This window comes from Eleutherodactylus coqui, chromosome 5 (genome assembly GCF_035609145.1).
Source record: "Eleutherodactylus coqui strain aEleCoq1 chromosome 5, aEleCoq1.hap1, whole genome shotgun sequence".
NCBI lineage: Eukaryota > Metazoa > Chordata > Amphibia > Anura > Eleutherodactylidae > Eleutherodactylus > Eleutherodactylus coqui.
In genome coordinates, this window is record NC_089841.1 from 184,903,735 (window position 1) to 185,031,255 (window position 127,521).

General features: G+C 44.5%; 2 protein-coding genes across 2 annotated transcripts; both read left to right on the forward strand.

The window, feature by feature from the left end:
* Positions 1-28,932: 28,932 nt before the first annotated feature.
* LOC136627020 (uncharacterized) lies at positions 28,933-62,648 on the forward strand. The gene is made up of 7 exons (XM_066601978.1): positions 28,933-29,046; positions 32,947-32,994; positions 49,405-49,434; positions 53,450-53,743; positions 56,136-56,240; positions 57,760-57,791; positions 61,516-62,648. Exons 2-7 carry the CDS (start codon positions 32,952-32,954, stop codon positions 61,942-61,944), a joined length of 933 nt encoding a protein of 310 aa, XP_066458075.1. The 5' UTR covers positions 28,933-29,046; positions 32,947-32,951; the 3' UTR covers positions 61,945-62,648.
* Positions 62,649-73,022: 10,374 nt separating this feature from the next.
* On the forward strand, positions 73,023-102,079 carry LOC136627022 (uncharacterized). Its single transcript, XM_066601981.1, has 9 exons — positions 73,023-73,079; positions 83,666-83,725; positions 86,553-86,588; positions 89,046-89,318; positions 95,329-95,613; positions 98,871-99,146; positions 99,288-99,350; positions 99,577-99,673; positions 101,906-102,079. Exons 2-9 carry the CDS (start codon positions 83,698-83,700, stop codon positions 101,931-101,933), a joined length of 1,086 nt encoding a protein of 361 aa, XP_066458078.1. The 5' UTR covers positions 73,023-73,079; positions 83,666-83,697; the 3' UTR covers positions 101,934-102,079.
* The last annotated feature ends 25,442 nt before the right edge of the window (positions 102,080-127,521 follow it).

Genomic DNA, 127,521 nt, shown 5'->3' on the forward strand with positions numbered 1-127,521 from the left:
TGAATATAGTCACAAGAGAGCTTATATTGCAACATTGATAATGACTCACATCCACTCAAAAAAAACAGTCCACATATAATCTTATAGAGCAAACAGGAAAATGAGCAATAATATAACTTCTTTATTTTATAACATTCACTCACAAAAAAAAACGTTTCTAACTTGGAAAACCCCTATAAGCTTCACAGATAATGGAGTTAAAAATATATATATATATATATATATATATATATAACGACTGTAACCATTTTGTCCTCCAGGGGAGGGGCGGAGACGACACACTAGACTTCAAACGTTTGTAAACTTAACTTCAGTCTTTATTTGGCACGGCACACTCCAATTAAAAAGCAACACAACATCCTTATAATCCAATGAGGTGCACCACGCAGGGTGCTCAGGCCCACACAGGTGGCATTCCCACCTCAGGCTGGGTGCCTCTCCTCAGGCTGTCAGGCTGGGTGCCTCTCCTCAGGCTGTCAGGCTGCATTACAAAGTCCATATACACCCCACCTGGGTGCTGAGGTTAGAGTGGTCACCCCTATCAACCTCCCGCCTTGCCTCGTCTGTACCTGACCCTGGGGCTAGCAGCCCTACCAGCTCCACTGAGCTGTCTCTCTGGCTCTCTCAGCCAGCATCTCCCTGACTGTAGCTGAAATGTACACTTATATCTCACCTCCTGACCACACCTGTTTTCGCTTTTCTCAGGCACCAGAATGTCTGTTGCCCCCTACAGGCCCTTCTCTGTAGTGCACCTCTACATATCCCCTCCCCCTTTGATAAAGGCTGTAGGCCATATCACACTTTTCTCTTTTGGCCCTCCAGGGTCAAAACTCCAGACTCGGGGGTCTCTTTCTGTTTTTACTTGTCTGACAAGTTCTTTTTTCTTGTCTTCACTCTGCTCATCACATCCTTGCAGATCTCACTCAGACTGTGCCCTCACAGCTTGCAGGTTGACTTCCGAGTGCAACTTTGTATCCTCTGTGACTTGTAACTTATCTTCAAGTTCCTCTACCTGAATCTTGCTTTCTTTTACTTCCTTAGAGTTTTCTAGTTCAAGTTCACTATTTTCACCATCATCCTCAGGAGCTAACTAAGTCCTCCACTTTAGTGCACACCGGCTTGTTAAGACTTTCAAACAGAGCCTCCACTTTGAAGGTTTCTTCCAGCTCAAGAGCCTTCTCTCTGTATTCCAGTTCCCCTTGTAGCCCATGCTCCAGCATGGCCTTGCTATGGATTACAGCCTCTAATTCGCTTTTCAATCCCTTTATAATGATCTTTTCCTCACTTTGTAACAGTTCTATTTCTTCTCTTAGTACAGTGTTATCATCGGTTAGACCCAATAGCATTCTTCGAAGTTCATTTACCTCTGAATATGACTTTTGCTTGGTAGTATTCAGTTCACGGATGAGTTGGTCCTTGGCTGTGTGCTGCAGAGCTCCAATCAGTACCAGCGCTTGATCAACCAATCGCAGGCATTTATTGAATCATTGAATGGCTGTGATTGGTTCATTGAACGCTAGCTCTGATTGGCTGAGCTGCGGCACTCGAGAACCAATCAGAGGCAGAGCTTCCTAGAGGCGGGGATTTTCAAAGTCCTGACCGGAAGCTCTGACGGAGAGCTTCAAGCAAGTCTGCCAGAGCTTCAGGGGAGGCACGCGGGGAGCTGACAGTGCCTGAGAGGTGATGTATTGTTTTTTTTTTCATTTTTTTATGCAGCTAGGGCTTCATTTAGCTCTTTTACAGTTGGATTTCCTACTTTAAAAGTTGCATCGCACCGCACAAAAAACGCGTTTTCATGCGATTTAACAGAAAGGAAGGCTCCATAGGGAAACAATGGCTACAAGAAATTGCAAATTATGGCTGCATAGAGTAGGCCGCAATTTTGTATTCTTGCTATGTCACAGGCTAAAAACCTTCGCTCATATCGAAGAACCCAAAGGAAAGCATGGGCTCTCTTTTGTCGCATAACAATAAAATCGCATTATTTTTGTCGCCTGTGTGGAAGCGGACAAACTAGCTGGCAGACTGGTGACACAGCGGGCTATATGACATTATTGTATATAATTGCTGTAAACTAATGTTTTGCATTTATGAACATTTGCTATACAGTTTAATCCCTTAAGAACATGGCCCTTTTTTTTCCCATTTTTTGGTTTTCCTCCTTAAAAAATCATAACTTTTTTATTTATCCATCAACGTAGATGTCTGAGGTCTTTTTTTTTTGTGAGACGAGTTGTATTTTTAGATAGTACTATTTAATGTACCATATAATGGACTGAAAAACTTTGGAAAAATTCTAAGTGGAAAGAAATGGAAAAAGCAAAATTCCACGATCTTTCAGGGTTTTTTTTTTTCTACTATGTACACACTGCAACAAAAATAACATGATAACATTATTCAATGGGTCAGTATGATTAGAATGATACCAAAGTTTTTCGGACTTTTATAGATGCAGCAATACCAAATATGTTTGTTTTTTATCATTTTGATTATTTTATTATAAACTAGCTTACCCGTCGCGCGTTGCTGCGAAGACAGACAGACATACATTCATTCGTTTTTATATATCTAGATAACAACCAATCACAGCGCAGCTTTCATGTTACCTCAGTGGTATAATATATAACAACTAGAGATGAGCAAACGTACTCGTCCGAGCTTGATATTCGTGCGAATATCAGGGTATTCGGGATGCTCGTTACTCGTAACGAGTACCACGCGGTGTTCCGGTTACTTTCAGTTTCCTCTCTGAGACGTTAGCGCGCTTTTCTGGCCAATTGAAAGACAGGGAAGGCATTACAACTTCCCCCTGTGACGTTCTAGCCCTATACCACCCCCCTGCTGTGAGTGGCTGGGGCGATCAGATGTCACCCGAGTATAAAAATCGGCCCCTCCCGCGGCTCGCCTCAGATGCCTTGTGAGTTAGCTGAGGGACAGTGATGCTGGTGCCGGAGCTGCTGTAGGGAGAGCGTTAGGAGTTAGTTTAGGCTTCAAGAACCCCAACGGTCCTTCTCAGGGCCAATCTAATAGTGTGCAGTACTGTGTTAGCACTGTAATTTTTTTTTTTTTCTAAATTGGATCTGCAGAGCATTGCGCCCTGCAATAGGGACAGAAGTGGTGGTTAGGCAGGGAGAGTGTTAGCAGTGAGTGTAGGCTTCAAGAACCCCAACGGTCCTTTCTAGGGCCACATCTATCCGTGTGCAGTACTGTCCAGGCTGCTGTTAGCAGTGTTCCTTTTTTTTTTTTTTTCTCAAAACCGGCTGTGCAGACCATTGCACCCGGCATTAATACTACAGGGATAGAATTGTGTAGGCAGGGCCAGAAGACATACACTATTCATTGAATAGATGCAGTGTGGCTTGTCCTTTGAAAAACAAGGGAAAAAATTCTATTTCGCCTGCCTCTGACAGTCCTCAGGGCTCTGGGTACGTGTGTGCTGCGTGCAGAACGTTAAAAATAATCAGACGCAGCCAGCTACGTTTTACTGCAGGCTTGCGCCAATTTTTTTCCTGCATGGGAAATCCCTGATCTACTGCAGCGAATAACTTTGCATCACTGCAGTTCTCTGACACATTTGCAGGGCCACAACACAGTTATTAAACTTAGTAGTATTCATTGAATACACGCAGTGTGGCTTGTCCTTTTGAAAAACAAGGGAAAAAATTCTATTTCGCCTGCAGGCTTGCGCCAATTTTTTTCCTGCATGGGAAATCCCTGATCTACTGCAGCGAAAAACTTTGCATCACTGCAGTTCTCTGACACATTTGCAGGGCCACAACACAGTTATTAAACTTAGTAGTATTCATTGAATACACGCAGTGTGGCTTGTCCTTTTGAAAAACAAGGGAAAAAATTCTATTTCGGCTGCAGGCTTGCGCCAATTTTTTTCCTGCATGGGAAATCCCTGATTTACTGCAGCGAAAAACTTTGCATCACTGCAGTTCTCTGACACATTTGCAGGGCCACAACACAGTTATTAAACTTAGTAGTATTCATTCAATACACGCAGTGTGGCTTGTCCTTTTGAAAAACAAGGGAAAATAATCTATTTCGGCTGCAGGCTTGCGCCAATTTTTTTCCTGCATGGGAAATCCCTGATCTACTGCAGCGAATAACTTTGCATCACTGCAGTTCTCTGACGCATTTGCAGGGCCACAACACAGTTATTAAACTTAGTAGTATTCATTGAATACACGCAGTGTGGCTTGTCCTTTTGAAAAACAAGGGAAAAAATTCTATTTCGGCTGCAGGCTTGCGCCAATTTTTTTCCTGCATGGGAAATCCCTGATCTACTGCAGCGAATAACTTTGCATCACTGCAGTTCTCTGACACATTTGCAGGGCCACAACACAGTTATTAAACTTAGTAGTATTCATTGAATACACGCAGTGTGGCTTGTCCTTTTGAAAAACAAGGGAAAAAATTCTATTTCGCCTGCAGGCTTGCGCCAATTTTTTTCCTGCATGGGAAATCCCTGATCTACTGCAGCGAAAAACTTTGCATCACTGCAGTTCTCTGACACATTTGCAGGGCCACAACACAGTTATTAAACTTAGTAGTATTCATTGAATACACGCAGTGTGGCTTGTCCTTTTGAAAAACAAGGGAAAAAATTCTATTTCGGCTGCAGGCTTGCGCCAATTTTTTTCCTGCATGGGAAATCCCTGATTTACTGCAGCGAAAAACTTTGCATCACTGCAGTTCTCTGACACATTTGCAGGGCCACAACACAGTTATTAAACTTAGTAGTATTCATTCAATACACGCAGTGTGGCTTGTCCTTTTGAAAAACAAGGGAAAATAATCTATTTCGGCTGCAGGCTTGCGCCAATTTTTTTCCTGCATGGGAAATCCCTGATCTACTGCAGCGAATAACTTTGCATCACTGCAGTTCTCTGACGCATTTGCAGGGCCACAACACAGTTATTAAACTTAGTAGTATTCATTGAATACACGCAGTGTGGCTTGTCCTTTTGAAAAACAAGGGAAAAAATTCTATTTCGCCTGCAGGCTTGCGCCAATTTTTTTCCTGCATGGGAAATCCCTGATCTACTGTAGTGAAAAACTTTGCATCACTGCAGTTCTCTGACACATTTGCAGGGCCACAACACACTTATTAAACTTAGTAGTATTCATTGAATACACGCAGTGTGGCTTGTCCTTTTGAAAAACAAGGGAAAAAATTCTATTTCGGCTGCAGGCTTGCGCCAATTTTTTTCCTGCATGGGAAATCCCTGATCTACTGCAGCGAATAACTTTGCATCACTGCAGTTCTCTGACACATTTGCAGGGCCACAACACAGTTATTAAACTTAGTAGTATTCATTGAATACACGCAGTGTGGCTTGTCCTTTTGAAAAACAAGGGAAAAAATTCTATTTCGCCTGCAGGCTTGCGCCAATTTTTTTCCTGCATGGGAAATCCCTGATCTACTGCAGCGAAAAACTTTGCATCACTGCAGTTCTCTGACACATTTGCAGGGCCACAACACAGTTATTAAACTTAGTAGTATTCATTGAATACACGCAGTGTGGCTTGTCCTTTTGAAAAACAAGGGAAAAAATTCTATTTCGGCTGCAGGCTTGCGCCAATTTTTTTCCTGCATGGGAAATCCCTGATTTACTGCAGCAAAAAACTTTGCATCACTGCAGTTCTCTGACACATTTGCAGGGCCACAACACAGTTATTAAACTTAGTAGTATTCATTCAATACACGCAGTGTGGCTTGTCCTTTTGAAAAACAAGGGAAAATATTCTATTTCGGCTGCAGGCTTGCGCCAATTTTTTTCCTGCATGGGAAATCCCTGATCTACTGCAGCGAATAACTTTGCATCACTGCAGTTCTCTGACACATTTGCAGGGCCACAACACAGTTATTAAACTTAGTAGTATTCATTGAATACATGCAGTGTGGCTTGTCCTTTTGAAAAACAAGGGAAAAAATTCTATTTCGCCTGCAGGCTTGCGCCAATTTTTTTCCTGCATAGGAAATCCCTGATCTACTGCAGTGAAAAACTTTGCATCACTGCAGTTTTGTGACACATTTGCAGGGCCACAACACAGTTATTAAACTTAGTAGTATTCATTGAATACACGCAGTGTGGCTTGTCCTTTTGAAAAACAAGGGAAAAAATTCTATTTCGGCTGCAGGCTTGCGCCAATTTTTTTCCTGCATGGGAAATCCCTGATCTACTGCAGCGAATAACTTTGCATCACTGCAGTTCTCTGACACATTTGCAGGGCCACAACACAGTTATTAAACTTAGTAGTATTCATTGAATACACGCAGTGTGGCTTGTCCTTTTGAAAAACAAGGGAAAAAATTCTATTTCGCCTGCAGGCTTGCGCCAATTTTTTTCCTGCATGGGAAATCCCTGATCTACTGCAGCGAAAAACTTTGCATCACTGCAGTTCTCTGACACATTTGCAGGGCCACAACACAGTTATTAAACTTAGTAGTATTCATTCAATACACGCAGTGTGGCTTGTCCTTTTGAAAAACAAGGGAAAAAATTCTATTTCGGCTGCAGGCTTGCGCCAATTTTTTTCCTGCATGGGAAATCCCTGATTTACTGCAGCGAAAAACTTTGCATCACTGCAGTTCTCTGACACATTTGCAGGGCCACAACACAGTTATTAAACTTAGTAGTATTCATTCAATACACGCAGTGTGGCTTGTCCTTTTGAAAAACAAGGGGAAATATTCTATTTCGGCTGCAGGCTTGCGCCAATTTTTTTCCTGCATGGGAAATCCCTGATCTACTGCAGTGAAAAACTTTGCATCACTGCAGTTTTCTGACACATTTGCAGGGCCACAACACAGTTATTAAACTTAGTAGTATTCATTGAATACACGCAGTGTGGCTTGTCCTTTTGAAAAACAAGGGAAAAAATTCTATTTCGGCTGCAGGCTTGCGCCAATTTTTTTCCTGCATGGGAAATCCCTGATCTACTGCAGCGAATAACTTTGCATCACTGCAGTTCTCTGACACATTTGCAGGGCCACAACACAGTTATTAAACTTAGTAGTATTCATTGAATACACGCAGTGTGGCTTGTCCTTTTGAAAAACAAGGGAAAAAATTCTATTTCGCCTGCAGGCTTGCGCCAATTTTTTTCCTGCATGGGAAATCCCTGATCTACTGCAGCGAAAAACTTTGCATCACTGCAGTTCTCTGACACATTTGCAGGGCCACAACACAGTTATTAAACTTAGTAGTATTCATTGAATACACGCAGTGTGGCTTGTCCTTTTGAAAAACAAGGGAAAAAATTCTATTTCGGCTGCAGGCTTGCGCCAATTTTTTTCCTGCATGGGAAATCCCTGATCTACTGCAGCGAATAACTTTGCATCACTGCAGTTCTCTGACACATTTGCAGGGCCACAACACAGTTATTAAACTTAGTAGTATTCATTGAATACACGCAGTGTGGCTTGTCCTTTTGAAAAACAAGGGAAAAAATTCTATTTCGGCTGCAGGCTTGCGCCAATTTTTTTCCTGCATGGGAAATCCCTGATCTACTGCAGCGAATAACTTTGCATCACTGCAGTTCTCTGACACATTTGCAGGGCCACAACACAGTTATTAAACTTAGTAGTATTCATTGAATACACGCAGTGTGGCTTGTCCTTTTGAAAAACAAGGGAAAAAAGTCTATTTCGCCTGCAGGCTTGCGCCAATTTTTTTCCTGCATGGGAAATCCCTGATCTACTGCAGCGAAAAACTTTGCATCACTGCAGTTCTCTGACACATTTGCAGGGCCACAACACAGTTATTAAACTTAGTAGTATTCATTGAATACACGCAGTGTGGCTTGTCCTTTTGAAAAACAAGGGAAAAAATTCTATTTCGCCTGCAGGCTTGCGCCAATTTTTTTCCTGCATGGGAAATCCCTGATCTACTGCAGCGAAAAACTTTGCATCACTGCAGTTCTCTGACACATTTGCAGGGCCACAACACAGTTATTAAACTTAGTAGTATTCATTGAATACACGCAGTGTGGCTTGTCCTTTTGAAAAACAAGGGAAAAAATTCTATTTCGCCTGCCTCTGACAGTCCTCAGGGCTCTGGGTACGTGTGTGCTGCGTGCAGAACGTTAAAAAAAATCAGACGCAGCCAGCTATGTTTTACTGCAGGCTTGCGCCACTTTCTTTCCTGCCTGGGAAATCAAATCACTGGTAATACACCATGCTGAGGGGTAGGGGTAGGCCTATAGGACGTGGACGCGGGCGAGGACGCGGAGGCCCAAGTCAGGCTGTGGGCACAGGCCGAGCCAGTGCGGTGTCCAGGGGTAGAGGCAGGGCCAGACCGAATAATCCACCAACTGTTTCCCAAAGCGCCCCCTCGCGCCCTGCCACCCTGCACAGGTCAAGGTGCTCTACGGTGTGGCAATTTTTCACAGAGACACCTGACGACCGACGAACTGTGGTGTGCAACCTTTGTCGCGCCAAGATCAGCTGGGGAGGCACCACCAACAGCATGCGCAGGCATATGATGGCCAAGCACCCCACAAGGTGGGACGATGCCCGTTCACCGCCTCCGGTTTGCACCACTGCCTCTCCCCCTGTGCCCCAACCTGCAACTGAGATCCAACCCCCCTCTGAGGACACAGGCACTACCGTCTCCTGGCCTGCACCCACACCATCACCTCCGCTGTCCTCGGCCCCATCCAGCAATGTCTCTCAGCGTAGCGTCCAGACGTCGCTAGTGCCACAGTTTGAGCGCAAGCGCAAGTACGACGCCACGCACCCGCACGCTCAAGCGTTAACCGTGCACATTGCAAAATTGATCAGCCTAGAGATGCTGCCGTATAGGCTTGTGGAAACGGAGGCTTTCAAAAGCATGATGGCGGCGGCTGCCCCGCGCTACTCGGTTCCCAGTCGCCACTACTTTTCCCGATGTGCCGTCCCAGGCCTGCACGACCACGTCTCCCGCAACATTGTACGCGCCCTCACCAACGCAGTTACTGGCAAGGTCCACTTAACAACAGACACGTGGACAAGCACAGGCGAGCAGGGCCACTATATCTCCTTGACGGCACATTGGGTGAATTTAGTGGAGGCTGGGACCGAGTCAGAGCCTGGGACCGCTCACGTCCTACCCACCCCCAGAATTGCGGGCCACAGCTCGGTGGTGGTATCTGCGGCGGTGTATGCTTCCTCCACTAAAGCACCTTCCTCCTCCTCCTCCTCCAACGCAACCTCTGTCTCGCAATCAAGATGTGTCAGCAGCACGTCGCCAGCAGTCGGTGTCACGCGGCGTGGCAGCACAGCGGTGGGCAAGCGTCAGCAGGCCGTGCTGAAACTACTCAGCTTAGGAGAGAAGAGGCACACGGCCCACGAACTGCTGCAGGGTCTGACAGAGCAGACCGACCGCTGGCTTGCGCCGCTGAGCCTCCAACCGGGCATGGTCGTGTGTGACAACGGCCGTAACCTGGTGGCGGCTCTGCAGCTCGGCAGCCTCACGCACGTGCCATGCCTGGCCCATGTCTTTAATTTGGTGGTTCAGCGCTTTCTGAAAAGCTACCCCCACTTGTCATACCTGCTCGGAAAGGTGCGCCAGCTCTGCGCACATTTCCGCAGATCCCACACGCACGCTGCCACCCTGCGGACACTGCAACATAGGTTTAATCTGCCAGTGCACCGACTGCTGTGCGACGTGCCCACACAGTGGAACTCTACGCTCCACATGTTGGCCAGACTCTATGAGCAGCGTAGAGCTATAGTGGAATACCAACTCCAACTTGCGCGGCGCAGTGGGAGTCAGCCTCCTCAATTATTTACAGAAGAGTGGGCCTGGTTGGCAGACATCTGCCAGGTCCTTGGAAAATTTGAGGAGTCTACCCAGGTGGTAAGCGGCGATGCTGCAATCATTAGCGTCACCATTCCTCTGCTATGCATCTTGAGAAGTTCCCTGCAAAGCATAAAGGCAGACGCTTTGCGCTCGGAAACAGAGGCGGGGGAAGACAGTATGTCGCTGGATAGTCAGAGCACCCTCCTGTCTATATCTCAGCGCGGTGAGGAGGAGGAGGAGGAGGAGGAGGAAGAAGATGAGGAGGAGGGGGAAGAGACATCTTGGCCCACTGCTGACGGTACCCATGCTGCTTGCCTGTCATCCTTTCAGCGTGTATGGCCTGAGGAGGAGGAAGAGGAGGAGGAGGAGGATCCTGAAAGTGATCTTCCTAGTGAAGACAGCCATGTGTTGCGTACAGGTACCCTGGCACACATGGCTGACTTCATGTTAGGATGCCTTTCTCGTGACCCTCGCGTTACACGCATTCTGGCCACTACGGATTACTGGGTGTACACACTGCTCGATCCACGATATAAGGAGAGCCTTTGCACTCTCATTCCCGAAGAGGAAAGGGGTTCGAGAATGATGCTATACCACAGGGCGCTGGTGGACAAACTGATGGTAAACTTCCCATCCGACAGCGCTAGTGGCAGAAGGCGCAGTTCCGAGGGCCAGGTAGCAGGGGAGGCGCAGAGATCAGGCAGCATGTACAGTGCAGGCAGGGGAACATTCTCCAAGGCCTTTGCCAGCTTTATGGCTCCCCAGCAAGACTGTGTCACCGCTCCCCAGTCAAGGCTGAGTCGGCGGGAGCACTGTAAAAGGATGGTGAGGGAGTACGTAGCCGATCGCACGACCGTCCTCCGTGACGCCTCTGCCACCTACAACTACTGGGTGTCGAAGCTGGACACGTGGCCTGAACTCGCGCTGTATGCCCTGGAGGTGCTTGCTTGTCCTGCGGCTAGCGTCTTGTCAGAGAGTGTGTTTAGTGTGGCTGGGGGAATCATCACGGATAAGCGTACCCACCTGTCAACCGACAGTGCCGACAGGCTTACACTCATCAAGATGAACAAAGCCTGGATTTCCCCAGACTTCTCTTCTCCACCAGCGGACAGCAGCGATACCTAAGCAATACGTAGGCTGCACCCGCGGATGGAAGCATCGTTCTCTCTCACCATCCAAAACGGGGACATTTCTGCTTCATCAATCTGTGTATAATATTCCTCCTCCTCCTCCTCCTGCTCCTCCTCCTGAAACCTCACGTAATCACGCCGAACGGGCAATTTTTCTTAGGGCCACAAGGCTCACTCATATAATTTTTCTAAACAATTTTTATACGTTTCAATGCTCTTAAAAGCGTTGAAACTTTAACTTCAACCAATTTTTCGTTAAACTGGGCTGCCTCCAGGCCTAGTTACCACTTAAGCCACATTAACCAAAGCGATTAATGGGTTTCACCTGCCCTCTTGGTTGGCCATGGCCAATTTTTCTGATGTACATTAGTACTGTTGATACAGCAATTTTTGGGGGCCCTCGCCTACAGTGTAATCAAATGAATTTTTAGCCCACCTGCATTACAGCTGATGTTACATCCGCTGTGTTGGGCAATGCAATGGGATATTTTTATGTACCGCCGGTGACTTCCTGGCACCCACCCATGCTGTGGGTCCACAGAGAATTATAAATGCATCTGTTTCCACATCTAAAGAACCCCAGTCAGACTGGGGCATGCAGTGTGGGCCGAAGCCCACCTGCATTAAGCACGACATTACTACCTCAGCTGTGTTGGGCAATGCAATGGGATATTTCTATGTACCGCCGGTGGCTTCCTGGCACCCACCCATGCTGTGGGTCCACAGGGAATTATAAATGCATCTGTTTCCACATCTAAAGAACCCCAGTCAGACTGGGGCATGCAGTGTGGGCCGAAGCCCACCTGCATTAAGCACGACATTACTACCTCAGCTGTGTTGGGCAATGCAATGGGATATTTTTGTGTATCGCCGGTGGGTTCCAGGGAGCCACCCATGCTGTCTGTCGACAGGGACTTCACAATAGGGAGTTGTACCTGCCTGTGTCATACATAGTAACATAGTAACATAGTATGTAAGGCCGAATGAAGACATTGTCCATCTAGTCCAGCCTGTCTATCCTACTGTGTTGATCCAGAGGAAGGCAAAAAACCCCAGGGCCAGAAGTCAATTAGCCCTTTTGGGGAAAAAATTCCTTCCCGACTCCCTAATGGCAATCAGACTGTTCCCTGGATCAACCCCTAATAGTTCCTACCTGCCTATATTCCAGGATTGACACTTAACCTAATATTTATATCCTGTAATATCCTTCTTCTCCAGAAAGACATCAAGTCCCCTTTTAAACTCCTCTATGGATTTTGCCATCACCACTTCCTCCGGTAGAGAGTTCCACAGTCTAACTGCTCTTACAGTAAAGAACCCCTTTCTGTGTTGGTGATGAAACCTACTTTCCTCTAATCGTAGCGGATGTCCTCTTGTTACCGTCGAGGTCCTGGGTGTAAACAGATCGCGGGAGAGATCCATGTGTTGTCCCCTCATGTACTTATACATGGTTATTTGGTCGCCTCTTAACCTTCTTTTTTCTAGAGTAAATAGTCCCAATTTGGATAGCCTCTCTGGGTATTCCAGTCCCGTCATTCCATGTATTAGTTTAGTCGCTCTTCTTTGAACCCCCTCAAGCACTGTGACATCTTTCCTGAGCACCGGTGTCCAGAATTGTACGCAGTATTCCATGTGAGGTCTGACAAGTGCCTTATATAGTGGGAGGATGATGTTCTCGTCCTTCGCTCCTATTCCTCTTTTGATGCACCCCAAGACTTTGTTTGCCTTTGCAGCGGCTGACTGGCATTGGTTACTCCAGTTTAGTCTATTATCCACTAATACCCCCAGATCCTTTTCCATATCACTTTTCCCTAGTGGTACCCCATTAAGTGAATATTCGTGACATCCGTTCCTCTTGCCCATGTGCATAGTCTTACATTTTTCAACATTGAACTTCATTTGCCATTTTTCTGCCCAAGCCCCCAGCTTATCCAGGTCCGTTTGTAGCCACATATTGTCCTCCGTTGCATTAATTACATTGTATAATTTTGTGTCATCTGCAAATATTGATATTTTGCTGTGCAGCCCCTCTATCAAGTCATTAATAAATATGTTGAACAGAGTGGGGCCTAATACTGAACCCTGTGGCACCCCGCTAGCGACTGTGGTCCAATCAGAGTACGAACCATTTATTACCACCCTCTGCTTTCTATCGTTGAGCCAATTTTTTACCCACTTACACACGTTTTCGCCCAGTCCGAGCTGCCTCATTTTGTATATTAGCCTATTATGTGGCACGGTGTCAAAGGCTTTAGAGAAGTCCAGATATACAAGATCAATAGATTCTCCCTGGTCCAGCTTAGAGCTTACTTCATCGTAGAAACTGATCAGATTTGTCTGACATGAGCGACCCTTCATGAATCCATGCTGGTGAGGAGTTATTCCCTTAATCTCCTTGAGGTACTCATCGATGGCGTCTCTCAGAATCCCCTCGAAAATTTTTCCCGTTACTGAAGTGAGACTTACTGGCCTGTAGTTACCAGGCTCACTTTTGCTCCCTTTTTTGTAGATTGGTACCACGTTGGCAATGCGCCAGTCCAATGGTACTACTCCAGTCTTGATAGTGTCTAGAAATATAAGGTATAGCGGCCTAGCTATCTCGTCACTTAGTTCCTTTAGTATCCTTGGGTGTAATCCATCAGGGCCCGGTGATTTATCAATTTTAGTTTTCTTTAGACGCTTCCGCACCTCCTCCTGCGTTAGGTATGAGATATTTTGTGAGGGGTTCGTTTTATTCCTCTGCTCCTCGTGTGGCATTTCCTTTTCTTTGGTGAACACACTTGAGAAGAAACTGTTTATTAGATTTGCTTTCCCTTCGTCATCATCAATGATTTCTCCTGCATTGTTTTTTAAAGGGCCAGTGCTCTCCCTGCAAATCCTTTTGCTGTTTATGTAGTTGAAAAATAGCTTCGGGTTGTTTCTGCTCTCTTTTGCGATCCGTCTTTCCGCTTCCTCTTTGGCAGTTTTAATCGTATCTTTGCATATTTTGTTTTTTTCCCTGTATGATTTTAGCGCTTCTTCGCTGCCTTGTTGCTTTAGTAGTTTGAACGCTTTCTTCTTTTCGTTTATTGCCCCTCGTACCGTCTTGTCGAGCCACATTGGTTTCCTTTTAGCTGAGTTACTTTTATTTCTGAAGGGAATGAACTGCTCACATGAGGCGATTAGGATCCTTTTGAACTCTTCCCATTTTTCCTCCGTACTGATATTTTTGAGGATGTTGTCCCAATTAATGTTACCGATAGTAGTTCTAAGCTCATCAAATTTTGCTTTACTAAAGTTTAGTTTCTTTGTTACTCCTTGATAAGGCATCCTATTGATTGACAGCTGGAAGTTGATTATATTGTGGTCGCTGTTCCCCAAGTGCCCCTCAACCTGCACCCCCTTTATACGTTCCGGTTTGTTAGTTAGCACTAGGTCCAGAATGGCTTTCCCTCTTGTTGGTTCCTGCACAAGTTGGTTCAGGTAATTGTCTTTAATTACTCTCAAGAACTTATCACCCCTGTGAGATTTGCAGGTTTCGTTCTCCCATGTTATATCTGGGTAATTAAAGTCCCCCATGATAATTACTTCGTTTCGTTTTGACACCTCCTCTATCTGCCTTAGTAGTAAGTCTTCAGTTTCTGCTGTTGCTTTTGGTGGTCGATAAAAGACCCCTATCAGGATTTTGTTGTTTTTTCCCCCCTGTATTTCTACCCACAGAGATTCCACCTGTTCGTCTCCTACCCCTATATCCTCCCGTAGCCTCGGCTTCAAGTTCGATTTGACGTACAGACATACCCCTCCCCCTTTCTGGTTCCTTCGGTCTCTTCTGAAGAGATTGTACCCCTGCAAATTCACCGCCCAATCGCACTTATCATCAAGCCATGTTTCAGTAATTCCGACCATATCATAGTTTTCATCAGTCATTCTCGCTTCAAGCTCGCCCACTTTACCGATCAGACTTCGTGCATTCGTGATCATACAATTTATTTCATTTTTTTTGTTTTTTAAATTTGTTTTGTTGCTATTCGTACTTATGGCTGATCTGTCAGTTCTAACTATACTAACCCCACCCCCTGCTCGACCCCCATTCCCTTTGCTTGGACCCGGATCGCTAGTTACACTGGCTACCCCACTATTTCTCATTTTACCCTCCCCCCCAGTCCCTAGTTTAAACACTCCTCCAGCCTTCTAGCCATCTTTTCCCCCAGCACAGCTGCACCCTCCCCATTTAGATGCAGCCCGTCCCTACGGTAGAGCCTGTAGCCGACCGCAAAGTCAGCCCAGTTCTCCAGGAACCCAAATCCCTCCTTCTTGCACCAACTCCGGAGCCACTTGTTTACCTCCCTAAGGTCCTGCTGCCTTTCTAGTGTGGCTTTAGGTACAGGTAGTATTTCCGAGAAAACTACCCTGGAGGTCCGCGCCCTGAGCTTGGACCCTAAGTCCCTGAAATCATTTTTGAGGGCCCTCCATTGACCTCTAATTTGTTCATTGGTGCCAACGTGCACCATGACCGCTGGATCCTCACCAGCCCCTCCCAGTAACCTGTCAATCCGATCCGCGATGTGTCGAACTCGAGCGCCAGGAAGACAACACACCGTTCGACGATCCCGGTCTTTATGGCAGATTGCCCTCTCTGTCCCCCTAATAATTGAGTCCCCCACCACTAGAACCTGTCTAGCCTGCCCTGCGCTCCCCGTCCCCGTCTCACTGGAGCAGTCATCCCCCTGGCGTTCAGAGGGCGTGTCGTGCTGCAGCGGTGCTGGCTCTGTAATGGCATCCCCCTCATCTGCCAATCGTGCAGACTTGTTGGGTTGTGCCAGTTCAGGACTAGCCTCCCTGGTTCTCTTCCCTCTACCCCTCCTTCTTTCTGTCACCCAGCTGACTGCCTGCTCCCCCTGCACTTCCGTACTACCATCCGCCCCCGCCTCTACCCCAGCGAGTGTCTGCTCAGTGAGCACCAAACTCCTTTCCATGATGTCAATGGCTCTCAGTGTTGCCAGTTGCCCATTTAGATCCAGAATTTGGGCTTCTAAATTTGCAACGTGCATGCATCTTGCGCAACAGTATGCACCCTCGATCGGCTGATCAAGGACCGCATACATTGCACAAGTAGCACACTGGATGACATTGCCAGGCATGGAGCTCATCCTAATGGGGATCTACAATTTACTTGTGGAAGTAGTGAAGATAGCCTTGCTCACACTCCGCTCACACGCTGCCGCAACCGCTGTCCCGCTGCCGCAACCGCTGTCCCGCTGCCGCAACCGCTGTCCCGCTGCCGCAACCGCTGTCCCGCTGCCGCAACCGCTGACCCGCTGCCGCACCCGCTGTCCCGCTGCCGCACCCGCTGACCCGCTGCCGCAACCGCTGACCCGCTGCCGCAACCGCTGACCCGCTGCCGCAACCGCTGCCCCGCTGCCGCAACCGCTGACCCGCTGCCGCAACCGCTGCCCCGCTGCCGCAACCTCTGACCCGCTACCGCAACCTCTGACCCGCTACCGCAACCGCTGGCCCGCTGCCGCAACCCCTCACCCGCTGCCTCTCTCGCGCAACCTCTTACCCGCTGACACTTATGCGCAAACAGTCAAAATTTTTTTTTTTTTTTTTTTTTTTTTTTTCCCCCTCACAAACACTTAGACCCCCAGACACACACACACACACAGAAGACACCACTAACCAGATACACAGAAGACACACAGCTCACAAACACACACAGAGGTAGATACTCAGCTCCTCCGCTCCTCCTGGTGACGTCACCCGCTGTCCCGGCGGCCGCTCACTCTGCCCTCCTGTCTCAGCTGCTCCGCTGAACTCCTGGTGGCCTCTTGGCGCCGGCTGCTGCGCTGTTGCGCTCCGGTCCCACTGGTCACTCCTGCCCCCGTGCCTGCTTCAGTTGCCGCTGCCCCCGCACCTGCTTCGGCTGCTGAGCTGCTCCGCTGTCCCCTTCAGCTCCCCGCTCGCTCGTGCCTCCGTCTCGTGCCGCTACTCCTGGCGTCTGACGTCACTTCCTGTTCTCCAATCACAGCAGGACGATATACCCTCTCACAGCAGGACGATATACCCTGTGTCTATGAATTAAAAAGCCCGGTCTGACTGGGGCATGCAGAGACACCTTGACAGAATGAATAGTGTGTGGCATATAGGTTCCCCATTGCTATGCCCACGTGTGCAGCTCCTGATGGCGGTGGCACAGGATTCTATTTCTCATTGCTTCTGTACAGCATTGTGGGCTATCGCCCCGCCCCTTTTAAAGAGGGTCGCTGCCTAGCCGTGCCAACCCTCTGCAGTGTGTGCCTGCGGTTCCTCGTCATGGCAGACGCACTTCTAAATAGACATGAGGGTGGTGTGGCATGGGGACAGCTGAAGGCTGCGCAGGGACACTTTGGTGTGCGCTGTGGGGGGGAGGGGGGGCGGTTGGGCAGCATGTAACCCAGGAGAAGTGGCAGTGGAGTGTCATGCATGCAGTGATTGTGCTTTGTTGGAGGTAGTGTGGTGCTTAGCAAAGGTATGCCATGCTAATGAGGGCTTTTCAGAAGTAAAAGTTTTTGGGAGGGGGGGGGCCCCACTCTTGCCGCTATTGTGGCTTAATAGTGGGACCTGTGAACTTGAGATGCAGCCCAACATGTAGCCCCTCGCCTGCCCTATCCGTTGCTGTGTCGTTCCCATCACTTTCTTGAATTGCCCAGATTTTCACACAAGGAAACCTTAGCGAGCATCGGCGAAATACAAAAATGCTCGGGTCGCCCATTGACTTCAATGGGGTTCGTTACTCGAAACGAACCCTCGAGCATCGCGAAAAGTTCGTCCCGAGTAACGAGCAACTGAGCATTTTGGTGCTCGCTCATCTCTAATAACAACCAATCACAGCGCAGCTTTCATGTTACCTTAGCAGTATAAAATATAACAACCAATCACAGCGCAGCTTTCATGTTACCTCAGCAGTAAGAGAAATAACAACCAATCACAGCGCAACTTTTATTCTGCCTCAGCAATATAAAAAATAGCAACCAATCACAGCGCAGCTTTCATGTTACCTCTGGGGTATTATATATAGCAACCAATCACAGCGCAGCTTTCATGTTACCTCAGTGGTATAATATATAACAACGAATCGCAGCACAGCTTTCACGCAACCTCAGTAGTATAAGAAGTAGCCACCAATCACAGCACAGCTTTCATGCAACCTCAGTAGTATAAGAAATAGCAACCAATCACAGCACAGCTTTCATTTTACCTCAGCATTCTCAATATCCAGCAATTGTCTTGCGAAACGTTTGGCGGATGCATCATTTTGTAGTTGAACACTCATCCCGTTGCTCGTAATGCCTTTTGCTTTCGTGCTTGAGATGGAAATCAAACGATCTTTGTCTGGGGGGCATAACTGTCGATGATGCTCGCACGCGCGCCACCTATCGTAGGATAGTTGTACTATGCCTATAATCTTCCCAGGACTGTACTCAGCAACTTCCCAAAGTCTCATGGCGATTGGATGAATGGTGTAGTAATGCATAAAGGACAGACAGACAGACATACATTCATTTATATATATATCAGGAAGTGAGAGAATTAGATTCCGTACGTAAAATTTGGACGCTAGTTCTTTTGCGCATTGAATTGAATAATCGAGTTGGGACCCATTAACTTTTCCTATTTATGGCATAATCAATGCTCGTGCCAAATTTCAAGTTTCTATGTGAGAAAATTACATTCCGTACGTAAAATTTGGACGCTAATTCTTTGGCGCATAGAATTGAATAATCGAGTTGGGACCCATTAGCATTTCCTATTTATGACATATTCAATGCCCGTGCCAAATTTCAAGTTTCTATGTGAGAAAATTACATTCCATACGTAAAATTTGGACGCTAATTCTTTGGCGCATAGAATTGAATAATCAAGTTGGGACCTATTAACTTTTCCTATTTATGACATAATCAATGCTTGTGCCAAATTTCAAGTTTCCATGACATTGGGAAGCGAGAAAATTAGATTCCGTACGTAAAATTTGGACGCTAATTCTTTGGTGCTTAGAATTGAATAATCGAGTTGGGACCCATTACCTTTTCCTATTTATGACATAATCAATGCTCCTGCCAAATTTCATGTTTCTACAACATCGGGAAGTGAGAGAATTAGTGGCAATGATGGAAATCGAACGTTCTACGTGGGGGGGTCCTAACTGTCGACGACGCACGCACGCGCGCCATTTATCATAGAATATTTGTACTATGCCTATAATCTTCCCAGGAGTGTACTCAACAACTTCCCAAAGTTTCATGGCGATCGGATGAATGGTGTAGTAGCGCATAAAGGACAAACAGACAGACAGACAGACATTCAATTTTATATATATAGATATGGAAAAGGGTTTTTATTTTATTGTACAGGGTGGAGCGCGGTAATTTGCTAATTTGGGAGTGAAATAAAAAAATAATGAACTTGTAAAAACTTTATTTTATATTTTATTTACATTGAACAGTAGTGGAATTTACAAATTATTTGGTTTTAAATATTGTATCTGGCAAATGTTGACCTTCGCTCTCCACACACTGCTGCATACGTTTTCGGAAGTTCTCATGCACTCTTTCAAGCATGTCGACTGGTATTCTGGCAATCTCAGCGTCAATATTGTTCCTTAGGTCTTCCAGGGTGTTGCTTTTTTGAGTTGCAGGTTGTGGCAGCGCTGTTGGTCGAAGAGAGGGGAGAGTGGGCGTTGCTTATAGTGGCTGACGGGAAGTTTGTCTGCAGCTGCTTTTCAGTTGCCATCATGCAGTGGACACGTGAGGAGCGTTCATTTTGTTTTGAAGCGTATTTTTCAAATAACCACTCGATCATTGCAATGCAACGTGCTTTTCGTTTGCGATTCGCTGTTCCCCCACGCGGACGTGTTCCTGGACGGCAATCAGTTGTAAATTGGGTAAATGCATTCAGAACAGCAGGGAATGTGTCATCTGTACGAAGAGGACTTGCGAGAAGTGTTACAACACCACAAAACATCGAACGAGTTAGAGCAGCTGTATTGCAATCTCCGAAACGCTCTGCTCGGAAGCAAGCACTTGCTCTTGGCATTTCAAGACGTTCTCTCCACCGGATTCTTCATAGTGAACTGAATTTTCACCCGGATAAAATGTGCGTGGTCCAACAATTGTCAGCACGGGATTATGTTACACGACGAACATCTTGTGAAGACATGCTTGCAACCATACCTCGTGACGCAATTGTGCTCTTTTCTGATGAGGCACATTTTCACCTCAGTGGGTGTGTAAACAAACCAAACATGCGGTACTGGAGCGACCCCAGAGAAGTTCACCAGAGACCTCTGCATTCGGACCGCGTCACTGTGTGGTGCGCCTTATCACCAGTAGGCATCATTGGCCCTTACTTTTTTCCGGCAACTGTGAATTCCGAACGTTACTTAACTATGCTGCAGGATTTTTTCCAGCCAGCACTCGAGGCAATGCAATTAGAGGATACATGGTTTCAACAAGATGGTGCCACTGCGCACACAGCGAGAGTTACCATGAATTTTTTGAGGCAAACGTTTCCTGAACGGCTTATCTCTCTGAGGGGTGATCTTAACTGGCCAGCACGCTCACCAGACTTAGCCCCATGCGATTTTTTCCTTTGGGGTTACCTGAAGTCTAAGGTGTATTGCAACCGTCCCAACACCCTGGAAGACCTAAGGAACAATATTGACGCTGAGATTGCCAGAATACCAGTCGACATGCTTGAAAGAGTGCATGAGAACTTCAGAAAACGTATGCAGCAGTGTGTGGATAGCAAAGGTCAACATTTGCCAGATACAATATTTAGGCCTCATGTCCACGGGGAAAATCAGATCCGCTGCAGATTCTACATGGAGAATCTGCAGCGGGTCCCTCCTGCCCCGCGGACATGAGCGCTGAAAATAGAAATTTAAAAGCATTTACCTATCCGTAGCGGACGGCGAAGATCAGCTGTTCCTCACGGCCGGATCTTCATTTTCGGCCGGCGGATGAATTCCTGACGCCGGCGGCACGTCGCCGGCACGTCGTCGACGTGCCGCGCGCATGCGCCGGGCACATCCGCCGAGCCGAAGCAAGGGAGATGCGGCCGTGAGGAAGAGCAGAGCTTCGCGGTCCGCTGCGGGTGAGTAAATGCTTTTAATTCCTATTTTAGGTCTCCCGCGGATCCGGACGGCTTCCATAGGCTTCAATAGAAGCCCGCGGGAGCCGTCCCCGCGGGAGACCCGCATGAAAATGGAGCATGGTCCAGATTTTTTCATGCTCCATTTTTTTTAAAATGCCTTTTATTGACGATCCGCGGGTATTTATCTACCCGCGGGTGGTCAATGCATCCCTATGGGGTGCGGATCCGCGCGCGGGAGATCCGCTGCGGATTTTAAATCACATTTTGCCCGTGGACATGAGCCCTTAAAACCAAATAATTTGTAAATTCCACTACTGTTCAATGTAAATAAAATATAAAATAAAGTTTTTACAAGTTCATTATTTTTTTATTTCACTCCCAAATTAGCAAATTACCGCGCTCCACCCTGTATTACCTTTTATTTATTTTTTTTAACCGAACGTAATTGATATGTTTCTGTAAAATAAAAACCTGCTGATTACACTGGTAAAACTGAATAACAGCTAGCTCTTTTTTAAGTTATTTAACCCCTTCCCGCCCCATGACGTAAGGGTACGTCCTAGCAGGGTGGTACTTCCCGCAAAATGATGTACCCTTACGTCATAGGAATAGAGCGAAATCATGACTGATCTCGCGCTATCCCGCAGCAGGAGGCGGCTGTCAGTGATAGCCGGCCTCCCGCCGCAGCAGCGATCACCAGTACAGTGTTGTAAGTCCCTCCGAGGGACACAAGTTGTGTAAAAAAGAAAAGAAAAGAAAAAAGGTAAAAAAAGAAAAATGTAAAGCAAATGTAAAAAAAACCCTTTTTTGTGCTTTATCTAAAATTTGCATAAAAAAAGGTAAAAAAAATTAAAACGGCACATATTTAGTATTGACACGTCCGTAACGATGTGTAAAAAAGTTGAACATGCTTTTTATTTTGCACAGCAAAAAGCGCTTAAAAAAACAGAGGCAAAATGGTAATTTTTAGCATTTTGCCTCCCAAAAAATGCAATAAAAGTGATTTAAAAAGCCGTATATTCCCCAAAATGGTACCAATAAAAACTACAGCTCGTCTCGCAAAAAATAAGCCCTCATAGAGCTCCGTACATAGAAAAATAAAAAAGTTACAGGACTTGCTACAGGCTGAATGCAGGGATATAGAAGAAAAAAGATTTCCAAAAAAAGGAGTTTTATTGCAAAAAAGTGGAAAAACTAAAAAAAAATAAGAATTTTGGTATCGTTGTAATCGTAAAGACCCGCAGAAAAAAATGTATTGTGTCATTTATGCTGCATGATTAACGCTATAAAAAAAAACACCAAAAATCTATGGCAGAATTGATGCGTTTTCTCTCCCTGTTATCATAAAAAAAATAATAAAAGTTTTACAATATAGTCTATGTACCCAAAAATAGCACCATCAAAAACTACAGTTCGCCATGCAAAAACCAAGCCCTTATACGGCCGCATCGAAGGCAAAATAAAAAAGCTATGACTTTTGAAAAATGGAGATGAAAATCCGCCAAAAATCGTTGCGTACTTAAGCCCAAAATAGGCCATGTCTTTATGGGGTTAACCCCTTAGTGACCAAGCTTTTTTTTTTTGTTTCAATAAATCGTAACTCCTTTATTTATCCATCAATGTAGCTGTATGAGGGCTTGTTTTTTGTAGGACGAATTGTATTTTTCAATGGTACTATTTAATGTACCGAAAGACTTTTAAAAAGTGGAGTAAAATGAAGGGGAAAAAAATTCTGCCATCTTTCGGTGCGTCTTGTTTCTACGGCCCACAAACTGCAACAAAAATGATAACTTTATACTATCAGTCAGTACAATTACAGTGATACCAAACGTATGCAGTTCTTTTTTTACTGTACTACTAATTTTTTTCAAAGACATTAAAATTTTTTTTATTATTTTCTGCCACCATCTTTTGCGTGCAATAACTTTTTTTATTTTTCCATCCACATAGTTGCACAAGGGCTCATTTTTTGCGACGTGTCCTGTAGTTTGCCTTAGTACCATTTTGGAATACATACAACTTTTTGATCACTTTTTATTGCATTTTTCTTGGAGTCAGAATGACCAAAAAAGCGCATTTCTGGCATTCTTAATTTGTTTTTTGGACGATTTTCACCATGTGGGGTAAATAATGCATTACTTCGATAGATCGGACTAATAAGGATGCAGCAATACCAAACATGTATTTTTGGTTTATGGTTTTGATTCTTTTATTTAGGCCTCAGTCACACGGGCGTTTTGACGCACGAATTTTTGAACGCATCAGTTATATGTTCAAAAATTTGTGTGACGGAAGCGGGCTTAAAAAGAGCGCTTCCCGCTATCCCCTGCTGCGGCTGTGACAGCTGCAGGAGCGCATTCCTTGAATGTGAAACCCCTGGATGCTGTCACATCCAGGGGTTTCACCTGTGGTCAATGGGGCCGGCGGCCAGCTTCTTTCCAAAAAAGAGAATGTTTAAAAGGACTATTAAGGCCCTTTACATTTAGGGAAGAGATTTTCATTCCCATATGGTGTAGTAAAATACTACCGTATGTGCTGAAAATGTTGTAAACACCAGCAAGTCCCCATCCTTCGAAGATGGATCCCAAGTAAATAATACAGCTCTATAGGAGAGAACAGCCTAGACAAATAGCTATTAGTGACAATTCCTGAGAAAATTAGCAAAAGCCTAGTGGAAAGCCATATACCCCGAAAAAGCAACCAAACAAAATATGAAAATAATACAAAAGTCAGCATTAGTCCAGGTTCCATGTGAACCAACATATGAGCTGTGGGTAGAAGATAGGTTAACATCTGCATTGGGGGACGGGGGAGTATTAGCTGAACAGAACAAGGTGAATGGGCCCTGCTCTAAATAAGGGTGGAAAAGAGTACTGAGGATGGAGAGAACAAAAACCAAACATTTTTAACAAGACACAGGTTGCGTACATAGACAGACTACTAAAGAGTCTTGAGAAGCTACCACACATAAAGAGAAGAAAAAAAGCCATAAACAAATGAGTTTACTCTATTCAAGAAGAATGTTTTAGACCATTCCTGGTTGAGAGATGGAGGTTTTTCCTAGAAGATGGTTTGGGTTCTTCTTCTTGGGGTGGGACGATGGACCATTTGGAGATGGCTTCTGCTTCATAGGTGAGGAGATAATATGAGTGGTACCATTTTTGTAGACCAGGAGTTACACTGGAAAGCCCTATTTATAAAGAATTTTTTATCTCTCAAGATCCTTGTAAATTTTGCAAATTCCTTTCTCTTGGCTAAAGTTGTAACTGAAAGATCTGCAAATAGAGAAATTTATTGGAATTGACCTGGGAGATCTTTAACTTGCGAAGAACCTTTGAGAAGAGCATCTTTAAAGTGAAAGAAATGCAATCTTGTTATGACGTCACTAGGTATTCCAGATGATAAATTTTTGGGTTTAGGCACCCTGTGTACTTTGACAATCAGTAGATCAGATTGTTGAGCATTAGAGATAAATACAACAAAAAGAGCTGTGAAGAATTCTACAAGCTGCGAGTCATTGATTGTTTCTGGAATGTTTCTAAAACTTACATTGTTCCTCCTTGATCCGTCGTCCAAGTCTGCTAGCTTCTCAAGGTGCGAAGTATGTTCACCTGTAGCTTTTTTTGAGCCTTTAATGCCTCAGATGAAATATGCTCTAATCCAGCATTATTAATAGAGATGGGTTGATTTTGTGACCATTGGAAGAATCTTTGTTAGGTGAGAGTAGAGGTTGAGATGCTTGAGATGTAGATAACGGTTTAGGAGAGTTAGAATTCTCTGTTTCTTGAGGAGAAGTCATGGTTGGGAAGAAGGAAATCATCTTAGGGGGGCTAGCACCCTTTTTCTTGGCTCTTGTCATAGCGGTAACTCCTGTGATTAAAAAACAATGCAAATATTAGCAGAAGAATAGGCTTGTATCTAAATCCATGTGCCTAGATCATTGCAAATTTATCTTCAGTGAAACATTACTTCAACCATTCGTGAGGCTTTAACCCTGAAATAGTAGTTTTTCATATGCAACACTAGGTGGCAATATCCATTCAGAAAAAAATAGTTAGTAGAGAACACTTATTTTATGGAAAATTTTATAGAATAAGATACTGAAGAGTCCTTTATCTCCTCCTTCTTTTCTCTCTTTTCTTTTACTCTTCCCTTCTCCTTTTTATTTTCCCTTCCTCTCTTTACTTCTTATTTTTCCTTTTTTCTTTCCTTCCCTTTCTTCTTTCTCTCTTTTACCTTCTCTTCTTCTTCTCCTCTCTCCTCCACTCCTCTCCCCTTTTCTCCTCCCCCTCCCCTCACAGACTCTGCAGTATTTGCAGTTATGTGGGGGTACCTGCAGAGCAGTAGAATGGACACTAATAGTCCGGTCCCACCTCAGCAATTACGGAAGATGTGTATAAGCTCGTTAGAGCAGGCAGCAGGAGGGAGTCGCAATCGCACATAGGCCAGCAGCTCACCGCCGTAAGCACCAAGGAAGCCAAGGGAAGTTATTTTTTGCATGACATACGATTAGCTTTCAGTAATTTTTTTGTTGAGAAAAATGAAAAAAAAAAAGACAATTACATGATTGCTTGTTGTTTTTTTTTGACTCTGTTAACCATATGATATAAAAACCATGATAGGCTCTGTTTGACATGTGTGCTCTAGATCATGCAAACTTGTAGGCTGTCGAAGAGCGCATCCCAGCTGGTTTCATACATATCCTATTGGCCCTAAATCTGGCACCGGGTAAGCCACGAAAGTGTCACAATGTTGTGGGGACATTCCTGTGACCCCCGTGTGTATGCGACCGAGCATTATCCTGCTGGAAACTTTCTCTTAGAAGCCGCCATGAGAGGAACACATGTGGCTTCAGGATGTCCTGAACATATCACTGAGCTATCATTGTTTCTTTTACCACTACTAGGGGTGACCAGCTGTCGTATGCAATGGTCCCCTGAAACTGTCACACCTGCAGGGCTGTGTGCGGCTCTACAGCAAAGGCAGGATTGAGGCGCTCATCCCGAGGTCTCCAGAAACGAATATCGCCATCATCAGTGTCCAAACTAAACCAGGATTTGTCACTGATGACAACTAGAGACGAGCGACCGTACTCATTTAGGGCGATTTTGCACTCGAGCACCGCTTTTTTCGAGTAACTGACTACTGGGGCGAAAAGATTCGGGGGGCGGGGGCAGCGTGGTGGAGCAGGAGGTAGCAGTGGGGAACAGGGGGGAGCTCTCTCTCTCCCCCCTCCCCACTCCCCTCTGCAACCCCCGCTCACCCCTGCTGCCCCCGAATCTTTTCGCCCAAGTAGTCAGTTACTCGAAAAAAGCGGTTCTCGATTGTGAAATCGCCCTAAACGAGTACGGTCGCTTATCTCTAATGACAACCAGATTACAAAACAATGCAGTTTCGTCACTCATGACACTAATGCAAACGGAGGCTATGGTGGTGGGTGAATGTCAAAGGTAGTGTACATAATGGTTGTCATGAAACCAAATGTCCTTCAACTAAGCACCTGGAAATCATTCCAGCATTCACAGGGGTGTAACAATTGTTCCAACTGTCTTTAGATAGTGGACAACAAAACAGTTGAAGCTACTTCTGCTTGTCGTACAATCGGATGTTCCTCTTTACTGATGTGCTCTGTCGAGGGCAATCTGAGCCCGATTGCCTTGTGTGTGTCCTCACACATCCATTAGTCCCAACACCTCCTAACAGTCTGGTCAAAATGGCCCAAGGTGGTGGGCAATTTGTTGATAGGACCATCCAGCTTCTCACATTCCAATAATGCGCCCCTCTCAAACCCTGTTAACAGGGTCAAGCATCTAGTGGTCAACAAGCTCTACACAAGCGGAAGAAGAGGTCACTACACACAAGTAACCACTGAAAGTGTTTTTATAGGCCAAGGGTTGAACCACTTTTAGGGCCTCAGGTGGCAAGACTATTCATCTAATCACTCCACAACTTTAATCATTTGCACATCTGCCTGAGATGTAACTGCAAAACAACAACTCCTTCTAGAGGCTTGATGTGTTTTTCTTTACAAATAGTGTATATCTAAAAGTTAGGTAGCTGAATAGTGCTAACTGTCTGGGAGAAATGTATATAGAGCTAGAACAGCTAGGAGAAGAAATATAATAGTATACCTGCTGACACTGAAGTACTATCATGCACCTTCCCTTCTCTGGGTGTCTTGCTGACCTTCTTGGGTATTTTTATAACCTAGCAATATAGCCTGTTATTTGAAAAAATGTAGTGGGCTGTAGAAAAAAGTTGTTGGTCACTTCTTTCATTTTTCAACCCCATTTACATGGAGTTTAATTTATATGAATTCTGTACCAAAATCCATGTGAGAATCGGTGTCATTTTTACATCTCATTGAATTCGATGGAAATCCACACTGTAGTTCTTAAGGCGCAAATTTTTCCACTCGTGAATTTTGACATTTGCCTCTCAGTAAAAAAGAATTTTCAACCCAGAAACAACTTCAAGTAACTGCACAAGGATTTGCCCCACTGAATGGATATTGATTTGCAGGAATGCTGCCATCCAGTAGGTGGCGCTGCAGAGGTATTGTTTCAACTTCCTTATTTGCATATTACCCAGAGGAGCATGCATGGCCTTATAAGTCTCCTCACTCCCTTTCTATGTGCTTGCCTCAAGAAAACACAATACCCCTCCCGACTCATGTCATAGGCTTCTCACTAGCCAAACCAGAATCCTACTGCACACTGATGAGGGGCAAACATCCCGAAACAGCTGTCTGTACATGAATTCTGGTTTGGTTTCCTATTTCCAATCATTGTTGCATAGACCTGTATAAAGAGTTGGACATTGATTTGCAGGAATGCTGCTATCCAATAGCTGGCGCTGCAGAGGCATTGTTCCATCTTCCTTATTTGCATATTATGTATTTGGTGCTCTCTTCAAGAAGAGACAATACCCCTCCCAAATATACACGTGCAATGTGCAGAGAACAGAACCCATTGATGTCAATGAGTTCCTTCTCATGAGCATGTTTTGGGTGCGCATTTAGTACATGCTCAAAAAATAAGTCTATGCGAGGTGCACAAATACACACACAATAGGCACGCAAATGCGCAATAGGCTGTGAAATTCCATGGAAAAATAGAACACATCTGGACCTCATTAGGCCAAGTAGTATTTTAAACTACATAAGGGGTGTGTCATGCATGCGTGTGAACTGGTCTTGCATGCCCAAAAAGTACAGTACTATGCGCCGATACGTGGACCAATCAACCTTGTTCATAGAGCAAATGTGTTGCACTAAGGCGAGCGTATTTGCTTATATGCTCGTGTGAAGCCGTCTTGAAGGTGCAGAAAATTCTGCACCAAAATACATGTGGGCTATAGAGCAGAAATGCAGTGCAGAAGATTAAGCTGTGTCACTAGGTGAGTCATTAGGTGAGTCTTACAGAAATATTCTGCCCATATAAAAGGTACCTTAGAACGAATAAAAGGGTACCCACACATATAGGGGGAATTTATGAAGCCAAAACCGGCGTAAAAATGTAACACTATTATGGCGCAAGCTTTACTTGCACAAAAAAATACAATTGTTTTTTTTAACTTTTACACCAATACACACTGGTTTGCTTTCAAAGGAGCATAGTTTGTTGGTAAGGAGTCTAATTCCCCCAGCTCAACACCATCAATTACGTAGAATTTATGCCAGAAACTTCCCAGCAAGTACATAGCCAGTACTCAGCAATATCTCACGGGTCACCTTCCCACAATTTACAAAATAGCAAAAATTCTTGTACAAAAAGCAGAAGTGACCGGTCTCTGTAAAGCTGCCAGTGCAGATCAGTAATAGCTGTCTGCCTACTATGTATTGGCCAATTGAGGTAATGACCCCTATATACACTCCAGGACTTGGTAGAGTGCAACGACTAAAATGCATCCGGAAGTAAATGCTGGTAGAGTAATATATCTGTAGACGTCTGCACAGTGGAGACATTTAACCCCAATAGCAGTAGAGTACTGAGGAGATCAACCACTATGCGGTGAGAACAAAACTCTTGTTTTATGTCATTATCTAATACTTGTTTTGCTCTTTTCTCTCTTTTATGCACTTCAGTTGCTTTACATTGATTTTCAGTTTTATATTGAGGACAATATTGTATATATTTCTCCTAGTTATTGGGGTGTCTAGTGAAGTGAGGGACCGCTAACATCACCCACATTGTTTATAGGAGGGGATAAGACTGGAGTAAAACAATAGTTTAATCTTCTATTAGGGTTTCTATATACACATCCATCCGCTGTGACACCTATGGGGAGTTTTCTATAAACTGCATATTAGGAGTTTGCTATATTTGCCCTACAGCATGTATTTCAGCACAAGTCATACACAGAGGTGTGCGAAAATTGTATCATATGCTTCATTCGCTGTCTGGTATTGAAAACAGTAAGTTAGGGTTCCTTTCAGAACCTCTGTCACTGATTTCCACTAGAAAACAGGACAAAATAGTCCTACAAGCTGCATTATTTTCTCCTGTAAGTTCTGTCAAAATGCCGGACTGCTCACCGGAGATCGAATGGAGGAGGAAAACGGAATTCCCTAACTGATGTAAAGGAGCTCTGAGCTGCATAAAACCTCCAAGAACTGCTGTCAGTAGAGAAAAAAATGAATTTCAAATTTTATTTAATTAAAAAACCATTTACAGCAATTCATTGATGTTTTATGCTGCTCACTTATTGTTTTCAGTATCAAACACTGAATGCAGCAAGTGATCCATGTTTTTTTTTTTTGCACACCTGTATATGTATTTTACACATTCGTAAACCTGTTTCCATGATAGCTGTAAATATTTTCATGTACCACACATTCTTCCTATAACATGCCACTTTTTGTACATATATTGGTATTTAGTGAAACAAGGCTTTCCCTACACTAGTGTATCGCTGCAGACTGATTCGGCAGTAAATGTTACATACAATTCCAGATCTTCTCAGATTCTATACTATTATCAGACAAGAATCATAGAAAGAAACATTTTGTATTCTGACCCTTCTTCCTGGGGGTTCCTAACAAATTGTACTTGCTGTACCCAATGTCTTCCGCAAAGTTAATAAAAACTTGGCCAAAGTTTAATAACATCCTAAAATATCAGTATCCATTATGGAGTATTCTGTGCCATTCTTATTTTATTTTCATACCTGATAGAACCGGGTCAGAACGGTAAGACTGGCTGGCACTCCTCCTGATAAGGAGTCACTGTGCCGCTGCGGTACGGTAATACTCACTGACTTTATGTACATTGAACAAATGGACAGAAGAATTCTGTGTTTAGTGCCTGAACCAGGCACTGCGTCAGATTCAACTGTCCTACAGAAAATGTCAGCTCTACATGGACAGAATGGACCGCAGGTGAAACTTCATATAGATGCATGTATGGGAATGTTTTATCTGGCTGATTTTTTTTATAACATTGTAACAGTCTTCTTGGGGATAAAATACTTTGCATGAACTATGTTAATTCAACAAAGTAATGCAAGAGTTAAACTGCATCGGCATGTGATAACCCAGGTATCGCCCTATGTGAAATTTTACCTGTGGTGCCTTTTTATCCTTTAGGACTCGTTCACAGGGACGTATTTTTTTTGCGCACGCCTCAGCACAATGTATTTGTGCTATGTACGGGGATTCTATGTGAGCGTATCAGCATATTTTACTGTAATTCTTGCGCATGCAGGGCATGTTTATTTGCATGTGGCAGACAAACACACACAATTTAAATGGCTATTTAGCCTAATGAGTTCCAGATATGTTCTTTTTTCACAGAATTGTGCAACTTTAAGCATTCATTTGCATACATCCAAATGTGCACAAATCTAGAATAAAAAAAGGAAATGTGAATGAAATCATTCAAATCAATGGGTTCTACTCTCTACATATTGCAAATGCAAATACGCCCGTGTGACGGAGCCCTTGAATGCTGACCTTTTCTTTATGACAGTTGAATCTGATGAAGTGCCAGTTCGGGCACAAAATGCGCATTTCATTGTGTTTAATAGAAATAAAATGCATGTTTTACCATAGTGCATTGGCGTTCTGTTCTCCTGTCAAGAGTAGTGCCCTCCAGTCTCTACCTTTTTGCCCCTATTCAATTGAGTCTGTTTGCTGATCCCAGCATGGAAATCATAACGGCTGCAGGGAGGCAGCCGGTCTCCTGCATTTACCTTACAGGCTCTCAACAGCGCTGTGCCGGTGGAGGTAGTGAAGGTGAGCAAATGACAATCTGCTACCCTCTAAGCACATGTAGTGCTTCCTCTGCTCTGTTTTCTGCATGGGCATTACTTTATTTTCAGTCAGTTTTTTTACCGGTTATTTTTGAACAAATGCGCTAAATTTGTAGCATTTTATATATAAATTATATATTTAATGCATGGCATGCAGGTACAGTTTTTTGCAACTTTTTTTCGAAAATTGTATTACAGACAAGTATCTAAATGTAACTCTGCCCGTAATCACATCCACATGACTAACATAGTAGCAGCAGTAGTTATTTTTTTTGCAAAAGTCTAGGTGGCAAATGGGTTAAGCATGGACCTTGGTATATTTCGGTTGCTATAATAATAATTTTAGAAAAAACATACAGCAGTGCAGAACTCACCTGAATCATGATGTCCATAATGTTCTTTACATTTTTTTTTAGTATTAACCAATTGTGTTTTTTTCGCCTAAATGACCCACAAAACATAGCCGCCTGCAGTACCAGCTTGTTTTATTGTTTATTCAATAATATTTATTTTTTATGTTCTCCAAGTCATTTTTGTCTCGTTGTTAGAGATGAGCGAGCACACTCGTCCGAGCTTGATGCTCGTTCGAGTATTAGGGTGCTCGAGATGCTCATTACTCGAGATGAGCACCACGCGGTACTCGTCTCGATTAAACGAGCACTGACCATTGAATTCAATGGAGCCGGCAATACAGTCGGCTCCATTGAAAGCAATTGGCTGCCGGCGATCTCAGGATGAATTTTCGGGAAGGGCTTAAAAATATAAGCCCTTCCCTGAAAATCATCCAAAACTGTGTACAAATTAAAAAAATATATATACTCACCTTGTCCCGGCAGATGGAGTTCAGCCGCGGCCGGCCGGCAGCTCTCCTGAACTGCTGTGAGTAGTATTCAGCAGCCGGGGATTTAAAATCCCCACCTGCTGAATGAGCAGCCTCTGATTGGTCACAGCCTCACCAATCAGAGGCAGCTCTCACTCACCCATTCATGAATTCATGAATGGGTGAGTGAGTGCTGCCTCTGATTGGCTCAATGCAGGGACCAATCAGGGGCAGCTCTCAGCTGTCATTCAGTTGTCATTGAATTCAATGGGCTAACATCGTTCTTCTCTGCCACAGCTGTTACAGCTGTGGCAGAGGAGAACGATCGTTATGCTGACAGTGCGCGGGGGGGGGGGGGTCTCACTCTTGCCACTATTGTGGCTTAATAGTGAGACCTCGAAGCCCGAAATGCAGCCCTGCATGTTGCTCCTCGCCTGCCCTATCCATTTCTGTGTTTTTTACATGACTTTGGTGATTCGCTAAGATTTTCACAAATGAAAACCTTAGCGGAGCACCAGTCATATACAAAAATGCTCGAGTCACCCATTGACTTCAATGGGGTTCGTTACTCGAAACGAACTCTCGAGCATCACTGAAAGTTCGACTCGAGTAATGAGCAGTCAAGCATTTTGGTGCTCGCTCATCTCTAATCGTTATTTTTTGTCAGACAGGACTTTAGTTTTATACCATTTTATAGAAATTATTTTCTTTTCAGCATAATGTAAGTGTGTTTCTAACAATGCCATAATTTGCATTACATATATCAAAATTCTGCTTTACTAATAGTAAGAATATGTATTTTGCAGTTTATTGTTCCAACAAGTGTTATTGTTCTTTTCAGTCCAAATGGATTTCTTCAGAATATTGTTTTGTGTAGCAGGATTTATTGGTGAGTAAAAACTTATGGGAAGAATAACATTGAAGTGGTTGTGCCAAACTCAGCTTTCATCACCCATCCATAGCATAGGCAAAAAATGTTTGATCACTGAAACCCCCACTCATATCTAGACTGGGGGACTGGTGTCCTCTTCTCGTCACTGCGGGCTCTCTGCACCCACCCTCAGTGCCATTGAGTTTGAATGGAGCAGTGGTCGCACATGCACAGCGCTGCTCTATTCATTTCAATGAGGCTAATGGAAATAGCCAAGTGCTTGTACATGGCTATCTCCAGCAATCCCATTGAAGATAAATGGAGCAGCACAATGCATGTGCAACCGCTGCTCCATTTACTCTCCTCTTCACTATGAGGAGAGCAGCAAACCCACAGTGAGGAGGAGAGGGGGACACTGGTCTCAGCAGTGAACCCTCCACCAATCAAACTTTATCACCTATTCTATGGATAAAGTGATAAAAGCTGATTTTGGTACAACCTCTTTTAATCTGTCCACGTATAACACTATTTTACAATTCATAGATATATACATGAAAAATTCAGCAACTTTGCAAATAAATTACTCTCCTTATATTGTACTGATCCCAAGTTACAGCCTTGATTGCAGCCCTTTGTTATCCTGAGCTGCATTCATAATGGTGCACGCTTCTGAGCTCACTTATTTCAACAGTTCCTACCAGTTTAGTATGGGTGCTGAGACTGCTGTAAGGCAAGGGCTTACATAACAGGCAGCTGCTATGGGGAATTTTGGGAGACAGAAGTCCCAGTTCTGGTTGGTCTCATCCCCTTGACTCCAGGAGAAATTGTATTGTTAGTAGGCAAGAGAATGGGGGATTGGCCCAAAAGTCGTGGAAAGCAGTAGGATGGGCTGACAAAACCTAGAATTGTAATGAAGGCCAAGTTAGAGATTTGTTATGGGGTGATCTCTCTTCGATCTAAGCAACTTTTCTAAAAGCTTACATTTTGGGTAATTTTGATTATACACCACTCAATGACACTAACTTGATATGCAAACAAGTATCTCTCTTAGAATGTATGCAGACCAGATTTCTGTGCTCAAATAAGCACAGGGCCCACACAAACGTGCCCAAACAGGGGTTAGGGACCACAAACATGGGGACCTAAAACACATTTCAGACTTGACGTGCTGACGGAAACACCAACTGGACAGAGAACTGTATACTGCAGAATAGACTGACAGACAGACATAAACATAGGGACTGACAAATGACCAAAACACTCACCTTGCATACATGTAAGCAGATGATATAGCTATAAAAGTACGAGGTATTGGTTCATACATTGGTCAATGAACTTAAGCCGCAAGGCTACGACAAGGCTCCTCATGTCTTGCGGTCCCTACACTAGCAAGACACATTTACTAGAGGACCCTACAGTACACCCTAGCCCAGAAATAGCAAATAACTCAGCAGGACAAAGCATAGACAAACTTACATAAAACTGACAGAAAATAAATGTAAGAACTGACATGAACCAACAAGACACCAAACACAGCAAGCTGCAATGGACAAGGAAACATAACTGCTCACGCTGAACACCAAACAGACAGCAATTTGCAACAGACAAGGATACATGACTGCTCACTCTGGACACCAAACAGACACTGACATGAGCTGGGTTTATATGTAAGCAAAGACCCAGGGGATTGGCTAGCAGGAGATCACCACATCCAGCTAGCACAATCATGTCACACCTGTGGGGCTGTGCTGCTAGAAACCTATGTGGTACCACAGATCCTAGCCAGCACAACCTAACAGTACCTCCCCTTTAAAAAAGGGGCCCCTAGACCCTTTAGCATAAAAACAAAATTATGCAACTCCTCCAAAAGACACCCATGCAGTACTAGACTTACCCAACGGCCTGGTACTGCCACAAATATGTCACAACCAGGATAGGTGTAGCACAGGACTTATCCGACGGACCTGATGCAAACACACAACCTATCCTGTCAAGGAGGAAGCAAACATAACACTTAACATGCATGCAGCCAGAGGGGAAAACATGGCAACCCTCCCTACTGACATAGCGTACATAGGACTTATCCATACGGGCCTGATGCAAATGCCATCCAGTCAGCAGGAGAAGAGAAAAAGCTCAGGTACATACCGCACAGGAGTCTGCAGCAAAGAGAAAGCTGGACATTAAATTACGTCCGCTGGGTGCACCTCGCCGCTGTATGGACACAGGGACAGAATTCAGACTTCAAAATGCAGGACGGGTAATGGACAGAGCTGGAACTCAGAACACAGAATGGGAGACTGACCCTAGGCTGCCAGTAGGATGGCAGGTCCCTACCTAATAGGCGGGGCGATCGCCTCAATAAAGGAGGCCTTGTTCTGGAACCTCGGCCCTGAACATCCCTGAAAGGGTGATACACAGAACCAGGTGGAAACTGACAGCAAAACAAAACCAAGACAGATAAAAACAGACCGATCAAAGCCCTTATAACAGCCTACCAACCGACTAGGGGACAGGATACGGATCGGGCGGAACAGACAGACAGGGCCCTAAAATCCGCCTACAAATGGACAAAGGGGACAGGATTTGGATCGGGCATCCGTCCACCAACGGATGGGTAGACATACAGAGACAGGAACTGGGCGTCCAAACACTAGTGGACGGGTGGATCAGACAGACGGAATACAAACATAAACCATGACACACACAACATAGTGCAACATAGCGTACATAACATAGCAAGAGCACTCCAGACAACATGCATGCCACTGTAGCTGTATGGAGCCACCACACCCACCATACAAGGGAAGGAAAATTGTGGCTGGCATCACCTAGCCAACACAACGCACAAGAAATCAGATGTTTGGAGGCTGCGCCTGACAAGGAAGGGAGAAACCTGCAAGTCGCTGCACCTGTGTGGTCACCGTACCACACACTACTGGATGCACCACCCCAGAATGCCAGGGGGGGGGGGGGAACAGCAGGTATCCAAATCATCTGTGGGGAAATACGGGGGAACTCACTCCAATAACCGCATGCAACAGACACACCAGAGCATCCATAACACAGACGTGTAACCACCACAACATACTAACATACCATACAACATACTAACATAATGCCCCCCAGTTACAAAAGGGGGTGCATTATGTTACATTTGTGTGGGCAAATAAGCACAGAGCCCACACGAACATGCCCTAACAGGGGTTAGGGGTCACAAACACAGGGACCTAAGACGGATTTCAGACTTGACGTGCTGACGGAAACACCAACTGGACAGAGAACTGTATACTGCAGAATGGACTGACAGACAGACATAAACATAGGGACTGACAAATGACCAAAACACTCACCTTGCATACATGTAAGCAGATGATATAGCTATAAAAGCACGAGGTATTGGTTCGTACATTGGTCAATGAACTTAAGCCACAAGGCCACGACAAGGATCCTCATGTCTTGCGGTCCCTACACTAGCAAGACACATCTACTAGAGGACCCTAAGAGGCACCCTAGCCCAGAAATGGCAAATAACTCAGCAGAACAGAGCAGAGACAAACTGATATAAAACTGACAGAAAATAAATGTAAGAATGTACATGAAACAACAAGACACTAAACACAGCAAGCTGCAATGGACAAGAATACATAACTGCTCACGCTGAGCACCAAACAGACAGCAAGCTGCAATGGACAGGGATGCATGACTGCTCACGCTGAACACCAAACAGACACTGACAGGAGCTGGGTTTATATGTGAGCAAAGACCCAGGGGATTGGCTAGCAGGAGATCACCACACCCAGCCAGTTCAATCATGCCACACCTGTGGGGCTGTGCTGCTAGAAACCTATGTTGTACTACAGATACCAGCCAGCACAACCTAACAATTTCATTGTATTATAAGAAGTAGCCTTGCAGTTTGGGGGTATGTCTGTTATGATGACTTATAAATATTATATGAAGGCTAATTATACAAAGAAAGCAGTAGACAGCAGAAAACTACAGACTTTAGTAAAAATTTCTCCAGAATGATGAGGTTAAGTATATGAGAATACTTTGCAATTTTTATATATAAAATATGTGATACAAATGTCGCTGAGACATGATGAAGAAGAAAGAAAAGGGGTGGAGCAAACCCCCCAAAAGTGTCAAACGCTCGAGTCCAAGGTGTATGACCAGGACTCAAACAGCCTTGAGGAGGGTTATAAAAAGTAGGTGGTGGAGGTGCTGCCAGCCAAGCAAACCCACCAATGGCAGGCGGACTAGATATGCAGAAAAAAATGGTATCTTGGTGCAACTCTCCAATAAAAGTTGTTAGACAAGAGGATGAAAAATCCAATTTCTCTTGTATTTAATGAATTAAAGGCTAGCAAAAGATATACATTTTGGGGTAAACCTCTTCATCAGTCAAGCTGGAAGAAACTAGTATTAAAAAAAAAATAGATTCAACATATGGAGTGTACATTGCTTAATGGATGGAGAGTGTAAAAAGAGAGAGGGGAATATGAATCAAAAGATATAAACATATACATCAAACAACAAATAGCCAAGTTACACTGTATAACTGGACAGAAAAATACAAAGCCAAAAGGTAACATAAAATGTATCATAATGACAAATAGTCAGTGGAAATTGGCCAAAGTAATATTCCAGATGCACATATATGGACAGATATACTATAAGGTACTTTTAATTCACTAAAAAAGAGAAGTTGGATATTTCGTCCTATTGTCTCACCACTGTTATTGGAGAGTTGTGCTGAGTAGAGATGAGCGAACGTACTCGTTAAGGGCGATTTCGCAATCGAGCATCGCTATTTTCGAGTACCTGTCTACTCGGGTGAAAAGATTTGGGGGGGGGGAGAGAGAGAGAGAGAGAGCTCCCCCCTGTTCCTCATTGCTTTTCACCCGAGTAGCCAGGCACTCGAAAATAGCGATGCTCGATTGCGAAATCGCCTTTAATGAGTACGTTCGCTCATCTCTAGTGCTGAGACATGATAGGCTTGCATGTTCTGTGACTAGAATAAGGAAGGAAATGAAGTGTGGTCATAATATGCAGATATAAATGTCTGTCTGTGGTATTTTCTCTTGTCAGTAAGCTGTTCTGATCTTGTGAAAAATATTAACAACACTTAACCCTTTCCAATCCACTGTCTGACGTATTCCTACATTCTGACTGAAGCTTGTACAGCTCCAATGTCAGAAGACGTTCAACAGGGTATTCTTACCATCTATTGCCAGACACTCCGCTGTCGGAGCCTCTCTGACGCACACACACTGGCTTTAGCCAGCAGATGGCACCATTGTATAACAGCAAAAAGAGAAAGCCTTTTAGGAAACCCTGAATCCAAAATTGGATTGGAAAGGGTTAAACCATTAAGGACCGGGGTACTTTGGATAAAGGGACCAGACACTTTTTAGGGATTTTACTAGAGATGAGCGAGCACGCTCGGTAAAGGCAGATACTCAAGCGAGCATTGCTCTTCTCGAGTATCTGTATACTCCTCCGAGCAATTACGGGGCAGAGCGGAGGGGAGCAGGGGGGAAAATAAGTGAGATCTCTCTCCCCTCTGCTCCCACCCGCTCCCCCCCCCCACTCACTCCTGCCGCCCCCCACACAATTGCTCGGACGAGTATGCAGATACTTGAGAAGAGCAAAGGTCGCTCAAGTATCTGCCTTTACTGAGCGCACTCGCTCATCTCTAGATTTTACCCTTGTGGTGTTTTTTTTTTCTTCTTCTTCAGCTACTAAAATTATTTTTCATATAATACCACTAAAATAAAGTACAGGAATGGGTCCCTCATTTTGTTTCTGGCTTTTTGATACATAAATTGTATAGCTTTGGATTACAGAGCGCATATAGCAACGGTTTAGGTTGGCATTGGCGGTGGGTCATTTTTCTTTTTGTGTGTGTGTGTATATTTGTAGCAGGGCAGTGTCAGACTAGCCTGCAGAGGGTGCTACATAGGCATTCTGACACCTGCACAAAAAAGTAAAGGGTTAACAGTAGAGATGAGCGAACGTGTTCGTCCGAACTTGATATCCGTGCGGATATTAGGGTGTTCGGGATGTTCATTATTCGTAACGAACACCATGCGGTGTTCGGGTTACTTTCACTTCCTTCCCTGAGACGTTAGCGCGCTTTTCTGGCCAATTGAAAGACAGGGAAGGCATTACAACTTCCTCCTGTGTTGTTCCAGCCCTATACCACCCCCCTGCTGTGAGTGGCTGGGAAGATCAGATGTCACCCGAATATAAAAGTCAGCCCCTCCCGCGGCTCGCCTCAGATGCCTTGTGAGTTAGATGAGGGACAGTGCTGTTTGTACCGGAGCTGCTGTAGGGAAAGAATTGGTAGTTAGTGTAGGCTTCAAGACCCCCAAAGGTCCTTATTAGGGCCACTGATAGCTGTGTGTTGGCTGCTGTTAGCAGTGGCAATTTTTTTTCTTCTCAAAATCGCCTCTGCAGAGCATTGCACCCTCCATTGATACTACAGGGAAAGAATTGTGTAGGCAGGGCCACAACACAGTTATTATTCATTGAATATACGCAGTGCGGCCTTTTGCTTGTAAAACAAGTGAAAAAAATTCTATTTAACCTGCCTCTGTCCATCCGAAGGGCTGTGGACACGTGTAGGCTGCGTGTGCAACGTTTAAAAATCAGACGCACCCAGCTACGTTTTACTGCTGGCTTCGCCATTTGCTTTCCTTAATTTGGAAAAAAAATACCTGCTCTGCCAGAGTTATAATAACTCTGCTACCCTCAAGTTCTGTGCCACATTAGCAGGGCCACAGCACAGTTATTAAACTTCTCATGTTCATTGAATATACGCAGTGCTGCCTTTTGGTGGAAAAAAACTGAAAAAAATTCTATTTGTCCTGCCTCTGTCCGTCCTAAGGGCGGTAGACACGTGTCGGCTGCGTGTGCAACGTTTAAAAATCAGACGCACCCAGCTACGTTTTACTCCTGGCTTCGCCATTTGCTTTCCTTAATTGGGAAAAAAATACCTGCTCTGCCAGAGTTATAATAACTCTGCTACCCTCAAGTTCTGTGCCACATTAGCAGGGCCACAGCACAGTTATTAAACTTCTCATGTTCATTGAATATACGCAGTGCTGCCTTTTGGTGGAAAAAAACTGAAAAAAATTCTATTTGTCCTGCCTCTGTCCGTCCTAAGGGCGGTAGACACGTGTCGGCTGCGTGTGCAACGTTTAAAAATCAGACGCACCCAGCTACGTTTTACTCCTGGCTTCGCCATTTGCTTTCCTTAATTGGGAAAAAAATACCTGCTCTGCCAGAGTTATAATAACTCTGCTACCCTCAAGTTCTGTGCCACATTAGCAGGGCCACAGCACAGTTATTAAACTTCTCATGTTCATTGAATATACGCAGTGCTGCCTTTTGGTGGAAAAAAACTGAAAAAAATTCTATTTGTCCTGCCTCTGTCCGTCCTAAGGGCGGTGGACACGTGTCGGCTGCGTGTGCAACGTTTAAAAATCAGACGCACCCAACTACGTTTTACTCCTGGCTTCGCCATTTGCTTTCCTTAATTGGGAAAAAAATACCTGCTCTGCCAGAGTTATAATAACTCTGCTACCCTCAAGTTCTGTGCCACATTAGCAGGGCCACAGCACAGTTATTAAACTTCTTATGTTCATTGAATATACGCAGTGCTGCCTTTTGGTGGAAAAAAACTGAAAAAAATTCTATTTGTCCTGCCTCTGTCCGTCCTAAGGGCGGTGGACACGTGTCGGCTGCGTGTGCAACGTTTAAAAATCAGACACACCCAGCTACGTTTTACTCCTGGCTTCGCCATTTGCTTTCCTTAATTGGGAAAAAAATACCTGCTCTGCCAGAGTTATAATAACTCTGCTACCCTCAAGTTCTGTGCCACATTAGCAGGGCCACAGCACAGTTATTAAACTTCTCATGTTCATTGAATATACGCAGTGCTGCCTTTTGGTGGAAAAAAATTCTATTTGTCCTGCCTCTGTCCGTCCTAAGGGCGGTGGACACGTGTCGGCTGCGTGTGCAACGTTTAAAAATCAGACGCACCCAGCTACGTTTTACTCCTGGCTTCGCCATTTGCTTTCCTTAATTGGGAAAAAAATACCTGCTCTGCCAGAGTTATAATAACTCTGCTACCCTCAAGTTCTGTGACACATTAGCAGGGCCACAGCACAGTTATTAAACTTAGATTATTCATTCACTAGAGGCAGTGGGGCCTTTCGTTTTCAAAAAAGGGAAAAAATTATATTTGGCCTGCAGTCTTGCGCCAATTTATTTCCTGCCTGTGAAATCAAATCACTGGTAATACAGCATGCTGAGGGGTAGGGGTAGGCCTAGAGGACGTGGACGCGGCCGAGGACGCGGAGGGCCAAGTCAGGGTGTGGGCACAGGCCAAACTCCTGATCCAGGTGTATCGCAGCCGACTGCGGCGCGATTAGTAGAGAGGCACGTTTCTGGCGTCCCGACAGTCATCGCACAATTCATGGGTCCACGCGGGAGACGGTTATTAGAAAATGAGCAGTGTGAGCAGGTCCTGTCCTGGATGGCAGAAAGTGCTTTGAGCAACCTATCGTCCAACCGCAGTTCTGCGCCGTCCACTGCTGCAAATCAGAATCCTCTGTCTGCTGCTCCTCCTTCCTCCCAGCCTCCTCACTCCACTACAATGACACCTGCTCAGCTGCGTGAAGACTCTCAGGAACTGTTCTCTAGCCCCTGCTCAGATTGGGCAGCAGTGGTTCCTCTCCCACCAGAGGAGTTTATCGTCACTGATGCCCAACCATTGCAAAGTTCCCGGGGGTCCGGGGGATGAAACTGGGGACTTCCGCAAACTGTCTCAAGAACTTTCTGTGGGTGAGCAGGACGATGACGATGAGACACAGTTGTCTTGCAGTCAGGTAGTAGTGAGGGCAGTAAGTGCGAGGGAGGAGCGCACAGAGGATTCTGAGGAAGAGCAGCAGGACGATGAGGTGACTGACCCCACCTGGTTTGAACGCCTACTCAGGACAGGTCTTCAGAGGGGGAGGCAGGGGCAGCAGCAGGGCAGGTTGCAAGAGGCAGTGCGGTGTCCAGGGGTAGAGGCAGGGCCAGACCGAATAATCCACCAACTGTTTCCCAAAGCGCACCCTCGCGCCATGCCACCCTGCAGAGGCCGAGGTGCTCTAAGGTCTGGGAGTTTTTCACAGAGACGACTGACGACCGACGAGCAGTGGTGTGCAACCTTTGTCGCGCAAAGCTCAGCCGGGGAGCCAACACCAACAGCCTCAGCACCACCAGCATGCGCAGACATATGATGGCCAAGCACCCCACAAGGTGGGACGAAGGCCGTTCACCACCTCCGGTTTGCACCGCTGCCTCTCCCCCTGTGCCCCAACCTGACACTGCTATCCAACCCCCCTCTCAGGACATAGGCACTACCGCCTCATGGCCTGCACCCACACCCTCACCTCCGCTGTCCTCGGCCCCATCCACCAGTGTAGTTCAGCGCACCGTCCAGCCGTCGCTTGCGCAAGTGTGTGAGCGCAAGCGCAAGTACGCCGCCACGCACCCGCACGCTCAAGCGTTAACCGTCCGCATAGCAAAATTCATCAGCCTTGAGATGCTGCCGTATAGGGTTGTGGAAACGGAGTCCTTCAAAAGTATCATGGAGGCGGCGGCCCCGCGCTACTCAGTTCCCAGTCGCCACTACTTTTCCCGATGTGCCGTCCCAGCCCTGCACGACCACATCTCCCGCAACATTGTACGCGCCCTCACCAACGCGGTTACTGCCACGGTCCACTTAACAACGGACACGTGGACAAGCACAGGCGGGCAGGGCCACTACATCTCCCTGACGGCACATTGGGTGAATTTAGTGGAGGCTGGGACAGAGTCAGAGCCTGGGACCGCTCACGTCCTACCCACCCCCAGAATTGCGGGCACCAGCTCGGTGGTTGTATCTGCGGAGGTGTATGCTTCCTCCACTAAAGCACCCTCCTCCTCCTCCTCCTCTGTCTCGCAATCAAGATGTGTTAGCAGCAGCATGTCGCCAGCAGTCGGTGTCGCGCGGTGTGGCAGCACAGCGGTGAGCAAGCGTCAGCAGGCCGTGCTGAAGCTACTCAGCTTAGGAGATAAGAGGCACACGGCCCACGAACTGCTGCAGGGTCTGACACAGCAGACCGACCGCTGGCTTGCGCCGCTGAGCCTCCAACTGGGCATGGTCGTGTGTGACAACGGCCGTAACCTGGTGGCAGCTCTGCAGCTCGGCAGCCTCACGCACGTGCCATGCCTGGCCCATGTCTTTAATTTGGTGGTTCAGCGCTTTCTGAAAAGCTACCCACGCTTGTCAGACCTGCTCGTAAAGGCGCGCCGGCTCTGCGCACATTTCCGCAAGTCCCACACAGACGCTGCCACCCTGCGCACCCTGCAACATCACTTTAAGCTGCCAGTGCACCGACTGCTGTGCGACGTGCCCACACGGTGGAACTCTACGCTCCACATGTTGGCCAGGCTCTATGAACAGCGTAGAGCTATAGTCGAATACCAACTCCAACATGGGCGGCGCAGTGGGAGTCAGCCTCCTCAATTCCTTTCAGAAGAGTGGGCCTGGTTGGCAGACATCTGCCATGTCCTTGGTAATTTTGAGCAGTATACCCAGGTGGTGAGTGGCGATGCTACAATCATTAGCGTCACCATTCCTCTGCTATGCATCTTGAGAAATTCCCTGCAAAGCATAAAGGCAGCTGCTTTGCGCTCGGAAACGGGGGCGGGGGAAGACAGTATGCCGCTGGATAGTCAGGGCATCCTCCTGTCTATTTCTCAGCGCGTACAGGAGGAGGAGGAGGAGCATGAGGAGGATGAGGAGGAGGGGGAAGAGACAGCTTGGCCCGCTGCTGACGGTACACCGGCTGATTGCCTGTCATCCTTTCAGCGTGTATGGCCTGAGGAGGAGGAGGAGGAGGAGGATCCTGAAAGTGATCTTCCTAGTGAAGACAGCCATGTGTTGCGTACTGGCACACATGGCTGACTTCATGTTAGGATGCCTTTCTCGTGACCCTCGCGTTGCACGCATTCTGGCCACAACGGATTACTGGGTGTACACACTGCTCGACCCACGCTATAAGGAGAACCTGCCCACTCTCATTCCCGAAGAGGAAAGGGGTTCGAGAGTGTTGCTATACCACAGGACCCTTGCGGACAAGCTGATGGTAAAATTCCCAGCCGACAGCGCTAGTGACAGAAGGCGCAGTAGCAAGGGCAAGGTAGCAGGGGAGGTGCGGAGATCGAGCAGCATGTACATCCCAGGCAGTGCAACAGTCTTTAAGGGCCTGGACAGCTTTATGGCTCCCCACCAAGACTGTGTCACCGCTCCCCAGTCAAGGCTGAGTCGGCGGGAGCACTGTAAAAGGATGGTGAGGGAGTACGTAGCCGATCGCACGACCGTCCTCCGTGACGCCTCTGCCACCTACAACTACTGGGTGTTGAAGCTGGACACATGGCCTGAACTAGCGCTGTATGCCCTGGAGGTGCTTGCTTGTCCTGCGGCTAGCGTCTTGTCGGAGAGGGTGTTTAGTGCGGCTGGGGGAATCATCACAGATAAGCGTACCCGCCTGTCAACCGACAGTGCCGACAGGCTAACACTCATCAAGATGAACAAAGGCTGGATTTCGCCAGACTTCTCTTCTCCACCAGCGGACAGCAGCGATACGTAAGCAATACAGAGGCTGCACCCGCGGATGGAAGCTACGTTCTCTCTCACCATCCAAAACGGGGACATTTCTGCTTCATCAATCTGTGTCTAATATTCCTCCTCCTCCTCCTCCTGCTCCTCCTCCTGAAACCTCACGTAATCACGCTGAACGGGCAATTTTTCTTAGGGCCACAAGGCTCACTCAAATAATTTTTCTAAACAATTTTTAAAAGTTTCAATGCGCTTAAAAGCGTTGGAACTGTAACTTGAACCAATTTTTCGTTACACTGGGCTGCCTCCAGGCCTAGTTACCACTTAAGCCACATTAACCAAAGCGATTAATGGGTTTCACCTGCCCTCTTGGCTGGCCATGGCCAATTTTTGGGATGTACATTAGTACTGTTGATACAGCAATTTTTGTGGGCCCTCGCCTACAGTGTAATCAAATAAATTTTTAGCCCACCTGCATTAAGCACGACATTACTACCTCAGCTGTGTTGGGCAATGCAATGGGATATTTCTATGTACCGCCGGTGGCTTCGTGGCACCCACCCATGCTGTCGGTCCACAGGGAGTTGTAAATGCATCTGTGTCCACTTCTAAAGAACCCCAGTCAGACTGGGGCATGCAGTGTATGCCGAAGCCCACCTGTATTACGCACGACATTACTACCTCAGCTGTGTTGGGCAATGCAATGGGATATTTTTGTGTACCGCCGCTGGGTTCCAGGGAGCCACCCATGCTGTAGGTGCACACGGAGTGTAACCTACATGTGTCCACTTGTAAAGAACCCCAGTCTGACTGGGGCATGCAGTGTGGGCCGAAGCCCACCTGTATTACGCACGACATTACTACCTCAGCTGTGTTGGGCAATGCAATGGGATATTTCTATGTACCGCCGGTGGCTTCGTGGCACCCACCCATGCTGTCGGTCCACAGGGAGTTGTAAATGCATCTGTGTCCACTTCTAAAGAACCCCAGTCAGACTGGGGCATGCAGTGTATGCCGAAGCCCACCTGTATAACGCACGACATTACTACCTCAGCTGTGTTGGGCAATGCAATGGGATATTTTTGTGTACCGCCGCTGGGTTCCAGGGAGCCACCCATGCTGTAGGTGCACACGGAGTGTAACCTACATGTGTCCACTTGTAAAGAACCCCAGTCTGACTGGGGCATGCAGTGTGGGCCGAAGCCCACCTGTATTACGCACGACATTACTACCTCAGCTGTGTTGGGCAATGCAATGGGATATTTCTATGTACCGCCGGTGGCTTCCTGGCACCCACCCATGCTGTGGGTCCACAGGGAGTTTAACCTACATGTGTCCACTTCTAAAGAACCCCAGTCAGACTGGGGCATGCAGTGTGGGCCGAAGCCCACCTGTATTACGCACGACATTACTACCTCAGCTGTGTTGGGCAATGCAATGGGATATTTTTGTGTACCGCCGGTGGGTTCCAGGGAGCCACCCATGCTGTCGGTCGACAGGGACTTCACAATAGGGAGTTGTACCTGCCTGTGTCTATGAATTAAAAAGCCCGGTCTGACTGGGGCATGCAGACATCTTGACAGAATGAATAGTGTGTGGCACATAGGTTCCCCATTCCTATGCCCACATGTGCAGCTCCTGATGGCGGTGGCACAGGATTCTATTTCTCATTGCTTCTGTACAGCATTGTGGGCTATCGCCCCGCCCCGCCCCTTTTAAAGAGGGTCGCTGCCTAGCCGTGCCAACCCTGTGCAGTGTGTGCCTGCGGTCCCTCGTCATGGCAGACGCACTTCTAAATAAACATGAGGGTGGTGAGGCATTAGGGCAGCTGAAGGCTGCGCAGGGACACTTTGGTGTGCGCTGTGGGGGGGAGGGGGGGCGGTTGGGCAGCATGTAACCCAGTAGAAGTGGCAGTGGAGTGTCATGCAGGCGGTGATTGTGCTTTGTTGGAGGTAGTGTGGTGCTTAGCAAAGGTATGCCATGCTAATGATGGCTTTTCAGAAGTAAAAGTTGTTGGGAGGGGGGGGGGGGCACTCTTGCCGGTATTCTGGCTTAATAGTGGGACCTGGGAAATTGAGATGCAGCCCAACATGTAGCCCCTCGCCTGCCCTATCCGTTGCTGTGTCGTTCCCATCACTTTCTTGAATTGCCCAGATTTTCACACATGAAAACCTTAGCGAGCATCGGCGAAATACAAAAATGTTCTGGTCGCCCATTGACTTCAATGGGGTTCGTTATTCGAAACGAACCCTCGAACATCGCGGGAAGTTCGTTTCGAATAACGAACACCCGAACATTTTGGTGTTCGCTCATCTCTAGTTAACACCTGATGAGTGTTGCAAGAGTTGGTTGCATAAAAGCCAGTTCCTGCCAGAAGCAAGGGGGGAAAGCTACAGCTTGGCAGTGCAGGACAGGCTGCAAGCTGAGGTCCAGTGTGGACCAGTTGGGCCTGTCACCCCGTCTGACAGAGGAAGACTCCCTCCAGACGCCCCAGGAGGGGTTAGTGACAGAACCCTGTGGGTTGTAAACCCAGGATTGCATATTGACTGTGTTTGTATACGCTGTTTGCTGTGAAATAAAGCAAAATGGTCCACTGTGTGTGCCTCCTACACAGCAATGGAGTCCCCTACATTGCTCTCACAGTACTAGTGCCCAACATTAATACTGGTACACACTTAGTACCTTTCACACAGAACTTGTACCCCCGACTTGTTAATGGTACCCATTTGTGCCCCTCCTAAGAAATAGTTCCTTTTAGCATCCCCCAATCAGTAGTCTTACTGCCTTAATGTTCTTTATAGAGTAATTGTTGCCTAAAAAATAATCAAACTGATACTAACCCAGCCCTCCTCCCATGACGAAGTGACCTTCAAAAGCTGCAGACCTCTTTGGCCACCTCAGGCCTGCAGCCTATGACATATTTGCAACTCTTCCACATGCTGGGCGGTTGCAGTGACATCATTGTGCCTGCCTCACTGAGCTGACAATGTCATAGGCAAGTGACATAACTACACCGTGTTACCCTATGCAGATGTCCAAAAACCTTATAGGCTGCAGCCATAAAGTGGCATGTAGCCCACAAGCTTCATTAACACAACAGGGAGCTGATAGCTACCTGCCATCCATAGCATTTGTCCATATCTGCATCCTGAGGTTGCCCTGAAATGTAAAATCTAGCGCTTGCATCCTGGATGCCCAATGCTGTTGATGCCACTGGTGTACCTCCACCTAAGATCTCCTGTCCGATCTGACACATCAGGTGTTCAGAGAAGCTACTGTATGCTGGGTACCTTACAACATCTTACTACCAGGTTAGTAATAACTTCTAGCCATTTCTGCACACTGGGCAGTGCAGTTACCAAGATTACCAGTTATATGACACCTGGAGGGTACTGTGCATTGGTCTCATTAATTAGAATGTTGTGAGATCATGTGTGTGATCCTAAATGCACCCTTTATTTACGGTTGTACAATGCTTTATCTAGGTATGATTTTTTTTTGTAGGTATTTTTCTTCATCGACTTATCGGCTATACAACTTGAAAAACAACTGGAAAAACACTTGTACAAGAATACACAAAATAAAAAATAAAAAAAATCACCAAAAATACATGCCAAAATATAATAAAAAATGTTTGAACTGGTGGCGCATGAATTTAATAATGCTACAAAAACCCTGTGGCTTGCCCTGTTCTTGCACATCAGAGGTCCCCTTACAAGTCTGTGGGCGTACTCAATAACCATGCAATTCCACAAATAAAAAGAACACATCTGAAAAGCAAATAGTCTTTAAAATCATGGTGCGAGTTTGACCCACACCCATGTGAACTGGCCATGTGATCAAGCATTTCTGTGCATATGCTCATGTGAAGGAAGCCTAATATTTTTTTGGACCACCACATGTTTCTGGCATTTAGGCTCATTCGCATGAGTGTAAATATGCTGTTTATTACGTAGTTAATAGAATTCATTTTTCTTCAAAGGGTTTGTTCACACGTCCTATCTTGGTGTTTATTATGCAACATAGAAGCCCATTGAAATCAATAAATATGCGTGAAATACACAGGAAACCTGCATATTCGCTGCATATTTACGCAAGAAGTCAATGCAATTTTGCGTGTTCTTTTAAACGCACATAAATACGCTGTGTATTTATGTGAGTAATGAGGCTGTTTGTATAACTTTCACTTGGCATGTATTTACACTGAACAATTATTTTTAGGTCCACATGAAAAATCCAATCATCAATAATCTTACAATTTATCGCCGATTGTTCAGTCGCGGCACACATTTACACCAAACAATTGTTGTGTAAAGCACTCGTTCTAACAATGACTTGCACAATAGTTGTTCTGTGTAAAGGGCCCTTAGAATTCTTCTGAAACACTCAAGATAAGAGAATGAACTAGATAGGTTTGCACACTTATTCCACCAAAGGCTAATTGCACACCGGTGACTTAAAAGTTGCCATACGCAGGCAAACTCCCATTGGACAACACTTGGCCTCCAGTCCTTGGGCTGTCCGATGTGCTGAACACCGCACATTGACATTTTTTATTCTTGTCCAAAAGTCATACAAGAATAGGAAATGCTGCGTTTTTTTACTCAGACTATTCTATTTCCATTCATTTTTTCAGTCCGAAAATCGGATGAAAAAAACATTTTTGTGTGCAGGAACCTTACCATGTAACATGTAGCTTTATATTTACCTCTGTATTTTTCCAGCTCCTTTATTATGGGTTATGATGAACATTCTTTGTTTTTCAGTTAGACTCGGCACTTGTGACATTTGTGGATGTAAGTATTGCTATATAGTTATTTTTCACCTGTTCAACTAGCTTCAACCACCTCAACATAGTGCAGAACTGAGATTAGAAAACAAGTCAAATAGTAAGGTATTATTAAATCCAATCTTGACCATTTTTCGCTTAGCCGTAGTAACAGCCATAAAGCTTTACATTGCCGTAAGATGCACACTGCTTCAATATGCAGTCATTCATGGAACATGTTAGCAGGATAATGTATAGATGGGTGTCATGTACCTTCCAGCCTGAACAAACAGTGCTGAAAACAATGAACATTCTAGTATACAGCAGTTAAAGTAGTTGTGCCATGATAGAAAGTTAAAATCCCCACTAGCGAATAAAAGTACCCCAGTAATACAAATACCACAGGATAGGTAGGTAGGTAGGTAGGTAGGTAGGTAGGTAGGGTTTCTGACACAGATTTTATATGGGGTTTGATTTAAGCCTTTGATGTAGTACTGAATGTTCAGCTACTGTCTGTATACATGATGGAAAGTCATCTCCTGGTATTCACCAACCCAGATTCATCTATCACAGCTAGCTGAGCAAAGCATGATCAGTCACTCCAGGCTACACATTTCACCTGCCGTTATTGGCAATGTACAGGGGGCACTGGCTGAACTTTTCAAGGTGGCACTGTAAAGGGAGAAATACTTGGGATACTGTAAAGGGCGTAGTCTATGGTTTATGTCTCGGATGTAACAAGAATTCATGGGGCTCCATAGAGAGGTCTAGCAAATATTTATTCTACATTGTGGATTATTCTTACAATGCATATTTAGAATGCTTTGAGTCTTGTTTTCTATTGCACCCCCCACACTTCCCCTGATACAGCCATAGAGTATAAAGAAACAATTCTGCATGCCTGCAGCCTCTGCTAGGAAGAGATCACTGAATAAGGAACTTATAAAGTAACCCTTGAGGTGAGAACTCAGCAGTAGCCATTGTACCAGTGCACAAGCTGGCACTATTATGGGGCACTGTTGATGGTATTGTTAGAGAGGCACTGCTGCTGTATCATGTTTCCCTGAAAATAAAACCCTGTCAATTATTAATTCTTCCCCAAAAGAGGCACTAGCCTCCCAAAAAATTCCAAAAAATCAGACTGGGGCTTATTTTCATAGTAGGTCTTATTTTGGGGGAAATGGGGTAGATACCACTGTGGCCATGTCTGTAAAAGGATACTTACTGTGGTTGACTCTGTTATAAGGGTATTTTTCATCTTTCCAACATAGAAAAACTGGTAGATATGTAGACTTCCTACTCTTCTTATCATTTGATATGAGATAAAGTTTTGTCTTCCACTAGACATATTGAGGGAAATTTAGCAAGACTGACATTTCTAGTGTTAGTCTTTGTATAATAATACACCTAACACACGAAGAATCTGACTCCTTAACACCTCTGTGCACCTACACAGAAATGTACACCAGGCCTGAGCTGGTGTACATTTCTGGCATGATTTACACCAGTGTCTGGATTAAATTTAATAAAAATCTGTCGGTTCAGGGCAGCCTCCTCATTTTTCATAGTAGTAAGGTTGGTGTAAAAAACTCAAATGGCACAAATTTTTGCCCATTTAGGACTTGCGCAAAAAGTTGTGACTTTTTTAAGCCAGAAAAAAGCTTTAATAAAGGTGTTCCATTGGTACTTAAGCTATCTTAACGTGGTACAACTATCCTTACCAATGACTATCACTCCTGTGCTTTCCACAGGAGTTATAGTTGTTCAAGTGAATGGAGGCGGAGGGAGTCGAGGATGGTTCCGGCCCTTCCTCCTCTATTCACAGTATACTGGAGTCACTCATAGATTCAGCAACCCCTGTGTAGACAGAGCAAGAAGCCGCTCAGCGGTTGTTTTGTTTCAGTGAGCTGCAATGGAACGACTAGTGACCAGTGGGTGACTTCTCACATATTGCTCTGTCCGGGGCCGCATGTATACGAGCTGACAGTCACCCAGAACCGCTTGTTCAGTGATCATTCGGGGGACTATTGGCTCGTGTGAAGGTACCTTTAGCCACCCTTGTCAGTGAGAGGGAAGAAGGTAATACTCCTTAATAACAAGCTATTGCCAGGGAATGTTACTACCTCCATCTTCATAGACACCATGAACTATATATACCCTTCCCACTGGTTGACGGGGAATGTAATCTATTTTCCTCTCACACACTACCAGCTACCACATGCAATACAAATGCTATATTTTGTTGCTATTTAGGGTGGCTTTACACAAGCGTGTTTTTGTGCGGGTTTTGTGCATACGTGCGCACAAAAACACTCGTCTATTAGAACCAATGAATTCCCTATGGTGTGTTCACATGTCCTTGTTTTACAGGTGTGCACCTGCAAATATAGGACATTCGTGCGCCATAGGGAATGCACGCATTGTCTTCAATGGAGCCGTGGCTGCTGCTGGCGGCTCCATGGAAGACAATGGTCTGCTGCCACCCTGTAATTGTTTTTCGGGGAAGAGCTTTAAATATAAGCTCTTCCCTGAAAAACAAGAATTTTAGTGTAAAAAAAATAAATAAATAAAAATATACTTACCTGTCTGCCGCTGCCGTGTCCCCTGTGGAGATGAAGAACACATCTGCCGCCTATGGCAGATGTTTTTTTCATGCCTGCAGGGAAAAAGAATTCCCTGCTGCACCTGCCACATCTGTGACAAATGCAGCAAAAGAATTCTAAATCCCTGCGGGGAATAAAGAATTCTCTACCTCAGCTGTCACAGCTGCCAGCATCCTGTAATTGCTTTTCAGGGAAGGGCTTAAAATATAAACTCTTCCCTGAAAAACAAAGAAAAGTGGTGTTAAAAAAAACAAAAAACATACTCACCTTTCTTCAGCTGCCAGGGCTCAGCCACGTCCTCTCAGCACCGTCCCCGGCTCTTCAAAGCGGTTCTTTTAGCAGGCGGGAATTTTAAATCCCGCCTGCTGAAAGAGCTGCTTCTGATTGGCTGAGGCGCTCAGCCAATCACAGGCAGTTCTCGCTGAATGAATGACAGATGAGAGCTGCCTAAATCCCTGACTACTCAAAGAACTGCATTAAACGGCTGAGCCCCGGCAGCTGAAGGAAGGTGAGTATGTTTTTTTTTTAACACTACTTTGCCTTGCTTTTCAGGGAAGGGCTTATATTTAAAGCCCTCCCCTGAAAAACAATTACAGGATGCCGTCCTCTTGGTCCTCTACCCAAGCTGTCATCTGTGACAGCTGTGTTAGGGAATTCTTTATTTCCCGCGGGGATGAAGAAAACATCTGCCGCATTTAGAATTCCTTTGCCGCATCTGTCACAGATGTAGCAGGGGCAGCAGGGAACTCTTTATTCCCCGCGGGGGTGAAGAAAGCATGTTCTTCTTTTTTTCTTTTTCACACTAAGGCTGCATTCCCACGAGCGTATATCGGCTCAGTTTTCACGCCGAGCCGATATACGTCGTCCTCATCTGCAGAGGGGGGAGGATGGAAGAGCTAGGAGCAGGAACTGAGCTCCCGCCTCCTCTCTGCCTCCTCTCCGCCCCTCTGCACTATTTGCAACGAGGAGAGGTGGAACGGGGGCGGGGCTAAGCTCCGTGAATTAGCCCCGCCCCTGTCCAGCCTCTCCTCATTGCAAATAGTGCAGAGGGGCGGAGAGGAGGCAGAGAGGGGGCGGGAGCTCAGTTCCTGCTCCTGGCTCTTCCATCCTCCCCCCTCTGCAGATGAGGACGACGTATATCGGCTCAGCGTGAAAACCGAGCCGATATACGCTCGTGGGAATGCAGCCTCAAATTGTTGTTTTTCAGAGAAGAGCTTATATTTAAGGCTCTTCCCTGTAAAACAATTATGGGGTGCCGGTAGACCATTGCCTGCAATGGAGCCGCTGGCAGCAGCCGCAGCCTCATTGAAGACAATGCATACCGGCATACACGCATGTTTCTGCGTGTACAGGGATGCGCACATATGTACTCACCTATGTATGCACACACTCGTGTGAAGGCACCCTTAACCATAAATATGCAATAATCCTTTATTTTAGCGTACTGTCCATCACCTTCTCTCACTGTGAGTCCATCACAACCTTCATATGACAATGGACAGAAAATCACTATGATCTGCTCCCCTCCAAATAACACTGATGTGGATGGAATCCGCTTTTTTAAGAATCACACTGAAATGCAATCTGATACAAAAAAGGAAACAATGAATTATTACAGAATGATCACGTCAAAGGAAGAGAATGAAGGTGTTTATAGGTGTGGCTACTTGGTGAGAAGTAATGGAGAAGGGAAACTATCATATGGCAGTAATGAAATAAATATCCAGATAGCAGGTAAGAGTTTATATGTACCCGGATTCCTTTTATGTAGTATGTATTACACAGTATGTTTTATGAGTCTTCTAACCAGATATTAGTTTAAACTAGGGGCGTAACTAAAGGCTCAGGGGCCCTGATGCAAAAGGTGAGCTGGGGCCCCCCTTTACCCATACCTAAACCATGCTGCACAGAGGCATAACTTGAAGCTTCTGGGCCCCAATGCAAAACCTATAACAGGGCCCCCAACTATAATGCTTTATTCGTAGTACTGGGCTCCCTGCATGGAGAAGAGAGGCCTTATAGGCCCCCTAAGGCTCCTGGGCCTGGGTGCAACTGCATCCCCTGCACCCTCTATAGTTACACCCCTGATTTGTACTCTGTGCTACTGCTTGCAGCATCTGGGCCCACCTAGGAAAATATATAATCTAATTATGAAAGATTAAAGTAATCAAAGAATATTACACAGTATAAGGGTGCGGGCAGACGAGCGTAGGCGTATTTACGTTCGCACGAGCGCAACGTATAATCGCCCGAGAGAACGTTTTTCACCGATCACGACCAGAGCTAGAAAGCGTATTTTCGTTTGTTCCTACTTTGCAAACTATCTTTTCAGCCATCGAATATGCGTTGGCGCGTATTTCGGTCGCATATGTTCCGTTTTTTTCGGGTTGCCGTTTTTACGCGCCGTAAAATCGCCCATGTGAACGAATACATTCGAAACCATTGCCTCAGATGGTCACGTATATACGTTTGGTCGCAAAAACGCGCCGTTTATGCGCTCGTCTGCCCGCACCCTAAAAAAGGTGCAGCCACTTACAGATGGGCTCTTCTCTAGCTTGACCCTTAACACATCGTGATATCATGCCATGCTATCAGGGTGGTTTATTTACACTTTGAATTACTTTATCATGGGTTTTGTTGTGTTAAGAATAGTTTTTTAATGGGTTAAAATAAAATAATCTTCTACTCTCAAAATCCAGGAAGATCTGTAAACAAACCTAATGCCAATGGGTGCTTTTAGACAAAACGATTATCGTTTAAAAATGGTTCAAATGAGCGAAAGTTGACAATAATCGTCTGGTTTAAACGCGAGCCAAAGACTGCACGACGAACAAGAATCATTCGCTTTTCGCTCGTCATTCATTATATGCAGGCATAAAAACAATCATTTTTGTGACTTCAGACAGACAAGATTTTAGCATTTAACTTTATCCTGTATAAAAAAGATTTAGGAGATTTGGAGCTCTATGTCTACAGGTTCATTCCCTATAAGGGCTTATTTAGACAGGCGTATATCGGCCGGGTTTTCACACCCGGCCGATATACGCTGTCCATCTCTGCAAGGGGAGGAGGCGGACCTGGCCGGGAGCTAGTGCACAGAGCTCTCGCCCCCCCCCCCCCCTCGCCCTCTCCCCGCCACTGCTTGCAATGGGAGGGGCAGGATGGAGGTGGAGCTAAATTCCACCCCTCCTGCCCCTCCCATTGCAATCAGTGGCGAGGGGCGTGGAGAGGGGCCGGGAGCTCAGTGCACTAGCTCCCAGCCAGGTCTGCCTCCTCCCCTCGCAGAGAGGGACAGCGTATATCGGCCGGGTGTGAAAACCCAGTGTTACAGTACTAGTAGTGTGCACAGTTACGCACGGCGCAGGAGTACCTGACCTCAGCCATGCCAATGTCCCTTCCCGGAGGTAGCCCCAAAGGTGGACAGGTCCAGGCCGCCAACACTGACCCTACGCTGCCTAGTGGCAGGACAGGGAGGGACTGCCGTACCTATATAGATGACAAACACGACAGGAAGACCACAGAACACAGGCAGAGCTGGATTGAGACAAGGTAACTTCCACTGGAGCAGGACAGAGGTCAAGCACACAAGGAATGGAACCAATAACTGGCAACTGCTATCAGCAGCTGCCAGACTATATTCAGGAGTCTCCGCCCCTTGGGTGAAGACCAATCAAGCTGGCTGACGGGACTTCCCAGCCAGCCACTATAACTCACAGAGATAGAGCACGCGCGCCTCTCATAGCAGGCACGCGTGCGTGCTACATGCCACGCCCGCACACCGGAGCATGGCACCGCTGCTTGCCGACCCGAACATGGGCGCAACACCATGCCAGAACACCACGGCTAACCTCGCCACTGCCACCCTGGGTCCTTGACCAGCCTCATGGTAACACCCGGCCTATATATGCCTGTCTGAATAAGCCCTGAAGGTCATGAAACTAATCAGCACATAATTTTGGACAGAAAAGGTGAATGATTCATAATTGGGATTATTCTTTCAGTTGTTAGGTTTGTGCTTGATATGTTTATTTCTTTCAATATTCACATTTGTCCGCTATAGTTGAATGTACGTGTGCCTTAACTATATTTTACAATAAATACATGTATTCATATATTAATTCCCTAGATGACAGAGATACTGCGCCATCCTGGATCTATTACATAGTAGGAGGTCTTGTCTTTTTCGCTGTATCTTTATTATCCTGCCTGGTGTACAAGAGAACTGAAAAAAGTAAGTCTATTCATATAGCCATTTACCATTGTCCAACCTAGTAAAATAGTGCAGCTTTTTACTACCCTGAAAATAAGACCTACCCTGAAAAAAGCCCTACCCTGAATTTCGGGATTTTTGGAGAGGCTTGAAATATAAGCCCTACCTTGAAAATAAGCCCTAGCTGCATTACATTAAAAAAGGAATTGTTGCCTAGCAGGCTCAGTCCGGGTCTTCCTTCTGCTGTCTGGAGCTCCGCTGTGCGTCCTGCAGTCCTCGTTCACCGACAGAGGATCATTTCCTGGTTATGGGATTTATAAGTCCCACCTCTAGGAAGCGATGGCTCTTATTGGTTCTCAAGTGCTGCTCAGCCAATAAATGCAGTGCTCGATGAACCAATGCGATGGCTGTGATTGCTTAATCAAGCTCTGCATTGACTGGCTGAGCAGCACTCGAGAACCAATCACGGCCACCGTGTTGTGACGGCGGGATTCATGAATTGGCCAATCAATACAGTGACTCAGCGTGTGAGAACTCCAGAGAGCAGCGGGAGGGACCTGGACCCAGCCTGCTAGGTAAGTATAATTAGACATCTTCTAAAAATAAGACCTAAAACCTCTTTTAATATAAGACAGGGTCTACTTTTCGGAGAAATACGGTAGCATATCCATTTAGGTTTATGTTTATCTTAGAAAAGTAAGAGACATCAATAGTGAACACTTGTGTTGAAAATATACAGGAAAAGGTTAAATTGATACAGAAAATTAAAAAAGAGTGGTGTTATTGGGATTTTTGTGATGCATTCAGTGTAATTACAGGTAAATCAACAATTATTCAATTACCAGCACTCATATAAGACAATGGGGGAGATTTTCTAAATGTGCCAGAATTTCTCCAAAAAAGTGCAATCCATGACGTGGTCCTTGTTAATCATGTTTTAGGGTATGTTTACATGGGGCAGAAATGCTGCTGAATGTCTGCCACGTGTAAACATGCCCTTAGGGGGAGTACAGATGGGATGGATTTGCTGTGGAATTTCCATACGAACCCTCCACATGGAAATTCGGTGGCATTTACAGTAGCAGCAAAGTGGATGAGATTTTGGCCTCCAGAAAGCACTGGCTCTGATTCTTTAACCCCCACGGGGTGTCCCCCCATCAGTGAACACTGGGATCCTGTATGCGCACCGCTTAGGTAAAAGATGGACATCTGACCAATGCCATAGGGAACCAATGGTTCTAATACACGCGCTTTTTTTGCGCACATAGGTGTGCGCAAAAAAGCGCTCGTCTGACTGAGTCCTTAATGTCATATGTAATTTAATTCATATCTTTTTATAAAATAGTTTGCCTTTTTTCCCTTCTTGCCATTTTCCTAACTTGGAAACCACAGAATGCTCCTCATTTCTGGCAGATGTAAGTGAAATATATCTATAAGGAAGGCACCATAGATACAAGGATTGTCAGCAGCTTCTCACATGACTTAATATTGAAGAGCTAATATGAACAATTAATGTAACATTATTGTTATCTTTCCCCAGGAAAAAGTCCAAGCAGTGTCCCAGAAAACCATGTAAGTGACCTCAAATATGTGTTACAGAAAATACATGCATACAACTTATATATATGCTGCATAGGAACAAAGCTGACATAATAAGTAATTGAACTCTTTGGAATTACCTGGATTTCTGCATTGATTACTAACAAAATGTGGTGTAATTCTTATCGTAATTACAGACAAACTCAATCTACCTGAACTAATAACACAGTTATGTTTGTCTTATATTGAGCACATTGAGTTAGCAACTTAGCATCCACACTACAAGGATAAAAAGTAAGTGAACTGTTTGTATTGAATGAGTCTTCAGAGTTGTGTGTTTTTTTTTTTTTTGTTTTTTTTTAAACCTAGCATGTGGTTGGGAAAAATAATTCAGGAAAATATAGTCGCCCATCCTGGACCCCCGCAGCTCCAGCATCACACCTCCCGTTCTCCCTGCCTGGTCAGTTTATAAGCTGAACTCAAGTCTGTGTGCAGAATATTACAGTTAGCTGCAGCCAATCACAGGCCTCAGTGGTGCATTGTGATTGGCTGCAGCTGTCTGTGACAGAACTGTTTTCATTCATTCCATCTCCAAAAAAATGCAATAAAAGAAAGTACTTCATAATGGTACCAATATAAATTACAGTTATCACTCAAAATACTAGCTATGAAAGGGCTTAATCAATAGAAAATGTTAAAAAGTTATTGGTCTTTGAATTCAGCAATGCGAAAAATAAATACATTTCCAAAATAGTGTTAAAAAGGACTTTAAAAAATAATTACGTTTTTACAAATATTTACAAACCTCTTTTAAGGGTTATCTTAAAAGTATATTTAATTCAATCCAATATTATGAATTGTAAAACTTACCAATATTGTTTGTGTCATGAAGATCCTCCGTTTCAGCATTCTGAAATATGGTTAAAGGGGTTGTCCCGCGCTGAACGGGGGGGCTATTGAAAAAAAAAAAAAACCCGTTTCGGCGCGGGACAACCCCTTTAACCATATTTCAGAATGCTGAAACGGAGGATCTTCATGACACAAACAATATTGGTAAGTTTTATAATTCATAATATTGGATTGAATTAAATATACTTTTAAGATAACCCTTAAAAGAGACAAACCCGATGCAGGGGTAAAAAAAACCAAAAACGTCCAGTACTTACCCAAATCCCCGCGCTGCGGCGACTTCTTCCTTACCTTGCGAAGATGGCCGCCGGGATCTTCACCCACGGTGGACCGCAGGTCTTCTCCCATGGTGCACTGTGGGCTCTGTGCGTTCCATTGCCGATTCCAGCCTCCTGATTGGCTGGAATCGGCACACGTGACGGGGCGGAGCTACGAGGAGCAGCTCTCCGGCACGAGCGGCCCCATTCAGAAGGAGAAGCCCGGACTGCGCAAGCGCGTCTAATCGGGCGATTAAACGCTGAAATTAGACGGCTCCATGGAGACGAGGACGCTAGCAACGGAGCAGGTAAGTGAATAACTTCTGTTTGGCTCATATTTAATGCACGATGTATATTACAAAGTGCATTAATATGGCCATACAGAAGTGTATAGACCCACTTGCTTTCGCGGGACAACCCCTTTAAGTAACTCTGAATACTTTATTTGTATCCTGGACTAATGAAGTTTTTGTTTTATGGTTATGTGATACTTTCTGAGTGTTCACAGAGCCAAGAATACTTAAAGTCACTATCTATGTGACATTTTCTCCTCATTAGAAGCAACCCCTGAGCAAAATGTCATTTAGGCTTTTACCCACTAGCGTTTTTTTTAAAGAGAAATACAACGTAAATGACCCCCAGGGGTCTTATATGACATCATGAGGGTTCCAGATGGTAAAAAAAATAGTTATAAAAATAATAATAAATTTAAAAAAAAATAGAGTAAAAATATATATGAGCCAATGCCAACCAAAACTGTCCTGTATGCACACTGTAATCCGAAACTGAACATATTATATGTCAAAATGTCTGAAACAAAATGAGGAACCCACCCCTATACTTTATTTTACCATAAATATCCTTTTTTTTTCTTTTTTTTTAATATAAATTTGAAGGAAAAGTTCTTTAGTAGAGATGAGCGAACGTGTTCTTAACGAACACTTACGCTCCCGGACACCGGCTTTGCCGAGGACTTCAGTGTCCGCGCGTAAAGCTTCGGGGGGCGCCGGGGGGCGGGGAGAGGCGCGGCGGCGCTGGCGGCAGCAGCGGGGAACAGGGGGGAGCCTTCTCTCTCTCCCTCTCCCCCCCACTCCCCGCCGCACCCCCCCGCGCTGCCACGGCGACCCCCGAACTTTTTTCGCCCGAGCACGGAATTGCTCGCAAAGTTCGGTGTTCGGGCGAAAAGGGGCGGAGCCGATCACGTTCGCTCATCTCTATTCTTTAGCTTTTTACCCCCAATAAAATAAAAATCGGAAAAAAAGTCAGTGAAAAAAGATATTAAAAAATATCCCTATATGTCACGGTAAAAAAACTTTTGGAAGCTGAAGGGAAAAAAATAGGGCATTAAAACCACTACATGCGTAAAATCCCTAAAAAGTGTCTGGTCCTTTAGGCCCAAAACAGCCTGGTCCTTAAAGGGGTTCACTGATAGGAAAGTTGTACAGTCCAAACATAAGCTCAAATGAAGACTCATGAAAATTGTAGTTTTTAGCCCGGAACAGGTGCAGCAGGACTGTCTATTACAGTTGCTTAAGTAAATAAGAGCAGAATGATGGAGTGCAACAGGTCAGGGCATGAGCATGTAAAATCAGTTAACAGGACTCTGCTTTCATGCAAAATACATTTTCTTCATGAAACATGATTTCTCTTGTAAGTTAAAAATAATCCTTTGTATTACAATGCATCTCCATTGTTGTGGGCCTTCACAGCATTGCGCTCTCCAAAGCTTCTTTGAATTATTATACAACTCCCATTCTGCCATTATGCTGCTGGCTGTAATGTAGAAAAATTCAAACTTGACTTCCAAGATGAAAGTTTGCTTAGATTCGTTGTTACATCAACATTATGTCTACAAGTCCCATGCCCGGTATTCATTTTAGTTACTAATTTAGTTGTTTTAAAGGGGCCGTTCCAAAAAAAATGGTGGTGTTCATAGATAAATGCAACCCATAATTCTACACATTTTATGTGTTTACACTAATTCAAAAAATGTTTCTATCCCCAGATATTCCCAAAATAATGTTAGAATAGCGCCACCTGCTGTTTCTATTCTGTGTCCACCTCAGTAATTATTCCACCTGCTATGTTTTGCTTCCCTCTCGGCTCCACTGGGTATGTGGAGGGATCCCTGGTGTGGTGAGCGGCTGCTTCTGAGGTTGCTGCGTCTTCTCTAATTTCAGAAGCGATGTGACTTTAAAAATTTTATAAAATCAACAAAAATCTTTAAAATATATTTTAAACCAGTTTCACACCTGCGTATTACAAGCACATTTACGTGCCCATAATATCCATGACAGCAGGTTTACCAACGCAACCTCAGAGCATAATAGGGTGCTGGAACTGCCGGAGTCCAGGATGGTTGAGTATCTATGAACTTTGAGTTCAAAAATTCTCCCATAATTTGCTCATATGAAACTCGCCTAGTATAATAACGGTAGGTCTTTTTGTGGTGACACATTCCCTTTAAGACATTGCATTGTATTTGTAAAACTATAGAGAAAATCTAAATCTCTAATCAGTTCCGGAGACTTTCAATCATTTATCTGAAGTTAGCAAACAGTATCTTGTTTTCCAATTTTCCTCATTTACAGATCACGCACCATAACCCTGGAAATGGTGTCTTCAGAGAGCCGAAAAACAATGTTCCTTTATTACCATTGGTCCAATATCAGATGAACAACACACTTTATTCAATCTGCGACGATCCAACACAAGCAAATGAACAATTTTTATCAACTGAAGCAAAGACCAGAATGATAACTGATGCAAAAGACCTTGTAACTGAGAGCTTTAAGACACCCTCACCACCAACCATTTATTTCCAGGTTGAAGAAAAGGATCATATCTATTCGGAAATTGAAGCAGAAATGTACCCAAAGAGAAATAATCAACATCAAACCACAGAATCCGAATATTCTTTACTTAGTGTGCCAACTGTCTCCATTTACTCTGCTGCACAGGACCCTTCTCCTTTACCATCTGCTCATACAAGTAGTCTGCTGAAACAGCCAAGTTATTAGGAACTTTTATGTAATGTACCTTTCATTGGATTTTTACACTTTCTGGGGCCTCACATCATCTACTCTTGCTGTATTAAACCATTAGATGTCAGATCCCTACTGTCAGTAATTACATACTATATTTAATGGACACTGACTTATCAAACAACTTGTGCTTAGTAATAGCCAATGTGATAACTAGCAAACATGCAAATCCTTTTATTTATCTAAAGTCATGCTTATGTCCTGAAAAATCCGTCTACAGCGCAGCCCATTAGTAACAGAAATAAGACTATAAACAGGTAAGTAAAGGAGGGTGATGAGCAATCTTGCCCATAGAACATTATAGAGCAAGGAAGGAGGAGGGAGAGAAATAGAGTCATGCAGACTTGCTGTTACAGCAAATGGTGAATTATCTGCTGTTATTTATTCACATAAACACTGCTCAGTACTTCTCTAGTGTTTTATATTATGATGTTATCTCTCAGCATGTGCTACAGAGTTTAAGAACAGAATCTGAAGTTTTCCCCATGTGCAGTGTGTAGAAGACAGCATAACATCAATCATCCTCCAGCTCAGAGAGCGCTAAAAATCAGAGATAAAACTGCAGAGGGAAAAAAGGGGGGGAAATGCCATATGCAAGATGTGGTGTTATTACTTATCAACACATGGCAGCTTAAGGGCTCGGTCACACGGCCGCCGATCCGCCCGTGTTTCTGCACGATAAGACGGCGGACAAATCTCTGCGTGACTGGCTCCATTGCCGGCCATGTGTTCTTTCTTCTGGCCGGTGCGAAGAGTCATCCGTACCTGCAGTGCAGCGGTCTTATAATGCAGAAACACGGGCGGATTGGCGCCCATGTGACTGAGCCCTAAGGTTGTACAGTTGTATTTATTAATGGCCAATGTACTGGATAGGCCAACAGTAATGGCTCAGCAGGGGTCTGCTGCCTGGGACTTCGCTCAGTCAGCTGTTTGCGGAGCTAGTGTGCGCATCAATTGAGTTGATTTTTGCAGAAAGCAGACAGCTCCATTTCCACTGCATTGGTATTATAAAAACCACCGCAGTGGAAACAGAACAGTCTACTTCATGCAGAAATTAGCTTAATGCATGCGCACACTGGTCCAGCAAGCAATCAATAGTTTACAAAGGGACAACCCGTTTTCAATTGAAAAGTCAAGAGCACTTTAAAGTATCTGTATGAACCCTTGGTAGCACCAAAGTCATAATAAATATTAGGGGTATATTAAAGTACTACAATTTTTGTAATTTTTTTTTATGTTTCAGTAGATTAGCAATAGCTTTTCTTAATCTTTTAAACTCTTAATGGCACAAAGCATGCATTTACAACCTGTGCATTCAGGGTTTGTATGGAATGGGAGTGGAAGCCGATCCCACTTCATACAATGCATGTGCCGGTTGTTTTTCACGCCTGACACCAGCCAGCAAGAGAAGCACTCGGCATTAAGCATAATCATGCGGTGTCCAAGCCGAGGGTTTACTGTTACGGGGAAGACCACGGGAAAATATGATGGCTGTCACGGGTGGCTCTGTGATCTCTCCCAACAGTGGCATCAACATGGCCTAGCTCAGTCGCGTGCAGTGCAAACAAAACGAGCAAAATAAATAACGTTGGTAATTGTCCATAAAGTTGTTGTCACGTGACGCTAGTACCTCTGTAAAATAAGAGTCTACAGTCAAAAAAGTAGTTTTCATAAACTGGAGGTACACGGTTTGTCTTTACTCACACTTTACAAACTTTGGGTTTTCCAAGGCTAACATGCATTGAAAGTCTCAGACATACCACTTCAGATAAACTTCTTTCCTTCACACACTTACTAGGAGTCACTTTTCTTCCCGATATCTAAATGTCCACAGTTTTAGTTATCTGATTAGACGATCCCCGGGTGACGCTCCTGACATGGTGAAAACATTCACTTAGCTTCCACTTCTCCATCCGTATTAGTTACTCTCACTGATTTTCATGACAGCAGAAAACAGTTGCTCTGAGCTTCAATCCCGAGAGGAAATACATCCCACGGCAAATGAGATAAGCCCGTGGCTCTGCACAGGCGTAAGCAATAGCGAGCTGTAGCTGCCTACTGATACGTCCTCCTCCACCAACTACATTCTCGAACTCTTACTCTCTCCCTCCTAGGTTCCTCTTCTCAGACACTCTGGTCCTCCAACTACGTCACTCAAACAGTTAAAGGAACACAGATCCACACAACCACATACAAACATACAAAAGACAGTTCACATAAAACATTCATACGTACATGCCAAAGACACCCCAACTTTGGGCCATTACAATTGCCGCCGTTAGCCCTGTAAATGCACCTATCACCCTTAATCTGTATTCTGGCACCCCGAATGCCCCCCATCCCCATACACTCCCATCGCGAGGTGCAGTTCAGTTGTCATGGCAGTTTAGGGCCTTTTAAAGGCCCCCAGTGCTCCCATGGCCGATTACCATGCCTATGACTTCATAAATTGCCTTGCTTAACCGAAAAAAAACCGCATACACAGAACAAAAGTAACATAAAAAATATATACACAGAGAGAGTGAGAGACCATTCTATTATTGCTATGTTTCCCTTTTTTTCTGTATTTTAGTGTAACTGGGGCATGACTGTGCTGAAATAAGTCACTGACAGAGCTAATCTGGGTCTTCTAACACCCAAAAGCTTTACCATGTGAGGGGGAACACCCAGATAATATGTCATTGCTAGACCCAAAAGACTGGTCAAGCTGCCATAGTGAAGACAAAAGTTGTTATAAACAGTTAAAATGCTGTGGATTTGAAGACCAGGACCATATACTTTTTTAAATACGTTTTTAACAGGTACCTAAAAATAAAATCGATTGGCTCGTACATTTTAATTTTGTAAGTGTACTGTATGTTATAAAATGCCAAAGAAGTTATACTCACCTATTAGATCCCTCTCTATTCCAGCACCGCTACTTCAGTCCTCCTATCATAGTTCTGTTTAGATTACTGAAGTGTTGATGTACCCGTAAACCAATGTGAGCACTGCAGGTAATCCCCGGCTTTAGCGGTATATGGCACTAAACTGCTGAGGCTACTGATTGGCTGCAGTGGGCATGTGTATGTACAGGAACAATGCAGCTGCAGTCATGCAAACAAAACCTGTCGGGGAGTACTGGAGCAATAGGGCTGCAGGGGTGGGTAATCACACAGAGGAGTATAACCTCCTTATTTTATGACATTCCCTGCACTTACAAAGAAATGTTTTGAATTTGTAAAACATGTAAAGCATGTGCTTTAACATAAAGCAAATATCTGAGGATTTCAAAAGCTGCTTATTTACACGGAACGCTGGATGGTTCAAATTTGAATGATAATCATTCAGCGTAAACAAGGCTAAAAGTCGAATGATAATTTGTTTGCTTATCTTTCATTTTGTGCTAATGGTATGGTGAATGTGAACGATTCAACAATTTAGTGAGCGAATTATTTTTTCTGCCTGCATGAATGAACGCTGACATCATTCGCTTACGTGAACAATAAATCGCTGCGTCTAAAAGCAGCCTAATTTTCTAGGACCATGGTTTGCCAACATTTTATTGTGATCTGCCCCTACCTCAGTAGATTCCCGTCTTAGGTCATGGGGCAGTTTTTCTGCAGGAGTCTTCAAAAAAATGAGAAGGTTTTAGAGTTCTTCTCACCACTGATTTCTAGTGAAAAGCTCATGTGTGAATCACATAGAAACTTGTGAGGTTTTACCAGAGCAGCTGTGACAAGTGTCACCAAGTGTCACACACTCCCTTCCAGTTATATGCGCTCTAGCAGAGAGAAGGGCAGAGCAGAGTTCTCTCTGCATCACATTTGTGTGTTCTGGGTCCCTGCTAAACCACATAACTCAAGCTCGAAGAAGGATAATAGATCTCATATTGAAAGAAGGTGGTTCACATCTGCTCTAAAACTCCCACTCTGCTTTGCATTAGTAGTGGAGCCCAGTATTCACACCGTGTATGGAAGGAAGTTTTTCTGACACATTTGATGTTTGCATTGTACTTCTGAAGGTAGAGGCCCTGAAGGTGGAGTAAGCACATCTAACAAGTATACTGATGGGGGCCTGCAGGCTCTGTGTCACGGTTCAAGGGCATCCCGGTTCACACCGGATATTGAGCTTAGTGTGGCCTGTTCCAGGGTTTCATGTTACCTGTTGGTAGACCTCAGTGGAGGTAATGTCCTGACACCACACAGCAGCTCCATGCTTTTAAACTTTAAGAACAGGAACAAGTAGCACAGGTAGGTCAAAGAGAAGAGATGTCGTAGATTTGCAGGTACATAGATTTCTGGTTGAAGGTAACTATGACTTGCCAGCATTCTCAAAGTTTGTCCATTATCTCGATTGCATCACAGAAGGGGAAATCAAGAATTAAAAACAATCACAGAAAAATGGCCGTTACTTACTGACTGAGGAGTACATATAGATGCATCCTCCTCTCACCATGCAGGTAGGCGACTACCAAATGGAGGAGCCAATAACACCTGTGAGGACACCGATAAAACACCCACTCACACTGCCTCCTGATAATGAGGGGGGTGGATGCTTGGCATACACTCCCACACATAGTGGATACAGGGTGCCAGACCATTCTGATATATGTAGTTCACCATGCAGACCAGTAACCTATTAATGATGCCATGATAATTCGGCGGGTTGCCCTGCATTTCCATCAGTGAACCACATTGGTACTGCCACCCTGGGCTCCCCCTGGAGTCCTAATGCCACGCTGCATGTGAATGATAGATAATAAATGCAAGGCATTGGTTGGATGTTGGCCAAGATACATGAGCCCACTAACCACTTCACGGTTCCTTGCGTTGTAGTGGGTCCCTACACTAATATAAATGCATCACAAAACCGGAAATCAAGAATTAAAAACAATCACAGAAAAATGGCCGTTACTTACTGACTGAGGAGTGCATATGGATGCATCCTCCTCTCACCATGCAGGTAGCGGACTACCAAATGGAGGAGCCAATAACACCTGTGAGGGCACCGATAAAACACCCACTCACACTGCCTCCTGATAATGAGGGGGGTGGATGCTTGCCATATACTCCCACACATAGTGGATACAGGGTGCCAGACCATTCTGATATATGTAGTTCACCATGCAGACCAGCAACCTATTAATGACGCCATGTTAATTCGGCGGGTTGCCCTGCATTTCCATCAGTGAACCACATTGGTACTGCCACCCTGGGCTCCCCCTGGAGTCTTAATGCCACACTGCACGTGAATGATAGATAATAAATGCAAGGCATTGGTTGGATGTTGGCCAAGATACATGAGCTCACTAACCACTTCACGGTTCCTTGCATTGTAGTGGGTCCCTACACTAATATAAATGCATCACAGAAGGGGAATTAAAAATTAAAAACAATCACAGAAAATGGCCGTTACTTACTGACTGAGGAGTGCATATAGATGCATCCTCCTCTCACCATGCAGGTAGCTGACTACCAAATGGAGGAGCCAATAACACCTGTGCAGGACACCGATAAGACAACCACTCACACTGCCTCTTGATAATGAGGGGGGTGGATGCTTGGTGTAAACTCCCACACATAGCGGATACAGGGTGCCAGACCATTCTGCAGGGCAACCCGCTGAGTTATCATGGCGTCATTAATAGGTAAACATGGTGTTGGTTTTCAGGTACTGCAAGGGCACTACAAAGTTATTCAAAAGGCATACAGCATCTGCGCTTACCCTCTGGAGCAAGTGCCTTCCCCGGCTGCGGCAGTGGTGGACCACAAGTAGGAACCCCACGTCACTGTGTAACTGATATTTGCCGGGACCAGCGGGGAGGAGAAATGGAACTGACAGATGCTTTCCGGGAGCGGCCATTACGGAATCAATAGTGCGGGCGGCGCAAGCTTTATGCGGGAGCGGGCGTCATGGAGCAGTGATGCATCCGCCGCAAGTGATATGACAGCCAGCGCCCGGAACAGAGCCGACATCGGCGGCGGGGACGCAGGTGGCGGAGCCAGCGGCCGGCACAGAGAGTTCAGCGGACGGCCATGTACAGGTAAGCGGCCAACCACGTACCAGGCTAGGCAGAAATGGCTTCCGGGACGGAGCAGACAGGCTGCAGCGTCTGCATCAATTGGTCCCCGCGATGCGGTCTTACGCTGACTGTTACTATAGCTGTAAGCCTTACATTATGACATGTTCATGCTGCTTTGTTACTGCAGTAACCTGGCAGCATTTACAGGTAATAATGTAAGCCTTACAGCTATAGTTAACCTCAGGCTAAGGCTGCAGCACAGGGACAAATGTATGCACACTGTCCTCCTAGGACCTTAGTGCCTTCACACTTTCGGGAGCTAGGGGTGTGAGAGGGGCGTTCCTCCTGTCAAACCCCCAGCTTCCGGTGGCGTCAATATACACTAATACCCGAATACAGTACCTATCTCTCCTCCGTTACAGATTCTCTCTACCAACTCTAAACTCCTCCCCAACTGACCTAGTCACACCCAGACTCCTCCATTCCACATGACCGTTACAGGCCAATCATTACAGTTCAACATTAAATATGCAGATGCATTTAGAATTGCCACCACCGGTGATCTATAACAATAATATTTTTCCTACATAGAACCAATTTGCTACACAGTTGCGTGAATACCCTGATACACCATTATGGATAATATCTGAATGTTTCAGTTCTTAGTATCAATGGACCATTACACTGATAACATGGACTGCCATGTACATTACCATAGTTCTCTTATGGTTTGTCTGTTAACAAAAGCACAGTGTATTCTTCCACAAGAACAGCACTTTCAGCAGATTCACATCCACACAGTTTTTTTGTAACTGGCTTTCATTTCTGTTATATCCGCTATATTCTGATGCCCTTTATATATGAACACCCTTCTCTTCAACCAAAGGCCACAGTATACAAAGTAGCAAGCACTATTCTCCACATTAATGTATTAAGCAATATAAGGGGAGTTAAAGGGGTTTACTACGCAGCGCCCGCTATTAGTATTAGGATACACCAGAGCTGGAGTGGAAGCTGCTCCAGCCCCTGTGTAGTGGCCGGCAATCATAATTGCAGGCGCAGCTCCCATTGATTTCAATGAGATCGCAGTCTGCAATTACAAGCGCCGGCCACTACACAGTTGTCGGAGCAGAGCAGCTTCCGCTCCAAGCTTAGTGTACCGCCGAACTGGCAGAAATTCTATTGCAGAAATTCTAATTTTCTTTCCCACAGAGAGAAATTAAATTTATCATCACAATTAGGCTGCCTTCACATCTGCATTTGAACCTCCATTCCGTTGCAGATCTGGAACATACCAGAAGAAAAAGTGCTGCATCTAGCACTTCATCTTCCGGTAAAATGTCAGGCAGCTGAGAGGAAACTAAAAAGACTAGAGATGAGCGAGCACCAAAATGCTCGAGTGCTCGTTACTCGAGTCGAACTTTCAGTGATGCTCGAGAGTTCGTTTCGAGTAATGAACCCCATTGAAGTCAATGGGCGATCGAGCATTTTTGTATATGACTGGTGCTCCGCTAAGGTTCTCATTTGTGAAAATCTTATCAAATCACCCAAGTCATGTAAAAAACACAGAAATGGATAGGGCAGGCGAGGAGCAACATGCAGGGCTGCATTTCGGGCTCCGAGGTCTCACTATTAAGCCACAATAGTGGCAAGAGTGAGCCCCCCCCCCCCCCCCCCGCACTGTCAGCATAACGATCGTTCTCCTCTGCCACATCTGTAACAGCTGTGGCAGAGCAGAACGATGTTAGCCCATTGAATTCAATGGGCTGCCGGCGACCGCGGGATGAATTTTCGGGAAGGGCTTAAAAATATAAGCCCTTACCTGAAAATCATCCTAAAATGTGTAAAAAGTAAAAAAAAAAATATACTCACCTTGTCCCGGCAGAACTATGTTAGCCCATTGAATTCAATGGAGCCGGCAATACAGCCGGCTCCATTGAAAGCAATGGGCTGCCGGCGATCGCACAATGAATTTTCGGGAAGGGCTTAAATATATAAGCCCTTCCCTGCAATTCATCCAGAAATGTGTAAAAATAAAAAATAAAAATTTACTCACCCTTCAGTGCTGTTCGGTTCCATCATAGAACAGATCCGTTTGGCCAGGGGATTCCCCTTTCCTGCTTCCCAAAATCAGATGTGAAAGCAGCCCTACTCCATCATTTGTGCACCACTCTGTCACCTCATAGCTCTAGCCTTAACTGTGCCGAACAGAGCAAACTTAATTTCCGACCATTATCAAGAAGAAGCATTCTAGCAATTAGAGGGATTTTCTTCCTCATCAGGTAGCACCAGGTCCTACAGAGAGTCAGATAAACTAGCTGGTAGACACAGTGTGCTGTGTGTCGTTAGGGTATATAATTGCTCTAAACTAATGTTTTGCATTTATGAACATTTGCTGTACAGTTTAAATACAACTAGAAGTATCTCATGTTGGGGTCTATTTTCTTGCATATATAAAATGTTTTTAAAAGTACAACTGGTCCAGAAAAACAATGCATAGGAAAACAAAAGTCATTGGTAATGGAATGACATGGATGAAAATAGAACATTTGGCTCTACCCTCCTCTGTTGTTGACGCCACACCCTTATAGGAAATGAGAAGAAGAGCAGGTTATAAGTCAAGATGGAGAATAGAAAATATTATGGCTTGTCTCATACATATGTTATGTGCTAACATTGTCGGGAACATACAATTTATTGATTAGTTTTTATTAATTTTTTTTTGTACGGAAAAAATGGAAAAAAAAGACAATTACACCATTGGTTATTGTTTTTCTTTCAGTTTGCTAACCATTTGATATAAATAACATGGTAGGCTATGTTCACCTCTGCATTGGAGTTCTGTTCGTAGCCTTCATCACTGTTTTCCGCAAAAATCCCAGACAAAATAACGATATATGAGTTATCATCCAGGAAAATGCAGAGAGCTGGATGGCAACTGAATGGACCCCATTATAGTCAGTGGGGTCCATTCAGCATCATTCAGTTTCATCATACGATGGATCTGTTCAGTCAGTGGATTCTGCTTGCCTGCAGCATCTAAGAAGTTAGACAGCATGGAGCAGATGTTTCCAGGTCATTATAGTGGGAGCCTGACTGTCACGAACTGATGAGTTCCCACTGTTGATCATTCAGCTATATCTTCTGTGTCCGTGTGATCCATGTATGTATGTGTACGGCATAGAGCTCTTAGACAAGGCACTCCTTGATGTAGGTGTGTGTCATGGCATATAAGTGACCTGTTACACGTGCAAATATTTCTGTAAGAGACACCTAAATCTTTATCTGCTACTGCAGATTTCTTTTGCAAACCCCGGATGTCTACATGTGAAATTTGGTGCAGAATTTTCTTTGGTGCTCGGCCAGACGAGTGTTTTTTTGCATGCCAATGTGCGCAAAAAAATTGCACTGCATGGATGTGCAAAATGCGTTGTGTGCTTTTTTTTACATGTGCCTAAAATAGTGTGTGCAGGCCTTCAACGGGCAAAGTTTCAGATGCCCGTTTACTGGAGCAGCTGTGCTTGTAGAAGCGTAGCTGCTCTTTGAAGGTCCCCTCATCACTGAACACTGTGACAGCACTAAAGAATCCCCCGCCACAGCTCTCACACCTGTGGCAGAGGACCGCAATGCTATCCCATTGTTTTCAATGGGACCGGCGCTGCTACCGTCCCATTGAAATCAATGGGATGAAGGCAACCTCTGCAGTGATGATTATCAGGGGGGGGGCTTAAAATATAAGCCCTAACCCGAAAATCATCCCTAGCTGTTAAAAAAAAACAAATTTAACTCACCTAGAAGCGCTGACCGGCTCTTCTCCACGTCCCTGTCAGGTTTCATCTGTATTCTGGTGGCCGGAGAATGAAAAATCCTGGGCTCCAGAAAGCAATGCCTTTGATTGGCTGAGCGCTGTAACCAATCAGAGGCACCAGTTTTCACGGCCGCCCAATATACGCTACCATCTGATGCATTGGATTAAAATGCATTAGCTTAGATGGGCATATTCCTGCAGCGGAAAAGCATCCCGCCCGGAATACGTCTGGCCGCTGCATAGACTCCTATGGGAGCCAATGACAGTGTCCGGAAAAGGGAGGTAGGGGGGAATTTAGCTGCATTACTGCTAAACTCCCTCCCCCTTTTCAGACAATGGGCAGAAAGGGGGCGGGAGCTTAGCTCCACCCGCCCCCTCCCATTTCAAACAAAGCAGAGGGGAGGAGAGAGGAGGTGAATCGGGAAGGGGGAGACAGTTTAGCAGAGCTAAGCTGTCTCTCCCCGCCCAATGGCATTGCAGCCTCAGTGTATATGCGGTGGGCCTGGGCTATCTAAACAGGCGCACAAATGTTAGATTTGTGTGCCCGTTCATGTGTTTTTACTAGGGATGAGCGAACGTGTCCGTTACGGACACATCCGCACCCGGACACCGGCTTTGCCGAACACTGCAGTGTTCGCGCGTAAGTGTCCGGGTGCCGCCGGGGGGCGGGGAGATGCGCGGCGGCGCGGGCGGCAGTAGCGGGGAACAGGGGGGAGCCCTCTCTCTCTCCCTCTCCCCCCCACTCCCCGCCGCACCCCCCCCGCGCTGCCACGGCGGCCCCCGAACTTTTTCGCCCGAACACTGAAGTGTTCGCAAAGTTCGGTGTTCGGGCGAAAAAGGGGCGGAGCCGAACGTGTTCGCTCATCTCTAGTTTTTACGTAAAAGCACCTACGGCCATGTGAAAGGGGCCTTAGATGCATCTTGCAGAAAAATTCTACACATGTGAAAGGTCCCTAGAGAGGTTAATCCTGGACAACCTCTTTAAAGATGTCTGTGTTCTTTGAACATCATACATCCAGTCATTTTCTATACCATCATTTAGTCATTATTATTCTTACACTATGATTATCAGTTTTGCCATTACTAGTCAGAAGTATGATCAACAGCTTGCTATTATGTTGTTATCCTGTTAGAATCCTCTCTTCACTTTGTTCTTGGTCCATCCTGTATTTCACAACATATGTTGCATTATATGAAAAAAAATAAGGAACTTATGCCCCTCATATATTGCAAAAGTGTCATAAGACAAAGAACAGATCCTAGAAGGACAGTGGAGAAGTAACCATCAGAACGGTTGTTGTGAGTACACTTATGGGTTTATTTCTATGTACAATTATATATTATGTTGTTTCCCATCATATGGCTAATTAATGGTCACACCTGCTTAGCAGGGTGAACAGCAACAGCTTTCAGTGTTGCAAATCCTTGTCAGTTTGAGGGTGGAGGATTTAAAGCGACCCTCTGGTCCAGAAACAAAGATGGCCACACTAGCTTTTCTGACCACCTGATGCACACCGTGCATTAGTATGGATCATTAGTCTAAGACACTAGATACTGCTTTGATTAACCAGTGCCTTCCACATGAGCAGTGAAGACCAATCAGAGCAGCATGCAGTGTCTTAGACTACTCATGCATGCTAATACTGTGTGCATCAGGTAGTTAGAGAAATGGTTAGGCCATGTTTGTTTCTACAAGACCCGAGAGTCACTTTAATGTTTGTAATCTGTTCAAATTTTCATTTCTGACTTTTGGATCCTCATAGACTGGGGTCTGTTGGATAGGTACGTGCCTTATAAAAATGTCTCTGTAACTTGTCAGATTAGGGCATGGTTTAATGAAAGATAAGAGAATAGGTGGCACTGATGCTACATTAGCAATTGCTTGCCATTAAAAGATCTATTGCTATTGGAAACCAGAAACCCCACAGTGCAATGAGAGACAGGAGAATAGGTAGGGATGAACCACAAACAGACGGAACATGCCATAGACTCTAACATCTTAGGACTCATGCTCACGGTCGCAGCGTTTTACACAATTCCAGCCATACACATTGCCAGCAGAGAGCTGGTAAAGACCGCATACATACGCAGAGAAGTCAAGCATGCTGCAATTCATTTCTCTTGCGTATTGATACGCAATGACTACACGTCGGTCTGCATGGATCAATGAAAGTTCATTGAATTTCATATACTCTATTTACCGCAAATCATGCCGTCACACAACACATGTGATATGCAGTATATTTTAATAAGGGCGGCCTAAGACGACCGTATATCGGCTGGGTTTTGACGCCCAGCCGATATACGGTTTCCCTCTGTGCAGGGGGAGGAGGCTGAAAGAGTCGGGAGCAGGGCACTGAGCTCCCGCCCCCTCTCTGCCCCTGCCCCTATTTGCAATGGGAGGGGCAGAGCTAAGTCCCAGAACTTAGCCCCACCCCATATCGCCCCCTCCCATTGAAAATAGTGCTAAGGGGCATAGAGGGGGCGGGCTCTCAGTGCACTGCTCCCGGCTCTTCCAGCCTCCTCCCCCTGCACAGAGGGAAACCGTATATCAGCTGGGAGTGAAAACCCAGCCGATATACAGTCGTCTGAGGCCGCCCTTATTAAAATATACTGCATATCACACAGGTCATCCGAATAAGCCCTAAGGGTGGTTTCACACGGGTGAGAAAATCACGCCATTTTTCGCCTGATGCAAGGGTTAATAAAAAAGCAGAATATGAAACCAATGATTTACAATGGTTTCCTCTATATAGGTTGTGTTGAATCAGCACTCCAGGGGTTCTTTCAGAAGGTAAAAAATGGTTTATTCCTCAATGGTAAAACATAGCTGCAACATTTCGATCCTTACAGACACTGGATCTTTACAATGGTTTCCTTTCCATCTGCGATGTTTTCACTGATGCAATGTTGAGACAACAAAAAATCACAGCATGCTCTATCTTTCTGCTATGTTTGATTTTTTTTTTCTCCATGTTTCCCTTTGGAGCCTCCTTTTTATCACATCGCAGCGCAACAAAGTTACATTTTCAGTGTGATGCGATTTTAACATTAGAAACCCCTATTGACTTTCGCGATAAACAATTCATGCCATTTTTATCGCAGGTGGCAGCAATGGGATGCGAGACTATGCTAAAAAAAACAGCATTGCTGACGCCCCAAAATTACAGGAACAAATACGTGACTCTGCCGCAATTTTCTCGCGGCAAAATTGCTATTGCTCATGTGAAACTCGCCTAAGGCCTCAGTCACATGGGCGGTTTGACGCACTAATTTTTAAACACATCAGTTATGTGTTCCACAATTCGTGTGACCGAAGCGGGCGTCATGGTGGAAAAAACGCTGCTAGCAGCGTTTATCCGCTCAAAAAGAGCACTGCCCGTTATCCCCTGCTGCAGTTGTGACAGCTGCAGCTGGGGATTTCTTGGATCTGAAACCCCTGGATGCTGTCACATCCAGGGGCTTCACCTGTGGTCAATGGGGCCTGCGGCAGCTGCAGCTGAGCCCCGGCAGCTGCAGAGAGGTGAGTATACTTTTTTCTTTTACACATTCTTGGATTGATTTTCAGGGAAGGGCTTATATTTTAAACCCTTCCTCGAAAATCACTGCAGCGCTTGCCGGCAGCCCATTGCTTTCAATGGAGACGCTGTATTGCTGGCTCCATTGAATTCAATGGGAAAACATCGCTTTCCTCTGCCACGGCTGAGGTTCTCAACCGGGTTAGCACTGCTGCCGCTGGCCTCATTGAGCACAAGGTGAAACCCCTGGATGCGAAAGCAACCAGGGGTTTCACATACACAGAACACCGGTTTGCGCAGAGCACAGTTATATGCATTCTGCGAACCGGTGTCCTATAATTTTCGATGTATGCGTTTGTGCGCATGTAAAATTCGCACATCTGCCTGTCCCCATTGAAAAGCATGGGTTCTATTTAGATGTGGCCGGCAAATGGAACTGACAGACGCGCGTACAAATGCCCATGTGACTGTGCCCTAATACAGATGAGTCTTCCAGACTGACTGAAGGTTTCCTGACTTGATCTCAGAGCATCATAGATTCACTGAAGATCTGGAATGCATGGTGTCTCCAGCTGTCTCAATTAAGATGAAGGGTGTGTTTTGATTAAGGGAGGGGATAGAGCCAAGAGAAGTAGAAGTGAGCCACCTATTGGACAGTTTATTGGGAATTAACACACTGCGGGGGAAGCACAGAAATGAAGATATTTCAGCACTGGAGGATCTATAAATGCACCGTCATTTCACCACTATGACTCACATCTTGTGGTATAAGTAGTTTAGAATCAGAAAATCAGGTGACAGACTTCCTTTAAAATGATATCTGCCCACAGCACTTTAGAAAAATATACAAAAAGGTATGCAAAAAATGCCCTCGAAAACACATCAAAACACAAAAGGTAAAAATAGTGATCATGGAAGTCAATGGGGAAAACTGTAACAAAAACATATAAAAAAGACAATTTGCTGCATATAGGTAGTGTAGCTGTAGACTAGTCAGAGGTCCAATACTGACTGACCCCTGTCCACCAGCAAAAGCACATACAATGAGCAAATGGGCATCAAAACTAAACCATTGAGCAATGGAAGAAGGTAGCCATGTCTGGTGAAGCACATTCTCTTTTACATCATGTGGATAGCCAAGCATATACACTGCTTACCAGGAGGATGCAAAATGGGAAGAAGGCAAGCTAACGGAGGCAGTGTGATACTCTGGGCAATGTCACACTATGAAATCTTGGGTACTGGCATTCATATGATGTTACTGTGACATGTACAATCTAATTAAACAATATACAGACCAGGTATACCCCTTCATGGCAATAGGGAAGTGAACTTTTTCTCTCTACCACACTGCAAAAAATACTTCAGGAAAGGTTTGAGGAACATGACAAAGAGTAAATGGTGTTGACTTGGTCTCCAGATTCTCCAGATGAAGAATCTGTTGGATGTATTGGAAGGACAAGCCAACAGTACTGACAAGCCCATACATTGCTGGTAGCTGTTTTAGCAACATGAGGGGTCCTACCAGAGGCGTAACTTGAAGCTCCTGGACCCCAATGCAAAACCTGGAATGGGGTCCTCAACTATAATGTTTTATTCATAGTACTGGGCTCCCCATATGGAGAAGAGAGCCTTATGGGCCCCCCAAGGTTCCTGGGCCCAGGTGCAACCGCATCCCCTGCATCCCCTATAGTTATGCCCCTGGGTCCTACACAATATTAGGCAGGTTGTTTTAATGTTGCGACTGATCAATATATAAGGCCCCCCCACACACTTGCATTTTTTTAAAGGCTGTGTTTTTTTAAATCGATTGTCAATGGGACTTTCTAATGTTAAAAATGCATCACAAGTTTGGGCTTTACAATTTTTGTGCGATGCGTTTTTAACATTACAAAAGTCCCATTGACATTCGCGTTAAAAAAAACGCAAGTGTGTGGGAGCCCTAAGGAGTATGATGGAACATTCCCAGTGTTGAACTGGGTTGCCGAGGGTCCACCAGTAAAATTCCTTCTGGGGCCCACTGTGCAGCTACATGCAAATATTACTTGATCCCTATGCACAAATTCCTGCCATCGACAGAAGTTTTGAAACTAACTTTTAATGCCTGTGTAGTTTTGCAGAGGAACAGCAGTTTTAGGGCTTATTCACATGAGCGTATATCGGCCGGTGTTTTCACTGCCGGTTGATATACGCTACCATGTGATGCTCGGCGTATATGCTGTGGGCCAGGGGTAGACAGCTTAGCTCTTCCCTTCCCCTCACCGACTCTCCTCCTTTCTCCTCCCCTTTGGCTATTTGCAATGGAAGGGGGTGGGATGGGGGTGGAGCTAACCTCCTGCCCCCTCCCTGCCCCTTGTCCGCAGTCAGCAATGGGAGGGGGTGGGGCAGAGCTTAACTCCACCCTGCCCCCGCCCCCTCCCATTGCAAACAAAAGCGAGGAGAGGAGAAGGGAAGGGGGAGGGAGCTTTGTAGTCATGCTGCTAAACTCCCTCCTACCTCCCTTCTCTGACTGCTGTCATTGACTCCCAACAGGAGTCAATGGCAGTGGCCATAGTCAGGCAGGAAGATGACTTCCTGCCCGGCATAAAAGCGCCTGGCTGAGGGCTTATACACTGCGGGAATATGCTTGTGGGATCTGATACATTTCAATCCAATGCATCAGATGGTAGCACACATCAGCCGGCGGTGAAAATAGCCGGCCAATATACGCTCATGTAAATAAGCCCTTGCTCACTGAACCATGTGGCCAATAATTAATTTGGACACCATGCCGATTTGCAGTAACACTGAAAGCTGTGTGTGGCCTGCGTGTCTGCAGTTGTCAGAACATGCTGGGAGTTCTAATTCCCTATGAAGGTGGAAGGGATGAAAGAAATGTAAAAATGAATGTATTTTAACCTCTTAACAACACATGACATAAGTTTACATCTTGGTTGCCTGATGTTTAAGGCAACAGGACATTGCGTGGCAACCGGGTCCACCATTGCATATGATTGCTAGCAATAGCAATATGCAGTATAGACATACTGCAATGTATTATCATAGCGTTCATACGATCCTTGGTTCAAGTCGCTTACAGTGACAAAAAAATAGTGTAAAAAATTAAAATAGAGAAAAAAGGGCTTATTTTGTTGATTTTGCCTCTGAAAATGTAATAAAAGTGATCAAAAAGCTTTATGCACCCCAAAATGGTACCAATAAATACTAAAGCTGTGTCATGCAAAAAACACCCTTCATATAGCTGCGTCACTGGAGAAATAAAAATGTTATGTGACTTGGAATGCAGTAAAAAATATTAAAGGGTTTTATTGTGCAAAAGTGGAAAAACATTAATAACAAAAATTTTAGTATTGTCATAATTATACCAACATGCCGAAAATATCTGTCAGGTCATTTAGGCTGAATGATTAATGCTGTAAAAAATGCAAACAACAATAGCAGAATTGAGGTACTTTTTTTTTTGCTCTCCAATAAAAATGTAATACAAACTATGCAACACATGATATGTACCCCAAAATGGTGCCAATAAAACTACATTAAAAAACAAGCCCTCGTATGGCTCTGTTTATGAAAAATCCCCCCCCCCCCCCAAAATCATCACGTCTTAAAGCCCAAAATAGGCTAAAGAATTAATTACCTCTTATAGGAAATACTTTAAAGTATTTCCTTCTAAGTCCTGTGAGCCATTATGAGTTACTCAGCCAATGCCAGGCTCCAGACGGGTAGCAAGAAGCTTGAAGGAGTTTGGTGATGAGTGAAGTCAAGAAGACAGGGCCCAGAAGAAAGGATACTCTGTCAGTGCACATTTAAATCATCTCAACCAACCGATGCATCCAGGGGCGTACCTAAAGGCTCAGGGGCCCAGGTGCAAAAGTTCAGCTCTGGTTTCCCCCCCAGCCTCCACCCTTAGGGTGTGTTCATGTTTATGCTGTACTTCTGAACCACAAATAAGAAAAACACATAAAAAAATTGCAAGACCACACATTAAGATACTGCATACACTATTAGGGCTCAGTCACACGGGCGCCGATCCGAAGACGTATAACTTATACTAGCGATAGATAGATAGATAGATATGAGATAGATAAAACATATATAGATATGAGAAAGATATATAGATAGATATGAGAGAGATTGATACATGAGAGAGAGAGAGATATAGATATGAGACAGACAGATGGATAGATAGATATGAAATAGATAGACATACACATACATACACACATATACATACATACATATACACATACACATACATATACACACACATACATATATACACACACATACCCAAGGATCCAGACCACTTCTTTGCGTGTGCAGAGCAGCAGGACTAGTAGATGCAGCCGCTGTACAGCAGGAGACAGGAGCAGCAGAATGATGACATCATCACTGTGCTCAACACCCTGCCAGGCCGTGTGGCTGCCTCCCTCTTCCTGCTCCTCCCTCCTCCTACACTGCGCTGTGTCAGCTTCCTTTCTGGCTGGTCGCAATGTCGGCAGCGTGATCACTGGGGTGCTGCCGAAAGCGCAACCAGACGGTAATGCACTGAATGTGCATATGTATATGGCAGAAGGCGGCCTCTGGGCCCCGTCACCGCAGGGTTGCCATTGTGACCCCTGTGACCATGGGCGGTATGCCAGTTTATAATATGGAAGTATAGACTGGCTGAGATGCTGTATGCTGCCTATTTGTATGAAGTGCAGGTGGGTGGGGGGCCCACTCCTGCACAGGGCCCACAAGGGGGTTCACCTGTTCCCCTGTGGGCCAGTTCAAGCCTAAACATGCCATGATGTTTTTTAATCATATGGATAGAAAAAACTGCCACATTAAATCAGAGGCATATGAAGGTATAACAGATGCCTCCGAAACCTCTGTGGAAGTACTTTTATGGACACCCACAAAACTGAGCCACAATACAGCCTTGTACATGAGTCCTTTAGGTGTATTCGCACCCATGAAAATCCACAGAAAGTCTGCAAGTATTCTCATTCCACGGATTTGCAGGAATTTCACCCTTCACAATAGAGAAGTTGAAATGTGTGGCTTGGGATTTTTTCGGCTGCGTGTAAATGAAGTCTTCTATATACTTTTTATATACACAGTACGGTACTACATTGTAGATTCTCAGCAGAAACCAAAATGAAAATCTATAGCAAATTTGATAATGTCACCTTGAAGATGCTAAAGATTGAACCATTTTTTCTTCAATTAAAAGCTGGAAACTATTGTCTTTGGTGGTTGGTTGCCATACAGCAAACATTTGTAAGCGTGAAGAATTTTCTTCAGTTGAATCAGAATCCTGACCTCAATCAATATCTTGGTAGTTAAGGTCTCCCATTCTCAGCACCGTACGGGCCTGTACTACCTGCTCCATTTGTTTACGCAGATGACCTCCCATCACCTCAGGGATGTTAAAGAGTCCAAAGATTACACCAATACGAATGTTAACCAGTGTTTAAGTTCCTTTGTAATTCCACCCAGAACATTTCAACATTCTCACAGTCCTCCCCCACTGTTTCCTCTTTCGCACTCTCATATTTCTTTTAACATACATAGTCCACCTCCTTTTTTATTGACCTCTGCCTCTCTTTAAGAGTGTATACCCATGAAGATCGATGGCCCAATGATGTGATGAGACTCGGTATATATGAGGAACGCCAACTGCTTAGATGTGTTCCTCACCAACCCCAAGGCCTAAAGCTAAAGTCAGCAAATTTAAATGTGCAGATACAGATGTTTATGACACCTATATGTGAACATACACCTGAGTTGGGTGCAGTAATCGTGTGTATATATCATGTAAATAGGAAAGATACAACAATACATCTGCAGTGACACCTATTGGAAGCTAGAATTCCTGCAAGTCAATGTCAGACTTTTTACACAAGCCTTAAAACAATGACTGGGAATTGTAAGCCAAGCCAGAATACCATACACAGACAGCTGTTTGGGTTTTTTTGCCCTTCATCAGTGTGTAGTAGGTTTCTGGCTTGGCTAGTGAGAGGCCTATAAATGTGGGTCAGAAAGAGTATTGTTTTTCCTTAAGGAAAGCACCTAGAAAGTGTGTGAGGAGACACCTAGAAGGTATAGTGAGGAGACTTATAAGGCCATTCATGCTCCTCTCGGAAATTTTGCAAATAGGGAAGATGGAACAATACCCTTGCAGTGCCACCTATTGGAAGGCAGCATTCTTGCAAGTCAATGTCAGACTTTTTAAAGCAGCCTTATAACAACGACTTGGAATTGTAAGCTAAATGATATTGACTTGCAGGAATGCTGCCTTCCCATAGGTTGCATTGCAGAGGTATCGTTCCATCTTCCTTGTTTGTATATTTCGCAGAGGAGCATGCATGGCCTTATAAGTCTCCTCACTACACATTCTAGGTGCTCTTCTTAAGGAAAAACGATACCCTAACCGACCTGTATATATCATATAAACACTTCTCTGTTAGATCACATCGATCAAGAAATCACAAGTCTGCTTTAGTGGTGAAATCAGGGGTCAATTGCAGTTAGGAAGTGATGTAACTTCTCATTTTAGGCTTTTTTAGCAGAAGTATGTAAAAAGTGACCAATCCATTTAGAATGTTGTACTCGTTACTTCTACCCTTAATATATTGAAATACTTCTATCATATGACTTCTGTCCTCTTTCTTTTAAAGGTTCCTACACACATTAGACAAAACTCACTTGAATTCACCAATTTCAGCCGGATGGTCCAAAGATCTAATGTGTATGGGGCATGCCAACTCTCCCCAACAACAGATGTCTGGGGAAAGATTAGTTCAGCTTAGTGGATTTCAACCTGCCCAATTATTTAAAAACCTACCAAAAAGAATAATATAAAATATAACTTTTAATGATACTATTAAAAATAATTGGACCCACTAACTTAAAGGTAAATGAAAAAACATACACAAATATCTGGTTTATATAAACCCAGATTAATATATTATAGATACCATACTAGTGTTGACCACATATTTACCGAACAAGATCACTAGAGTTGTGGTGGTACAGATAACAGGACAATTGTTGAATAGGTGAATCCCACTCACCCTAGAACGTACCTCTCACCTAATTCTCTATTAGATACAGTAATAAGATATTGGTGACCTAACAAAAAAAAAATTGTTATTGATACTGTTGATTCTGCCCCGAATGATATGGCCGTACTAAGTATCAATTCAAGATCGATTTCTGTAGTCAAATATACATATGATGTTAGATGTCAATAAATGAGTACACCAGAGGCGCTAAAATAACTTCTTTGACCGTAAAAGTCAGACTTATATCTGGTCTTAAATTGTCAGCAGGAGCATATAGATACAATTGCTGGAGTGTAAGCTGCTGAAGGTGAAGATTGCAATAAAATAACCGTCACCATAAATCGGTCATTGTTAGACTCATCACTGTCCTATTATAAGTTTGTCATATTGCAATCCTGGGGGAGCCACTTGTCCCAGGATAGATAAACATGAATTGTTAGGCACTGTGGTGGCAATAGTGGTGCCGGTATTACACTAGAGGGAACCCGACTGTCCCTTGTAAAACTGTCCTCCTAGTGGGACACCAAGTCCCATAATAGACTTAAGGATGATAGTTATTGTGTTACATATACACTCATGGTGCTGCTGATCACTGTAACGTCTTTATAGAATGCTAACTCGCTATTCTGTGTAGCATTCTATAAAGACGTTATTACTGTATCTAATAGAGAATTAGGTGGGAGGTACGTTCTAGGGTGAGTGGGATTCACCTATTCAACAATTGTCCTGTAATCTGTAGCACCACAACTCTAGTGATCTTGTTCGGTAAATATGAGGTCAACACTAGTATGGTATCAATAATATATTAATCTGGGTTTATATAAACCAGATATTTGTGTATGCTTTTTCATCTACGTTTAAGTTAGTGGGTCCAATTATTTTTAATAGTTATATTTTATATTATTCTTTTTGGTAGGTTCTCTACAATGATTTGCTCATTTAGGAGAACCAATCTGTCTCTGTGACTGCGCAATTATTTGCTCCTATGGGAGAGGCTTCTCCCAACCACTTGCTTATTCCCTTCTCCTCATTGAGGTGAACACACTCACTCGGCCAAGTCCCATGCCTATGGTGGAGTTGGGTATAATAGTTATTTTGTGTATGGCCACTTTAGGGCTTTCTTGATACCCTGAATGGATTATACTGTATTCATTTGTTTCTGGTTACAGTATACACATACATTTATGGTTCAGAAAAAAATTGGAGTCCTGGATGAAATGTTGGAGTCTGTTGAATGGGTGAAATTCGTTATATCAAGTCATGTTTATTTCAATGTTCATTGGGTTAAATATGAACTGATGGTTCTTTTCTTCAGGACAAGTTTTACTACTGAAGACTCAGTGAACAATGTCCAGGGCCATCAACGTTTTTATAGGTAAGCAGTAGCTAAATGTAATTTATACCTAGAATTGATATCATTTTTCTCAAATGAAGCATTCTGGCCAATTTTGTAAACCATCCCCAACTGTTAGACTTGAATGATCAGCTTTCATCTACAGAATATCTAAAACACCAGTGTGTGAGGCCTATGAATGTTCATTCTAGTTAAACTCACTTTCTGTTTTTTCTATAATTTTTTTTTTATGGATTTGTGCATCTTATTTTACTTTTTGTCAAGCTCAGGAGATGCAATGATTTGCTTGAGACTAATCAATAAAGAATTTAGTCATTTGCCTACTCATAAAAAGGATGATTGGAAGATGTTGCAACGGTCATGTACCTTGCGTTGTTCATGTGCTGTTCATGGCAGTATCACCACTGAAGCCAATGAATGACCTCAGCAGTCATATGAACAATGAACAGTATGTGATCCCTGCAGCAGCTTTCAGGACTGGAGTGGTGGAGCTGAGGTGACTGTGCTGGACCAAGAGGACCATTTACCAGGTGACTATTGATTTTCTTTTTTTTTCTGTTGCATTTTTGCCCTTTTCTTGCTCATAAAGCTGCTTGTTTTGAAACAAGATGAACAAGACAACATTGAGTTCATTCACGTTTAAGTCAGATATATATAGACGTTCTGTCTGTCTATCGCTCTCTCTCTCTGTCTATCGCTCTTTCTCTGTCTGTTTCTCTCTCTCTACTGTTAGCTCTCTCTATTTGTCTCTCTATTGCTCTCTCTGTCTCTCTACACTCTCTCTGTCTCACTATGTATCTCGCTCTTCTTGTCTATCACTCTCACTCTCTGTCTCTCTATCGCTTTCTCTCTGCTTCTATCAAGCTTTCTCTCACTGTCTCTCTCTCTGTCTCTATCACTCTCGCACTTTGTCTCTCTATTGCTCTTTCTCTGTGTGTCTTGTCTCTATTGTTGTCCCTCTATCGCTCTTTCTCTCACTGTCTCTCTATCACTCTCTGTTTCTAACGCTCTCTCTCACTTTGTCTCTCTATTGCTCCCTCTCTGTATCTCTATCATTGTCTCTCTCTCTCTATTGCTGCCTCTCTCTGTGTCTCTCTATTGCTCTTTCTTTCACTGTCTCTATCGCTTTCTCACTCTCTCTATTGCTCTCTCTGTCTGTCTCTCTATCACTCTCACTCTGTCTCTCTATTGGTCTCTCTCTCTCTGTCTATCGCTCTTGGTTGGGCAGTGTATGGTACAGCTTAGCAGTGTATGGTGTGTTGCTTAGCAACGCTTCACTCATTCCATCGCATGCCTGAAGCACAGCAGCGCCGCCCATAGACTTAACATTGTAACTTTCAATCCGACTGACAGGTCCCTAAATGTACTAAACTCACATTTGATGATTTTAAGGCACCGATGAGCGTGTGTGTCATCTAATGACACCAACATCATACACCAAATTTACAGCAAAGGGGTCAAAGTGTGGTGCAAGAAAAAACATGTAGACTTATTTATATTAGATTCGCCTTTGTGGAATTTCTTTAACCCCTTCTGGCTCCAGAACGTACATTTACGTCCTGGAGCGTCGGAGTATGTATAAAGAGAGGTTGCGGCTATTAACTCTTTAAATGCCGCTGTCGGGGGAGCCGTGCAGGTGTCATGGCTGCCTTGAAAGCTCGGGGGGTGGCTTGATAAGCTGCCTGTCAGAATGCAGTATGGCGTAATTCTATAGCATTATGTCATACTGCAGGAGCGATCAAAGCATCGCATGTTGTAGTCCAGGGGGACTTAGAAGAAAAGTAAAAAATAGATCAATAAAGTTTTATTAATTGTAAAAAAAAGTCATGAAAGTTTAAATCACCCCCTTTTTGCAATATCTATAATAAAAAAATCAAAATCATAAAAGAAAAATACATATTTGTTATCGCCGCATCCGTAAAAGTCCAATCTATCAAAGTAGCACATTATATACCCCGCACGGTGAACGTCGTCCGAAAAAAAAAATAAAGAACGCCAAAAATGCACTTTTTCAGTTACCCTGTCCCCCAGAAAAAATGCAATAAAAAGCAATTAAAAAGTCATATGTATTCCAAATTGGTACTAACGGAAACTACAGGACATCCTGCAAAAAATGAGCCCTCACTCAACCACGTGGATAGAAAAATAAAAAAGTTATTGCGTGCAGAAAATGGCCGCAGAAAATAATTTTAAAAAAAATAAATGTCTTTGAAAAAAAAAAATAGTACAGTAAAAAAAAACTATAGAAGTTTGGTATCGTAGCAATTGTACTGACCCATAGAATAAAGTTATCATGTCGATTTTGTTGCAGTTTGTGCGCCGTAGAAACAAGATGCACTGAAAGATGGAGGAATGTCATTTTTTTTTTTCATTTTATTCCACTTAGAATTTTAAAAAGTTTTTCAGTACATTATATGATACATTAAATAGCACCATTGAAAAATACAACTTGTTCCACAAAAAACAAGCCCTCACACAGCGACGTTGATAGATAAATGAAGGAGTTACGGGAGAAAAAAACAAAAATAGAAAAAAGGCGGGGGTCCACGTCATTAAGGGGTTAATACAGTTGTGCATCAGGTTAGAATTACTGTATTGCTACAGATTGTCACGGCCCTGTAATTGACATCCCTAACAATATGATCCTAGAGGATTCTAAGAGAACTAATATTTTATTTTAATGAATTCCCCTTTATCCTATTTTTCACATAGGGATAGCTTTATGTTGTTATATATACAAAGTCTTTATTATATAACATGTTTTGCTCACATAATATTTCAGGTTTTCAACAAGTTTTTCGTTTGGGTGTTGTTTTACACTAACATTTGCACAAATTATCTTTTGCAGTGTTTTTATTTGGGAATACTGCTATCATGCAGACAGGTAAGAAAGTTTAATGGAAATTTGTTACAGAAAATGGATAATGGTCACTGCTTACAAGTGATTTATGTATTCTTCATTGTAGGGGCAGTTCTATAATGTGAACATTGTTAGCAGTTCTTGGAAATGAAAGTTTTAATTGTCTATGCATTACGTACTTTGATGATACTATGGCTAAGGGCGCCTACCCACTTGCGATTTTTTTTTTTCCTGTGATGTTTTGCGTTTTTTCTCAAGAGCAATTAGTATAGAATGTGTTCTTGTCCATCTGGGGGTTTTTTTCCGTTTCGTGGGGTTTTTTCACATAGGAACTGTCAGTTGCATATGTCTCCTTATTTTTCTCTTAATGCACCCATGATTGTCAATGGAGGGGCGCAAAAAACGTGAAAAAACGCAGCGAAAAACACGCGGAAAACGCGCAAAAACACCACATTTTTCATGCGCGAAAATCAGCAACGCAAGTGGGTAGGCGCCCTTAAACTGGCTCAAAAAATTGACAATGTCCAAATGTATCATTCACATACAAACATATCCTACTCTTCTTTGAGCCACAAAAGCTCATTTGTGATCAGAGCAGACAACGCTTCTCGGGTTCGTAGTGTCGGTATCAATCCAAAAAGCTGTGAAGTCAGCATTCTTTTTTAATGATTCTTATCCTACAGAAGAAAAACAACACAGTGTCATATATTAGATATAATCACAAAGTAATTCCTTTTGGAATCACATGACTCACTCAACAAATAGTGTGCATAATATATAGTATATAGGCAAGGTACTACAGGTATTGTCAAAGGATGACTTGAAAAATAGCTGCACACACGCAGCTGATTTCATACTATGTGGCGCTCCCCCTTACCTCCTACATTGGCTTCCTGCAGTCAGTGCTCCATGACTTCTGGTTCCCAGCAGCTTATAGTGGCCTCACCTGATCATCATCACCTGACCTGCAGCACCACTCCTGACCAGGCTGTTGCGAACTGGAGTAGTGCTGACAATAGGAAGCCTACAGAAAAGGTGTGGGGGAGTGCTACATAGTATGAAATCAGCTATGGAAATGCGTCTGATTTCCGGATTTTAACTATTTTTGGATACGAAAAATGCTGTGTAACATGGCGGAAATTCCCACTGCAGATATTCCGTAGCACTTCTGCCACATGTAAACATACTCTGTCAGCTTGAGGTATGCTTCCATGTGCAGAGTGGCCTCAGTAGTAATAGTGTCCCTTATATTGGCCCCAGTAGTAATAGTGACCCCCACAGTGGCCTCAGTAGTAATAGTGTCCCCTATATTAGCCCCAGTACTAATAGTGTCACTTATATTAGTGACTCCAATAGTGGTCTCAGTAATAATAGTGTCCCCTATATTGGCCACAGTAGTAATCGAGGCCCCCACAGTGACCTCAATAGTAATAGTGTCCCCTATATTGGTCTCAGTAGTAATAGTGACCCCAACAGTGACCTCAGTGGTAACAGTGTACCCCCAAAATATTGGCCCCAGTAGTCATAGTGACGCCAACAGAGGCCTCAGTAGTAATAGTGCACCCTATATTTGCCCCAGTAGTAATCGTGACCCCCCCCCCACACACACACACACACACAGTTGCCTCATTAGTAATAGTGTCCGCTATATTGGTCTCAGTAGTAATAGTGACCCCCACAGTGGCCTCAGGAGTAATAGTGATCTCTACAGCGGCCTGAGTAGTAATACTATTACTACTAGGGCCAATATAGGGAACACTATTACTCTGCACTGCTGTGGGCGGAAGTGTGTGCACGCCTACTGCCTTCTCCTCTCCTCCTGCGGAATTGAGGAGTAGAGGTCAGGGAAAGAGGATCCTGGGTGCACACTCTGACGGCAGTGTGTGCACCAGTAAGAGTGTCGCTGAGTGATTACCAGCTGAGGAGCCATGGCACCCCAGCTGGTAATTACTTTGATGGTCGGCACGCATGTCCACAGAGAGGGCTCTGAGTTCCCCTCTGGCAGGCATTCCATAGGTTCGCCATCACAGATATAGGGGGTCATGGTTATATTAAGAGGTGACACAGGGGCTTCTTAGTCTACAGGAGGGGCTATATGGGTTCATAGTACATAAAAGTGTGGGATACAAGGGGGTCATATTAGATAGGATGAGGCATATAAAGAGGTTATATTATATAGGAGGATCACATGGGAGTCAGTATATTATTGGCATGGAGGGGGTATGTTAGTGAAATGAATATGACTCCATTTTCCCCTATTCATTTTATAGTATGCTCCTTCCATTTTGTGTCAATGTTTTGTAGTTTTCCTTTTACAAGATTTGCTCAAATGTATTGAAGAATAAAAAGGTACCTCGGTGATTAGAACATTGTAAGATCCTAGATTGAATGGCTCGGGTCATAGCGCCCTGTTCTCTTCTGTCAATTTTTTTAAAAACACCTTGTCCAGCTAGAAGATACTAACTGACTGTTACTTTTCAGAAGCAAATGGACCTCGTCTTCATTTGCAACCGGAGCAGCCAGCATACATTGTAGGAGAGGCTTTATCACTGAGATGTATTGCTGACATGCCATTAACTATCACTGGTTACAACTTCTTCAAAGACTCAATGGTGATAGCTAACAATTCTACCTCTGATAGACTGACTATGCCGTCTCTTTCTATAACGAATGCTGGAAATTATTTCTGCACCTATAATCGGTATGCTTCTAGCAGTAGCCCAGAGAGCCATCACATCGACCTGAAAGTGATTGGTGAGTGACTTCCTCCCATCTTCCTTACATTAAAACATCTTGGTCTACTGATTTTTTTGCCGCATACTATATGTATGCAAATGTATACATTATATACAGTATATGTAGGAAATTACTCCAATTTGCCTCATTAAAGTCATTGCTATTTTTGTATACTTGGTATGGTGCTGGCCATGTTTAGCAGAAAATTACTTACTTAAATATAAACTTTTTTTTTCTAAAAAAGAGCTTAATAACTTGTTAATTCAGGTGTGTCATAAAAGTTAGTCTGGTGAAGGTCTTTAAAGGGGTATTTCAGGACTTTTTTATTTTTTCTATTGATCCCATCACGGATCCCCGCCAATCGTCTGACTCCCGGGGCTGCTGTCACTGCAGTCAGCGCAGGAAGTAGAATGCTCTGAGCATAGTGCAGCATGCCAGTTTGGTACTGCATTCAATTCAATGGGAGCTTTGCCTGCAATACAAACCTGCTGCGCCATGGTCAGTACATTCTGTTTACTGCTGTAAATGCAGTGACCAGAGGCCCCGGAAACAGCTGATCAGTGAGTATCAGTGCAGGGGGTCCCTGCCGATCGTCTATTGATGACCTGTCAGTCACCAACAGAAAAAAAATTTTTAAGAGTCCCAGAATACCCCTTTAAGAACCACAGTGGAGAGGTGACAAAGAATGAATGTTCTTCAGCAATATTAATGGAAACTAAAGACATTTCTTGAAGGTTTATTTCAATGTTTGGTTAATGTGCATACAAGATCGCCTCACTATTGTGGACAAGAACTGGTTAAGTTTTAGAATTAGTGGGAATCTCAAATGCTAGACCATGTCCAACTGGTAAAAGTCATAAAAGTCTCATAAAAGACTAAACAGGCCCATTAAAAATAACCAACTTGGGAAGAATAGGAACACATTAGCCATACAACATAACCATACTTATCATGTAGCAGTCACCCTGGGGATGTGTATATACAGTATATAATCTATTGGGCTCCATTTGATATCAATACATCAGTGTTTTATAATTATGGTTCCATTAACATAGGGTAATACATTACAGCCTTGCCACATCATCAGTGTCCCCATTAACTTCAGATTGGGTCTGACTTAACCCTTTAACAAATTCTCTTTTTCTTAATACCTGAACCTAACTTCTAAAGGGGCTAAAAACTATACTCGATCAGCTTCAGCTAAAACATAAGGTTAAAGCATACCTGACGTTTCAGATGACCTTCCAGAATAAGCTGCACTGTGAATGCATGATGAAGAACATTATATCTGGCCATTACAACTTCTGCTCTGGATTTATCACCAGTTTTCTCCTCTGCAGGCTGCACATGTAATTCTTAGTTTTCTCTGAGCTGGTGGGCAGAGCCTGATGCTATGCTGTCTTCTATACACTGTACATGGAGAAAACTGCAGATTCTGCTTCTTAACTCTTTGTAACACACACAGAGAAATTATATCATCATAGAGGAGTAAGATCATAGAAAGGAAGGAAGATTCCTAGTGGCCAGTGAATTTTCAGCACAAAAACATCATTTTAGGTAAATAAACTGATTTACACATTTAATACTTGTCACGCTGGCTATCATATAAGCACAAGTTTTTTGAAAATATAGTGACCATTTAATCAGTTAATGTTGAAGGCACAGTGTAACTAAGTCACTAGAAGGAGATCAAATTGATAAAATATCACTGAAAAAGGCCAATACGAATGAACAGCTATTCACATGACTGCTGTACTCATAAGGGGGTGGCTGCTTAGTATTATACTTTCGCATAGATAGGGTTTCTATGGAGTGCCAGTCACGTGGTTACATGTAGTGCACCATGCAGGCTTACAGCCCAATACTTATGCCCATAATATTAGAACAGGTGAACTGTCCTATATTTTATAAGTGTGCCAGACAAAGTGATGACATGCCTTATTTCCCAAGGACTACTTCCTGCAAAAATAATAAACATGAGGTATTAGTTTAACTATAATAAAGGAAATGGTCTACAGATCTTTATTACAACATGCAATTGCTCATGGAAAGGGTTGTCATCTTCTCTGGTGAAAGAATTTCACTTCCCCATTACAACTTCAATAATTACGTGTCTGTTCCACTCAATGACAAAGAAAGTTTTTTAGACCCAAAGTATAACACAAAAAAAGGCACTAGGAAAGTATGGCAAATATTCTATTAGTAGTAGTATCAACGTGTGCTACCAGTACTGCGTAACTTAAGTTTTGAAACACACATGTCACTTAGATCCTGTCAATGATGTTGAAGCTCCACTGGGGAATTTTGGTGGGTGATTTCATGGTCTAAACTGTAGACTATTGCACTAGTTATACAATATATTACACAATTCAAAGTTATGATGCTTGTAGAAAGAATATGCATTATAGAAATCCAGATATAACAAGACTTATGATATTTTAGTCCCTTCTTGTCCTTCCTCAGAAAATTGAGAAGATATACAATATGCAGACATGAAAAAACTAAGAATACCCCCTTTGAATATTATAGTTTATCATTATTTTTTTAACAAAAACTAGACCAAAATGCAGAACAGTGTGTGAAAAATTAAGTACATCCCTTACTGCTTCCTGGGAAATTAAGAGACTAAGTAACAGCCAGGTGCTGCTAATCAAATGCTCTTGATTAATTGATCATTGCAAGTGTGACCACTTTTATAAAAGCAGAAGTTTTGATAGTTTGCTGGTCTGGAGCATTCAGGCATGTGTTAACAGAATGCCAAGGAGGAAAGACATCATCAATGATATTGGAAAAGCAATTTTTGCTATCCATCAATCTGGGAGGGATTATAAGGCAATTTCTACACATCATTCATCAGTGAAAAAGATTATTCACAAGTGGAAAATGTTCAAGACAGTTGAGAATCTTTCCAGGAGTGGACATCCAAGCAAATTTACCCCAAGGGCACACCGTAAATTACCGCAAAAACCCAGGAGCTACATCTCAGATTCTAAAGGCCTCAGCATGTTAAAAGTTCATGTTCATGACAGTACAATTAGATAAAAACTGAATAAATATGGCTTTTTTTTTGGAAGGGTTGTTAGAAGAAGGCCTTTTCTTTCTAAAAAGAACATGACAGCATGGCTTAAGTTTGGAAAGTTGCATCTAAACAAACTACAAGTCTTTTGGAACAATGTCCTTTGGACAGACAAGACCAGAATAGAGATGCTTGGCCATAATGCCCAGCACCATGTTTGGAAAAAAACAACACATAGTGTATCAGCACAAACACCTCAAACTAACTGTCAAGCACAGTCATGGAGAGTTGATGATTTGGCCTCGTTTTGCAGCCACAGGACCTGGGCAACTTGCAGCCACTCAATTGACCATGAACTCCTCTGTATACCAAAGCATACTAGAGTCGAATATAGCTTGACCAAAACTGGGTTATGTAACAAGGCAATGATTCCCAGCACACAAGCAAATCTACATGAGAATGGCAGGAAAAGAGAAGAAAGAAGGTTTTGCAATGCCCAGTCAAATGCCAGACCTCAGCCTTACTGAAATGCTTAATACAGATTTGCATAAATAAATGCCCACAAACCTCAATGAACTGAAGCAACACTGTAAAAAATAATGGGCCAAATTTCCTCCAGAATGATGTGAGAGACTGATAAAATCATGTAAAAAGATGCTTCTACAAGATAATGGTTCATGGGGTGTAGGTAATTTTCCACACACACCGGTTCTCCATTTTGGCCTAGTTTTTGTTAAATAAAAAATGACAATAATGTAATTTGTCATGTGTTGTTGTTCACCTGGGGCCGGCAGCAGAGAACATCGCGCTCTACTGCCACAGCTGTCACAGCTGTGGCAGAGGATTTCTTCATTTCCTTTTGTCACTGGACACTGTGATAATGCTGTCACGGCGTCCAGTGACAAGGGGACTCTCTGCGGAGATGAAGAAATCTTCTGCCACAGCTGTCACAGCGCGATGTTCTCACATTGAATTCAATCGAGGCTACAACCGGCTCTATTGAGAGCAATAGGCTGCCGGCAAGCCCTGCCGTGTTCTCCTGAACTGCTATGAAGAGCTTTCAGCAGGCAGGGATTTGAAATCCCGGCCTGCTGAAAGGGCTGCCTCTGATTGGCTGAGCACTGTGACCAAACAGAAGCAGCTCCCAGCTGTCATTCAATAGCTGAGTGCTGCCTCTGATTAGTCACAGTGCTCAGCCAATCAGAGGCAGCCCATTCAACAGGCGGGGATTTTAAATCCCTGCCTGCTGAAAGCATTTTAGAGCAGTATAGGAGAAGACTCAGATGGACGTGCCAGAGCCTCGGCAGCTGCAGAGAGGTGAGTATATATATTTATATATATATATATATATATATATATATATATATATATATATATATATATTACACATTTTAGGGATGATTTTCAGGAATGGGCTTATATTTAAAGCCCTTCCCCGAAAATCACTGCAGGGCTTGCTGGCAGCCCATTGCTTTCAATGGAGCCGGATGTATTTAATTCAATGGGAGAACATCACGCTCCTCTGCCACAGCTGTGGCAGCTGTGCCAGAGGATCGCAATCTTCACTGTATGTTCTCAATGGGGTCGGCACTGCTGCTGCTGCCAGTCCCATTGAGCACAAGGTTAAACCCCTGGATGTGACAGGGGTTTCACATCCAAAAAAGACGGATGCCACTGTTACCTGCGATTTAAAATCCGCTGCCCTATATTTACCATTGTGCATTTTTGCGTGCAGGTAAATATCGGGCACCATTGAAAAGCATTGGTTGTTAATACATGCGGATCGCAAACACAGGTAACATGTGCACATAAAGACGCCCATCTGACGGAGCCCTTAATGTTGCCTTAGCTACATCTTTTGTCATTGGTGTTGTGGAGGTGTAAAGGCAAATGAAAATTGTCTTTACTCGTAATTGGGTTTCCTCATAATCTCTCTCACAAAAAACTATATAGACTGTATATGTTTATATACCCTGTGCCTGGTGAGTTAAGGGGCCTCTAAAATGTCACGGTCTTCTTAAGAGACTTGTATTTCAGGAATCTTTAGATGTTTTTTATGTACACTGTATGGACAAAAGTATTTGGGCACTGCAGAAAATCAGCAATATGCAAATCCTGAGTTTGCCGAACGGCATGCTGGGAAGGGCATGGGTAAAATATAAAGCTGCTCATTTTGTAATAACTATTCATTCATCTGATCAAGCACTTGTGGGATGAACTGGAGCTACGGATACAACACCACCACCCACACCCATCCTCACAACTATCTCTTCTCACAGTCTTGCAGGAGGAATGGCGAGCTATTCCTGCCCAGACTTACAGAGAACTTGGGGAAAGTATGCCGACCGGTTGGTGCTGTAAGGCCTCATGTCCATGGGCAAAAGAAGAATTAAAATCTGCAGCGGATTTTAACTCTTCTCCTGCCCGCGGATCCGCACCCCATAGGGATGCATTGACCACCCGCGGGTAGATAAATACCCGCGGATGGTCAATAAAAGTGATTTTTTTAAAAATGGAGCATGAAAAAATCTGGACCATGCTCCATTTTCGTGCGGGTCTCCCGCGGGGACGGCTCCCGCAGGCTTCTATTGAAGCCTATGGAAGCCGTCTGGATCCGCGGGAGACCTAAAATAAGAATATACTCACCTGCTCCGGAGTTTATTCTTATTTGCAGCCCTCATGTCCGCGGGGCAGGAGGAACCCGCTACGGATTCTACATGGAGAATCTGTAGCAGGCCTGATTTTCCCCGTGGACATGAGGCCTTATACAAGCAAAAGGGGGGCCGACACGTTACTGAATAGAATAATAAGGCACTTTCTCTGAAAATCATGCAGTGTCCAAATACTTTTGTCCATATAGTGTACATCCTGCTGTTGAGTTCATTCACTGTAATTTTGATTCTACGTTGACAATTTTGTTAATTTTCATATTGCAATCTAATCTGTGCCAAAATATGAAAAAAATGTGCTTGTTCCTATTAACTTGTTTTCTTATCAAAATCTTTTTTACAGAACGCCCATCTGCTCCAACATTATTACTTAGTCCCGAGAGAAATGTCTTTGTTGTAAACCAATCAGTGGTAATACGCTGTTTCTTACCAGGAAGACCAGATGCCACTGAAATCAACCTGTATCAAAATGGAGCAATAATCTATGGGTCCGATAATTTGGGAGTTTTATCTCTTGCAAGCACTGAAAAAAGAAACACTGGAAATTATACCTGTGAATATAAGATTGTTATAGCAGGACGTACTGTGGACTCTCATCCCAGCAACGAAGCAACTTTAGTTGTAATAGGTACTGTCAATAGTTTAAAACCATTTCATTATTTCCTAAAACATTCTGCAGCAAAACAGATTATGATACACAGTGTTAAAGACAGACAGGCAGATACATACATACATAGATACTTGTAGGTAGATAGATAGATAGATAGATAGATAGATAGATAGATAGATAGATACTCATAGATAGATAGATAGATCGATAGTAGAGATGAGCGAACCTACTCAGCCACACCCCTTTTTCGCCCGAGCGACGCGATTTTCGAGTACTTCCGTACTCGGGCGAAAAGATTCGGGGGGCGCCGTGGGTGAGTGGGGGGTTGCAGCGGAGAGTGGGGGGGAGAGGGAGAGAGAGGGCTCCCCCCTGTTCCCCACTGCTACCCCCCACTCACCCACGACGCCCCCCGAATCTTTTCACCCGAGTACGGAAGTACTCGAAAATCACGGTGCTCGATCGAGTAATTACTCGAAACGAGTAGGTTCTCTCATCTCTAATCGATAGATACTTGTAGGTAGATAAATAGATACTCGTAGATAGAAAGATCGATAGCTAGATAGATACTCGTAGATAGACAGATACATACATACATAGATACTCGTAGATAGATAGATAGATACTAGAGATGAGTGAGTATACTCGCTAAAGGCAATTGCTCGAGCGAGCATTGCCTTTAGCGAGTACCTGCCCGCTCGAGACAGAAGGTTCGGGTGCCGGCGGCGGGCCGGGAGCTGCGGTAGAGAGCGGGGTGGAACAGAGGGGAGATCTCTCTCTCTCCCCCCCCCCCCCCCCCCGCTCCCTCCTGCTGACTGCCGCTACTCACCGCTCCCCCGCGCCGGCAACCGAACCTTCTGTCTCGAGCGGGCAGGTACTCGCTAAAGGCAATGCTCGCTCGAGCAATTACCTTTAGCGAGTATACTCACTCATCTCTAATAGATACTCATAGATAGATACTCGTAGATAGATAAATAGATAGATACTCATAGATAGATAGATACCCGTAGATAGATAGATACCCGTAGATAGATAGATACCCATAGATAGATAGATAGATAGATACCCATAGATAGATAGATAGATAGATAGATAGATAGATAGATAGATAGATAGATACTCATAGATAGATAGATACTTGTAGATAGATAGATACTTGTAGATAGATAGATACTCATAGATAAGTAGATACTCGTAGATAGATAGATACCCATAGATAGATATATATGAGACAGATAGATAGATACTCATAGATAGATACACAGATAGATAGATAGAGGCTTTCTGTTAATAACATCATAATAACAGATTTCTTTTTAAAACGTTCAGTATACACTGAGACATAAAGTTATGTGGCTACAAAGTATAGATGAGTTTTAGGGCCAAATTCAGATTTGTCTGGTACTTTTATCATCCTCCTCTGACTTCTACTATAATATATCAGAGGGAAACGTATTTTGAAACTAATCCTATTGTTTTCAAGAGGAATCTTTTTGGACTCAAACTGCACAAATACCTCAGTTATATCCATATAAGTTGAAAAAATTAAAGCAAACCTAACTTTTCCGAAAACATTTCAGAATAAGCTGCCATATGTGTACATGAGGAATAATATGATGTCTGGCTATTATTTGACTTGTATCCTGCCTGCTTCACCAGTTTTTCCTCTTCAGGCTTTTTATTTGGTTCTCGTTTCTCCCTGAATGGGTGGAAGGAGTCTCCTGCTATGTTCTGCTATATACCCTGCACACAGAAAACTGCTAATTCTACTCACTAACTCTCTGTAGCACCGACACACAGCAACATCATAGAGGACACTAGAGGATTACTGAGCAGTGTAGATGTGGTATGAATAGCTAAATCACAGTAAACAACCACTTACTATTAGCTGCAAGCATTGTCTGTGTGTGAATGTGTTTCTCTTCTCCTTGCCTCCTCTGATTGGCTGAGCGCTCTGATGCCAGTGCTTAATGAATGGCTGTGATTGGTTCATCGAGCTCTGGCTCTGATTGGCTAAGCGTCACAACACTCAGCCAATCAGAGGCAGCGCTTCCAGGAGGCGGGGATTTTTCAATTCTCGGCCAAAAGAAATTATGAAGAACCGTGTCGGGGACCAGGAAAAAGATACAGTGGAGTTGTATTCTTTTTTTTTCCCTGCAGCTACGGCTTATTTTCGGGGTAGGGCTTATATTTCAAGCCACCCCCACCCCACCCCACCCCAAAAATCCTTGCAAGTAGTGCTACAGAGTCACGCGACTTTGTAGCACCACAAAATCGCGGTACTGCCACAGGAAAACGCAGCAATGTCACACGGACCACCAATGCAATATCGCTGCCATTTCCTCGTGGTGATATCGTGTCACCCATGTAAAGGAGGCCTAAAGGTGTATACTTATGTCTTCTGAGCAGAGCCATAACTTAAAGCTGCTGGGCCCCAGTGCGAAATCTGAAACTGGGCCCCCAACTATAAAGCTTCATTCATAGTACTAGTTTGCAATATGGGGTAGAGAGACTTTATGGGCCCCCTAGGGCTCCTGGACCCAGGTGCGACCACATCCTCTGCACCCCCTATACGTATACCAGTGCTCCTGAGGAAGAGTTAATGTGACAGATACCATATGAAATGCCACAGCAAAAATCACATAAATTCTGTACAATGCCCATGCAATTTATATGCATTTTTCCCTGCTAACAATTTTAAAGTGCTAATTTTAATGATAATATTAAAACAGTAAGAACCATGATCAATGATACCATACAATTCCACACTAAATTGCAAGCTATTATTGCGGCACATTGCATTTGATAATATGGGATGCAATTGTAAATCGCATTCTCTCATTATGCAGAGACCACTGCTTTGTTTTTGGGGTGCAGTGCCACATAGCAACTGGTTGAGTGATATTTGTTATATTGGAGTTAGAGATGAGCGAACGTGCTCGTTTAGAGCAATTACTTGATCGAGCATCGCTTTTTTCGAGTAACTGCCTAATTGGGCGAAAAAATTCGGGGGGCGCCAGGGGTGAGCAGGGGGTTGCAGGGGGAAGTGTGGGGGAAAGTGAGAGCTGCCCCCTGTTCCCCCCTGCTTACCCCCCTATCCACCCCACCGCCCCCCTGCGCCCCCCCCCCCCAATATTTTCGCCCGAGTAGGCTGTTACTCGAAAAAAGCGATGCTTGATCGAGTAATTGTCCAAAACGAGCACGTTCACTCATCTCTAATTGGAGTCCAAACCTAATTGTGCATTTCATTACATATAAATATTTTTTGTAATTTTCAGACTTACCTCCCACTCCCGTGTTAAGACATGCATACAGCCTTCAGAATAATAGTAGAGAAGTGGAGATTACATGTGAGATACCGAATCCTTTCTCCTCAATCCATGGATATCGTTTGTATCGAAATGGAGGAGAAGTTTCAAGCTCCCAAGGTAATCGGTTTGTCAAGAACTACAGTCTGGAATTTGACGGATGCTACTACTGCCGAAGCTTTGTAAAGATACTTAGAGAGGAGATCCTATCACGTAAGAGTGATGAGGTCTTCTTGACATTGGAAGGTGAGATACATTTGTTACATCTATGTAACATATATGACATTATGTATACATAGTGGCATGGCGTTTCTATTCTAGCTTATAAAATCTGCAGAAAGCCTGTAGACAAACTATACACAAACTATTTTTTCTTCCTATATATAGAAAGGAGCAGAAGAAGTTGTCAGACACAAAATTCTGCAAGTGGCTATGATCTCTCAAATGAAGGTAAAACAAAAATAACAGGAACTAGTGTCATCATAAATAATCTGCAAGACTGTCAAAAATTCCTTGCCCCTTGAGCTTTCCAGTTTATTGCCACAGAAGAGGGAGTAAACAGTTGTCGGACAACACTGATAGGGATTACAGTTCAACATACTAAATAAACCCAAGTCTTTCAACAAGTGATGACACTGTATATTTGGTTTTTAACATATTCTCTTTTTAAACACAGGTATCAAGTTATATGGAAGTATACTCATCGGTAAAGTTATTGTCTTGATTTCTATTCTGCTCATTTTTGGACTCTACCTACTTGTACTTCACCTAAGGTACATTCATAATACAGATATGTGCTCGCTGTTTGATCATATTCTCTACTGCTGAGTTATAACAGAAACGTAGTTGGAACAATAATCTATGAATGTAAAAGGGACAGTTCCAAGTATAGCTCTTGATGCTTATCGCAAGGGGTGGCAATATTCGAGGATGGTGCAAACAAATTACTAATAAACTAGAATTAAAGGGGTATTCCCATTAAGCACTTCATGGCTGAGATGAGAAAGATAAGAAACCCATGGCTGTTTCCCAGAGGATCATGCAGGGGCGTAACTATAGGGGATGCAGGGGATGCATTTGCACCCAGGCACAGGAGCCTTAGGGGGCTCTGGAGCTTCAAGTTACGTGTCTAGGATCCTGCATGGCCTTATAAGTCTCCTCACGTACCTTCTAGCTGCTCTCCTTAATGAGAGCTGATACCCTTTCTGACCCATGTCATAGGTCTCTCACTAGCCAAGCCAGAATCCTACTGCACACTGATGAGGGGCAAACACCCAGAAAAAGTCTGTCTGTGTATTGATTCTGGCTTGGTTTTCAATTCCCAATCATTGGTAAAGGGTCGAACATTGATTTGCAGGAATGCTGCCATCCAATACAGAGATAGAGCTGCATCCAACACTTTTTCTCCCGGTAAAATGCTGGGAAGCTGAACGGAAACCAAATGAACCCCATTATAGTCAATGGGGTCCACTTTGCACTGCTTGGTTCTGTCATATGATGGATGAGTTCAGCCTGTGGATTCCCGTTTCCTGCTCCCTGAATGGAGCAGGAAAACGGAATCCCCGCCACAGACGTGAAAGCAGTCTTAGGCTTCTATCCCATGAGCGTATATCAGCCGCCGTTTTCACGGCCAGCCGATATACGCTACGTTGGGAGAGATAAATTTGATGAAGGGGCGCATAAATCAAATGCTTGTGCATCCATCCAGATGGCATGGGTCCTGGCCCTATATACGCCGACACTACCATGCCGTCGCCCCTTTCCTCTCACTGCCCATCGCAGGCTCACCTCTGCTCTTCTCTCGGCTCTTTCTTTGCAATGGGAGGGTGACACAAGGGTGGAGCTAAGCACCATCCCGTCCCACCTCCTCCTATTGATGGTTATGGCCAAAGGGTGGGGAGAGGGTGGGAGATTAGCTCCACCCACGTCCTGCCCCTTGTCCGCAGCCAGCAAGGGAAGGAGGCGGAACGAGACGTCACTTAGCTCCACCCATTGGAATCCAATGCATCAGATCACAGCGTATATCGGCCGGCTGGAAAAACAGCAGCTGATATACACTCGTGGGAAAGAGCCCTTATACAGATATACTGATACAAAATACAAAGGCAAGTATACAAGTACATCCCTCAGCATGCAGACAGCTATACAGAGGAGCATTGCAGACGTGCAAAATCCTCACATACCTACCATATATTCAGGGAAGGGGCTGCTTAGTATTATACTTGCACATAGGTATGGCCACATTCTGTTATTTTTAGGCTGGGTCCACACGCTGCGGATTCCCGACGGAAATCTCGCGGTTTAGCCGCAGCAAAAAAACACGAGATTTCCGCCGGGAGGACCGCTGCTTCAAAACCCGCGGCGGTTTTGAAGCGGCCCAGCTGCTTGCTCTTCCACTGCGGCCGGCGCTCCCATAAAGGAAAAAAAAAATCAACATGCTGCGGTTGGCAAATCCACGCCGCAGCGGCGGCTTCTCCCGGCTTAGCCGCAGTGGATTTGCCATCCCGTGTGGACGAGATTTCTGAGAAATCTCGTCCACATGGCTGGCTAATCCCGGGATTAGCAGCCGCTTGCGGATTTGCCGCGGCGAAATTCCGCACGGAATTTCCGCGGCAAATCCGCCCTGTGTGAACCCAGCCTTAGTTTCCATTGAGTCAGACTTGACTATTTTAGAAAATATTTTCATTTTCCATGAATTAACAATTCTAAAGAATCTTTTCTTAGAAGTCTGTATTTTATTATTTCTGTTTTTCCTCCTGAAAATGTCTAAATAAATTGACAATGGAGTATTACTATTTCCTTGTCAATCTAAGAAAAAATAATCCAGAACTGTTACTTTATAGGTAATTAAATAATTTACAAAAACCGGGATATCAGGAGACGTGACAAGTCCTTGTAAGATGAATGTTTAGGATTCATATGTAACTATGGCCTTGGTTTTTACATGCATATCTGCTCTATTAATTTCTTTGTTTTTATGTTGATTTTTAATTATTTTTCCACAGAAGCCAGAAATCTCAATCAGAAGAGTAATCATCCCACAGATTATGAATACTAGTCTAAAACACTGAATTTCTCGTATTTATATTTTCAGTTTTTCTTCATTTGTTTGAATTTACGGCAAAGTATAAATGCAATTATATATTTTTTCTGGTTAGCCAATAAAGTTATGACCGCTATCATAGTTTTGTATTTTTATATGAGTGTTTAATATCACAAAGATTATTGAATAAACATATATTTCATTTAATGCGTTTTCATTTACCTAATGTGGTAGCCAAATTGTACTTTTAAATAATATTCATCTGACTGATTCACTGGAAATGAATGCCAGGACTACTTCAGAATTTGTTTAATAATGCATTGTAATGTCAGAATATTTGGTATTTCCATTGGCCAGCAGCTAATATACTGAGAAATCTGACCCAGTAGGCTTAAGGCCAGAGGTGTAACTTGAAGCTCCTGGGCCCCAATGCAAAACCTGTAACAGGGCCCCCAACTCTAATGCTTTATTCATAGTACTGGGCTCCCTATATGGAGAAGAGAGGCCTCATGGGCCCCCTAAGGCTCTTGGGCCCGGGTGCAACCGCATCCCCTGCATCCTCTATAGTTACGCCCCTGCTTAAGGCCAATTTTGTGAAATAAATATCTTGAAAAAATAGTATTTAGGCCAATATTTAAGAGCCCCCTGAGCCACTATATGTGATATATACAAATATGTTAGGAAATATGCATGCTGATTCAACTTCAAAGCTCCGAGTCAAACTTCTAAGTAATATTTTTTGTGAAACACAGTAGTGTTTTATGGGCCGAATCTGTACAAGAGTTATGCTATCTGTGGTTCGGGCAGCATTAACCTGGTGACCGGTTCCCTTTAATTATGGTTACAGCTCCCTTTAAAGGCACGCTATAAGTCTATGTTCAGATGGTGCAATCTGCTTTGGACTTTTCTGCATGGTTTCCACATCACAATGTGCATAGAATACCATGGCTAAGCCGTGGACTTTTGTCACGGATTTGCATTTCCATTTTCTGCAAATCCACACAAGTATTTAGTACTTTTCAATGGAAAATCCACTTGTGGATTTTCCGACAAGGGTTCTGTGTGGATTTGGCATCAAAAAATGACATGGCACGTCTTCTTTTTAAATCTGCGTGCAGAAAAAAATATAGACTATAGCCATATAGGCTACGAGGCTGATTCCAATTCAAGTAAATGATTCACTTATAACGCATGGATTTGCAGAGGACTTGATGTGGAATCAGCACAGACTACATGCAGACTCCACATCAAAAATCCACCATATGAACATATCCTAAGCAGGGCAGTTACAGTTCACGTCAAGTAGTGCCTTTGCTTGTAGACTACCAGGAACCCAACACACATAAAACCTTTTATAGCAGATAAACAACTTTCACAGGGAATATATGATTACTAGAGATGAGCGAACACCAAAATGTTCGGGTGTTCGTTATTCGGAACGAACTTCCCGCGATGTTCGAGGGTTCGTTTCGAACAACGAACCCCATTGAAGTCAATGGGCGACCAGAGCATTTTTGTATTTCGCCGATGCTCGCTAAGGTTTTCATGTGTGAAAATCTGGGCAATTCAAGAAAGTGATGGGAACGACACAGCAACGGATAGGGCAGGCGAGGGGCTACATGTTGGGCTGCATCTCAAGTTCACAGGTCCCACTATTAAGCCACAATACCGGCAAGAGTGCCCCCCCCCCCTCCCAACAACTTTTACTTCTGAAAAGCCCTCATTAGCATGGCATACCTTTGCTAAGCACCACACTACCTCCAACAAAGCACAATCACTGCCTGCATGACACTCCGCTGCCACTTCTCCTGGGTTACATGCTGCCCAACCGCCCCCCCTCCCCCCCCCCACAGCGCACACCAAAGTGTCCCTGGGCAGCCTTCAGCTGCCCTCATGCCACACCACGCTCATGTCTATTTAGAAGTGCGTCTGCCATGACGAGGGACCGCAGGCACACACTGCAGAGGTTGGCATGGCTAGGCAGCGACCCTCTTTAAAAGTGGCGGAGCGATAGCCCACAATGCTGTACAGAAGCAATGAGAAATAGAATCCTGTGCCACCGCCATCAGGAGCTGCACACGTGGGCATAGCAATGGGGAACCTATGTGCCACACACTATTCATTCTGTCAAGGTGTCTTCATGCCCCAGTCAGACCGGGCTTTTTAATTCATAGACACAGGCAGGTACAACTCCCTATTGTGAAGTCCCTGTTGACCCACAGCATGGGTGGCTCCCTGGAACCCACCGGCGGTACACGGAAATATCCCATTGCATTGCCCAACACAGCTGAGGTAGTAATGTCGTGCTTAATGCAGGTGGGCTTCGGCCCACACTGCATGCCCCAGTCTGACTGGGGTTCTTTATAAGTGTACAGATGTAGTAAAAACTCCGTGTGCACCTACAGCATGGGTGGGTGCCAGGAAGCCACCGGCGGTACACAGAAATATCCCATTGCATTGCCCAACACAGCTGAGGTAGTAATGTCGTGCTTAATGCAGGTGGGCTTCGGCCCACACTGCATGCCCCAGTCTGACTGGGGTTCTTTAGAAGTGTACAGATGTAGTAAAAACTCCGTGTGCACCTACAGCATGGGTGGGTGCCAGGAAGCCACCGGCGGTACACAGAAATATCCCATTGCATTGCCCAACACAGCTGAGGCAGTAATGTCGTGCTTAACCCTTTCCAATCCAATTTGTATATGGTTTTCCTAGGGGGCTTACTCTTTTTCTGCCGTTATACAACGGCGCTATATGCTGGCTAAAGCCAGTACTGCATGAGCTGACACGTAGGATAGGCTCTGACAGCAGAGAGGCTGGCAATATACAGTAAGAGAACCCCGACGGACGTCTACCAACAACGGAGCTGTACAGCCTTAAACCCTAATGTCTTCACAGGTCAGACAGTGGACTGGAAAGGGTTAATGCAGGTGGGTTTCGGCCCACACTGCATGCCCCAGTCAGACTGGGTTTCTTTATAAGTGGAAACAGATGCATTTATAATTCCCTGTGGACCCACAGCATGGGTGGGTGCCAGGAAGCCACCGGCGGTACATAGAAATATCCCATTGCATTGCCCAACACAGCTGAGGTAACGTCAGCTGTAATGCAGGTGGGCTAAAAATTCATTTGATTACACTGTAGGCGAGGGCCCACAAAAATTGCTGTATCAACAGTACTAATGTACATCCAAAAAATTGGCCATGGCCAACCAAGAGGGCAGGTGAAACCCATTAATCGCTTTGGTTAATGTGGCTTAAGTGGTAACTAGGCCTGGAGGCAGCCCAGTGTAACGAAAAATTGGTTCAAGTTACAGTTCCAACGCTTTTAAGCGCATTGAAACTTATAAAAATTGTTCAGAAAAATTATTTGAGTGAGCCTTGTGGCCCTAAGAAAAATTGCCCGTTCAGCGTGATTACGTGAGGTTTCAGGAGGAGGAGCAGGAGGAGGAGGAGGAATATTAGACACAGATTGATGAAGCAGAAATGTCCCCGTTTTGGATGATGAGAGAGAACGTAGCTTCCATCCGTGGGTGCAGCCTACGTATTGCTTACGTATCGCTGCTGTCCGCTGGTGGAGAACAGAAGTCTGGGGAAATCCAGCCTTTGTTCATCTTGATGAGTGTTAGCCTGTCGGCACTGTCGGTTGACAGGCGGGTACGCTTATCTGTGATGATTCCCACAGCCGCACTAAACACCCTCTCCGACAAGACGCTAGCCGCAGGACAAGCAAGCAGCTCCAGGGCATACAGCGCTAGTTCAGGCCACGTGTCCAGCTTCGACACCCAGTAGTTGTAGGGGGCAGAGGCGTCACCAAGGATGGTCGTGCGATCGGCTACATACTCCCTCACCATCCTTTTACAGTGCTCCCGCCGACTCAGCCTTGACTGGGGAGCGGTGACACAGTCTTGGTGGGGAGCCATAAAGCTGGCCAGGCCCTTAAAGACTGTTGCACTGCCTGGGATGTACATGCTGCTCGATCTCCGCACCTCCCCTGCTACCTTGCCCTCGGTACTGCGCTTTCTGCCACTAGCGCTGTCGGCTGGGAATTTTACCATCAGCTTGTCCGCAAGGGTCCTGTGGTATAGCAACACTCTCGAACCCCTTTCCTCTTCGGGAATCAGAGTGGGCAGGTTCTCCTTATACCGTGGATCGAGCAGTGTGTACACCCAGTAATCCGTCGTGGCCAGAATGCGTGCAACGCGAGGGTCACGAGAAAGGCATCCTAACATGAAGTCAGCCATGTGTGCCAGGGTACCTGTACGCAACACATGGCTGTCTTCACTAGGAAGATCACTTTCAGGATCCTCCTCCTCCTCCTCCTCAGGCCATACACGCTGAAAGGATGACAGGCAATCAGCCGGTGTACCGTCAGCAGCGGGCCAAGCTGTCTCTTCCCCCTCCTCCTCATCCTCCTCATGCTCCTCCTCCTCCTCCTGTATGCGCTGAGAAATAGACAGGAGGGTGCCCTGACTATCCAGCGGCATACTGTCTTCCCCCGCCCCCGTTTCCGAGCGCAAAGCAGCTGCCTTTATGGTTTGCAGGGAATTTCTCAAGATGCATAGCAGAGGAATGGTGACGCTAATGATTGTAGCATCGCCGCTCACCACCTGGGTAGACTCCTCAAAATTACCAAGGACATGGCAGATGTCTGCCAACCAGGCCCACCCTTCTGAAAGGAATTGAGGAGGCTGACTCCCACTGCGCCACCCATGTTGGAGTTGGTATTCGACTATAGCTCTACGCTGTTCATAGAGCCTGGCCAACATGTGGAGCGTAGAGTTCCACCGTGTGGGCACGTCGCACAGCAGTCGGTGCACTGGCAGCTTAAAGTGATGTTGCAGGGTGCGCAGGGTGGCAGCGTCCGTGTGGGACTTGCGGAAATGTGCGCAGAGCCGGCGCGCCTTTACGAGCAGGTCTGACAAGCGTGGGTAGCTTTTCAGAAAGCGCTGAACCACCAAATTAAAGACGTGGGCCAGGCATGGCACGTGCGTGAGGCTGCCGAGCTGCAGAGCCGCCACCAGGTTACGGCCGTTGTCACACACGACCATGCCCGGTTGGAGGCTCAGCGGCGCAAGCCAGCGGTCGGTCTGCTGTGTCAGACCCTGCAGCAGTTCGTGGGCCGTGTGCCTCTTATCGCCTAAGCTGAGTAGTTTCAGCACGGCCTGCTGACGCTTGCCCACCGCTGTGCTGCCACACCGCGCGACACCGACTGCTGGCGACATGCTGCTGCTAACACATCTTGATTGCGAGACAGAGGAGGAGGAGGAGGAGGAGGAGGGTGCTTTAGTGGAGGAAGCATACACCTCCGCAGATACCACCACCGAGCTGGGGCCCGCAATTCTGGGGATGGGTAGGACGTGAGCGGTCCCGGGCTCTGACTCTGTCCCAGCCTCCACTAAATTCACCCAATGTGCCGTCAGGGAGATGTAGTGGCCCTGCCCGCCTGTGCTTGTCCACGTGTCCGTAGTTAAGTGGACCGTGGCAGTAACCGCGTTGGTGAGGGCGCGTACAATGTTGCGGGAGACGTGGTCGTGCAGGGCTGGGACGGCACATCGGGAAAAGTAGTGGCGACTGGGAACTGAGTAGCGCGGGGCCGCCGCCTCCATGATACTTTTGAAGGACTCCGTTTCCACAACCCTATACGGCAGCATCTCAAGGCTGATGAATTTTGCTATGCGGACGGTTAACGTTTGAGCGTGCGGGTGCGTGGCGGCGTACTTGCGCTTGCGCTCCAACAGTTGCGCAAGCGACGGCTGGACGGTGCGCTGAACTACACTGCTGGATGGGGCCGAGGACAGCGGAGGTGAGGGTGTGGGTGCAGGCCAGGAGACGGTAGTGCCTGTGTCCTGAGAGGGGGGTTGCATCTCAGTGGCAGGTTGGGGCACAGGGGGAGAGGCAGGGGTGCAAACCGGAGGCGCTGAACGGCCTTCGTCCCACCTTGTGGGGTGCTTGGCCATCATATGTCTGCGCATGGTGGTGGTGGTGAGGCTGTTGGTGTTGGCTCCCCGGCTGAGCTTTGCGCGACAAAGGTTGCACACCACTGTTCGTCGGTCGTCAGGCGTCTCTGTGAAAAACTGCCAGACCTTAGAGCACCTCGGCCTCTGCAGGGTGGCATGGCGCGAGGGGGCGCTTTGGGAAACACTTGGTGGATTATTCGGTCTGGCCCTGCCTCTACCCCTGGCCACCGCACTGCCTCTTGCAACCTGCCCTGCTGATGCCCTTGACTCCCCCTCTGAAGACCTGTCCTCCTGAGTAAGCGTTGCACACCAGGTGGGGTCAGTCACCTCATCGTCCTGCTGCTCTTCCTCCGAATCCTCTGTGCGCTGCTCCCTCGGACTTACTGCCCTTACTACTACCTCACTGCAAGACAACTGTGTCTGATTGTCATCGTCCTCCTCACCCACAGAAAGTTGTTGAGACAGTTGGCGGAAGTCCCCAGCCTCTTCCCCCGGACCCCGGGAACTTTCGAATGGTTGGGCATCAGTGACGATAAACTCCTCTGGTGGGAGAGGAACCGCTGCTGCCCAATCTAAGCAGGGGCCCGAGAACAGTTCCTGGGAGTGTTCCCGCTCCTGAGCAGGTGTCATTGTAGTGGAGTGAGGAGGCTGGGAGGAAGGAGGAGCAGCAGACAGAGGATTCGGATTTGCAGCAGTGGACGGCGCAGAACTGCGGGTTGACGATAGGTTGCTCGAAGCACTTTCTGCCATCCAGGACAGGACCTGCTCACACTGCTCATTTTCTAATAACCGTCTCCCGCGTGGACCCATTAATTGGGCGATGAATGTGGGGATGCCAGAAACGTGCCTCTCTCCTAATCGCGCAGCAGTCGGCTGCGACACACCTGGATCAGGAGCTCGGCCTGTGCCCACACCCTGACTTGGCCCTCCGCGTCCTCGGCCGCGTCCACGTCCTCTAGGCCTACCCCTACCCCTCAGCATGCTGTATTACCAGTGATTTGATTTCACAGGCAGCTAATAAATTGGCGCAAGACTGCAGGCCAAATATAATTTTTTCCCTTTTTTGAAAACGAAAGGCCCCACTGCCTCTAGTGAATGTATAATCTAAGTTTAATAACTGTGCTGTTTTCCTGCTAATGTGTCACAGAACGTGAGGGTAGCAGAGTTATTAACTCTGGCAGAGCAGGTATTTTTTTTCCCAATTAAGGAAAGCAAATGGCGAAGCCAGCAGTAAACCGTAGCTGGGTGCGTCTGATTTTTAAAGGTTGCACACGCAGCCGACACGTGTCCACCGCCCTTAGGACGGACAGAGGCAGGACAAATAGAAATATTTTCCGTTTTTTTGCACCAAAAGGCAGCACTGCGTATATTCAATGAACATGAGAAGTTTAATAACTGTGCTGTTTTCCTGCTAATGTGTCACAGAACGTGAGGGTAGCAGAGTTATTAACTCTGGCAGAGCAGGTATTTTTTTTCCCAATTAAGGAAAGCAAATGGCGAAGCCAGCAGTAAACCGTAGCTGGGTGCGTCTGATTTTTAAAGGTTGCACACGCAGCCGACACGTGTCCACCGCCCTTAGGACGGACAGAGGCAGGACAAATAGAAATATTTTCCGTTTTTTTGCACCAAAAGGCAGCACTGCGTATATTCAATGAACATGGGAAGTTTAATAACTGTGCTGTTTTCCTGCTAATGTGTCACAGAACGTGAGGGTAGCAGAGTTATTAACTCTGGCAGAGCAGGTATTTTTTTTCCCAATTAAGGAAAGCAAATGGCGAAGCCAGCAGTAAACCGTAGCTGGGTGCGTCTGATTTTTAAAGGTTGCACACGCAGCCGACACGTGTCCACCGCCCTTAGGATGGACAGAGCCAGGACAAATAGAAATATTTTCCGTTTTTTTGCACCAAAAGGCAGCACTGCGTATATTCAATGAACATGAGAAGTTTAATAACTGTGCTGTTTTCCTGCTAATGTGTCACAGAACGTGAGGGTAGCAGAGTTATTAACTCTGGCAGAGCAGGTATTTTTTTTCCCAATTAAGGAAAGCAAATGGCGAAGCCAGCAGTAAACCGTAGCTGGGTGCGTCTGATTTTTAAACGTTGCACACGCAGCCGACACGTGTCCACCGCCCTTAGGACGGACAGAGGCAGGACAAATAGAATTATTTTCAGTTTTTTTCCACCAAAAGGCCGCACTGCGTATATTCTATGAACAATAACTGTGTTGTGGCCCTGCCTACACAATTCTTTCCCTGCAGTATCAATGGAGGGTGCAATGCTCTGCAGAGGCGATTTTGAGAAGAAAAAAAAAATGCAGCACAGCTAACAGCAGCCAGCACAGTACTGCACACGGTTAAATATGGCCCTAGAAAGGACCGTTGAGGTTCTTGAAGGCTACACTCACTCCTAACACTCTCCCTGCCTATGCAGCACTTCTGTCCCTAATGCCGGGTGCAACGCTCTGCAGAGGCGATTTTGAGGGGAAAAAAATTGCCACTGCTAACAGCAGCCAACACACAGTTATCAGTGGCCCTAATAAGGACCTTTGGGGGGTCTTGAAGCCTACACTAACTACCAATTCTTTCCCTACAGCAGCTCCGGTACAAACAGCACTGTCCCTCATCTAACTCACACGGCATCTGAGGCGAGCCGCGGGAGGGGCCGACTTTTATATTCGGCGGACACCTGATCTTCCCAGCCACTCACTGCAGGGGGGTGGTATAGGGCTTGAACGTCACAGGGGGAAGTTGTAATGCCTTCCCTGTCTTTCAATTGGCCAGAAAAGCGCGCTAACGTCTCAGGGAAGGAAGTGAAAGTAACCCGAACACCGCATGGTGTTCGTTACGAATAACGAACATCACAAACACCCTAATATTCGCACGAATATCAAGCTCGGAAGAACACGTTCGCTCATCTCTAATGATTACACATACACAGTACATTACAACTCAATACACAAATAGGAGAAAGATCATGGCTATTCCCAGCCCCGATCTCAAGAGGCCTCTACCATCCCCTCCTGCTAAATGACTGTTCTATCCACAATGTACCTGGACTCGACTGTATACATATTTACTGTACAACGATAAACTCACAGCAGCCAATCCCAGACGTGTATTACTTCACATAAGCAATGGTTCCCTATCATAGAATAGGCCCTATCTTCTGGAGCTCTGTACTTGTCATTTATTGTTGATTATAATAGATTTATTGATTATAATGGATTTCTGTGACCTTACTTGAGACCCTGACCATAAACGATTTCAGCTCCTCTGTACCCCAGGTCCTGCACACTTAAGGCGACTTGAACTAGCAATGTATTGTATTTCTGCAAGCATTCTAATAAACCGTGCCACAGGCACTGCTTAATAGGCAAAAATACATGGAAGCCCCGGGGGCTTTAACAAGACCCCAGGCTGCCATGACACCTGAACAAGCTCTGCTTCTCCTTTGCACTACACTTCCAGAACTTTGTGAGCTGTCTCTAGGACTTCTAGGAATAAGCTCCTCTGTTATTGTACTCTCTTTCCAGGCCTCATCTCCTTTGACTGTAGGACCTGCACAACCTGTTCACGTGACCAAACTATCCAGACAAATTAACCTCTTGACAACTTAATGATCAACTACCTACTCATCGGATAGTCAGTGAGTGGTCATCAGTACTGCCTGCTCATGACAGACCATTTCTTGAGGTTTTCAGTAGTGACTCCCCCCCCAGACCAGACAGGTGAATCCGCCACTCGTGCAATCTGTCAAGGCTTCATCCGAGTGTACGGGTCCCCCAAACACATCCACTCAGGCCAAGGGGCCTGTTCCCAAGGGAAAGTCTTGGAAGAGCTGCACCGGCTGTACGGAATTGAAAAGTCTTAGTCTCCTCTTTATCATCCACAGGGAAATGGAGTATGCGATCGCTTTAACAGAACTTTGCTACAAATGCTACGCACCTTGGAAGACTATAAAAAGATGAGATGGTCTGAATACCTGTCTGAGCAGAGGACAATGTACGGCTGCAAATGGACCTAGATAAGTTGGGAGCTTGGGTAAAAAAATGGCAAATGAAGTTCAGTATTGATAAATGTAAGGTTGTGCACATGGGCAGGAGAAACGGATGTCACCAATATACACTAAATGGGGTACTGCTAGGGAAAAGTGAGATGGAAAAAGACATGGGGGTACTAGTTGACTGTAGACTTAACTGGAGCGATCAATGCCAATCAGCTGCTGCAAAAGCAAATAAAGTCTATGGGTGCATAAAAAGAGGTATAGGGGCAAGGGACGAGAACATTATTCTTCCACTATATAAGGCACTTGTAAGGCCCCACATGGAATGCTGTGTACAGTTCTGGACACTCGTGCTCAGGAAAGATGTTGCAATGCTTGAGGGGATTCAAAGAAGGGCAACTAAATTAATAAATGGAATGAGAGGATTGGAATATTGGGAATATTCAACCTGGAAAAAAGACGGTTAAGGATCGATCAAATAACTATGTATAAATACATTAGAGGACAATACAAGAAGCTTTCCCATGATCTGTTTATACCCAGGACTGCGACGATAACAAGAAGGCATCCTCTATGTCTAGAGGAACGAAGTTTGCATCACAAACACAGAAGGGGGTTCTTTACTGTAAAAGCTGTGGAACTCTCTGCCTGAGGACGTGGTGATGGCAAAATCGATAGAGGAGTTTTAGAGGGGACTAGATGTCTTTTTAGAGCACTATGATATTACAGGATATAAACATTAAATAACCAGTGGGTTGTTGATCCGGTTTTCGGAGTCAGGTAGGAACTTTAAAATTTTGATCCAGGGATTATTCTGAGTGCCATTATGGAATTATGGAAGGGATTTTTTTCCCCAAATGACTATATTGGCTTCTTGAGGTGTTTTTGCCTTCCTCTGGATCAACAAGGTGGTAGGTGGAATCAGGCTGAACTAGATGAACATTGTCTCCCTTCAACCTAACATACTATGTTACTATGTTGTCTGTGCTTAAAACAACCATGTCCACAATACCATGGGATACACCCCATACATGTTGCTTTTTTGGGTGAGCCAGAAGAGAAATTCGTCAACTGAATCTTGAGTGGGCGAGAACCAGCATGGGTTGCAAAGAAAATGATGACAGTTGCAGCTATAACTGGTGACAGTGATAGAGGCTCTCTCCTCTAATTCAGATTTGTGAAACAATGATAGCAGCTAAAGGATCATCATGGTTTAGTGGGTGGGGTTTAGTATTCCTGAGCTAAGTATGGGAAGAGGATACAGAGTGTATAGTGACCAGGATAAAAGTACTTTACCTGCAAGTTAAGAGCAACTGTTCTAACTACCAGTTAATTTAACAAAGTGTAGCTAGGCTGGACTTCATTTAATAAGAAGAGGGAGTCAGGAAACTAAAGAGTTAAGGTTTTAGACACCGCTGTAAATCAGTTCGTGACAGGCCCCTGAGTGATGGAGTGAGGGAAAAAAAGGAGGGGGCTTCTTACTGCTCATTTTCTATCATGCAGTTGTTTCGAATAAAACAGTGTTAGAAGACGGAAGTGAAGAGCAGTATGGAGGGAATATGGAGTGAGGCAGTAAGCCTTTCAGTCGGAGGGGCAAGAGAGGACCCAAGATGGAACCGGAGGAAACTAACAGCCATGCAAAGATTCAGTTTCTTCTCCTCCTCTGATCTGCTGTAATTAGAGACTCGTTATGTAAAGCAATCCTTTGCGCAGCAGCCTATAAATCACCTGGACGGACGCTGAGAAATTGGTTGTTTGCCCAAACCTGATGTCCATTCAAGCCAGCCCTGCTTTCTACCAGACAGCAATGCAGCTGCAAATCTTCAGGCAAGTAAAGAATCTTCATAGACGTTTGTGAGTACTAAAGAACACTTGAGAACAGTGTTTCAGGAATGGCAAAACTGTCAGTGGGGTTTATAAAGTGTATTTTCTTGTCAGTTCTTTCCATATAGTTCTTCCTTAGCGTAGATGCTGCCCCCTCAAAGTTTGTTTATCCATGTATAAACTGTAAAACAGTGTATATACAAGTTGTATATGCAATTTCTGGAGCGTAAGAATAATGCAGACAACCACAAGCCTGAAAGTAAATGGTGTGCCTGTCATTTACCTACATACATGTGTTAGTCTTATTTCGCTACCAAGCGCTCTTAGTCCAGGCACTGGCGTCACGATCACCTAATTCCATTAGTCGTCCAGATCCTGTTGTATACCTTCAACGGTGCACAATATTACAAGGAGCGTGCTGCACCCATTGTCACTGTGACATGGCTCCTCAGCCACATCTTAGAAACCGCTCAGAGAGTGCAGGCCTCTTCCCTCTTGTCACCTGTTGCAAGTGAACAGAGATGCATCCCAGGGGATTATAGAAGATGTAGTAGAGAAGCACAGGAGGAATGTGAACAGGAAGTGCTGATGGAAACTATATCAAAGTACAGTGGAGGCTGCAGAATGAAGAGGAAAGAAAAAGTAATGAATGGATTTACTATAGCACTGTGAGATGATTTATGACAATTTTGGAATTTGACTTTGGTCTCGGAATACTCCTTTAAGATCTTGCCGTAAGAGTTGAGCAGCTAAGAATCTAATGAGATAATAATGTTACATCGCTTTGAAGATATCAAAAAGTGTTGAACAATTGCTACACATATAATATAATGTATTAACTAATTTTAAAATACAGGTATATTAACTAGAGATGAGCGAGCACCAAAATGCTCGGGTGCAGGTTACTTGAGCCAAGCTTTTTGTAATGCTCAAGAGTTCGTTTCGAGTAACGAACCCCATTGAAGTCAATGGGAGGCTCAAGCATTTTTCAAGGTGCCCCATGCTCTGTATTGTTTTCAATGGAGCCACGGCTGATGCCGCCGGCTCCATTGAAAACAATGGTCTGCTGGTACCTCTGAATTGTTTTTCATGGAAGGGCTTGACATATAAGCCTTTCCCTGAAAAACAATAATTTGTGTAAAAAACAAAAAAACTTACCCTCAGCCACTGCCGTGTCCCCTGCGGGGATGATCTGCCGCATGCGGCAGATGTTTCCTTCATCCCCGCTAGTAAAAATAATTCCCTGCTGCTACATCTGTGACAGATGCAGCAGAGGAATTCTTCAATTCTGCAGCTGCGGTGGAGGATCCTGCTGCCGGCCCTCCAGTAATTGGATTTCAGGGAAGAGACTTAAAATCCTCGCCTGGTGAAGGACCTGATTGTGATTGGCTGAGGCGCTCAGCCAATCACAGGCAGCTCTCGCTGAATGAATGACAGGCGAGAGCTGCCTGTGATTGGCTGAGCACCTCAGCCAATCACAATCAGCTCTTTCAGCTGATAGATCAGGACTACGTGTGACAGCTGCGGTAGAGCATTGAAGAATTCCTCTGCTGCATCTGTCACAGATGTGGCAGATGTAACAGCAGGGAATTCTTTTTTCTAGTGGGGATGAAGGAAACAGCCCCTTCCATGAAAAACAATTCAGGGGTGCTGGCAGGCCATTGTTTTCAATGGAGCTGCCGGCTGCAGCCGCGGCTCCATTGAAAACAGGTTGGGATGAGAGGCTCAAAATTTTCTCGAGCACCACATGGTGCTCAGCTCGAGTAACGAGTACTTTGAGTATGCTAATGCTCGAACAAGCATCAAGTTCGGACTAGCATGCTCGCTTATCTCTATGTTCAATACTCACATAATGAATTTAAACAGCAAGCAAGAAATTCATGGAATCTGAAAGTTTCATAAACCTAACACCCCTACCACATATGCGATGATTCTGTTTCCTGTCTTTTTTTGTTTTACACATTTGCACTTACTTGGAACTATACAGAGACCATTTCTTACTGACTATAATTGTCACTCCTTCTACTTTTCTATTTTTTGGTCTACTTTTCTTTACCGTCTTTTATGGTTTACGCATTCCTCAAATTGTTGAAAATTAATGATGATGACGAGGATAATAGGATATGGTAAGTCATTTTCCATTTTCTTACGTGTGTTTTAGTGCAGTATATTGGAAAATGAGACATGCACACTAGTTTTTGTCTTTGCTCTGTTAATGTGTTTTATGTTGTTCATAAATATATACTTTATATATGTGATATGTATACAGTCAGTGGCCAGTGACAATAATGGAGGCCCCAGGTCATGAATTTACAACAGTGTCTCAGATTGTGAGTTCCTCTAGCAGTACGGGTTTAAATAAGACTGACTGTCATGGAGCTGAGAAGGAAATGCTTGTTTTCTATGGGTATCTTCACATGTAGTAGATTTGTTGCAAAAAATTTTGCGATTGTCTCATTCACTGATACGAGGTTTGCAGAAATCTGTGTGCTTGCTGTAGAAACAACCCTATTCATATGTATGGAATGAAGTTTCAATATTACCACTTTCTTCAACAAACCTGCTACATGTGAACTTATCATAGTATTTAGAGATGAGCGAGCATACTCGCTAAGGCAAACTACTCGAGCGAGTAGTGCCTTATTCAAGTACCTGCCCGCTCGTCTCTAAAGATTCGGCTGCCGGCGCGTGTGAGAGGTGAATTGCGGCGGTGAGCAGGGGGGAGCGGGGGGGGGGGGGAGAGAGGGAGAGAGAGCTCTCCCCTCCGTTCCTCCCCGCTCTCCCCCGCCGCTCCCTGCCCCCTGCCGGCACACGAATCTTAAGAAACGAGAGGGCAGGTACTTGAATTAGGCACTACTCGCTCGAGTAGTTTGCCTTATCGAGTATGCTCGCTCATCTCTACTAGTATTGCAAGGAGCCAAATTATTAACCCCTTAATGACGTGGCACCTTTTTTTTCCATTTTCTTCTTTTCCTCACCCCTTTAAAAAAATCGTAACTCCTTTATTTATCCATCGACGTCGCTGTATGAAGGCTTGTTTTTTGTGGGACGAGTGGTAGTTTTCAATTTAGCTATTTAAAGTACCATATAATGTACTGAAAAACTTTTAAAAAATTCTAAGTGGAGTAAAATGAAAAAAATACAAAAACGAAATTCCACCATCTTTCAGTGCATTTTGTTTCTACGGCGCACAAACTGCAACAAAAATGACCTGATACCTTTATCCTATGGGTCAGTTCGATTGCTACGATACCAAACTTGTATAGTTTTTTTTTTTTTACTGTACTACTCTTTTTTTTTTTTTTCAAAGACATTACATTTTTTTATTTTCTGCAGTCATCTTGTGCGCGCAATAACTTTTTAAATTTTTTGTCAACATAGTTGAGCGAGGCTTATTTTTTGTGGGATGTCTTGTAGTTTACGTTAGTATCAATTCGGAATACATATGACTTTTTGATCGCTTTTTATTGCGTTTTTTCTGGAAGACAGGGTGACTGAAAAAGTGCATTTCTGGCGTTCTTTTTTTTTCAGGCGACGTTCACCGTGCGGAGTAAATAATGCGCTACTTTGATAGATCGGGCTTTTACGGACACGGCGATACCAGATATGTATTTTTATTTTATGATTTAGATTTTTTAATTATAGATATGGCAAAGGGGGGGGTGATTTAAACTTTTATGATTATTTTTTTTTTTTACAATTAAAAAAACTTTATTGATTTTTTTTTAACTTTACTTTTAAGTCCCTTTGAGGGACTACAACATGCGATGCTTTGATCGCTCCTGCAGTATGATGTAATGCTATAGCATTACGTCATACTGCAATTTGACAGGCAGCCTATCAAGCAACCCCACAAGGATGGCTTGATAAGCAGTCTCCTAAGACAGTCCTGGGGCCTTTCAGAAGGCCTCCGGCTGCCATGACACCTGCACGGCTCCCCCGATCTTACCGCGGGGGGGGCATACGGGACCCCCAAACATCGTTCGGGGGATTCAAATGCCGCTGTCAGAATTGACAGCGTCATTTAAAGTGTTAATAGCCGCAATTGGCTGCACAGCCAATAGCTATTGCCCTCGGGTGTCAGCTGTAATATACAGCTGACGCCCGTGCTGTATGAGGAGAGGTCGCCCCGCGACCTCTCTTCATACATACCCCAACCCTCCAGGACGTAAATGTACGTACTGGAGTGGGAAGAGGTTAAAGCGGGTGTCAAGTTGTAAACTATTGATGGCGTATCCTCAGGATAAGTCATCACTAGTGGATTGGCAGGGATCCATCACCTGGGGCCTTCACCAATCAACATGCACTAAGCTGATTTCTGTAGGAAGCAGACAGCAACATTCTTACTGCAGTGGCCAGGCTTGTTATTGCAGGCAAAGTTCTTATTGAAATGAATGTGAACTTGATGTGCAATACCAAGCCTGTCCACCACAGTGGGAATGGAGCTGTCTGCTTACTGCAGAAATCAGCTCAGTGCATGAGCTCACCGGTCCAGAAAAGAGCTAATCAGTGGTGGTCCCAGGTGATGGATCCCCGCCAAAACACTACTGCTGACCTATCCTGTGGATACGCCATCAATAGTTTACAACTGGACAATCCCTTTAAAGGGTTGTCCAGTTGTAAACAATTTATGCCCTATCCTTATCACAGGTCATCAATAATAGATCGGTAGGAGCCAGTTGCCCAGGACCCCCACAGAACAGCTGTTAGCTGAGGCCAGCACGCTTGTACACTGAGCTGATTTCATAGGTAGCAGACATCTCTGTTCTTACAGCAGTGGGCGGGCTTGGTATTGCTGGCCAAGTTCCTATAATTCTAATGGGAACTTGTCCTGCAATTCCAAGCCTGGCCAAAATCCGTTCATTGCATCAGTACACCGACCCAGCAAACAGCGAACAGCTGATCAGCAAGGGTCTTGGATGATGGACCCCGGTCTATCTACTATTGATGACTTGACCTGAGCATAGGGCATAAATAGTTTACAACTGGGCTAGCCCTTTAATGAGCATCCATCATGCCTTTTTATCTCCTAGTTAAGTCTTGTGTACACTGTCCAGGGCTCTCAACCTTGGCAAATACAAGAATGTCCTTCTATTAAAAATAATATGCTTTAATAGCAACTAGAACAAAGAGTCGGCTCAAGCATACTAACCGTTCCACATGTGAATATACAATATGAACACCTGAAACCTATTCTGCAGATATACTTTTTGCAGTCATGTCTTGTTATGACAGGTTGTAATAGACTATAGATTTATCAACATTATTGTTAGACCTACAATATATAAGGCAGCTCGTATTTTGAGATAAATCTCTTAAATCTTCCATTTCTACCAAACCTTCTGCAGGGTTTTATTAACAGCCACTCAAAGGAGGTTTGTTACAGTAAAACTTGATTAAGTTATCATTCCATAGAAAAATGGCTCCATATTAAGTACCAAATGTTTAAAGGGGTATTACCATCCATAGCTGAGATGGGAAACCGCTGCCTTGTCTATTGGCCACAGGGTCAGAGCCTATGGAAAGAGCCGAGCACTTAGTGCAGCAATGTTTCTGTAGCTCTCATTAAAGTGAATGGGAGCTAAAGACAAAGCATAGTAACTTCCACATTAGCTACGGACACCGCACTGTACTAAGCACTCGGCTGTTTCCGACAGGGGGTCAGAACAGAGCTTCCAGGTTTTTCCATCTCAACCATGAAAAGTTGAGATGGGAATACCCCTTTAATTCTTCTATGCTTTTTATGCCAACTGTTGTCTAATATGTGATTTCTATTTCTCTTCTAGTGCTGTTCCTTTTCGTACAAATCGCCCTAACATCAGGTACAGAAATTGCCTAATATTGCTTAACTATTCACTAAAGCTAAAAATCATTTGTATCTAAAGCTAAATTCACACTACATTCTGTGTATATAGTTGTATAAAGCTATATACATCTCCTGCTGACTGAATTAAAACTAACTGTATTCCTCGGGATAGACTTGATACAATTGTATCTTGGCCAAATGTAAAACAGAAGACCCTTTTGGCAAATGTTTGTCCATTAAAGTCTAAAAATAAGAGCCCTTTACACGAGATGATAACACTGGTCAACAAATTTTTACAAAAGTCATGTTACTGAAATAAAAGTAGTCATTTCTTATCAACTTTTATGTAGTCAACGAGAATATGACAGTCAAAATGCAGGCATGGAAACGAAACAACAATCAGCCCATTTATGCAGGAAATAAATTACTGATGAACGACTGCTTGTTTACTATGAATGGTGGCGGGCTGTCGAAGCAAACTCCAGCCCACGCCAACTCCATTCACTGGGCAATTACAGCTGGGCTGACTGTTGGGCACTTTTGTGCCTGGTAATCATCCCGTGTAAAATTCCCTAAATTAGCATATAAATTGGGAGATCAGTGCAAGTGGCCTCTAGGCGAGGGGGGCTGACAGGCCCCCCTCACCACACTGATACTTCCTGCATATACTGACAGTGATCTAATACTGAGTAGGTTCCTTCTATGAGCCGTGTGGTGTGAATAGTCTATCTTGCTGTCTTGTCTGCTCTACTTGTTGAAGTAAAGCAGAGTCCAGACAATACAGGAAGATAGACAATACACATTACCGCATAGCTCAGTGTTACATGATTATCAGTGCATGTAGGGAGAGGCAGAGAGGAAATTGTGGTGGGCTCTAATGGGGACATTACTTCCTTGTGGGGGATACATAATTACCAGATCGAGGTACAAAAGGGGGGAATTGAGGGAGCAGTATTACGACATGGGGCATTATTACCACATGGGGCGCTATGGAATCATTATAACTTTGTAAGGGGCACCAAGGCACTATTACATTGTGAGGGGCACAAATGGGGCATTATTACTTAGTGTCCTCCACAAAGGACAAAGGGGCCAGCATTACTTTGTAGGGGCAGTATGACTTTGTGGGGAACAAAAAAGAGACACTTCCTTTATGGGGGCACAAAGGGGATACTATTACTTTGTAGGGAGCACAAAGAGGATACTTGCTTTATGGCCGGGCATAAAGGGGACAATTTGTTGAGGCACTGTTACCTTGTGGAAAGCACAAAAGGAGATTAATACGGTACTTTGCAGAGGCACAAAGAATGTCACTTTAAGGCTGCGTTCAAACATCGCTGATTTGCTGCAGATTTTATTGCAAATTGTGCTGCACATTTGCAGCAGATTTCACTCCTTCATTTTGAATTCCATTAAGGGCTCAGTCATACGGGCGCCGATCTGCCCGTGTTCCTGCACGATGAGACGGCCGCACTGCGTGCGGACGACTCTCTGCATGACCAGCTCCATTGCCGGCCATGTGTTCTTTCTTCCGGCGGTGCGGAGAGTCGTCCGCACCTGCAGTGCAGCCGTCTTATCGTGCAGGAACACGGGCAGATCGGCGCCCGTATGACTGAGCCCTCAAAGTGTGAAATCTGCTGCAGGTCCACACCAAAATCTGCAAGAAAATCTGCAGCAAATCAGCGATGTGGGCACACACTATCTGTGGGGCATTAAGGGAGCATTATTATTTTGTGTTGCACACAATGGCGAAATTATTAGTGTATGGGGCACTATTACTCTGTAGAGCACTAAAGAAGGCACTAGTACTGTGTGAATGGCACTGAGAGGAGCTTTGGGAGTTGGAGCATGATGGGAAGAGTATGCAAGGGCAAGTCACGGCTATAAGAATTCTTCCTATGGGTTGGGCCCCGATAGAGAAAAAAAACGAAAGGACATCGCGACCCAGAGGAGACATCTGTGATTACTAGAGGTGGCTGCATCATTAAGAAGTATACCAGAGCTGAGCCATCGTGTTATAAAAGTGGTCGTACATTGTCTCTGGTGTATATACTGTACAGATACTAAAAGGAAATGTTTGTTTCGTAGGACTGATGAAAAGTAATTGCTTCGTTGCCACAAGTACAGACAGGAAGTCTGGTGGTCACCAAGAATGTTCTTATATGCTGTTACTGTAATGTTTCCATATACAAGTGTGATTGCCATTTGACGTTGTAAGGTCAGCTACAACAGAATTATAAGAACTGCATTCATTTTAACAATGCCAAAACAGGTTGCAGTAACATATATACAATTACATGTACTTTTATATCAAACTGTATACAGATCCACAATCATATACTCTGAAAGTTGTGGGCATCGATAAAACTGATAGTTTTTACAATAGGTCCACAACAAATATAGTATGCAGATAATTGTCAATAGTGTTATAGAATTTATGAAATTTAACCCTTTCCAATCCACTGTCTGACGTCTTAAGACATTATGATTTAAGGCTGTACAGCTCCGATGTTGGAAGATGTCCTTCGGAGTTCTCTTACTGTGTATTGCCAGCCTCTCTGGTGTCGGTGTCTATCCAACGTGTCACCTCATGCAGTACTGGCTTTAGCCAGCAGATAGCGCTGTTGTATAACGGCAGAAAAATAGTAAGCCCCCTAGGAAAACCATGATACAAATTGGATTGGAAAGGGTTAAAGGGATTTTCCCATCTCAGGCAATCATTACTAAGATGAGAATACCCATCTGTATGCAGCAGCCATCGCGGGGTGCAGGATTACAGAAACATGTTTCCTGACTGTACTACCGAAACCCACATTCATTTTTATGGGAGTCTCAGGGCTCAGTCACAAGGGTGTTTGTATGCGAGTCTGTCAGTTGCGTTTGCCGACTGCATCTAAATAGAACCAATGCTTTTCAATAGGAGCGGGAACATGTGCGAATTTTACATGCGCACAAACGCAAGCGCCGAAGATTATAGGACACCAGTTTGCAGAACGTATGGACCTGCGTTCTGCGGCAAACCAGTGTTCTGTGTATATGAAATCCCTGGATGCGATAGCATCCAGGGGTTTCACCTTGCGCTCAGTGGGCCCGGCGGCAGCAGCGTCGATCCCATTAAGAACATATAGTGAAGATCGCGATCTTGATATTGAATGACAGCTGAGAGCTGCCTCTGATTGGTCCCTGCAATCAGCCAATCAGAGGCAGCCCATTCAGCAAACTGAATACTACTCAGAGCAGTGCAGAAGAAGAGCCGGCTGGACGTTGATGAGCTGCGGCAGCTGCAGAGAGGTGAGTATAGATTTTTTATTTTTTTTTACACATTTCTGGATTGATTTTCAGGGAAGGGCTAATATTTTAAGCCCTTCCCCGAAAATCACTGCAGCGCTTGCCGGCAGCCCATTGCTTTCAATGGAGTCGACTGCATTGCCGGCTCCATTCAATTCAATGGGAAAACATCGCTCTCCTCTGCCACAGCTGTGGCAGAGGATTTCTTCTTCTCCGCGGGGAGTCCCATTTTCACTAGACACTGTGACAATGCTGTCAGAGTGTCCAGTGACAATGGAACTCCCAACGGGGATGAAGAAATCCTCTGCCACAGTTGTCACAGCTGTAGCAGAGGATTGTGATGTTCTCTGTATGTCAATGGGGCCACCGCAGCTGCCGTCGGCCCTATTGACAAGAGGTGAAACCCCTGGATGTGACAGCATCCAGGGGTTTCACATCCAAGGAATTCCCTGCTGCAGCTGACACAGCCGCAGCAGGGGATAGCGGAGAGCGATCTTTTTGAGCAGATAAACGCTGCTAGCATAACTGATGCGTTCAAAAATTTGTGCGGCAAAACGTCTGTGAGACTGAATTCTCAGAGTAAGGCTGCCTTACCTTGCGGTATATTCTTTATTTATGCGTAACCTGATGGCTTGTGTTCGAAATTTGACAAATTGTTTGTAAATTTGGCGTACTTTTGGACTCATAGCCACTCTTCTTTTTATAATAATAACAATAATAATAAAACAATAACTTTCAAATAAAATGTATGTGTGTATGTGCCACCATGAACGCCTGGGGCAATTTTTAACCAAGCTTGGTACATATAAAACTCATCCCATGGGGACAAATTTAGTGGGGATAAGACAGCCCCACTACCCCTGGGGTGGAGGGGTGGAATTCTGGAATTGCACTATAAACACACATGCATATTTAAATTCTTTTTGCGTCTAAAAAAGAAAATACACGTTCAACGCTGAGTAATCAGCTAGTAAAGAATAAATTATAGGACATTACAAACTATTTGCCACTATTTGCCTGTAGGGATGAAGGAAACTCCTGCCACAGCTGTCACAGCTGTCACAGCTGTGGCAGAAGTCCGCGGCATTCTCCATATCTTTTCAATGGGGCCCCATTGAAAAGACTGGCGATATTTCGGAGTCTTTCTTGCGCTGCGAGGCGAGAGTTTTCACGTGCTCTCGCAGCGCAAGAAAGAAAATATCGCCAGTGGGTGTCAGCCCTAAAGGAGTACTCTGGGCTTTCTTTACATGGAAAGGTCATCAGCGCTTGATCAACGGGGATCCACCGCTCGGGATTCCCGTCCATCAACTGATTATCCAGCCCGCTGTCAGTGCAGCAGGCCAGCAGTCCTCATCAGTGGTCAGGGCAAGAAGTGGGAGCGCCAGATTCACTCCCATTAAAATCAATGGGAGCAACGTGATTCTATTACACTTCCTGCTCCTTTTATGGTCAGGACAGGACAGGACTGTCAGTTGTGAGAACTATTAGCTCTATACACATTTTCAGACTGACTGTTAGCAAGAATGATTTCACTCACTGAATGCAGAGACCTTGAAAACTGAGAAATTAGAAAACTTTTTCATTATACAATGATCATTTCATACTAAAGTAAAATTGAAAAACTCCTTTATTTGGAAAAACTTACATCTATGTAAGCTGCTGGCTTGAACATCTGCAGATACATTGTTAATTATAATGACTAATATGCCGTATATTGTTCTTGTAGGTGTTCCTTATCTTCAGACAATCGAAAACCTGTCCGTTTATGTCCCGAATGACAATATAACCCTTGTGTGCTGCTCTCAATATCCTTTGAGCAACCAGATATTTGAGTTTTACGAAGAAGATTCAATGATTCATTCCACAGAACAAGACAAAAACTGCTCTAGCTACATGTTTAAAATAAGAACACAGCAAGATATTGGCCCATACTACTGTGCGTACAAAGCCCTAGAAAACGGGACTTCTGTGCAATCCAATATGAGCAATCCAATCACTTTCCTATTTGCAGGTAGGTTGGTAACACAACAGGTTATATTACTATTTTAGGTGTGCCCGCGCCTCAAACCACATTAAAATTGAATTTAATGGAAACTAGCTATGTTCATAGTTTTGCTCATGTTATACAATTTGTTGTGTTTTACCCTCCGGAGAGAAGAGATAGAGGTTACTTTTAGAGCTTACCCATAATCATGCCACATACAGCTGACCATGCAAGAAAAACATAGTGCGCAATTCCATAACTGCCACATCACCATGTGTCCCTGTGCTTTGTTATAGTCATAAACTATGAAACACCCAAACCAATCTCTGGCTGGGCAAGAGGAGGAAGGTCACAAGTTTCCAGATTTGTCTTAATCTGCCAAAAAAACGTGTTTCCACCCTGAGGAACAAACACCATCAGGGCGATTTATAAAGCCTTTTACGCCAGTTTCTCACATTAAAATGTTGTAATTTTTGCACAAGGAGGGATTTACACAAAAATGTGCAACTTTTCGACATTTCATGCCAGCCTTCCCACTTTTGTATTAAAAAATAAAAGTGGGTAGGGCTTGTTGGGAGGCACATGGTCACCCTAGAACAGCAGATTTATGTATCATTTAAACCAGGCATTGGAGTAAATTATGTCCGAAATATATACCAAGTCGAACCTGGCGTACATTTCAGTGTAGGCACATGGAGGTCCTGAGTTACGCCTACTACATAAAGAGGAATGCACCTTTTTATGTATCAGGTGTATTGTGCAGTGAGGAAATTATACTAAGACTGGTATTGGAAATGCCAAGCTCAGTAAATTTCCTCCCATATGCAGAAAAACAGATGAAAAAAGAAGATATATATACCATATGTTGCAGTGAATGTAGTCAACATAGGAACAGAGGAAATGAGACAGAATAGAGGTGGAATGTATGAGATAAGCTAATTTAGAAAGGGCCTTGTGTGGCGCAGACTGTAAAGGCAGCAGAAATGCAGTAAGCTCTCCCTCATGACCTGAAGGTTGTGGGCTCATTCCATTAGTAGTTCAGGCACCCGGCTCAAGGTTGACCTAGCCCTCCATCCTTCTGAGGTCAGTAATTGAGTACCCAGCAATGGCAAACCAACCCGCAAAAACATTCTGCCAAGAAAACCTCACAATATGACACTACCCTAGGAGTCAGTCTTGACTCGGTGCTTGCACCAGGGGACTTTACCCTTTTTACAATTTAGAAAGGCTAGTTTTTCTAAACAATCCGTTAATATGCACATGTATCTTATATCCCATGTATCTTCTACAGACACACCACTGCCTCCTTCTATTATGCTGGTCCCTTCCTTCTCTATATACACTACTAAGGAATCCATGCACTTGGTTTGTGCGCCTCCTGATGGCACTGCAGCAAAAGCGTTCCAGATTTACAGAGAAGAGAAGAACATTAACGAAGAAGTGTCCCCAACCCATACATATGAGCTATCTGCATCAGACGCAGCGGCTCCAGGAAAATACTATTGTAAATACTGGGTAGAAATGAATGGACGGAGCATCAGCTCCTCACCTAGTGGGCATGTTACGGTCAATGTAACAAGTAAGTTCTTTTATTCTACAGGGTCTATCTCTGTTTTTAGCTTTATTAGCTTTAAATGAGCAATAACGTTGTGCAATACATTTCATTACAGAAGTACCGCTGGCTCCCTCCTTGTCGGCGAGCCCAGGACATTCAGTGTATATCAAGGGGGAGGCTGTCAACCTCACCTGCTCCATCCCTCGGGGCTTCACACATAAACTGGTGAAATTCTACAAAAATGGAGAGCTGCTTCCTAATACTAAGTCCCAAAGAGACACTGTGGTTATGGCTACACTGGATGCTCCTACAACTGCTAAATTCACCTGCCAGTACATAGCAGAAATAAGTGGTAGAACTATTGTTTCAGATTTGAGCAATGAAGTTACTATCACTACAGCAGGTATTGCATCACTTATGTCATAGATACAATTAAATATAAAGAATGTTGCATAAGGCCGACGTTGAAATTAGTATCATGTTTCCTCCAATCCTAAGAGCTATTATCACCTTAGAAACAAATATTTTAATTGCACCAGTATAAAATGAAAAAAGGAGCAAACTTTCAAAGAGTCTTGATTAAAGGAGATGTCCAATATCTAAGGGGGTTGTCCAGTTGTAAACTATTGATGGCCTATTTTAGGATAGCCCCACTGGCATAACTATAGGGGATGCGGTTGCACCCGGGCCCAGGAGCCTTAGGGCGCTCATATGCTCTCTCTTTTCCATATAGGGAGCCGAGTACTATGAATAAAGCTTTATAGTTAGGGGCCCAGTTACAGGTTTTGTATTGAGGCCCAGGAGCTTTAAGTTACACCTATAAAGGGTTAGGAGAAGTTGGGGGGTCCCAAGATAAACTTTTGCACCCTGGCCCATGAACCTTTAGCTATGCCCCTGGATAGCCCATAAATAATACATCAGTTATGATCTGCAGCCTGGGATCCCTACCTATTATTGAAGTACATGGAAACTTTGCATGTAATACAAGGCCTCACCTCACAGGGGGGATGGAGCTCTCTGCTTCCTGTACAGATTAGCTCGATGCACAAATGCACTTGCCAGGGGTGAACTTAACCTCTTTGCTGTCTGATGGAAGGCACCCCTCTCCAATCAGGGATGCATTTGCCATGAGGAAAGTTGGGCTACTCAACTGAGGCAGCATTA

Bases quoted from the DNA above. Each gene is read 5' to 3' on its own strand.
- LOC136627022 (XM_066601981.1), top strand. From the start codon at position 83,698: ATGTCCAGGGCCATCAACGTTTTTATAG. The intron at 83,726-86,552 runs GTAAGCAGTAGC...TATCTTTTGCAG, and splicing joins GGCCATCAACGTTTTTATAG to TGTTTTTATTTGGGAATACT. The intron at 99,147-99,287 runs GTGAGATACATT...TCCTATATATAG, and splicing joins GGTCTTCTTGACATTGGAAG to AAAGGAGCAGAAGAAGTTGT.
- LOC136627020 (XM_066601978.1), top strand. From the start codon at position 32,952: ATGGATTTCTTCAGAATATTGTTTTGTGTAGCAGGATTTATTG. The intron at 49,435-53,449 runs GTAAGTATTGCT...CCTTTATTTTAG, and splicing joins CACTTGTGACATTTGTGGAT to CGTACTGTCCATCACCTTCT. The intron at 56,241-57,759 runs GTAAGTCTATTC...ATCTTTCCCCAG, and splicing joins GTACAAGAGAACTGAAAAAA to GAAAAAGTCCAAGCAGTGTC.